Source organism: Lampetra fluviatilis, chromosome 2 (assembly GCF_964198595.1).
Source record: "Lampetra fluviatilis chromosome 2, kcLamFluv1.1, whole genome shotgun sequence".
NCBI lineage: Eukaryota > Metazoa > Chordata > Hyperoartia > Petromyzontiformes > Petromyzontidae > Lampetra > Lampetra fluviatilis.
In genome coordinates this window covers 24,468,128-24,612,306 of record NC_136276.1, presented here as the reverse complement: position 1 = coordinate 24,612,306, position 144,179 = coordinate 24,468,128, and the positions used below count along the sequence as shown (strand labels likewise).

At 54.3% G+C, this 144,179-nt stretch overlaps 2 protein-coding genes across 8 annotated transcripts in view; one reads left to right on the top strand and one right to left on the bottom strand.

Annotated features, from left to right (window-relative positions):
* The window catches only part of LOC144944529 (disks large-associated protein 2-like), a 51,118-nt gene extending 2,351 nt beyond the window's left edge, over window positions 1-48,767 (top strand). Inside the window, exons 2-13 of one of the 2 annotated variants that reach the window (XM_078872761.1) lie at window positions 19,648-19,764; window positions 20,815-20,874; window positions 24,079-25,392; window positions 34,714-34,919; window positions 35,267-35,336; window positions 36,597-36,855; window positions 37,342-37,838; window positions 39,526-39,620; window positions 40,295-40,815; window positions 42,264-42,355; window positions 45,740-45,892; window positions 47,590-48,767. In XM_078872761.1, coding sequence (XP_078728887.1) covers window positions 24,232-25,392; window positions 34,714-34,919; window positions 35,267-35,336; window positions 36,597-36,855; window positions 37,342-37,838; window positions 39,526-39,620; window positions 40,295-40,815; window positions 42,264-42,355; window positions 45,740-45,892; window positions 47,590-47,808 — 3,273 coding nt within the window. In that variant the 5' untranslated portion in view covers window positions 19,648-19,764; window positions 20,815-20,874; window positions 24,079-24,231 and the 3' untranslated portion in view covers window positions 47,809-48,767. The remainder of the gene's footprint in view (window positions 1-19,647; window positions 19,765-20,814; window positions 20,875-24,078; window positions 25,393-34,713; window positions 34,920-35,266; window positions 35,337-36,596; window positions 36,856-37,341; window positions 37,839-39,525; window positions 39,621-40,294; window positions 40,816-42,263; window positions 42,356-45,739; window positions 45,893-47,589) is intronic. The other variant, XM_078872770.1, reaches the window with a different exon arrangement.
* A 20,369-nt stretch (window positions 48,768-69,136) lies between these two features.
* Window positions 69,137-136,212, bottom strand: ARHGAP39 (Rho GTPase activating protein 39). Of its 6 annotated transcripts, none has more exons than XM_078872701.1 (12): window positions 135,824-136,212; window positions 96,521-97,150; window positions 95,667-96,324; window positions 91,543-93,036; window positions 90,159-90,711; window positions 86,929-86,997; window positions 83,268-83,369; window positions 79,703-79,776; window positions 79,042-79,241; window positions 78,236-78,327; window positions 77,244-77,413; window positions 69,137-76,971 (listed from the first exon to the last, which is right to left on the bottom strand). In XM_078872701.1, exons 1-12 carry the CDS (start codon window positions 135,832-135,834, stop codon window positions 76,777-76,779), a joined length of 4,248 nt encoding a protein of 1,415 aa, XP_078728827.1. In that variant the 5' UTR covers window positions 135,835-136,212; the 3' UTR covers window positions 69,137-76,776. The 6 variants fall into 6 exon arrangements, with proteins under 6 accessions (XP_078728827.1, XP_078728845.1, XP_078728836.1 ...); XM_078872738.1 differs by having other exon boundaries at window positions 76,834-76,971; window positions 77,244-77,399; XM_078872719.1 differs by lacking the exon at window positions 83,268-83,369.
* Window positions 136,213-144,179: the final 7,967 nt, after the last annotated feature.

The following is a 144,179-nucleotide window of genomic DNA, read 5'->3' as shown; positions in this document are numbered from 1 at the left end:
GATATATAAACAGAGACACAACTTCAACCGTGAAGATGGGTACAAACTGAGCAATCATTGGAGGGACGTAATAACCAGGTAAAGTCTTAAATGACTGTGATGTTGCCATCCTACCTGCCTGTGTCAGCTGTTATTTCCGACTCTTTGTGTGTGTCTCTCTCGGTGCCTCTTGGATTGCACTCTCATGCTCACATTTCCTTTGGATTGCACTCATGCTCACATGCCCTTTGAATTGCACTCTCATACTAGGGAAGTTACCGATGCGGTGGCATACTAATCCTAATAAAACACAAGATCCAGGTCCGATTCAACACAGTACATAAAATCCGTGATCTGGTCCCGTCTGTAAAAGATGTGGTTCCAGACATACAGTACCCTGGCGTCTACAAACTAAGTTGCCTTTGTGGTAGCAGTTACATTGGAGAAACCAAACGACATGTCTCGGACCGCATCCGTGAACATAAAGCAGACTTGAAACACGGTAGGACAAACACCTCAGCCGTGGTAGATCACTGTTACAATTCAGTGGGCTCACATGATATTGACTTCTCCAAGACAGAGGTTCTCTGCAAGCCATCTGGCTACCATGAGAGATTCGTTCATGAGGCGATCCACATGTACAAACACAGAGACAATTTCAACCGAGAAGATGGATTCTGGCTCAGCAATCATTGGAAGGACGTAATAAACCATTTCGGATCTTAACTGATTGTGTTCACGTTTACGGTGACTTTCAGACCGCGTTCCACTCACTGGCATTGACTATATATCTTGTATTCTCCGCAGGGAATGGATTCTTTGCTCCGCTGCAAGTCTCCACTACTCTCCCATTGACATATTTCATTGCTTCCTCTTAGTATCTTTCACGCGACGGTTAATGGTACAATGTATAGCGGATTGTATAATAATAAATAGTATAAAATTGTAATGTTTAACACAATGTACAAAGTAATATATAGTATCGTAATTGTATAGTGAATATACAGCAGTGTGATATACATTAGGGTGAGTAGAATAATACATAGTGTAATAATACAATGTATAAGGTATAGGGTGGTGTATAGTAATACAGTATATAATTTAATGTTGGGTTTGTCTATGGCAGTACGATGTAGACTCGTGTGATGTAAGAGAAGTTTAGCTGGAAGCATATAATATTTTTTGCGACATAGAATTGTAATGTATTACTTACTGTTAGTAGCTGAGCTTATTGGAGAGTATATTTAGTATACTGATGATACTATGTAGTTTATACTTTATATAAACTACATAGTAGAAAGCTTTAAATCGAAAAATATGTAGTTTATGCTTTAGTTGTTTACGTGGTGGTTAAGTTACTGCAGCTACATTCTATTAACATTCCTTCCCTTTATTAATGTTACCCCTATCCCCTCCCTTTGTTGCTGCTAATCCTACATAATGCACGGGCATAATGACATTAAACCCCCCGCCAAACCTCTTACGCATTTCACAAGTAGTACTAATCCCATATCTGCATTTCCCATAAATATGCTAAATTCCTCTTGATATGCAAATTATTTTGTCAAGGCACCCTTCCCCCCTCCATCCCAGCTTAAATAGTTGCTCCAAGCCTGGAGTGTGTCATTCAGACTCTGTCTACTCGACAGACCTGCTCTCCACCTGATGACGGCTGCTTGCGTTGTGGCCGAAACGTCGTGAGAATTATTTTATTATGTTTTATTTTTATTATTTTATTATTTCCCTTCTACGTGACTTTACCGAAAGAACCAAGAAGATGAATCCCTGCAGTCACAAAAGCTTTAAATCGAAACATTGGAGGGATGTTATTAACCAGGTAAAGTCTTAACTGACTGTGATGTTTCCATCCTACCTGCCTATATCAGCTGTTATTTCCGACTCTTTGTGTGTGTCTCTCTCTCTGTGCCTCTTGGATTGCACTCTCATGCTCACATGTCCTTTGGATTGCACTCTCATACTAGGCAAGTCACCGATGCGGTGGCATACTAAGCTCGTGCATTTACATGCTAATCTCTCACAATACAATAGCCACTTCTAGCCCTCGGCAAGGTAAGGTAAAAGTTAAACGGTAAAAAAAACCAGACTACCTTTACCCTACCTTTTACCTTACCACAATACAATCGCTCTACCCTACATTTTACCCTTTAGCAGGTAAGGTAAAAGGTAACAAGTATAACCCGTAAAAACAAAGTTTTTTCACTATAAATCCTTTATATGCGTGGCGGCTAGAGTCCTCTCGTCCTCTGGCTTGAGATGGCTGCCACCTATGGGTCAGATGATTGCATGGCAGCATTAAGCAATTGGTAATTAAATATAATATTTTTGTCCTAAAAAGTGTAAAATTTTGGCTTTTTTTTCACGAACATTAATTGTCACGCACAACGAAGTCTGTGTGGAAAATGTCAGCTCGATTGGATCACGGGAAGTGGGTTAAAAAACGACCGAAAGATTTTCACGGTCCTAAGCAAGCAAGCAAGTGAACTTAATAATAAGGATTTAAATAGTAAATAGCAACGAGCCTACCTTTACCCTACCTTTTACCCTTACCCCATACACAATTACCCGAATACAGGGTAATTACTAGGGAACTACACATGAAAAAGGTTTATAACGGTAAATGCTAGGTAGAGCGCTTTATTCATATAGAATACTCTCTAATCGGGCATTGAGGCTGTTGACAACACTGCCCTCCATAACCGCCCTCCATAACCGCCTCGTCCCAGTCGTCTTGGTCGATGGCGATCTCATCAACAACCTGATCAAGTTTGTCATCGTCCTCGGATGAACGACAGGCAATAAGATCCTTCGCCGCTCCAGCCCAGTTAGACGGAACCTTCAGGCAGCTGACGCCGATGTCCCGACCTCGCTGCCTGGGGCGAGCACGTTGTGCTTCTTGAGGTGCGCTTTCCACCCCGACGCGTTCGTGTGGGTGGAAAACCACTTGCGGCAGTGCACGCACTGCTGCTTCCCTTGCTGTACATGGGGATCACCCTCCATCCAATGGTGCGTGTGCTCCCACGGGAACGCATGCCGCTGCCTCTTTCGATTGCTGTTCGCAGCAACTCCAAAAATGTCGTTGCTGGCATCCTCGACCTCGTCCTCTATTACCTCTACCTCAAGAACGTGGTCCGTCTCCATCTGGTCCGACATCAATGATCACAATTTAAAATGGAGGCCACGGACTGCACCACGGAGCTTTTAGCGGTAAACAAGGTACTGTATTTACCGGGTAATTATTCGCGCTAACTTTACCCTACCGGGTAATTCTTCTGAGCTACCTTTACCCTACCCTTTACCTTACCCCTTGGCATGTTGAAACCTTTACCCTTTTATCCGGTAAAAAAGGTAATTTACCTTACCTTGCCGAGGCCTAGCGCCCACTTCCACAGCCTCAGGCAGACCATCTCTAGCCCTGCCCTCTTACCGTGAGGCTGCACTAGGCCTCGGCAAGGTAAGGTAATTTACCCTTATTACCTGGTAAAAGGGTAAAGGTAAAGGGTAAAGGTGTCGACATGCCAAGGGGTAAGGTGAAGGGTAGAGTAAAGGTAGCTCGGAATAATTACCCGGTAGGGTAAAGGAAGCGTGAAGTATTACCCGGTAAATACAGTACCTAGTTTACCACTAAAAGCTCTGTGGCGCAGTCCGTGGCCTCCATTTAATAAGTAATATTAAACAAAAACTTTTTTTTAAACATGCTTTTATTAAATGTACTATTAATGGCAGAACTCCACGACTCCAGGAAGTGGCCCCGAAGCTTGCCATAACGTAAGGGACCGTGGTGATTTACAGACGTCAGTTGAGCGTGGACAATAAGACTCAAGCCGAAACATAACATATAAACAATAATGTTTTTTTTATGATAGAATAAAGTATTGTCATCAATTTGACATAAGTATACCAAATTTGCAGTCGATACCACATTAGAAAGTGGGTAAAAATTGAGTTACAAGATTTGAGGATACAACAACGACGACAACAACGACAACAACAAGAATGACAACATCGACAACAACAATCGTGTAAAATTGGAATCATCGAGAGTATTCTATATGAATAAAGCGCTTTACCTAGCATTTACCGTTATAAACCTTGTTCATGTGTAGTTCCCTTGTAATTACCCTGTAATCGGGTAAATTGTATGAGGCAAGGTAAAAGGTAGGGTAAAGGTAGGCTCGTTGCTTTTTACCTTTTACATTACCTGCTGAAGGGTTGAAGGTAGGGTAGAGCGATTGTATTGTGGTAAGGTAAAAGGTAGGGTAAAGGTAGGCGCGTTGTTTTTACCTTTTAACTTTTACCTTACCTTGCCGAGGCCTAGGCTGCACCCATCGCAAGCCGACATCAGACCTTGTTTCAGTCGCTTTCTCTCTCTCACCTGAAGACGGTCGCTTGTGTTGCGATCGAAACGTCGTGATCTGTTATTGTTTCTACGTATGTGACTTTACCGAAAGAACCAAAGAGTATACTCTACTCTTGTTTGAGGGTGTACTCTACTCTTCGGTACGGGTCTGTGGCGCCCGCTCCACAACCGGCTCAGATCTCTCTCACTCACTCTTTCCCTCCAACTGATGTTAGCCGTGGCCTAGAATCGAACTCGGCTCAGCCCAGGTTCGCGTAGAGCGGTGCGCTGACCACTTTGCGACACCGCTCCATACGCGAGCGTTTGGAGCGATGACACCACACGTCACCCTCTGGATGCCCAACTCTGTCGTGAAAGTCACATTCGGATTTGCACAAAGAATCGTTCCTTCACAAAACAGAGAAAGTGGAATTAATTTCGCAGTCACAACCTCCTTCCTTCCTCCCTCATTCCCCTCCTCCATCTCCCGTGGCTCTGCTCATTTTGCAAAAAAAAACAACGGCCCTTCCTCTGAGTGTGAGTGCCGTTCTGGAAGCGCGTCTTTATACTGGAGGAATCCGATGAGCTACAAAGCGTTTTATTCACACAGTTGACTCTGCTGTAAATTCATCATCGGGGGGGTTGGAGGAGTAGGCTGCGTGTGATGCACATTCCCCCGCATCGGCGCGGCTCCATTTATCACTGCACATCTTCCCAGGGTCGCTCGCAGACGACACAGAGAGAGCGAGATAGAGAGAGGGGTGAGCAGGCGGAACGTGGCTTCGAGCCACTGCCATCGCGAGATGCGTGGGTGGGAGGCTTGGGGGTATACTGGACGTGGGGTGCCGGGTCCCGAGTTACGGTGTCTGCAGCGTCACCAACGGGCTGGGTTGAAGTTAAGCCCTGGGCGTAACGTGGAGCAAGGAGATTGGTATAGCAGCATCGTCGTCGTTGTCCCGAACAGATGCAGGATTCGTGTTCCGATGGTACGTTTTGTGCATTGCCCCTGATATTTAATAGGTGGGTTACCCAATGTAAATTGGTTAATCGATCAACTCTAAAGATTATAGGTTCCGTTACTCGAATAATGAGAGATTCTCACCTGTTTCCATGTGTGCCGCTGGACGGGAGGTGGCGGGCGGGGCTTGGTGATGCCATCGTCGTCATCAGGCGCGTCACACTGGGCGTGGCCTGTAAGGGAGGGGGTCCCGCCTTCGGGAGGCAGCATATCGTTGTGCCCGCTGTTGTTAAAGAGGCCGCGAGTAACCCACCATGAACAATTCGTCGATGATAACGTCCGGTCGATTCGTTAATGAAGTGGTGGTGCTGCGGGCTCGCTGAACTTGCATCTGCAAAAGTTATTCTCTCCGCAGTAGAACCGGGTCACTGTACACCACAGTTGATTGACAGGTTGCATGTGGCGGGGAGGGGGGTACTCACGCCTCTTTCCAATACGTCTGGTCAGCTTGGAAGAGTAGGCCAAGTACCCTCCAGGAAGGGGGCTCTCTCCAATGGCCTGCGCTCCAGTGGGAGGCCCTTCCCCCAGCAGTGGCGTTGAGCACGCAAATTGCAGGGCTGCGCCTCTATCTTTGTAACCCATTGACGGTCGCCGTCCTAGCCCCCCGGGGTTCCGGACGGAGGAATCCGCACCCTCGACAACCCCATCACCACCATCATCACCACCACCACCCCCATCATCACCACCACCACCCCCATCATCACCACCACCACCCCTATCATCACCACCCCTATCACCACCACCATCATCACCACCACCATCACCACCATCATCACCATCACCACCACCATCATCACCATCACCACCACCATCATCATCACCACCATCATCACCACCACCATCATCACCACCATCATTATCATCATCACCACCACCACCATCATCATCACCACCACCATCATCATCACCACCATCATCATCATCACCACCATCATCATCATCATCACCACCACCATCATCATCATCATCACCACCATCATCATCATCACCACCATCATCATCATCACCACCACCACCATCATCATCACCACCATCACCACCACCACCACCACCCCCATCATCACCACCATCATCATCACCACCATCATCATCACCACCATCATCATCACCACCATCATCATCACCACCATCATCATCACCACCGCCATCATCATCACCACCACCACCACCATCATCATCACCACCGCCATCATCATCACCACCACCATCATCATCACCACCGCCATCATCATCACCACCACCACCACCATCATCATCACCTCCATCATCATCATCACCACCCCCATCATCACCTCCATCATCATCATCATCACCACCCCCATCATCACCACCACCCCCATCATCACCACCACCACCCCCATCATCACCATCACCACCACCACCATCATCATCACCACCACCACCATCATCATCATCATCACCACCATCATCATCATCACCACCACCACCATCATCATCATCACCACCACCACCATCACCAACACCACCCCCATTATCACCACCATCATCATCACCACCACCACCCCCATCATCACCACCACCATCATCATCACCAACACCACCCCCATTATCACCACCATCATCATCACCACCACCACCCCCATCATCACCACCACCATCATCATCACCATCACCACCACCATCACCACCACCACCATCATCATCATCACCATCATCATCACCACCACCATCATCATCATCATCACCACCACCACCATCATCATCATCACCACCACCATCATCATCACCATCATCACCACCACCATCATCATCACCATCATCACCACCACCATCACCATCATTACCATCATCACCACCACCATCATCACCATCATCACCACCACCATCACCATCATCACCATCATCACCACCACCATCACCATCATCACCACCACCATCATCACCACCACCATCATCACCAACAACAACAACCGCCATTTGCCACTAAGTGGCGGTGACGTCACCACGACGCTTGTGCCATGCCATATGCACCTTGAGGCCACGTGAAGTGTCGAACGCCTGCTGGCAGGAGGTCACGGGGCAGACCCAGGTGCCACGGGTCGACTGACTGAGATGACCGAGATGACTGGCTGATGCACCACCTGTGCCCCCTACTGTGCCAACTTGCTGTGCTTTAGCCACCCGGCGCTCCGCTGTTGTTGTGAGCGTCGCTCCTCCGCCCTCCGTTGTTGCTGGAGGGCGACTGCCTCCAACTGCCCAGTAGCGTCCTTCACGAGCCTCCTCCACAGAGGCCGATCTTGACACCGCTGGTACCAGTCATCGGCAAGTCCACTCAGCTCCACGTCCTCCTGTACCACATCACTCCATCTCTTCTCTAGCCCGTGCCGCGCCCGTTTAGCCCCCTCGATCCGGCCGAACAAAAGCTGTTTAAGCATGCAGTGGCTGGGCATGTGGGCTACATGACCCAGCCAACGCAGCCTTGCCTGCCGGAGGAGCTCACCGATGGGACTTTGCCCAGATCTTTCAAGGATTTGTGAGCTCCTCACACAATCCAGCCTGGTTAAACCCAGGATGGATCGTAGGCAGGCCAGCCTAAATGTTTCCAAACGGCGAAGATGCTCCATTAGGGGGGTCCACCTTTCGCAAGCGTAGAGAAGGGAGGGAATGACTGTGGCCAAGAAGACCTGAAGCTTCGTGCGGAGCGACAGACCAGGTAGCTTCCACACAGCGTTACGCAACCGATGAAAAGATATTGTCGCTCGACTGATTCGGAGTGAGACCTCTGCTGTTAAACTGGAGCCGGTCATAAGCACACTGCCCAGGTATGGAAAACTCTCCACTCTCTCCACTACTGCCCCATCACCGATTGAGAGTTGTGGGGGTGGAGTGCCCGATGGTACAAAATACCCAGGCAGGTGCTTAGTTTTGGTGGGGCTGATGGTAAGGCCCCACCTCTTAGTGGCACGCTCCAGTCTCAGCAGCAGCGTCTCCAACTCTTCCTCTGAATGCGCAGCTATTACCAAATCATCGGCATACATAACGTGGTTGACCAATAGGGAGCCATCCCTTGATCGCACCCGGGCATCGATCATCACCACCACCACCATCACCACCATCATCACCACCACCACCATCATCACCACCACCACCATCATCACCATCACCACCACCACCATCACCACCACCACCATCATCACCACCACCACCATCATCACCACCCCGTGCTGTGCTGGCTGCTGCGGGGGGGTCCTCTCTGGCTTGAGCAGCCACGGGCAGCCACGGGCAGCCACGACTATTCCAACCCTCCAGCCCGGTCTGCGTCTCAAGGATGGATGTTGATGGGTCGTTGTCTTCACGTGCCGTGTATCATTATGACAGCAACAACGATGATACAGAAATGTGTTCCGCCTCTGACATTGTTCACCTCAAATGCATCCGGTCTCATCGGATCTCGTGGAAGCTAAGCGGGGCTGAAGCCTGGCTAGTGCTTGAATGGGCGACCACCACCACCACGGTGCGGCCGTCGGCAGAGGGCGGCGGTGCAATCCGACCCGTGGTTGTGCTGTACTCCTGTGTGCTCCCAACGTTTCTGCTTCCCCCTCTCCATCTTTACCCACTCACGCTGACCAAAGTGGTGAAGTATGGTCACATAACCCACGTGACGGCTAGTGAAGGGGGGGGTGGTGAGACTCACCGCAGTGGATTGACAAAGACGGTGCACAAGTACACAAGCGTACAACATCAACGGTACAATATACAGAGTGCTTCAAATTTTTTTTAACACTTACATGGAAAAAGAACGGAAAATACGCCGTAACGTGATAACAAATGTATGTTAACAGCTTCAAAAAGTCAGAGTCTCCACTTGTTCGCCATCGTTGTCAACGCGTGCCTGGAATCTTCTCCAGGTGGTCTCCAGAGCCCGGAGGCAGCACATCTCTTGTGGTATTGTTGCGAATTCTCACAAGTGTTTAAAAAACAATTCAAGCACCCTGTATTACAATGAATCCGAGTCGAAGTACAATTGACGAGGGCGCCGTCTATTGCGCAACACCCGGGACTCGCCATGGGACGCGATCGGCTCGAGGGCTGATGGAACACAGCCGAAAATTACCAGTGCGGCCCGCACGGATCCCCACGATATTATCCTGATGAAGATGAATGCATTGACGACGATGATGATGATGACAATGAAGTTCCTTGTCACGTTAACACCGTCCGCTGTTTTTGTTGTTTAACAAGGCCGTCGGTGTGACATTTGTAAATTCATTACAGCATGGCAAGGTTCCACGTACATTTCGTCTGCATGCGTTGTGTTTGTGCGACGGTGCACATCCGAGCACCGCTTCACAAAACAACATCACGGCAGGGGCGGTTCTGTGGTTAGGGCGGCCGCGGTGGTGAGGAGATGTTAACTACCTCGCCTGGTATGCAGGAGGGTCGTGGGTTCAATCCCAACCCTGACGCCTGCTGTATTTAGAGTTGTATATCTCCCTGTGGTCGCGTGGATTTTTCTTTGGATCCTCCGGGTTTTCTCTCCACATTTAGAATCAACATCACGCGTTTAGAGTTATTTGACTGCTATAAATTCCCGCGTGATGATAAGCCACTTCATTGAGATATCATTTGTGGGCCAGCCAGATTGCTTCTGAAAAAGAGCTGCTTATATATATAGCTCAGTGGGCCCTTATCTATTAAAATAAAAAAAAATTGATGGGAAATTTTAATTCCACCTTGAGACGCATGTGAATGGAGGCGGTGACAACGACGGCACAAGCTCCACGCGAATTTGGGCGGTGAAGGCGACAGCGCCCATCGTGAGCGTAGCACCCGAGGGTCGGCCAACGACATCGATCTCAGAGACAATTTTGTGTGGAATTCCGAACACTCGAACTGCCGCGTAAGCACGTGGCGTCCTCAGTATGGACGCACTGTATACGTGGGTGGGCATGGGTAGGGAACACGCCGCTCTCAATAGCTGTTCTGTGTGATGCGTTGACACAAGTGCATTTGTAACGGATTCAATGCCTGTATGACATTTAGACAGACATCTTTAACCCCTTCATATTTATATAGCCTTAATTACCACATGTGATGGTAGGTGTATAGTATCATATTTTTTGTGCGTTTCCACTCGGCCTACAGCAATGTGGAAGAGAGTTCGAAATTTTCCACATATCGCCCGAGTCATTGACCTCGGGTAACAATGATAATTGTTTGGCGTTTGATACGGTACCATATTCGCTGGGCATCTCAAACATTTCAAAAGGGCACCCCCAGCGGCAGCTGACCCTGCGGGCACAGGGCGACTCGTCTCCTGCTCAGCAAGCGGGACAAAAGCGCCAGTAAAGGGGGACGATGATTGCTTCTCCTTCTCTCTCGCTGTGTAATCCCACTGAAGACGTTTTTATACAACACTTAACAAAGGCAACACTTTTTTGTTCTCACTAAGAGAACGCCTGAAAGCTTGACGCATGGAAAAGAGAACAAAAAATTGAATTGATTGAATGCCAGATTTTTAAAAAACCCGACTGTGTGTCGTCTAGGAAAGGGAGCACCCCTCCTACTAACACGTTACCCTTGGGAACGCATGCACGGAGCTCGTGCTGACACGGCTTGTTGTCGAGGGTTGCGGTTCGGTCCCGCCAGGCAGCCCCGGTAAACGCTGCGGGGTGAGTTCGTCTCTAACGCACTCCCGCGCCACCTGCTTCACAGTGTCCGTTAAATATTTGTATTATTCTTTGTTTACCTCCAGCTAAGGCCCCACTGAGCTATGTAGCTCGTTTTTTTCAGAAGCGACCTGGCCATCACAAATGACAGCCCAACAAAAGTGTGTTGTTATCATGTGCACATTTACAGCAGCAGCCAAATGCTCTGAACGCGTGATGTTGATTCTAAATGTGGAGGGAAAATCCAGAGTACCCGGAGAAAATCCACGCGACCACGGGGAAAGAGCCAATGCAATGACCTCTTGACGCATTCAAAATGAGTCGTCAGCCATTATACGCGTCAGCGTCACCGTCAACATTTGCCAAATTACAACAAAAAAACCGACTCCCTTAGGATCGTGGACGACTATTTTAGGATTATGCACAAGCATCTGTTTTTTCCCTAATTTATCAAATTTTGACCGTGGCGTATGGAGGACGTGCAAATCGCTCAACTGGGATTACTACACTGAGAGGGACAATCATTGCCTTCGTACAGAGCAGACCAGACCAGGTGCTGAGTCACCTCGTGCAGCACAGGGACAGCTGCCACTAGTGGGGGGGGGGTGCCCTTCAGATTTTTGAGAAGCGATGTTTAGGGATTGATGCAACACCTTGCCATAAAAAAGCGGCAATAAAAAAGAGATCAAGTGAAAGCCGGATGTTTCCCCCGAGGGATCCCCCTCCTAGACTAGGTCAGTGTCTGGAGCATGCTTACACCACTTCTTGCATATGGCGTTGTATATAGATAGCGTCGTGGCCGAGTAGCAACCCTTATTTATGCTTAGGTAAGAGTTTTGGGAATGGTTCCTAGGGGACCGTTATTTAACCCAGCACAAAGGGGTATTGGAAGAGCCATGGCTGTTGGGCTGAGGCTGTGGGGATGTGGGTAGGGGAGGGTAGCACAAATTATCAGCTCGCTCCTCCATCTGGCCGGATATGAATAGCAAAGTTACACGTCTACGCGCGGATTAGTTTGCCAGGAAAATTACTTCGGTTTGGTGTGCGGCGATTGCTTCAATGCCTGCATTGCACTTTTGGAGTTCACAGTGCTGCTGGCCGAGTGACTTAAAGACTCGCATAGACTCACGGAGAGACTCGTAGACTGGTACTGAGTCTGCAGTGGCCGATGGTCCGGGTCGGTGTTTCGCACGCCGGGCTTGTCGAGGTGCCAGTGGGCTACTCTGCCACGAGGCGTGCGGAATTTGATTTCACGAGGACCGTTATTTTCAAGGTTGAGATTCAATCCCAGAGGTTATTTCGTGGGATCCGGCGATCAGGTTTTGTTTCGGCCAAATCTGTCGCTATTTTCCCCGAGGCTCCGAAGCCCGAATTCACAAAGAGGCTCTCTCTGGCCTGGCTGGGCTGACCTGGCTGGGCAGTCCTGGCTGGCCTCACCTGGCTGTGCGCGATGCTGATCACATCAACGCCGTCTCTCGTGGATGCCGGGAAATGAAGCAGGACTGGCCGGCAGGTGGCACCAGTGCGGGAGAGGGAGGAGGAGGGAGGGGAGTGGGTATATTGAAGAGATGTCTTCTGGTATTGACTGTGGTGGTGGAAGGAGGCTGCAGATCAGCCACAGGGCAGGGGAAGAGCCGTGTGGTCGGAGAGAGAGAGCGAGCATTGATTATCACGCACGTGAAATGCGTGATAATCAGTGGTGCCACGCCGAGCAATGCATTCTCCGTCCGCGTTCATTCTAAACAAAAAAAAACCAGCGAGGTGCAAACATATACGCCGCAGTTCTTTTTGTGGGATACACGCTTTTCTCATTCTATTATATATTTATAGAGCGCCTTGGCTCACGGCACTTTACATATTTTTAAAAGCGTTGCAACAAAAAAAATTAGAGCGATTTTAAATGGGAAGGGACATTTGTTCGGGCAAGATGGGGGTCCATGGAGGGATGTCTGAGATCAGGGTCTCGACTGCCTCTCCTCTGCCCGGAGAGGATCCCAGCCGCTTATTCTTCACTGCCACGTGGCTGCGGTTCGTCAATGACATGGTGTGATCACGGGTCGTTGTGCCTGGGCAGCTGTCCGTGTGAAGAGCTCGCGACGCGAATGATGGCAGTGGACGTTTGCAGGGCTCTCATTTGGCGGCACCACTGATGATTCCCAAGTAGAGTGAGGCTAGCATTAACCACCAGCAGTGGTTGTTCACTACGTCTGTATCAACTACAGTACTCCCAGTGATGAAAAATAAAAATAGGTTTTACCCTTTGTGGCAATAAAACAGGTAATAAAATAATAAAAATGAAACATAATCTATATATATAAAATCGCAAATCTGTCTGTCTGTCTGTCTGTGTGTGTGTCTGTCTGTCTGTGTGTCGCCGGACCATACGCAGTTTCATTGGACGAAATGTGAGGGATTTGCGAGACACGATTGGTCCGTTTGGTTTTCCACGGCGGTTGCCCCTGGCAACGGGTAGCGACACATTCGCTGCGGGGTGGACGCCATTTTTAATTCCCGTTAAAAATATGCGCACGCATTAACACGCGACTCTGAGGTAAATTCATCAAAGTTTCACGTCCTCTTCACTCCCCCCCCCACCCCAATGTGTGCAATTACTATTATAAGGTCGGTAGATAATAAAATAATAGCGATTAGACAGTATTATTGTAGCGCGGGGGGGGGGGGGGGTAACGGCCCCAGTACCCAGCCTCAGCCGGGCAATCTAGGCGAGGCCGGAGGCTCTGCACGGTACTAGGCCTCGACACCCCACCACACTATAGGCCGTACATATTACTGCACAGCGGCCGAGGAGATCGTGGCTGGGGGGGGGGGCAGGGGTAGCAGCCCATCTGTGTATATATGTAAGGTTATTAAAAAATATATTTTTCACCCGGGCAACGCCGGGTACTTCTGCTAGTAAAATAATAAAATTCCGCACGCCTCGTGGCAAAATAAAAAAAAAAACATAATAAAATAATTCTCACGACGTTTCGGCCACAATGCAAGCAGCCGTCCTCAGGTGAAAACCAGGTCTGTCGCCTCAGGTGAAAACCAGGTCTGTCGCCTCGACAGACCTGGTTTTCACCTGAGGACGGCTGCTTGCGTTGTGGTCTGTCGCCTCGACAGACCTGGTTTTCACCTGAGGACGGCTGCTTGCGTTGTGGCCGAAACGTCGTGAGAATTATTTTATTATGTTTTATTTTTATTATTTTATTACTTCCCTTCTACGTGACTTTACGAACCAAGAAGATGAATCCCTGCAGTCACGAAAGCTTTAAATCGAAAAATAAAACAGGTGTTAGGATGTTCAAACACCAAATGTATACCTTTTGTGTGGCATCAAGTCTGCATTAACCACACGCAGTACTGGTGATAAAGCATGCAAACAAACACGCTCTGATAATAAATGGCATTGTCTTTTAAACTGATTGGCCTACACCAGAGACAGCCTTCTTTATGACCTTGTCTCACAACCAGTGTGAGTAACCAATGAGGGGGCGAGCAGAAGGGGTGCGAGCGGGTTGACAGTCAAGGATGACGTAACGTCACGGGTTACGCAAGGGGATTTGGAGAGCAACTTCGGGAACATGGGCGGAGCCGAGCTGGGGGGAGGAGCCGCCCAAAGGGTTCTTAAGGGGGGCCCGTGACGGAGGCGTGGTCGTCGTAGGGAGCCAGGGTAAGGATCGGCGGGAAGAGGGTTTCTCTCTTTGTCGCGGAGCGGTGTTGGCTGAACCCCCGCTCCGGGCAGACAAGTGGGAGAGCCAAGGGGATAGCCGAGGGCAGGGTCCGTAGGTATTGCAGTCCCTCCAGAAAAACGCGGAGTTTTTTGGTGATTGTTGCGGGCAAAAATCGTTGATTATGCGGCACGTTTTCTTAAAAAATGCGATGGAATATGCGGGATATTTATGCAATTTTATGCGATTAAATTGCGGGAACTTGCAAAAATTGCGGGAACTTGCAAAAATTGCGGGAACTTGCAAAAACTGCGGTTTGATGAAAAACAGAAAAAAAAGTGATTCCCCCAACACCCTATTCACTAGGCTACTACTTTAATGTAAAGAGTCATTTCTTATTACTTCCTATGATAAGCAAGCATACTACATCACAGAAAGTGCTGGGAATATTTAAGTTCTCATCTTGTTTTATTTCAGACCTTAACAAACAGATGGCTCAAACTTACAAAACATTGAGTCGAACAAGTTCTGTAGCTTTACAAAATGAATATGCTACAACTTCTGTAAAAATGAATAAATAAAATATAAAAAAATAAAATGTGTGCTTCCTGTTTTACAGAGGTAGCTATGCAAAATAATTTGCCCCCACTGTCATGTAACACACTGGGGTACTGCTTTGCGCGGTCTTTTGCACTTATGTTTGTTGGCAAATGAGAAAGATTTGCGGGCTTCATCATGGTTTCATTGGCATCGCGGGGTTTGCAGCTTTTCAATGATGTCGCGTAATGAGTGACGTCACTTCATAACGTTCCCATGGCAACAGGGGAAATGGCTGCGCTTGTGTGAAGTAAACGCAACATTTTTCAACTTTCTGCTAAGATATGTGACTTTTTGCAACGAAAATGCGGGGATTATGAAATCATGCAAGCCCGCATATTTTGCGCGCGGAAATCTGCAATTTATGCGGCGAAAGTGCGGCGTATTTGAAAAAACGCGCCCCCCGCATAAATATGCGGACTTTGGCTGATTTTGCGTGAAATCTTGCGATCGCATAATCGCGTTTTTCTGGAGGGACTGGTATTGAGTAAAGAGTCGGCTGGAAGAGGGTCTCCCTCTCCTCATCGCGGAGCAGTGTTGGCCGAATCCCCGCTCTGGGCAGATGAGTGAGAGAGCCCACCGGGTAGCCGAGGGTAGGACCCAAATAGTATTCAGTGCACTGGTGTGAGCGTAAGATGTCGAGTGTAACAGTGTTTTATTAAACGGCAACAGTCCTTGTAGAATTCCTCATCTCTGCGTGGTTATACTGCACTCCACAAGTATCAGAGCACTTATAGCTAGGGTCGAGCAGTTATATCTTTGGGACCTCTTTGCCAGTATCATGACACTGTACTGGCAAAAAAGGTCCAATAGATAACGACTCCCAGTGTGTATGGGTTCCAGTAGATCCGCACGCATTCCCCTTATTCAGAGAATGTCAACAGTTCATCGACACGTTTCGAGAAAATAAACAAATACGTTAGGGAGAATCATCCATATGCATGGGTGGTGTTCGTATAACGCCCTCCGAGGCGCGACTGGTGGTATCGGGTGTCGGCATGAATGGGCCCTGGTGCTAGGGATACAAATGAAGCCTCCCGTCCAATCCCGGGCCTCTTCGAAGCCCGACGGCCATGGGCCCCGGTTGCGATTGCACCGCCTGCACACTTGATGGCCGCGCCACCTCGGTGCAAGAAGAGGACGATGATGGCACTCGGGCTTGCGCGATGTTGCTGAGACATGGTGGCTTCGTTGCCCTCATTTCCTCCGCGTATGTCTGCAGTAGAGAGAGATTCATCGCTGAGAGACTGCGCACCATGCAGTGGGATTAGAGAACCACACGTACGTGTGGTGAACTTCATTCGTTGAACTTTCTGGCGAGCCGCAGACAAACACAATGAGTTCCACAGACTATGGAAATGACAACATCTTTAGCCAAGCAAGAGACCAAACAGTACGATGTAAGCATGACTCTTCTTGGTTCTTTCGGTAAAGTCACGTAGAAGGGAAATAATAAAAATAAAACATAATAAAATTAAATTCTCACGACGTTTCGGCCACAACGCAAGCAGCCGTCCTCAGATCTGTCGGAAAGACAGCGTCCGAATGAACGCTGTCCGAAGCGTCGTGAGAATTTTATTTTATTATGTTTTATTTTATTATTTTATTATTTCCCTTCTACGTAACTTTACCGAAAGAACCAAGAAGATGAATCCCTGCAGTCACGAAAGCTTTAAATCGAAATGTAAGCATGACTGTTCAACTTCTTTCGTGCCGCACGGGGGCGGGGGGGGGACAACAAACTAAACACAACAACAAGAAGCAATTATATAAAGAAACTAGTGATGTTAGCGTGCCGAGGAGGAGGTGCTGCTGAAACATGACGCGCACGGACGGACAAACACACCACCGGGGTGGTGACCGCGTGCGTGCTCTCTTGTGACGTCGACTGAATATAGAGGAGGAGCAGGTGGTGGGGGCTCACCTTGGTGGTGGCGTGGATATCGGGGGGAGGTGGAGGGATGTAATAACATTCGGGGCAGGCTGTTGCCGCTTGCAATCGCTCGCGTTACAGGGCAGTGACAAATGCTCGATTTGTGGAGTACAGATTTGGCGCAGCCGATTTCTAAATTATAATTTATATGACCGCAAATCTCACTTCCAGCGAACGCGGTGTACGGTGTCCAGTGGGGCTAGTGACGACGTTATTATCAGATTGAGGGGTGCGGCATTGGTCGGGTGGGGCCCCAATATTTAATTTGTGGAAGCCAAACCTTCCCGCTCTGGTTAAATTAAAATTAAACGTGGAACGTTAAATGAAAGCATTTTCATAAAACAAAATTTAAACCACGTTTTAAATAATTTTTTTTTTTTTACACTGTTGTTGAAAACATCACCATGGTGGTTGTCAAGGGGGACCCCGCTCATTACTCTGCTACTGACGGTGCCCCTCTGTGTCTTGCTCTTCGCCCTCCGCGTGTATTTGCCACTGAACAACAACGTGCGCCTCATGCCAAATATTCCACGTGGAAGTGTGCGCTCACCGCGCTCACTGCGCGCACCATGCTCACCACAACCATCGACCCGCCGCTTTCTCTGCCCTGGGGTTGACGACGACGTGCAACGGCACGCGGCAGCCGCGGTGTCACTGGCAAGACACCGCTGGGCAGGCCAGCGAGTGGCAGGCCAGCGAGCAGCAAGCCAGCTAGGGGGAAGCCAGCTAGGGGGAAGCCAGCTAGGGGGAAGCCAGCCCGTTCATTCCTTGCCACGGCTCGGTAGTCCTCGTGCGGTGCTGTGAGTCGAAGTTTAAATCCACTGCTAATTTCTTCAGATTCATCACGATACAGTTACTACTGTGCCTTCGATCAGCAGCTACATACGGTGTGAAAGAAGTTAAACATACTACTAGGTACATTTTATTACTGTAAATAAATACTGTTGGTGTGAAAAAATTATATTTTACCCTTTTTGCCAATAAAACAGGTGTTAAGATGCTCTTTGGTTCTTTCAGTAAAGTCACGTAGATAGAAAACGAATAGATCACGACATTTCGATCGCAACACAAGCAACCGTCATCAGGTGAGACAAACACAGCAGGAGAACTGCTGAACAAGTCATTGAAAATGTATAAAATTCCGTTCCCAATGTTTTGTTGGTATTTGTTTAAAACATTTCTGCATTCTGCAAGTTGCTTTCGGAAAATTCGAATTGTTAGGGAATTTTAAATCGTTCCACATTGCCATACGTGTCCCCATCCCTGGATTGAACACAGGCACGGCGTGCATAGTAGCGCCATCTCATCAGCCGCCTCAACACCCACGACAGTAACCCCGTGGACGGGCGTTAAAGCTACCTGCATTACACAATTCCAAAACAGCTACACTCCCAGTAGAACCTTTGAAAAGGAAACGGTGGTGAACGCAGTGCTGCCGCGATGTAATTCCCATGTGCATGAATACAGACGGATGGGGGGAAGAGAGGAATTTTAAGCTGTGTCGCCACCGTTATCGGCACTGCAGTTCACTACTGCAATGAAGTTCAACTCAGCATGGCACATACCAATTCCTGCCACGTGAACACAGACGCCTGTTTTCTGCACCATCTAGGTCAAACCCTGGCAGGTGGCAACTCTAATTACATGGCATGTGTCCGATTATGGGTGTTTCTTGTGGAGGCTCGTGAAGGACGCTACTGATCAGTTGGAGGCAGTCGCCCTCCAACAACAACAGAGGGCAGAGGAGCGCTAGGCGGCTGAAATTCAGCAAGTTGGCACAGTAGGAGGCACAGCTGGTTCATCTGCCAGTCATTTCAGTCAACCCATGGCACCTGGGTCTGTCCGATGACCTCCTGTCAGCGAGACACTTCACGTAGCCTCAAATGTGCACCTGGCCCGGTACAGGCGCCGTGGTGACATCACCGTCGCTTAGCAGCGCATGTCGAATATTGGTATTAGGTGTTTCTTGTGGCCCGATAAGAAATACTTTTCTTTCGATGAGTATCGAGAGTATGAATGACTTGAGTGTGGCACGTTGAATAATTATCAATGGAAAATGTTCCTCAATGGAGGGGATTTTGTTCACCAAAGGGTAAACTTGTTTGTTTCCTTTCACAGCACAAGCTCTGTGTTTGTGGGGAGTGGCAGTGAAGCAATTAGCGCACTGCGCTATGACACCAGCGACCCGAGTTTGATTCCGACTCGTAGCCAACATCGGTGACAAATATCTGAACCGGTCGTGGCTCTCCCTGAGCTTGATTCAGCCTCGAATGAGTACCTGACGTGGTGTGTAAACATCGCCACTGGGGAGAAAAAGGCGGCCGGGCGTAGTGTTGGCCACCCACCCCCTCGTGCGCCGTGCCGACCTTCATAGGTTCTCACTAACGGCACTTGCTCCTACAGTCTGTTAAGGCCATACCGGGGATCTCTGTCTTCTCTTTGTGTGTTTGTGCATCGCATAGGCTGCTGGGCATGGAAACAACCCTCCGTCCTGCAATAGAAGTGATTTCGTCTTGACATGCATCAGCTGTGGGCATTATACAGCTGTCACAAGAGGACCTGCCATACTGTCTGATTAGGTATGCACCGTCATGTGTTTTGAAACCATATGAATGTGGAAAACTATGCTTGTGAATGTGACGCAGCGGAGTATAGGAATTTTCCTTACGGAAAGTGGAATAGGATTTGCGAATGCCTTTGGTGGGCAGCATAGAGGCACACCTCGGAGTTACACAATCAAAAGCCAAAAACACCGAGCTTTCACTTTTGCGATATTGCTAGGCTGAAAGTTTCCCATCCGTGTACCCGATTAGTGTGGCTGAGGTGCAATAACAACAATAATCTATATTTTATAAAATGCCTTTCATATTAAAACTATTTAAAACTAAACTATAAACTATTTTTATTTTACCAGGTAAGGCCCACTGAGCTATACAGCGACCTGGCCACAAATGATAGCTCAACAAAGTGGCTTATCACGTGGAAATATAGAGCAGCCATATACTATAAACGCATGTTGTTGATTCTAAATGTGGAGAGAAACACCGGGGAACCCAGAGAAAAATCCACACGACCACGGCAGGCGTTAGGGTCGAGATCGAACCCACGACCTCCTGTATACCAAACGAGGTAGTTAATATCTCACCACTGTCAATGCTTCGAGAAATTGAAGTCTCAGCACTGACAGATAAATGCCACTGATAGATACATGTTGTTTATGCCGTTTGGAAGTGGTAGGCCTCGTGTGGCACGAGGTGAACCAATCAGATACAGAATATTTATGCTGGAGATATCCGATGAGCTATAAAGCTATTTTTTACAGATGTCCAGTAGGTGTGGGTCAGAACGTTATGAGAACAAACAATACAAACATACGATAGGAGTGCAAAGTATAGGGAAGGTAACCAAATCTCAATAATTGTATTTTACCAGGTAAAGCCCACTGAGCTATGAGCCTCTTTTTGAGAAGCGACCTGGCCACACGCCACGGCAATGGCAGACCGCACGAGTCTGGACTGGGCACGCAGATCAGCCTTCCGTATTTGTCGAGCTAGGCTGTGACGGGTAAACAACCATGACGATGTTCAGCAAAAGCATGCCCACGTTTTTATTTTTCTATGAATCTACAGGAACAAGACAGAGAAGAGGCACTTCCTTCCTTAAGTAACAATGAAATCCAAAGTGAACAGGTAAGAACAATTCACACTTCCCAATCGTCAAACATTGCTCTGCGACAATAGAACTCTGAATTTAGCAACCTTGAGATCACAATCTATCCGCTCTGCGGCATTTTGCTGCGAGGGAGGCGCACGGAGCGGGCAGCCCGAGCCGCTGTTGCTGCCGCTGCTACCGACACCGCTCGCCACGACGGAGGCGGTCGGTGCCCTCAGCGCCCGGGGGTGTCTCGCTCGTCCTGCACGGATTCTCAAGCGGCTCTGTGCCCTACCCTTGCACAGTCTCGTTCCCCTGTTTCTCCCGTGACATGGACAGTAGTTGTCCTGAAGAACGCTGCATTAGGGAAAAAATCGTGTTGTAATAAATAATGCATAATGATAATATAGGGTAAAGCACAGTCCGCGATAACATACGAGATGCATACGCAGGCTGAACAAGGACTGAGGCGTATCTAGAAGCATCCAGCAGCATCCCACTGCCTTGTGTGATGCTACGCCGAGGCAGCCGTACGACCGCTTAATCCCACTCGTGCAACATCGTTCCATTCGCTCGATCGCATTATATCCAATTCGCTTTCGCGTTATACAAATAAAATGTGTTCCCCAATACATTAATCGCGTTATATAGGAGAACAGGCAGTGCTTGGTTCAGGGTTGCCGGCCAGCTAATTGACGCAGTGGCGTCCTGCTCCAGCTGTAGCCGTGCTGTGTCCTCTCACGGTTGCTCCGCCTGCCATGAGGGTTCCCAGTAGGAGCGCTTCCCCCTGAGGTCGGCCGCCTCATAATCAGAGCCCGAACCGCTGATTGGTTACGCTTTGGGAAGCCGCTTTAAGCTGCTATGCTACTATTACTATGTTTATTTTACTAGCTAAGACACACTGAGCTATGAAGCTCTTTTTCAGAAGTGACCTGGCCACAAATGATAGCTCAACGAAGTGGCTTGTCACCGTGTGGAAATGTATAGCAGCAGACAAATGCTCCCTAACGCATGTTTAATAAATGTGGGGGGGGAAACCGGAGAACCCAGAGAAAAATCCACACGACCACGTGGAGAACATGCAAACTCAAAATATACAGCGGACGTCAGGGTCAGGATCAAACCGTCGACCTCCTGTATACCAGGCGAGGTAGTTAACATCTGCTGGTCACAACACTCTTTTTGCATCTTCCCTGGCAACTGCCTCCAATCGTCTCCTTTTCCCAAAGCTCTTCTAACCTTGTTCCATTCAAGAAGCGCGTTGCACTCTCTATCCACCACAACTATGGGAGTGCTCTTTGTTGTAGGATTTTTGTCGTTTTTGGGCTTTTGGGGATCTGGGCTCAGCAATTGTTTCGTGCAGTTTTCGGTTAATATAGCAGTAGATCTACCCCGCAATCACTGAGCCCCTCGGTCGGTGCCCACGCTGGTTGACCTCCAATCTGCATGCATGCCCCACCCGTCCGCAAGCCTCCTCATTTCGACTTCATCCGCAAATCAAGAAGCCCATCCTACGGATGAGCCGATGACACGTCGCCAGCCACGGATCACTCCACAGCTGGTTGAAGGCTTCGTTGGCCCCCGCAATGCGACTGTCCGCCTGGCACGCGAGACGTCGAGTCGATCGGGTAGCTCCATCTCCGCGGGGGGCATCCCTTTGAGCACGCCCCCTCCTGGGGCTGCCACTCGGTTCTCTGTCTCATCCCCCACCGTCCATCGTCTCTTCTCGCGAGGATTCCTACGCAAAGGGACTCCAATTGATGCAATTTTTTTCTCATTATTTATGTACTTGGCCTTTGCCCTTTCTAGGACGGAAGCTGTAATATTTACGAACAAATTGAGCAGAGTATAATTGTATCTTTTGTAAATTTAATGGAAGTGAATCTTGCACAAATGTATGTCATCAAACACTTCACTGTGTTTCACTGTAGCACTGTATTAATGGCAGTGAATTTGCCACAAAACGAAGTCATAAAACACCTCACTTCATGTCACTAGCACTGTATATAACTGTCCTTCAATTTGTTCAAATTGACTGCTCTGATACTTTATTCTCTTCTGCTTTCGGTCTCTGAGGTTTAAATTAATTGGAAATCGATAGAATATCTGGAAATCACCGAGAAATGTCTATTTAACCATAGTATAGAAGCATAAATTAGACTTACCTTTTATCTCAAGTGCTGAAGAAATAAATAAAGACACGAAATCCACTTTGTTGCTGCGTAAAATTATTTATTAGATTCACTTTCAATATAGAAACATGAAACTTAAAGCGAATTTGCGAAAATTAGTTTTGTCTTTCCGCGGCATGTGGAGTGACGTCACACGCGTTACACACAAACAGACATTCTTGGCTCATTATAGTAGTAATTCATCTTTTAGTTCTTTTAGTTTTTGATTTGCTAAGTGAGGGTTTTGTTTTTGTATCATCTGCCTAAAGAACCGGCTAATTGATGTGCAGCGCTATAGGATGCAATTGCTGTATAAAATTGTATTATTATTTAAACTGCGTGCATTTCACCCTCATGTGAACTCCGGTCATTCTCGCAGCGGCTTTTGGCTAACCATCGAACAGCCACCCCATTGCTTGCTTTCGTATGCACTTTTGCAGCCGTCTGGAACGCTCTTCCTTCTGCTATGAGGAAGCCACTGGAGCTATGCTCCAGCTATGCTGCAGTGGCTTCTTTCCCCCGCACCTCAGATTAGCATGGTTGGCTAGGTATAGTGTGTGTCACATGCTTACTGTTTGGTCTCCTGAGTTTTTGCCTGGCTAAAGATGTTATAATTTCCGTGGTCTGTGGGGCTCATTGTGTGTTTGTCCACGGCTCGCCAGAAAGTTCAATGAATAAAATTCACCACATATACGCGTGTTCTCTGATCCGTGTGCTCCTGTTTTTGTCTGTCAATGCAGTTCCAAGTGTGCACCTCTCCATGCTCCTCTCACTTTTATTTAATTTCTCTGTCGGTGTCCGTGTCACTGATGTCGCACAGCAGGCGAGGCACACCAATTACACCCCACCCCTGGCTCGCCCCCCGCCTCACCCAATGCTCCCCGAGTGACCCCCCCCCCGCAATCCCACACCATCTGGGTGCCGTTGAACCATTTCTTTGTGACGCGTACAAAAAGATACGAAAAAAATGTTTACGGAGTCGACGGGACGGCCATGCATGCACGTCCCCGAGGCGCAGCGCGCCCCATTGCTCGCCGCGTGACCGCTCGTCCCCGTGTGGCCACGTCGCAGGTAGTACGTCATGAGCCTGCACCAGCGGGGGGAGCACCGCGCACGCCCTGGGATGTGACGCAGCGGCAGAGGCCGCCCCCCTGACGGTGCCCGTCGCTCGTCCGCTGCGGCGTCGCCCCTGGGAGCGGGCGACCGCGCAGCCTCTCGGTCGGCATGAAGAGCCTGGCCAACACGCGCGGCATCATGCAGCTGGGCCCGGCTGCGGCCACCAACACCTTCCTGCACCACGACTGCCGCGTGCACCACGACCATGTGCACCAGCAGCCTTCGCACTGCTGCCAGGAGGGCATGCATGGGCCCTGCCTCGTGGGCCCCTTGGACCTGTGCCAAGGAGGAGACCCGCACCGCTCCGGCTACGCCCCCAGGAACTCCATCCACTCAGAATGCCAGCTCGTGCCGACGACATCCCTCCCCGAGCCCCTTTCCAGCAGCACGTTCCCTCGCATGCACTGCCCGCCCTCCTACTACGAGGGCCCCGAGGAGTGCGTGCCCTTCGGGCCCCCGCCCGGGCGTGTGAACCGCATCCCTCCGGGGCTCATCGATCAGTTTGAGCGGCAGCTTCCCCTGCACCGCGACGGCTTCCTCACGCTGCAGTACCAGCGCACCATGACGGAGCATCGCAGCGACAGCCCCGGCAAAATCCGTCACCTGGTCCATTCCGTCCAGAAGCTCTTCACCAAGTCGCACTCCTTGGAGGGAGCTGCCGCCAAGAGCAAGCTGCACGGCGCCGGCTCCATAGTGAAGCACCACCACCACCAGAACGACCAGGCACACCACGGCAGGCACCATGGCAAACGGAGCAAGAGCCGCGACCGCGGTAAGCCGCGCACCCCGCAGGCCGGCTGGTGGAGCTCCGACGACAACCTGGACAGCGAGAGCCTGTGCCACGGCCCCGTCGTGCCCGCGCGCTACGCTGAGTTCCCACCACCGCCGCCGCGCTACCAGCTCGAGTCGTCGCACTCGCTGCCCGAGCAGGCCCTCAAGGCCTCCAAGAGCAACGAGGACATCGTAAAGTGCCCGACCTGTGTGAGCCTGCAAGCCGTTCCCGAGGGCCGCTTCGTGAAGCACAGCTCCTGGTCCTCGCTCACCGTGAGCCAAGCGCGAGAAGTCTACAGCAAGGCGGCGATCAACGTGGATAAAATGAGGGAACGGCCCCCCACGTTTAAGCCCGAGGTGCCCCGCAAACCTCCAGAACTGGCGTGGCGAGTGTCGGAGCCCCCTCCTCGGCGGCTGCCCCCTCCGGAGCTCCCCTGGAAGCCGCATCCTGAGATGAGCAGGAAGGTCACCATCGACAAGTCACCCCACTACCTCCAGGTGAGCAACGCCAGCTAGCCGGTTGCCCGGGACGCCACCGCTAAGCGGGTCACGGGAGAGGTCGAGTGGGGTAAAATAAAGCGGTGTGCATGGCGTTCGCCCTATCTAGCGCCACTTGGGTTAAAACAAACACGGACGCGTCCCTCAGTGAGCCGAGGTCTGTTATCAAAACTGTGTCGTGTCCTTTAATAAAGCTAAACATAACAGCACCAGATATCGCTACGAATTAATCCCTGCCACCAGAACATCCCAACACGAACTTCACGTGGGGTGAGGAGGCTGAGGTTAAATATAAGCTCAATTAAGCCTGCCGAGAACGGAGACCGGTAGGACGGAATGGAACCAAAGCAGAGACGGAGGTCAAGGTGAGGCCATGGCAGGGCGTGTCAGTGGTGGGCTGAGTGGAGCCCCAGGCGGAGGGAGCAACGAAGCCATGCGGGGTCGGGGGAGCGGAAGCAACCTCATGCGAGCGATCGTTTGTGTGCTCACGTGAGTAGAGCCCCGTGCAGAGAGATCACAGGGAGAGCACCAGGCCATGACGAGAGATCACAGGGAGAGCACCAGGCCATGACGAGAGATCACAGGGAGAGCAACAGGCCGTGAGGAGAGATCTGAGGCTGCTACACGGGGCACCGGCTGCGGGGTCGCAGCAGGCGAGCGGCCGTGCACGACGCAGGCGCTGTTCACTCCAGCACCTGATCCCAGCTGCCTGCTCGCTCACTCGCTCGCTTGGCTCACTCCAATTGGCTGAGTGGACCGCGGTCTGACGAGCCGTGTGGGATGCGACCCGATCTCGATCGGCTTGGTGTTCCAATCTATGCACAGATCTGTCTCGGTATCTATTCCTGTAACAATCTGACCTATGCACCTCTAATGTCGGCATATTTACTTAGGTTTTATCGCTTAATGAGTTTTAATATTTTGGTGGTGTTAACGGCTTTAGCCATGGTGATATATAGATCTTGCTCTTTAATATGTATTATTCCAGCTCTTGGCACGGGATGCCAGCTGATTTCTTTTCTCTCAGTTGATTGGTATTTACCCTTTGGAGAATTTAAATTTTCCTCCTCCCGAGATAATCATCCACTTGTATTTTCACATCATCCTGAACCTTTAATGATTTATACAAGAACACTTAATGGATATACAAGCAATGTCATGCCCTGTTTGGCTCGTGTCTCCCTCGTCTGTGTCTCCTCCCGTTTTTCCCTATTTCTTGTTCGGGTATCGCTTGGGTCATCTTGCTGTGCCTGCCAATGTCTCAGATGTCCGTGTCTCAGATGCCCGTGTCTCAGATGCCCATCTTTTAGATGTCCGCGTCTCAGATGCCCGTGTCTCAGATGCCCGTGTCTCAGATGTCCGTCTCTCAGATGCCCGTGTCTCAGATGTCCGTGTCTCAGATGCCCGTGTCTCAGATGTCCGTGTCTCAGATGCCCGTGTCTCAGATACCCGCGTCTCAGATGCCCATCTCTCAGATGTCCATGTCTCAGATGCCGATGTCTCAGATGTCCGTGTCTCAGATAACCGTGTCTCAGATGTCCGTGTCTCAGATGCCCTTGTCTCAGATGTCCGTCTCTCAGATGTCCGTCTCTCAGATGCCCATCTCTCCGATGCCCGTGTCTCAGATGCCCATCTCTCCGATGCCCGTGTCTCAGATGCCCATCTCTCAGATGCCCGTGTCTCAGATGTCCGTGTCTCAGATGCCCGTGTCTCAGATGTCTGTCTCTCAGATACCCGTGTCTCAGATGTCCGTGTCTCAGATGTCCGTGTCTCAGATGTCCGTGTCTCAGATGTCCGTGTCTCAGATGCCCGTGTCTCAGATGTCCGTGTCTCAGATGCCTGTGTCTCAGATGCCCATCTCTCCGATGCCCGTGTCTCAGATGCCCGTGTCTCAGATGCCCGTGTCTCAGATGCCCGTGTCTCAGATGCCCGTGTCTCAGATGTCCGTCTCTCAGATACCCGTGTCTCAGATGTCCGTGTCTCAGATACCCGTGTCTCAGATGTCCGTGTCTCAGATGCCTGTGTCTCAGATGCCCATCTCTCCAATGCCCGTGTCTCAGATGCCCGTGTCTCAGATGCCCGTGTCTCAGATGCCCGTGTCTCAGATGCCCGTGTCTCAGATGTCCGTGTCTTAGATGCCCGTGTCTCAGATGCCCGTGTCTCAGATGTCCGTGTCTCAGATGTCCGTGTCTCAGATGCCCGTGTCTCAGATGCCCGTGTCTCAGATGTCCGTGTCTCAGATGTCCGTGTCTCAGATGCCCGTGTCTCAGATGTCCGTGTCTCAGATGTCCGTGTCTCAGATACCCGTGTCTCAGATGTCCGTGTCTCAGATGCCCGTGTCTCAGATGTCCGTGTCTCAGATGTCCGTGTCTCAGATGTCCGTGTCTCAGATGCCCGTGTCTCAGATGTCCGTGTCTCAGATGTCCGTGTCTCAGATGCCCGTGTCTCAGATGTCCGTGTCTCAGATGCCCGTGTCTCAGATGTCCGTGTCTCAGATGTCCGTGTCTCAGATGTCCGTGTCTCAGATGCCCGTGTCTCAGATGTCCGTGTCTCAGATGTCCGTGTCTCAGATGCCCGTGTCTCAGATGTCCGTGTCTCAGATGCCCGTGTCTCAGATACCCGCGTCTCAGATGCCCATGTCTCAGATGCCGATGTCTCAGATGTCCGTGTCTCAGATAACCGTGTCTCAGATGTCCGTGTCTCAGATGCCCTTGTCTCAGATGTCCGTCTCTCAGATGTCCGTCTCTCAGATGCCCATCTCTCCGATGCCCGTGTCTCAGATGCCCGTGTCTCAGATGTCCGTGTCTCAGATGCCCGTGTCTCAGATGTCCGTGTCTCAGATGCCCGTGTCTCAGATGTCCGTCTCTCAGATGCCCATCTCTCCGATGCCCGTGTCTGAGATGTCCGTGTCTCAGATGCCCGTCTCTCAGATGCCCGTGTCTCAGATGTCCGTGTCTCAGATGTCCGTGTCTCAGATGCCCGTCTCTCAGATGCCCGTGTCTCAGATGTCCGTGTCTCAGATGCCCGTGTCTCAGATGTCTGTCTCTCAGATACCCGTGTCTCAGATGTCCGTGTCTCAGATGTCCGTGTCTCAGATGTCCGTGTCTCAGATGCCCGTGTCTCAGATGTCCGTGTCTCAGATGCCTGTGTCTCAGATGCCCATCTCTCCGATGCCCGTGTCTCAGATGCCCGTGTCTCAGATGCCCGTGTCTCAGATGCCCGTGTCTCAGATGTCCGTCTCTCAGATACCCGTGTCTCAGATGTCCGTGTCTCAGATACCCGTGTCTCAGATGTCCGTGTCTCAGATGCCTGTGTCTCAGATGCCCATCTCTCCAATGCCCGTGTCTCAGATGCCCGTGTCTCAGATGCCCGTGTCTCAGATGCCCGTGTCTCAGATGCCCGTGTCTCAGATGTCCGTGTCTCAGATGCCCGTGTCTCAGATGTCCGTGTCTCAGATGCCCGTGTCTCAGATGTCCGTGTCTCAGATGTCCGTGTCTCAGATACCCGTGTCTCAGATGTCCGTGTCTCAGATGTCCGTGTCTCAGATGTCCGTGTCTCCGATGTCCGTGTCTCCGATGTCCGTGTCTCCGATGCCCGTGTCTCAGATGCCCGTGTCTCAGATGTCCGTGTCTCAGATGTCCGTGTCTCAGATGTCCGTGTCTCAGATGCCCGTGTCTCAGATGTCCGTGTCTCAGATGTCCGTGTCTCCGATGCCCGTGTCTCAGATGTCCGTGTCTCAAATATCCGTCTCTCAGATGCCCGTGTCTCAGATGTCCGTGTCTCAGATGCCCGTGTCTCAGATGTCCATGTCTCAAATATCCGTCTCTCAGATGCCCATCTCTCCGATGCCCATGTCTCAGATGTCCGTGTCTCAGATGTCCGTCTCTCAGATACCCGTGTCTCAGATGTCCGTGTCTCAGATGCCCGTGTCTCAGATGTCCATGTCTCAGATGTCCGTGTCTCAGATGTCCGTGTCTCCGATGCCCGTGTCTCAGATGCCCATGTCTCAGATGTCCGTGTCTCAGATATCCGTGTCTCAGATGTCCGTGTCTCGGATGCCCGTGTCTCAGATGCCCGTGTCTCAGATGTCCGTGTCTCAGATGCCCGTGTCTCAGATGTCCGTGTCTCAGATGCCCGTGTCTCAGATGTCCGTGTCTCAGATGTCCGTGTCTCAGATACCCGTGTCTCAGATGTCCGTGTCTCAGATGTCCGTGTCTCCGATGTCCGTGTCTCCGATGTCCGTGTCTCCGATGCCCGTGTCTCCGATGCCCGTGTCTCAGATGTCCGTGTCTCAGATGTCCGTGTCTCAGATGCCCGTGTCTCAGATGTCCGTGTCTCAGATGTCCGTGTCTCCGATGCCCGTGTCTCAGATGTCCGTGTCTCAAATATCCGTCTCTCAGATGCCCGTGTCTCAGATGTCCGTGTCTCAGATGCCCGTGTCTCAGATGTCCATGTCTCAAATATCCGTCTCTCAGATGCCCATCTCTCCGATGCCCGTGTCTCAGATGTCCGTGTCTCAGATGTCCGTCTCTCAGATACCCGTGTCTCAGATGTCCGTGTCTCAGATGCCCGTGTCTCAGATGTCCATGTCTCAGATGTCCGTGTCTCAGATGTCCGTGTCTCCGATGCCCGTGTCTCAGATGCCCGTGTCTCAGATGTCCGTGTCTCAGATATCCATGTCTCAGATGTCCGTGTCTCGGATGCCCAGGTCTCAGATGCTTGTCAGTCTGGATCATCCCACCCATCCCACGTCTCACTCCCCTACCTCATTCATCCGGCTGATCGCACTCGCCCTACTTTTCCCTCGCCCTCTGTCTCGCTCATCTCACTCACCCCATATCTTGCACCTGCCATATTGGAAAAGGGCCTCATGTCACGCATGATAAACATGCTTGGCCGAGTGGGTCTCGTATGATTAGCTGGGGTTGCCCCCACACAATTTATAACAGTATGACACTTTTGCTAAAGACCACAATCTGCATGCGTCTGCAGTTGTTATCATGTCATGTGTCTGGGAGATTGAGGCTCCAGAATTCGACAGGGCTCTGCACAGTGCATACTTCATGTTTTCTGTCAGACCTGCAGCAGCTGTTTCTGTAATGACTTTGTACGAGGAGCCATTTGATCCGTTCCTAATGCCGTCTACTGAAGGGAAATATGAGGCGATCAATATTGCAGGTTAATACTGCATATTTGTAATTCACGGGTAAATACTTTGTAAAGGTTTTGGTGTGTTTATTTTGAATGTTGTTTTGGTTAATACATAAATATCCTGTGACGAGGGAAGGATTTCAGAGAATATTTTTAAAATACAAACGATAGAAGCCGCAAATATATGAGCTGAAATCAAGTGAATTTTTTTTTTAAAGAAAGCAAAACGTGGTCTATGGTTTTGCTGTAGAGTTTCATTTCTGATTGACTGTTCAACAGCCTGCTGGTAACTGCAGTAGGTGGCACACAACTCGCAGGCTATGGCCATCGCAGGAGGTATTCTGGACGTTTTTATGGTTGGTGGTGGTTGTGCTGGATGGGGAAATATTCTCCCGGGCCCTTGACTGAGATGGAGGTGGTCAAAACCCCGTGGTGTGTGCAGCGTCGCTCGGCTCACCATGGAGTCGGCTTCAGGCGTTGGGGGGTAGGGAGTTGGGGGGGGGGCTCTCGGGGGAGAGAGGGGCCCTCTGCCGCGCGGGTCCGTGTGAGCTCTCCGTGTGGCACTGCCGCGTGCCCAACCTGTGCCCACATCGCTCGCCACCGCGTCTGTATGTACAGGCAGGCATCGACTTACAGACACCCATACTTACGAACACCCACACTTATGAACACCTATACTTATGGATACCCGTACTAATGAACATCCTCACTTACGGATACCCATACTTACAGACACCCTCACTTATGAACACCGATACTTATAAACACCCATACTTACGAACACCCATACTTACGAAAACCCACACTTACGAACACCCATACTTACGAACACCCATACTTACGAACACCCATACATATGAACACCCATACTTATGAACACCCAAACTTACGAACACCCAAACTTACGAACACCCATACTTACGAAAACCTCCACTTATGAATACCCATACTTACGAACACCCATATTTATGAGCACCCACACTTACGAACACCCATACTAACGAACCAGCTTCCACGGAATATAACAAAAATGAACATGGACTTAAAACGTGAACTCTCACTTGCAAATTGAATCGTGGATGGAACTATTTTGTTCAGAGAAGCGATCCTCTGCAATATGTAGTGAGTCGGCCTCACGCTGGGGGTGAGTGTTTGTGTGTGCATGCACACGTGTGTGTGAAAGTGAGTGTGTGAAAGTGAGTATGCGTGTGTGTGAAAGTGAGTGTGTATGCCCGAGGGGAGCGGTAGTGTAGCGGTTAGTGCGCTGCGCTACGAACCTGGCGACCCGAGTTCGATTCCCGCTCACGGCCAACACCCAGTGACGATTATCTGAACCGGTCCTGGGCCTCCCCCAGGTCGACTCAGCCTCAAATGAGTACCTGGTGGAGTGTGTAAACATCGCCACTGGGGAGACAAAGGCGGTCGGGCGTGGTGCTGGCCACCCACCCCCTCGTGTACCGTACCAGCCTTCATAGGTGCTCGCTAACAGCACTTGCCCCAACAGTGTGCTCAGTCCATACGGGGGATCTTTGTTGCATGTGTAATTGTGGTGACTCATTTCCCCGCTTCCGACAAGCAAGCCAGCATCAGGACTCAAGGTAAGTGAAAATGCAACAATTTTTTTCCTTATATTTGTAGTGACTTGTAGCCTCACTACACAAACACACACGCGCGTGACGTCACTACGCGAGGAACCGTTACTACCACGCGGGTACACACGCATACACATGACGTCATCACGGCTGGACGCGGGAATGACATCACGGCCGGTTCGGGAGATCTGGAGGCCGTGCGTCAGGGCCGCAGGGGGTATTGTGAGGCCGTGGCACTCTTGAGTGAACCCGGCTGAACACGTGACCGGATCAAGGTGGGGGCCGGGGGCCCCTGGGGCACCTTGTGAGTCACGTGGACAGGAGTGGAGCCTTCTCGAGTGTTCTCGAAGGTGGGCGTGGCCGGGATGTGGCCCGGACACGCCGAGGCGCATATAAGCGGCCTCCGCACCGGGTTCGAGGCTGCTCGTGTCAAGAAAGAAGATGCGTCAAGAAGACGCCTCGTGAAGAAGAGTCAAGCCTCAAGTCAGCGTGACCAGCCAGTAGCCCTCCCGGCTTGGACACGCGAGTTGTATCCGAGAGTCGGTGCTAGTGAGTGATGTGTGTGTAATAGGTCGGTGGTCACCAACCTATGTTAAGTGTTGTGTTGTATTAACAATAAATAGTGTTGCCTTCCAAGAAGTTGTGAGTGCGCCTAATTCGAGCCCATTACATATTTATGTTAATTATTTAATGCTTTGTTTACTATATAGTATTTCTTTATAGTGCTACATGCAAATGTACAATATGTATTCTTAATTATGAGTGTAACAATGCTTCCCTTGTTGAACCATAACACATTTAAAAATAAGAATTCAAATTTATAATGCGCATTCCACCCTAGGATCCCAATGCGTATATAAATACCCAACACTGACCGTATGGGCATTTAAATACAGTACATTATTGTGTTCCGACTTACGAACGGCTCTCAGGAACGAATTGTGTTGGTGAGCCGAGGATTGCCTGTCTGCTGAATTTCTTTCGAACTCAACTATAACAAGCAGCAGTGTCCCCGTGTTTCGTGTTAGGAGCTGGGAACACCGATGACCGTGCGGCAGAACTAAACTTTTTTTACTTTACCAGGTAGGACCCACTGAGCTTTCTCTGAAGCGACCTGGCCACAAATGATAACTCAACGAAGTGGCTTATCATCACGTGGAAATGTATCGCAGACAAATACTCTATAGTGCATGTTTTAAATGTAGAGGGAAAAACCGGAGGACCCGGAGAAAAATCCACGTGACCACGAGGAAAGAGAGACGCAAACCCCAAATATACAGCAGCAGGCGTCAAGGTCGGGATCGAACCCATGACCTCCTGCATACCAGGCGAGGGAATTAATATCTCGAGATCGTGGTGCCCTCGCATAACCGAGTCAAAGTTCCTGACTTCAGCCAGCAGGCCTCAAGGGTCACTCAATCTCCTGCCTGGAATCACCCATGCCCAGAGCTGAAAGTGGCGCTTTTATGCATATGCATTGTAAACTTTTAATACACGGTGTAATGATATTCTACTGCATTTTATACACACACACACTATCGTGATTTAGTTTTTGACGAAGCGCGCTATGCACCGAGCATCTGAGAGAACTTTATACTCCGTCTCATCATAAACACGAGATGCCACCCCCAGTGGCAGCGGCCCCTGTGGATACGTGACTCAGCACAGTACCTGGTTTGCAAATTGCCAGTGGTCTTCTGGCAGGGGGCTACGATTGCCGTGTGTGTGTACGATCCCCATTGAGCGCATTTGCGCGTACATTTTCGAACGTTTTAAAGCGGAAAACTACAACAGACTTGCAACCGGCTTCTAAGCAGCTGTGCAGAATCATGGGGCGCCGTGCCCTGCCCGACCGTGCCAGCTTGCCGCACAAAAACAAAGATGGTGCCACTGGCCCTTGATTCCTATACCCCCCCCTATCGACAGCCCTCGGCGCCACGTAAAGCTAGTTGCGACTTACAGCCCACATGGCACAGCCGTGCTGTAATGCTGTGGCACCAGGATAACGCCTGGAATGGGAGATGACACTACCACTACTCGACACAAATAGAGATCAACACAGCGAGACCGCTGCCAGGGGCTCGGTGCAAATCCAATTACCAATTTTTACCTATTTTATCTAATCAGGTAAGGCCCACTGAGCTGTGTAGTTCTTTTTCAGAAGCGACCTGACCACAAATGATAGCTCAACGAAGTGGCTTTTGTGGAAATTGATGGCAGCCAGATACTCTTAAACGCACATTGAATCTAAATGTGAAGGGAAAATCCGGAGCACACTGATAAAAATCCACTCGACCATGGTAGGAGAGTAAGCACACTCCAGATATTCAAGCGTCAGGGTCAGGATCGAACCCACTACCTTCATGCATACCAGGCGAGGGAGATAACATCTCGCCACCGCAGCACCCCAATCAATTTCTATCAGACGAACACATGCCGATTGCTGGACTGTCTGGGTCAAACCTAGACAGGTGGCACCCCAGCCCTCCCCCCACCACCTTGCCCCCCCCCCCCTCTGTGTCCACACGGCCGGAAAAAAAAAACAATCTTAATGTAGAAGTGTCCGCTTGTGTCACAGGTGCCCAAGGAGGAATGGAACGTCGGGAAGGAGGACGAGATCCCTTGCAGACGCATGCGGAGCGGCAGCTACATCAAGGCGATGGGCGACGAGGACAGCGGCGGGGAGTCGGACAGCCCCAAGGTGTCCCCCAAAGGGGCCTCGCGGCGGGAGAGCTACCTCAAGGCCACCGGGCAGCGCACCATGAGCGAGCACGCCGCCGACAGGTAAACCGGGTTCTCCGCACTCCCAGTCGGCAAGTGGCTCATGCTGTCGCTCGCTGTGACTCACCGTGTTTCATGTCTTGCATTGCGACTCGCTGTGTCTCGCGGGTGTCTGACGCGTCTCGTGTTGTGACCGAGCGTTGTGACCCATGCTGTGACCGAGCACTCTGGCCCACGCTGTGACCCACGCTGTGACCCACGCTGTGACCCACGCTGTGACCCATGCTGTGACCATGCGCTGTGACCCACGCTGTGACCCATGCTGTGACCGAGCACTGTGACCATACGCTGTGACCCACGCTGTGACCCACGCTGTGACCATGCACTGTGCGTGCGTGTGCTGATCGCAGGTACCGGTCACGTAACGAGAGCTACCTGCGAGCAGTGAGCACCGTGAGTCAGGCCAGCTGCGTCAGCCAGGTCGGCAAACCCGCACGATCGATCGCTCTACGCTCGCCCGCTGCCAAAACCACATCGCCCAGAGTCGGCCTTTTACACCTCAACCGAACCCACTCACGGAGCTTCCCTTTGACATGAACACAGGCGCAGGAGCACGCGACACCCCGTATGCACGTGGCGAACATGACGAATATGCCGAGAGACCCTGCGATGAGCAGAGGTGCTTCCAGGCCCAACCGGCATTCGCTGTAGAGGACTGATTGGCACCCGGTCCACGGTGGCTCCGCAAGGGAGCGCGGCGGCGAGCATGGCAGAGCCCCAGTCAACTGCGAGGACGAGCAGGGCCCGAGAGAGCCTGCCAAGGGAGGGGCTCCGAGCTAGTGATGAGGGCTGCCACCTCGCTCGGGGCTTTGCACTACGGCAGGTCGTGGGAAGGAGACTCTGCCGCAGCACCAGGAGAGTGGGAGAACTGCAAGCAAACGCATTGTCCAGAGTTATTATATATTATTAGCAATGCAGAAAAACTGGGACTTTTAATATCCCAAAGAAATGTGCAGAATTTGCAGGACAGCAGGTGCCTAAAAAAAGGATACTGGGAAAACCCGAACAGATGGCAAACCAACATCCGAATCTAGGGCTATGGGATCTCTTTATAACATGATTACCACTTCCTATTTTGGGTCTGGGGTGGAGCGGTGGTGCAGTGGCTAGTGCATTGTGCGATGAACCTGGCCACGTGAGTTCGAATCCTGTTTAGGTCACGGCTCTTATTATATGCAGCACGGTGGCGAGATGTTAACTACCTCGCTTGGTATACAGGAGGTCGTGGGTACGATCCCCAACCTGACGCCTGTATATTTGGATTTTGCGTGTCTCTGATCCAGTGGTTGTGTGGATTTGTCTCTGGGCCCTCAGGTTTTCCCTCCACATTTATAAACATGCGTTTAGACTATTTGGCTGCTATACATTTCCACGTGATAGGCCACTTCGTTGAGCTATCATTTGTAGTGAGGTCGCTTCTGAAAAAAAGCTGTATAGCTCAGTGAGCCTTACCTGGTAAAATAAAAAAAGATATAAGTTTAACTGACCGGCTTGGTGAGGTATGGTCAAACAGCCCCCATGGAGAGGCTTACTTCCAGCAGTATATTGAGAAAGGGCTGTGGATTATTAGTAATTATGATGTTCGTTTTACTTTGGATCCCCACAACTCGTTTTGATTAACCGGTAACTTCCATCTGTGGCTGTTTTGTGTGTCTGCCTGTGTGCGCGTGCGTGTTTCAGTTTGAGACGGTGTGTGAATCCGTGTTCAGTGAAATGGAGTCTCAGGCGATGGAGGCCCTGGACCTGCCTGGCTGCTTCCGCTCGCGCTCACACAGCTACCTGCGAGCCATCCAAGAGGGATACGCCGACGGCAGCGACGGCGTCTCCATTCGCTCCGGGTCACCGCCGCCGCCCATGACCGCCATCTCGACCATCAGAGCCAGCGCCGGCGCATGCTATCAGCCGGCGCGGACCTCTCAACAGATCTGTCACACCGCCGGTAACAAGCCGCTCGTTTGCCTGCCATGCAACGTGGCCCACAACGGCATTGGCAAAAGTAGTGCTCAAGAACCGCAATTATATACCCTCCCACCTCTCAATTATACTCTATCACGTTTCTGGCCTCTGTGTGTGTTTTGAGGAAGGGCCTTTGCCCAAAACATTGTCTATGACACACTCTGCCTTTTTAGTGCAGCGTTTTTTTCCGAGTCTATTCGCCTGCGAGGGCGTTCGCAGTTGTGCTGATGCTGTCGCTCTACATTGTCGTCCTTCGCGCCCCCACCTCTTATTAGCACGGTTGACTATGTACGGTACGAAAGAAGTTCAACGTACACACGCGTACATACGCAAAGTAACATCAACCCCCAACCCGGATTAAAGAACTTGGCAAAACTCTCCTAAAAAAACATAACTGAGACTCAGTGAGGCTTTCCTGGGTAAGCAAGCGTAGTCGGAATAATAATGACCAATGTGTTTTACCTTCCAGTGACGACTATAACAACATTTAAGAAGCCACCACCAATCCCCCCACGTTCGGCCAAGCCGATGATCTCCGTCACGACGCAAAGCAGCACCGAGTCGGTCCAGGACGCTTACTTGGAGCCTGCCGGCGCCGGCAAGCGGCGCAACGGCGCAGCTGCCACGGCCTTGCAGCCGGTGCCCCGCCAGAGGGCTGGCACCCGCGCCGACAGGGCGGGCCCCGGCGCCGGGCGGCCCTCGCCGCTGCAACGCACCGTGCTGCCGCGGGCTAACCAGGCCTCGCCGGGCGGGCCCGCCGGGGCGACGCCGTGCTCCGAGTGGGGCCAGCAGAACTACAGCAACTCCTCAGACAGCCTGGACAGCGCCAAGGCCCTGAGCGTCGCCATGGAGGCGGCGGCCGCTCAAAAGCACGGCCCCGGCGAGCACTGGGAGAAGGAGCAGCCGGAAGTTACCCTGGTGGTGGCCGAGCCGCTGCCTGCTCGCTGTCTCTCCATCGGAATACAGGTACGCACGCACCACCAATATAGGTATGCGCGCGCGCACAATAATAATATAGGTACGCACGCATGCAAACACCGCCAATACGGGTACACGCCTCATGCACACCGCCGACTGTACGTTGCAGTGTTTGTGGTGGTGCTTCAGTTTTTGCAAAGGCATTTTCTTGCTATGCTAGAGGAGCATGTTAACCCTTTCCCATTCCGAGAAGTCTGCAAGTTGCAGGGTGGTGTCCTGTTCACCGCCGAATCTCGGAACGCGCAAGCGGTGAGCGTTCATTTTATTTAGAGGGGCATAGCGCCGTTTTCAAAGACGTCGTTACTAACCGCAGTGAACCGTAGCGACACCACCCCCGCACTCTACAATAGCTGGCACCAATCTGTGCCACGCGCCCACACGCATGGCCTTGTGGGAGCCTCGGTACGTCTTCCGACCTGAAGACGTTCCAATAATGTTATTTTATTTCATAATGACGTACATGTACATCAACGGAACGGGAAAGGGTTAAGTTTCCTTCGTGGGCATGGTTGTTGGCGTGGTGAGCAGCGCAGCGTATGGATTGGGATGCAGGCATGAGCATGGAGTTTCCATCTCTCCCACTGACCAAACCCAGACATATTTGCTAATTGGCCTCGGTCTATTAATAAAACTGCGCATTATGCAATTAAATTAAACACAACACAGGTAGCAGATCCGGTAATAATCAATGCCTGCCACCCGATCGCCGACGAACACGTTGGCCACTTTGCTGGACGATCTGAGTGAAACTCAGAGGTTGCGGCCCTCAGTAAGTACGTGGAAGATTTTTACCGAGCACAAATGACCCGCGCCCCCTGTCAGCACCCATGGCTCAGTCGCTGGACAGTGGCGGTCTACGGTTTGGTGTAGAGGAGCTCCCTCGCCACCGGCTTTGCATAACATACAGTCAAACAATTCTCCTTTTTCTTCTTCCAATGACGCTTCTGCCACTGTCGCCCTCCTGTGTGAAGCCGGGTTGCCAAGTGTAAATAAGTAAAACGATTGCGCCTGGGGCACAGTCGTGTGCAAGCTCCCAGCCGATCGTCTGTTTTAACTTGTGCCACCTTGTGTTCTTATTGGAACACATCGGTCATCTTACTGGTGCGGTGTAACTCCTCTCAGCCACGGGCGATGTGGGGGGGCGGGGGGCGCAAACATCATGGGGAACTTAGTGCTGTCCGCAAATTTACTCCACTTAGCCATGAAACATTTGCTTTGGTTCAACGGAGACGCAAGGAGGCAGAGACACGGGGAGACACAGGGAGGCACGCTCCTTCGGGAGAGGGTGTTTAAACTCTCGAGAGCGTGAAGTTCCGCACGAGTGCATTGCTTGTCAGGTTAGAAACTTCCGTTATTTAGATTATTCTAAATAGCTCAATGGGCCTTACCTGGTAAAATAAAAAGAGTTTAGTTCTGCCGCACGTTGTTTGTGCACGGTTATTGTATTTTTTAAAAGTTATTTGTTTATCTTTCCTATACTTTGCACTCCTATCGTGGTTTTTGTAGTTTCTTGTTGTAACGTTCTGACCAGCCCCGGCTGGATATCTGTGAAAAAACAGCTTCATAGCTCGAAGGATTCCTCCAATATAACTACATATTCTCATTCTGACATTTGTAATGAATGCTGCTGCTGCACGTACAGTGTCCAGTGAGGGATGTGTGTTCCTCTGGGCAGGTGGACGGCCCGGAGCAAGTACCAGAAGCAGAGAAGGAGACTAAGATCTTGAGTCGCTTTCAATCAATTGGCATTCAGGTGGAGGAGGAGCGACGGTAAGTGTCAGGTGATGGGGGGAACCAGTCTGGGGACGACTAGGGGCGCTATCTCGCTGGACAAGGCGTTGCGCTCCGCGGTGTTTAAAAATGTCCATCGGCGGTTGCTCTTATTCATGACCAGCTTTCACAAGTCTTACCCCTTCTACGTAGGGCCCCTGCTACTAAATTGCCAAGTTAACCCCTGTTCCCTAAGGTCAACCCCTGCCTCCTGGGCCATCCCCTGCCCCTGATGGTCAACTTCTGCCCCCTGGGGTCGACCCCTGCCCCCTAGAGTAACACTTCTGCCCCCTAGGGTCAACCCCTGCCCCCTGGGGTCAACCCCTACCCCCTGGGGTCAACCCCTGCCCTCTGGGGCCAACCCCAGCCTTCTATGGTCAACCGCTGCCCCCTGGGGTCCACCCCTGCACTCTGGGGTCAACCCCTGTCCCCTGCGGTCAATCCCTACCCCTTGGGGTCAACCCCTACCCCCTGTGGTTAACCCCTACCCCCTTGAGCCAAACCCCTGCCTCTCTGTGACCTCAAACTCACTGGCCACGGTTGGAAAAGACATCGAATAAATTACTAAAACAATTACAAATGAACGGCAACCGCGTCTCGAAGAATCACAAATGAACAACTTTGCAGAACCATCGCCAGAAGCTGAACACGACTTGTCTGTGCGCATGGGGCAGCTTGGGCCGCCTGGGCCGCTCCAACAGCGTGTCGGCGAGTGTGCAGGCCGACCTGGAGCCGGAGGGCTACTACGCGGTGGACGAGGGCGGCGGCGGCATCGCGCGCGACAAGGACGGCTCCTGCCGCGGGGGGCCGCTGCGGCGGCGCTCCTCGGAGACGGACGCGTTCATGCGCTACGCTCGGCGCGCCGAGATGCGCCGCCAGGAGAACGTGCAGAGCGACGACTCCCCACCCGAGTTCGATCCCTGGCGCCTGCCGGGGTGCCCCGGCGGCCGGCCGGGGGGAGCACCGCCCCCGCCGCCCCCTGAGGTGCGCATGTCGAGCGTGGGGGACTCGCGCAGCGCCGCCGCCGCCGCCAGCCGGGAGCCGCTTATGCTGCTGCTGGCGGCGCCGCGGGCCAGCGCAGGGCGCCGCGACGGCACCTGGTTCCTCAAGCTGCTGCAGGCCGAGCGTGAGCGCATGGAGAGCTGGTGCCAGCAGATGGAGAACGACGCCGAGGAGAACGACCTGCCCGAGGACAGTGAGTTACTCCGTTCCCTGGTCCTCCCGGAGCCGCAGGTTGCTTTTGCGCAGATTTCTATTTGGTTGCCATTTTTTTCTGATTTTTGTTCTCGCTTTCATTTTCGTGCTTACCATTCTTGTTTTTGTTTTTGTCATTGTTGTTGTGACCCAGGTCACGCCTGCAAGTGAGACTGCATCCCCCCGTCTCTAGAGTCATTGCCTCGTTACACAGAATCAAGTTAAACTTGTAACATCCCGACACAGTTCCAGGACGACTAAACACCCTTGTCTTCACGCTCGCGAATGGATACCCTGCACGTTTATTGTGTTTGTGTGTGGCTGTGTGAATGACCTCCCTTGTGGCTTGATCGAATCCCAGCATGTGCCTAGTTTTTACTGCCTCCTCGCAGTTTACAAGTCTGAGACAGAAGCTTGTGTCAGGCTGCCACACGATGAACCCCGACTCTTCTGACGACTCGTAGCAGCAAGGGTGGGCCCTTGAGGCTTTATCGCCTGGGCTATGTGAGGCTGGCTCATTTAATTACCGTTTTCATCTGGCAGCCTTCAACGAGTCCACGATGGGATGATGGTTATATTTATTGTCACGATACTCTTATCTAGTGTCCTATGAATCACAAATTCCACGCAATCCGCGCATCTTCCTCTTGTCCGTGTAGTCGGGTAGGTGGATGGGGAAGCCTCTCGTTACTGATGGATAGTGAATTCCGTGGGTCACACTGAATGACGATGATGACATGGCTCGATTATTGCGGCAAGGCTCGATATTTGCCAACTCACTCCTCTACAGGACGTCTGGCAAAAGAAAACGTTAGCAAGCTGCAGGGTGTCCAAATTTATTTGGCACGTGTCGTGACGGGTACTGCAAGACCCGACTGTGTCCGTCCAGTTGCTCCCAGAGCTACATTGGCTTCCGGGTTGCCGAACGAACACGTTGCAAGGTCGCACTCACTACACACAACAAAGTGCTTGCAACAAATGAGCCACAATTCCTTGCTGATCTCGTCAAGGAGCATAAACTATCACGTGAACTCCGGTCATCCTCATAGTAGCTATTAGTTGGTCATCGAACAAAGACGGTCACCGCATCGCACGCTTTCAGATGCGCATCTGCGGCCGTCTGGAACGCTCTTCCTTCCGATATTAGGAAGTTGCTTGAGCTATGAACTTTTAAATAATCTCGATTGAAAACTTATTTCTTCCGTACTGCTTTTTGTGTTTAGTTTGTCGACCTTCCCCTACACCTCCAATGAGCACGGTTGGCTACGTTTAACATACATTGTGGTATCCATCTAGTGCATACCAACCTTTCTACGGTTAACACGAGTGATCATCCCAGTTTCTGCATCGACCTGCGTCGACCTAGAGGGCTGTACCGTGCACATGACAAGGGTGTTGGTTGGGTGTGCTGTGTGTGTTGTGTGTGCTGTGGTGCGTGCTTTCCTGCAGTCTTGGGGAAGATCCGCAGTGCAGTGGGAAGTGCGCGACTGCTCATGTGCCAAAAATTTCAGCAATTCCAGGGACTGTGCCATGAGAACCTGGTGAGTGCCAGGTCTCGACTGGAGGCGTGGAAACGCCACGGCTAACGTGCCACGTGCCGCAGCGCATGTGTCATGTTAAAAACACATTGTACAGTGTACGAGGCATGCGATTTTTATTTTACCAGGTAAGGCCCAATGAGTTCTCTAGCTATATTACAGAAGCGACCTGGCCACAAATGATAGCTCAACAAGTGGCTTATCGCGTGGAAATTTAAGCAGTCGAATGCTCTAAACGCGTGATGTTGATTTTAAATGTGGAGGGAAAACTCGGAGGACCCTGAGAAAAATCCACGTGATCACGGGGAGAGAGACACGCAAACTCCAAATATACAGTAGCAGGCGTCAGGGTCTGGATCGAACTCACGACCTCCTGTATACCAGGCGATGTAGTTAACGTCTCGCCACCGTGGCGCTACAGGGCTGGATTGAGCTCCCCCACTCCAGCCTACCCCCCTCCAAAAAAATATCCCCCCTCTAGCCTTACACACAGACTATTAGGGCAAGTGCTGTTAGCGAGTGGCACCTACGAAGGCAAGAATGGCACACGAGGGGGTGGGTAGCCAGCACCACGCCCGGCCGCCTTTGTCTCCCCAGTGGTCATGTTTATACACCACACCAAGTACTCATTCGAGGCTGAGTCAATCTAGGAGAGGCCTATACTGGTTCAGATAATCGTCACTGGTGTTGGCCGTGAGCGCGAATCAAACTCGGGTCACCGGGTTCGTAGCGCAGCGTGTTACGCAGCGCGTTAACCGCTACACTACCGCTCTCCACACACACATACAGCCACACCAGGATGCATACTCGGTTCCAAACGATAAACAGTATTTTCTTAATGTGTGTTTATATGTATTATTTTCTTGTGGGGTCCTTCAAGTTTTGGGCCTTGGACAAATGTCCCGTTTGCCCCCTAAAAGGATTGGGCGAGGGTGCGCAGGATTAACATGTGTCTCTACATCAATTGAACTTTTAAACATCTCACCGAACACCTGCCCACGTAACGGACACTTCTGAACATCAAAGGAACTGCTCTATATTGAACGCGTTCTCCAGATGACATCCAATGGATTCCTACCCATTCTCCCCATAATTGATAAAACTTCTGAATCTGCTCTCGTTTACCATTGCTACATAGGAATGACAAAATAAACAGCTTGTTGTACGCCTATTCCCAAAGGGTGAGTCGGAGGATTTTGAAGTGGGAATTAATTCCTGTAGGTGTCCAAGCAGGGAATGAGTAACATCACACTTTGACATTTTTTGCGATTTTCGGATTGAGCGCGAGCATTTTTGCCGAATCCAAGCTAACGCTGCAGTAAACATTCTATTTAATGTGCAATGCACTCTGCAGTAAGCAGCGTACACATTCTATGGGACCTTTTTTCCAGTGTCGAAATGATGAAAAATATTTAAGAATAGGCTTTACCCCTTCTGGCATTAAAACCACCAGACAGCCTGGTGTAGGCCAATCAGTTTCAAAGTGAATGCATCTATTATCAGAGCATGTATTATCAGGGCATGTATTATCAGAGCATGTATTATCAGGGCATGTATTATTAGGGCATGCATTATCAGAGCATGTATTATCAGAGCATGTATTATCAGGGCATGTATTATCAGAGGATGTATTATCAGAGCATGTATTATCAGAGCATGTATTATCAGAGCATGTATTATCAGGGCATGTATTATCAGAGCATGTATGATCAGAGCATGTATTATCAGAGCATGTATTATCAGAGAATGTATTATCAGGGCATGTATTATCAGGGCATGTATGATCAGAGCATGTATGATCAGAGCATGTATTATCAGGGCATGTATTATCAGGGTACGTATTATCAGGGCATGTATTATCAGAGCATGTATTATCAGGGCATGTATTATCAGGGCATGTATTATCAGAGCATGTATTATCAGAGCATGTATTATCAGAGCATGTATGATCATAGCATGTATTATCAGAGCATGTATTATCAGAGCATGTATTATCAGGGCATGTATTATCAGGGCATGTATTATCAGGGTACGTATTATCAGGGCATGTATTATCAGAGCATGTATTATCAGGGCATGTATTATCAGAGCATGTATTATCAGAGCATGTATTATCAGAGCATGTATGATCATAGCATGTATTATCAGAGCATGTATTATCAGGGCATGTATTATCAGGGCATGTATTATCAGGGCATGTATTATCAGAGCATGTATTATCAGAGCATGTATTATCAGAGCATGTATTATCAGAGCATGTATTATCAGAGCATGTATTATCAGAGCATGTATTATCAGGGCATGTATTATCAGATAATGTTTTATCAGGGCATGTATTATCAGAGCATGTATGATCAGAGCATGTATTATCAGGGCATGTATTATCAGAGCATCTATTATCAGGGCATGTATTATCAGAGCATGCTTTTCCACAAGTACATATGGTTAATGCAGACTTGATGCCTTGCAAAAGGGATATATTTGGTGTTTGAACATCTTGACACAAATTTAGTTTTATGAAAAATAAGAATAGGTTTTACCCTTTCTGGCAATAAAACAGGAGGTTTTAAGTTGTTCAAACACCAACTTAGACACCTTTGGCAAGAAATCAAGGCTGCATGAACCTTATATACTTGCGTTGAACATGCTTTGATAATTATACATGGCATTGTCTTTGCAACTGATTGGCCTACACCAGAAAGGGTAAAGCATGTTCTTATATTTTTCATTAGCGTACACAGTTATAGTGCAATCTCACGCAACAGAGTATTATTACTCTCGACTCGTGGCCCTGTCGCACGGAGGACCGTGATAGACCGCTGCTGCTGCACTCACCTTCTGCAGTCAGCGGCTGCTGCCTAACTCAATGCGATTGTCCTGCGGCGTCGCTTTGTCCGCTTTGCCGGTGTTTGGTGCGTGGGCTGCAACCGGTGCACCCGACGGCACCAGCATTGGATGCAGCGACAGCGACCGTTCGATTACGATCACAACGTGGAGTTTGGAACCACTCCATCTCAAGCCGCTCTACAAAAAGCGTGGGAGCATCGCGGCTAGACCAGCGGGAATGTTAATTTATTTCACATTTTGAGGTAAAGAAAACTGAGTAGACAGAGAGGAGGTCCTTGAGACTGCACTAGAACAGGGCAGGGAGCCAGCAGCATGGATGGCAGGGGGAGGAAGTTCCTTTGTGGTAGTGCCGGAAGAGATTGATCAGAGATAGGAGATGCATTCAGAAGAAACATACAGTAGATGTGATGAGAAGATATACGAGTGAGAGTTAGGACACAGTGACGAGCCGCTCGCCCACGCTGAGTGAGGGGCAGCTTAGCAACATCACCGCGGCAAAGTATCCGTCGCAATAATTTAACAGATTTTTTTTTTTTACAGAACCCTACGGCAGACCCACACCCCACGTCGCAAGACCTGGCCGGCTTCTGGGACATGCTGCAGCTGGCCATTGAGGACGTTGGCATGAAGTTCGGGGAGCTACAGCAGCTGAAGGTCAACCAGTGGAAGGAAGCCGACGCGGAGGAAGTCCAGGTAGCCTCGCAGAACCACGTCTGTACGTCATGGCTCACCTGCTCAGACGCTGTCATTCCCTGCCAGCGTTTCACGTGTTGCCTTTTAAGTGGATGATGATCAATGAAACTCGCTTCTTCTTATGCCAGGAAGATAGAATAATGAAGATGCCATCCTTAAAAATGGCAATAAGCACACACACACACACACGTGTAGAAAGGTGAACACATCTTTACAAAGTCTGTAGACATTTGTTTCAACGTTAACGCACATGACAGTGAACGCTTCTTTTCTATCCGCGAGGGCTACGTTCTCGAAAACGCTCACGGATGCAGAATTCACGAGTGCAGGAACCCTCGTTTGCAATAGGGAAAAAATGTGGTTACATCCCTGGTACGAGTGAACACAGGTGGGGAAATGGTAAATGCTTAATAACAATGACTACAATACATAAATAGTAATAAAAACAGATATATATATTTTTTGTAACGGATGAGGATGATTTGACGGCGATGGAGAGGTGGTGGTGAGGAATTCAGGAGGACGCAGGCGATTGGTAAACAACTCCGCAGTTATCACTTCAGCACTGTGGGGGAGCGCGCAACCCGCAAACACTTTCCCTGAATGCATTCGCGTTCTTTGTAACGCAGTCGACTCATCAATACCAACGTGGATAGACGAGTTGACTTTGAGTCCCCTCGTCCAAAAGTTTAAATGCACAATGGCGAATTCGGAGAGGGATGACTGCGAGACTGAGGGCTTCGCGGACAGCCGAAGCGGCGTTCAGTAGGAAAATATACAGTAGTAACATGTACAGTAGGAACATGGACAGTAGCAACATGTACAGTAGTCACATGTACAGTAAGGGGCATTCTGCGTGAACCTCCCCGGTGTGGGTGGTCTGCAGGCACTAAGTGCAACTCGCGGATGCTGGAGTCCGGCGGGGTCGCGAATCGGGAACTTGTCAACATTTTGTAACTCGCGAATATGAAAAACTTTGCGAATCCAGAATGTGGCACGTGGCGAGGGCGTTTTTTTCTGCATCTATTTATTTATCTAGCTCAACGACGTCGAGATGCAAGGTTCGCCTGAAGTTGCACTTTGTCAACGCATCACAAGGACTGTCGAAAATAAATGTACGCGAGAGCGCAGGGTCACCTGTCAGCCCGTAACGTGGGGAGGGGAGGCGCTCTCCTCGCACTTTGTTGATGAACTATTCAATGGGAGAGCGGCCCCGAGCTTCGTGACCGAGTTTGTGTTGAAGTCGGGGAATCGTCCCGCTTCGAGAACCGGCAAAAACGTTAATCAAAAGGGGCAACACGGCTCTTGGCGCTGACCATCAAACAAAGGCGGTGGTCACTGCATCGCGTGGCGCTTTCAGATGCGCTTCTGCGGCCGTCTGGAATGCTTTTCCCTCCGATGTTAGGGGTCCACTGGGAGCTATGCACTTGTAAATCATCTACACTGAAACCGCCTCTCTTCAGAACTGCTTTTTGTGTTTAGTTTGTTGACCCCCACCCCCGCACCTCCCGATTAGCGTGGTTGGCTATGTACAGTGTGAAAGAAGTTCAACACACACACGCGCACACACGGATGTACATCATACTATTTTCTCACCCCAATTTCTTGCCTGGACTAACGATGTTGCTGTTGCCCGTGTTCTGCGGTGGCGGTGGCGGCAGTGTCATCATCGTGTTTTTTTTGCTGCTGTCCTACAGGAGGAGCAGCAGCTGCCGCCCCCCATGTCGCGCAAGCCGAGCCGCGGGCGCTCCACCCTCTACCGCCAGAAGTCGGCCGAGGCGGCGGACCGGCAGCGCGTGGAGGCGCGCAAGCGGCTCCTGGCGGCCAAGAGGGCCGCATCGATGCGACAGAACTCGGCCACGGAGAGCGCCGACAGTATCGAGATCTACATCCCTGAAGCACAGACTCGCCTCTGACTCGCGCGACGGAGCTCTCCCACTCCTCCTCTCCTTCCTCGAGTTGGGGTGGTGCTGCCGTTTTTGTAATTGTATAGAGGGGTGCGCCGTCGCGTCGTGTGTACACAGCCTCCTCCTTTAACACCGCCGCCGCGCGCGCACGCAGTGTGTACGGTACGTGGAACAACAACAAAAAACACTCCCCGTTACGTGACTGTGATATCTGGTGGTGGGGGGTGCGTATGTCAGCCTAAAGCTATAAGGGCTACAGCCTCGGCCATTGAGTGTGCATTTTAAAAAGAGGGGCTGTCGATGAACGATGCTGCTCCGCGGCCGCCCGTAGTGTCAAGCGTCGGCGGTCCAGGAAAGTGACCCCCAGAGATATCTGGCGAGCGGCATTGGGGCTGGCGGCTGCTCGCTCGCATCACCGGGCAATTCCCGAGTCGTGCATTCTCGTTACTTTTGGCGAATGGCAGTTATTGCCACGGCCACCACGGGAGAAGGTGGGGGGGGTGGTCCCATCTCGTGTCACCTCCACGCGGCTTACCAGCGGCGTGACTCTCGCGTCCCGCTCAACGTGGGCGACGCGTCCTCGAGGTCTCATTTCACGTTTTGCTTCTTTTTTGTGTTGTTGTGCATCGTTGTTGTCACTTAAAAAAAATGCCACAATTCGTGCTTAACCCCGTTCTGGTGAAGGACGAGCAAAGGGTTATCAATTGGAATCCTCACTTAACCCCTTCCCTATTATCAGGTATATACAGATGCCATCACCGCGAGGCCCAATCGGGGCTGTGGTTATAGCTTTGTTAACGTCCCCCTCACATTGCATCCACGCGTTTATATCGCAAACCCCCGATAAACCACACGAGACACACTTCTTTCAATCGCACATTAAAATTGCATTTACAAATATATTTCTGTAACCGTCTATGTTCCTTATATATAGAACGCCTATACACAAAGTCTACCAATCACTTGCTTGCTTAATTTGTTGGGTAACAATGGTGTATAGTAATTAATATATATAAAAAGTGTTTTAATAGTATTCCGATGGATAACTAATTATAATACGATGGTAAAGTAGTTTTTACTTTAATATCAGTTTGATAGATCAAATATGGGCACTTAAATAAAAACATTTTCAGAGAAAGTACTGAATATGGTATTCGTGGACTGTCTGGTGTCGTCACGATGTGCCTGAATTGTGTGTAGGTTGCCAGTCATTGGCACGTCTCAAATTGATTCCCAAATCGCTGTCAAGGTCGTTTCACCGACAGCCGCCACTGCTGGCCGATTGCGTGCTCGGTGGCCTGGTGCATGGTTTGTAATCGGCGAGTGTTTGAACGGTTTTCCAATATTTATCCCTTAAAATAATGAAGGTTAACACATTCTATTTTATTATAACCGAACTTTCATCGTCAAAGATGTATCCCTGCACATGTATTCAGTAGCAACTAAAGACCGTATTCCTTACCTGTCTACTCTAAGTCAATGGCATCTCATTAATGCGGGTTTCTGAAACGACAACAAAAAAATCACCGTCGCAGAGGAAAATCGCGAACATCCACGGGGGCGCGAGCTTCCACGCTCGATCCGTCCTGCGCATCAAGCAGCCCCTACGCACGGATGTCGCTAGTGCAGTCAGACCAGCAGATTTACTATTTTACTGAACGGTGAATAAAACAACGAAACCCGTGGCTGGAGGAGCGCCGCGTGTGCTCGCATGTGTGGGTGGGGTGGGTGCGGTGGGTGGGCGAGGTGGGGTGGATGCGGTGTGGTGGGGTGGATGCGGTGTGGTGGGTGCGGTGGGGTGGGTGAGGTCGGGTGAGGTGGGTGAGGTGGGGTGGGTAAGGTGGGGTGGGGTGGGTGAGGTGTGGTAGTTGAAGTGGGGTAGGTGAAGTGGGGTGGGGTGGTTGAAGTGGGGTGAAGGTGGGTGAGGTGGGGTGGGGTAGGTGAGGTGGGTGAGGTGGGGTGGGTAAGGTGGTTGAGGTGAGGTGGGGTGGGTGAGGTGAGGTGGGTGAGGTGAGTTGGGGTTGGTGAGGTGGGGTGAGGTGAGGAGGGGTGGGTGATGTGGGGTGGGTGAGGTGAAGTGGGGTGGGTGAGGGTCCCGCAAAACAACTCCCTACCTCCTTGTGGTGCTGGACGGCAACGTTGTGGTGGGCAGTGCCGTGGGAGGAGGGACAATTCTGATTGGCCTGTCCCTTCATGGCGTTTGTGACCACCACAGCGGCCAAATGGGGGCTCTGGACGGGTGCGAGCGGTTGGTAACCCCTCCACCTTCAATTAACTACCACTAAACTATGAGGTAAAACATTTATTAAGCTTGTGCCGGTGGCCCCGGGGAGACGGGCGTCGATGACGTCTCCTTGCCAAACCCTATTTGGCGGAGCCAAGAGAACCCTCAGGGCTCCTCCAGAAACAACAAAGCCACGATGGATGGCCATGTGGAATGTTCGAACGCTCACTGCGGAGGAGAGGCTGTCACTCTTCTGTCGGCAGCTGGACCAGTACTGCCTGGATCTCTGTGGTATTCAGGAGGTCCGGTGGACCGGCTCTGGCTCCTGCCACCATGAGGGGTCGACAGTCCTCTACTCGGGGCAGGAGACTGCCAAACAACAGGGAGTGGCTCTTCTTCTGAACAAAATAATTAAGGGAGCGTGGAAGCATGGCAGTGAGGTGTGGGAAGCTGTAAACCCCAGGCTACTTTGGGCTCACCTTCCCATCAACCAGAGGCGAGGAGTGGTGGTCGTGGTTTCATATTCCCTCACCAAAGACGAACATCCGTGGAGGGATGCAGGCAAGGCCGATCAGTCGTATGCCTTCTATGACCTGTCACAGCTGCCGGTTAAAAGTGGCCCCTCGGGATAGTCATCTTGTTGGGTGACTTCAATGCCCAAGTTGGTCATGATGCTAGCACCTGGTCTGGAGTGATTGGAAGGCATGGGCCAGGCACTTTGCAAGCCCACTGGCTACCAACAAAGATTCGTTCATGAAGCCATCCATATATATATGGACACAGACACAATTACAACCGAGAAGATGGATACAAACTGAGCAATCACCAGTTTAAGTTATAACTCGCTGTGATGATTCCATCCTACCTTCCGATGTTAGTAGTTATTTTCGACTCTGCCTCAGCAGCTTTCCTGCTCTTTTTTTCTCCTGATAACGATTGCTTGTGTTGCGATCCAAACGTCGTAGTTTTTTGTTATTTTATTTGAACCTATCTACGTGACTTTACCGAAAGAACCAAGAACATGTTATGTATGCCAATGATCTGGTAATTGCTGCTAACTCAGAGGAGTGAGCAGCAGTTGGAGGCGCTGCTGCTGAACCTGGAGGTGGGGACTTACCATCAGCCCCACCAAAACTAAGCACCTGCCTGGGTATTTTGTACCATCAGACACTCCACCCCCACAACTCCCAATTGGTGATAGGGCAGTTGTAGAGAGAGTGGCGAGTTTCCCATACCTGGGCAGTGTGCACATGACCGGATCAGGTTTGACAGCAGAGGTCACCGAATCAGTCGAGCGACATTATATTTTCATCTGTTGCGTAACGCTGTGTGGAAGCTACCTGGTCTGTTGCTCCGCACGAAGCTTCAGGTCTTCTCGGCCACAGTAATTACCTCCCTTCTCTATGCTTGCGAAACGTTGACCCCCCTAATGGAACATCTTCGCCGGTTAGAAACATTTAGGCTGGCCTGCCTACGATCCATTCTGGGTTTAACTAGGTTGGATTAAATCCCATCGGTGAGCTCCTCCGGCAGGCAAGGCTGCATTGGCTGGGTCATGTAGCCTGCATGCCCAGCCACCGCATGCCTAAACAGCTTTTGTTCGGCCGGATAGAGGAGGCTAAACTGGCGCGGCACGGGCTAGAGAAGAGATGGAGTGATATGGTACAGGAGGGAGGATGTGGAGCTGAGTGGACTTGCCGATGACTGGTACCAGCGGTGTCAAGATTGGCCACTGTGGAGGAGGCTCGTGAAGGATGCTACTGGGCAGTTGGAGGCAGTCGCCCTCCAACAACAACGGAGGGCGGAGGAGCGACGCTCACAACAACGAGCGGCGCGCCGGGTGGATAAAGCACAGTAAGGGGCACAGGTGGTGCATCAGCCAGTCATCTCAGTCAGTCGACCCGTGGCACCTGCTGGGTCTGCCCCGTAATCTCCTGCCAGCGGGCGTTCAACACTTCACGTGGCCGCAACGTGCACATAGCCTGGCACAAGCGTCGTGGTGACGTCACCGCCACTGAGTGGCGAATGACGGTTGTTGTGGGGTGGGTGAGGTGGGTGAGGTGGGCGCGTTCTGCCAGCGCGGTCGGTGAGCATCCGGCGTCGGTAATGGAGGGAGCCACGCGGTCCCGCCGAGCCCTGCGCCATCCCCTCGCTCCTCTGGAGAGTGGCCAACGTGGAGACGACTCCTCTGCCCTACCGTCATTATGCCACACTGATCAGACGTTCAACCACAACCACGACGAGCTACGGTTGTACCCATTTACACTGCATGTACAATGTACGTATTGTTGAGATTCTCTCGCACCGCACATAGCCAACCGTGCTCATCGGAGGTGCGGGGGACAACCAAACGAAACAGGAAAAAAATAAGTTCTAAAGAAACGAGTTTTCAATCTATAGATTTAACAAGCGCACGGACCAGAGGCGGGATGATATAAGACAGTTGACTGACGCGACGGGAGGTCGAACCGGTGACCTCTAGTTCACAACTCCCCGTAGCGTTAAGAAGTGCGGTCCCAAAGTAAGGGCCACGAGCATGAGCACTGCGATTCGCCCCGCGTCGCGTTCCTGCGAGGTCCGTGACCACGCGGGGTTTGGGACGCTTCACTGCTGCGCTTCACTGCTCCTTGGCCGCTCCTCGACTGATCTTTGCCTGCACTTTGTCTGCTCGTTGGCTGCTCATTGGCTGCTCGTCGCTCCACGGAGCGCGTGGGGTGGTGCAGACCTTGACTGGGGGCTTTGATTGTCACACGGCAGCAGCAGGAGGAGGAGGCCACGTCCCATTCTCTAACTTCCCAAGGTAATTTGCGCCGTGCACACCACCCACCATACAGTGCGCGCGTTGTCTCGGTGGAGTGCATTTGGCGTATTTTGAGGAAGTCGCCCTGTGGCTCAATGGGTGTCCCGTAAGTTCACGCTTGGTTTGGGCCGAGTTGATGATCCGGCCTAATCTGTGTCAAGACCCTCAACCACCCCGAGGTAACCAAAACAAATACATTGCCGCACCAATTGTGAATGTTTCAGCTCCCCGGCAAAGTCAAAGGGCCAATTCCCACGACTAAATCTTACGGGGCTGGGTTACGACGTTTCGTTTGGGACTGCATCAGAACTCGTCAGGACGAGAGTTGTCACGAAGTCAGAATAACAACGCAGGAAGTGAGAGAGGCGTGCTGCTTAGTTTGCTCGCTCGGGTCCTCACTGCGCCAAGATCTCGGGTGGTCAGTGGCCAGCCTTGTGGAGATTGGCACCGCTGCTGGAATACGGAGGCGGTGCGGCCCACGGTCACGATCGTGCCCAGCACGCGCCGCGTGATTGGACGTGGTGATTTGCGTTTTACTGCCGTTCACACCTCTGGGGGGGTTGGGGGGGGCAGCTTAATGGGGCACCCCCCACCCACTCGCGCCGATTAGAATCGTCGCTTTGTGCCTGCGTGGCCGAGCGCGGCATCTGCGCACGCCCAGGGTGGGACGTGCCCCCACCCCCCTTGCCGCACATCCGAGGAGCGCGCGCCGGTAACGACTGTCCCATTCCCTGGCACGCGTCGCAAGACCCGACACGTCTGCCCGGTGCTCGCCGAGCTCCATTGTGCTTCCGGTTGCCGAACGATTTGCATTATAGGGTCGGGCTCATTATACACAACAGAGCGCTTGCCACAAATGAACTACAATCCCTTGCTGATTTCGTCAAGGAGCTTAAACCATCACGCGAACTACGGTGAACCTCGCAGCAACAGATGTTGGCTGACCATCGAACAAAGACGCCGGTCACCACGTCGCACGCTTTCAGATGCGCTTCTGAAGCCGTCTGGAACGCTCTTCCGATATTCGGAAGCCACTGGAGCTATGCACTTTTAAATCACCTCGATTGAAAACACATTTCTTGAGAACTGCTTTTTGTGTTTTAGTTTGTTGTCCTTTCCTCGCACCTCCGATTAGCACGGTTGGCTACGTACAGTGCGAAAGAGGTTCAACATGCACACAGTACATGCATACTGGCAGCAGTCACTGGACGGCACTTCTGGCATTTACCACCAGCACCAGGGAGCGTGCCGCCTCCTTCGCCGTGCACACTGCGCCCAGCACACTGCCACCGCAGGACCGTGACAGATGGCAACGCATTGACGAGGTCTTCATCCGGCAGTGGATTGAGCATGGCTGATGCTGCTGATGATGACGTTCAACAATATTATGCCAAGTCAGAAACAGAGGAAGTGGATTTTATTCTTTTTTGTTTGTTTGTTCCCGAGTCATTCTAGAAGGGGGGCTGCATTATGGCTAATTGAGACCAGATGGCTCAATGAGCCACTCTGTCTCCAGGAAAGTAACCCATTCTGACGCCTACCTAAAACCTGATTCCAACCACCATCCATCCCAGCAGAATTCCCTCATCAAAACGCTACACCATAGAGCTCAATGTATCTCCGACCATGAACACCTGACCAGTGAACTCAAACACGTACACCAGGCTCTCAAGGCGAATGGATATTCTGACTACACAAGCCACAAAGCCATCACCCCAACCGTGAGAAAGGAGCCATCTGAAGATCCAATAAAAACCATCATCTTACCTTACATAGCAGGGATAACCAACAATATTTCCAAAATCTTGAACAAACACAAGATCTTAGGTCCGATTCAACACAGTGCATAACATTCTTAACTTGATCCCATCTGTGAAGGACAAGATTCCTGACATGCAATATCCCGGCGTCTACAAACTAAGCTGTATCTGCGGCAGCAGTTACGTTGGGGAAACCAAACGACATGGTTTGGACCGTGTTCGTGAACATAAGGCAGATCTTAAACACGGCAGGACCAATCCTTCTGCCGTGGCTGATCATTATTTTAGTGTGGCTGGCTCACATGAAATTGATTTCTCTAAGACGATGGTACTTTGTTAGCCGACAGGCTATTAACAAAGATTCGTTCACGAAGCCATCCATATATACGGACACAGACACAATTTAAATTGAGACGACGGTTTTAAACTCGGCAATCATTGGTAAGATGTCATCAACCACTTTGGGTCATGACTTGATTTATGTTTTATTGTCCACCTCCACCGTCAGCAGTGTGTGTGGAGTGAGGTGCAATCTTTTGATTGGTGTAGACCTACTGACGGGGTCGGAGCCTTCTACATTAACATTAGCTGCCCTGCCCATCTCTAAACCTTTATCAACAGATTGTCCTCAGAGGCTAACCTCCCTGTTCCTGATGACGCCCGACTGTGTCGCGATCGAAACATCGTGATGTTTTTTAAACATTTAATTCACTTTAGTTTCATATTTATTTTTATTATTTTACTGTTATTCTTTTTTCTATCTACGTGACTTTAACGAATGAACCATTTAATATGAATTCCTGCAGTCACTAAAGTTTTAAGTCAAAATTTAAGTTAAACCAATGTTTTATAATCCCACCTTCTTGTCAGAGTGACCGAATGAGGAATGCGCGGTTCCCACAGTGCAGCGGGGAGCGTGTCGATGCCGGGAAGTGCTGTTGACAAAAGTCTCCCATTGCAATCTCTCTGCTGGAGAAAGATTCCAAAGGATTTTTTTTTTATCTCGGACGTAAATATCCACATGCCACGATCTTAAACACTTTGTTTGGATGGACCCGTGGTATTTTTGAACTTACCTGCGTCTGGAATATTTGGCTGCTGCTATAAATATCTACGTGATAAGCCACTTCGCTGAGCTATCATTTGTGATAGCCAGGTCACTTCGAAAAAATATCTACATAGCTCAGTGAGCCTTACCTGGTAAAATAACAAAACATAGTTTATGAAAAAATAAGAATGTTGAAAACATCGGTCCCATGTTCAGAACATAGTTTCGTTTATAGTTTAGTTATAAAGCACGGTCCTTGCCCCGCTCAATTCGCAATACATCTATGTACGTTGGACTTCTTTCGCACCGTACGTAGCCAACCGTGCTAATTGGAGGTCCTAAATAGTACGGTTTCCACATCTGGCCACATTGTTAGATTTGGGAAGAAGATGATGTAGAACGACTGCTACAACAGAGGCGGGTGGCCTTGTGTAAAGGGAATGTTCACATTGACCAGAGGGCTCCGTCCTGTGAGTATACAGCAACGTGTTAACAGGATACAGAGGAACTGAGTGCCACTTACAGTCATCATGCTGATGTTCATTACTGACCATCTGTACCTTTAACACTGGCCAAGGTCGGCTAAATCACTGGGTCATTTGGGTGGTTATGAAAGCCGTTACAACAGAGCTTGATTGGCATTTGACGCACTCTAGCAATGGGGGGAACAACCGTTGGGACGACCATTCCCAGCCATGGGATTGTGAGCTGCCAACAGAGAGATGGGCAACTCCAAACATTAATTTGAGCTAGAAAGACGTCACTTGGAAGCATTGATTATTTATCTATTTATTTGGTTCGTTCTCAGGAACCGCGTAAATTACTTTAGAAGGGGAAGGTTAGTGTCAGGAGGCAGGGGTAACATCTGTGTCATGTAAGGAAGCGGGGAATCATAGAGGGCAGCTTGAGAAGGCACGTCGTGGCTTTCAATGGAGGTGCATGAGTGTGGATTACGGCTAAGGATTGTGTGGCAGCAACTAGAAAGTGGGAAGAGGTGTAATAAAGGACTCTTTCTCAGTGTCGATCTCCGTTGTCCTTTATTTGGGTTCGTAGAATCTCGTTCACACGGCGTCCTCGCTCAGGCCCGCGTCTCCCCCGACGATCACTCCACAGCCACTCTGCTGCTCCGTTCTGCAGCCTCACTGCTGCTCCGCCCTGCAGCCACACCGCTGCTCCGCTCTGCAGCTTCACTGCTGCTCCGCTCTGCAGCTAGCCTTCCACAGCCCGCTAGCCCTCTGCGTCCTGACACCGATGGCTGACGGTGCCGACGTCTCCCACCGCGTGGCGACCGCGCCACTCTCCCCATACTGCCCAGCGTGGCCTCCTCCCGTTTCACTTCGTCTCAACTCCCCGTTCCCCTTCCGGTTCTCTCCCTAAATCCTCTCCCCCACGTGACCCTAACTCCTCCCTCTCCACACGTGACCCAGACTCCGCCCCCCCTCAATCCTTGCTCGCATTACAGAGGTTTGAAGGCATTACGGAATAGATGTAATCAGGAAGGGGAGGTTGGAACGTGTTCGGCACGTGTGCAGTATGGAGGAGGAACGTGAGTTTTATCAAGACAGGCACTGGAATGAAACATCAGGGAGTAAGGTAGGGTAAGATGTAAGGACAATCTTTCGGGATAAGTTATTGGCTGTGTGAAACTTGCAAGATGTAATGAGGTCAAATAGGTGACCTCCAGATTGCAAGTCTTGTATGGCAGCATCCCTATGTACTTTGTATACGTACAAATATTCATTTTAATTTACCAGATAAGGCTCACTGAGCTGCATAGCTTATTTTCAGAAGCGACCTGGCCACAAATAATAGCTCAAAAACGTGGCTTATCACGTGGACATTTATAGCAGTAGCCAAATGCTCCAAACGCGTGTTGATTCTAAATGTGGAGGGGGGAAACCGGAGGACAATGCGACCATGGGGAGAGACACGCAAACTCCAAATAAACAGCAGAATTCAGGGTCGGGATCTAATCCACGACCTCCTGTACACCAGGCAAGGTAGTTAACAGCTCCTAGCCATCGTGGCGCCCCTGTATGTATGTAATGTGCACGCTGTATATTTCAGTCACCGTCATTAATGTATCGTGGTGCAGGCCAGATCCGGGGGGGGGGGGGGGGGTTGCTCAGCTGTCGGTCCCTGTGTGGGCGAGGACCTCATCTCTCACTACTCTATAGACCACCAAAGAGCGAATGTGTAGAGGTGTAATTGTGAAGGTGTATGGGCACGGATGGGAAACAAACACAAGGGGCGTGGTTATGGCCGTACACAGAGAAGGTGCTCACACCGACGTCCGCACCTGCATCCCCCACGGCCCCCCCCGGGGGCCGATTGCTATAAAAGGTGGTGAGCCGGAGGGCTCTGGGTCGAGTGTTAGCTTTAACCAGCGAAGAGTGAAGACCAGCTAGAGTAGGCCCCGGAACTCCCCTGGCTCGCTGTCCTTGTCAGGACCGACCAGGGAAAGCTGGTGGCGTGGCCCCGAGAGCCCAGACTGACGTTCTTATAAGAGCTGGTCTGGAGACTCAGGGTGCCGGGATCCCAGCTTGACCAGGGCTGGGATAGATAGCCTCCCCTAGCTCCGTAGTGGAGGACCTGGGCGTAGGCTAGCCGGGTTAGACATTGGGTCTCCCTGTTAGACGGGTGAAGGGGCCGATACCCCTTCAAGTATTGTGTATCCCCGTCTCTGTACATACGTTGGTGTTAATAAATGAGTGTGCCTCCAACTACGACGTCTGAGCCTCCTGCATCTTACTACAAATGTAACAAACTAATCTCTGGATAAAGTTACGTCACCAATTGCAAATAGGTGAACGATTTATTATTAGAATTAGAAAGGGTTTTAGGGTTTTATTCGCCATGAAAGTTCGCACAGACAAGGAATTTACTTTGGCCGGAAGGTGCATACATTCCACATATAGGAATATTAAATCTTAAATAAGTGGTTTACAAGTCTAACTATACTAAAGGTACAAGTCTAACTAATACTAAGGAGCTAAAGAATGTAAAAATTGAATCAAATAAAATCTAAAATATACAATAGCTATAATATACAATATAAAATTACAAAAATGCAAATAGGGTAACATAGTGCAAATATGGCAGGGTGTCATTGTGCAGATATTGTGTTAAAGTCAGTTTGAGCGTTAAAGTCAGTTTGAGCCCCTGGCCTTGTTGAAGAGGCCAGCAGCGGATGGGAAGAAACTGTTTTTGTGGCGTGAGGTTTTGGTCCTGATGGACCGCAGCCTTCTGCCGGAGGGGAGTAGCTGGAACAGAGAGTGTCCAGGGTGGGAGGAGTCGGCCACAATCTTACTCGCTCGCCTCAGGGTCCTCGAGGTGTACAGGTCCTCGAGGGTAGGCAGATTGCAGCCAATCACCTTATCAGCAGTGAGGATGATACGCTGCAGTCTGCTCTTGTCCTTCGCAGTGGTAGCAGCGTACCAGATGGTGATGGAGGAGGTGAAATGATGGCTGTGTAGAAGTGCACCATCATTGTCTTTGGCAGGTCGAATTTCTTCAGCTGCCGTAGGAAGTACATCCTCTGTTGTGCTCTCTTTATGAGGGAGCTGATGTTCAGTTCCCACTTAAGGTCCTGGGAGAGGATAGTGCCCAGGAAGTGGAAGGACTCCACAGTGTTGACTGGGGAGTCGTACAGGGTGATGGGGGTGAGTGGGGCTGTATTCTTCCTGAAGTCCACAACCATCTCTACTGTCTTAAGAGCATTAAGCTCTAAGTTGTTCTGGCTACACCAGGTCACCAGGTTGTCAGCTTCCCACCTATAGTCAGACTCATCCCCACCAGAGATGAGCCCAATGATGGTGATGCCGTCCGCAAACTTCAAGAGTTTGACTGAGGGATGACTGGAGGTGCAGCTGTTGGTGTACAGGGAGAAGAGCAGAGGGGAAAGGACGCAGCCCTGAGGAGATCCGGTGCTGATGGACCGGAAGTCAGAGACTTGTGTTCCCAGCCTAACGCACTGCTTCCTGTCAGACAGGAAGTCTGTGATCCACCTGCAGGTGGAGTCGGGCACGTTCAGCTGGGAGAGCTTGTCCTGAAGCAGGGCAGGGCTTGGTGTTGAAAGCAGAGCTGAAGTCCACAAACAGGATCCTGGCGTAGGTTGCTGGAGAGTCCAGGTGCTGTAGGGTGAAGTGGAGGGCCATGTTAACTGCGTCGTCCACAGACCTGTTGGCTCTGTAGGCAAACTGCAGGGGGTCCAGGAGAGGGTCTGTGATAGCTTTGAGATGTGCCAGCACCAGGCGCTCAAAAGACTTCATTACCACAGAGGTTAGGGCGACGGGTTTGTAATCATTAAGTCCTGCCTTAGCTTTTTGGGCACAGGGATGATGGTGGAGGACTTGAGACAGGCTGGTACATGGCATGTCTCCAGTGAGGAGACAGCTGGTCAGCTCAGTGCTTGAGGGTCGCTGGAGAGACAGAGTCTGGCCCAGCTGCTTTGCGGGGGCTCTGCCTCTTGAAAAGTCTGTTAACCTCTCCCTCCTGAATTGAGAGAGTCATCTCTGTAGTGGGGGGGAGGGGGGAGGCCTCTTGGGTGGGATGGGGTAGTTCAGGACAGTCCAATTGTTTTTCAAATCTGCAGTAGAACTCGTTCAGGTCGTTGGCCAGGCGGGAGTCGTTAGTGGTGTGAGGGGCTCTGGGCTTGTAGTTGGTGATCTGCCTGAGCCCTCTCCAGACAGAAGCAGAGTCGTTAGCAGATAACTGATGTTTTAGTCTCTCTGAGTACAGTCGTTTAGCCTCTCTCACCGCCTTGCTAAACCTGTTCTTCGACTCTTTGAATCTGTCTCTATCCCCACTCCTAAACGCTTCCTCCTTCTCCAACCTCAACCTTCTGAGCTTTGCTGAGAACCAGGGCTTGTTGTTGTTGAAGTTCACCCTGGTGCGTGTTGGAATACAGCAGTCCTCACAGAAGCTGATGTACGACATCACAGCCTCTGTGAGTTCATCCAGGCTATTGGTAGCAGTCGTGAACATATCCCAGTCAGTACAGTCCAAGCACGCCCGCAGATTCTCCATAGCCTCACTGGTCCACTGTTTAGATGTCCTCACAGCAGGTTTACAGAGCTTTAGTTTCTGCCTGTATGCAGGAATCAGGTGGACCATGGCATGGTCAAAGTGTCCCAGTGCTGTTCGGGGGACGGCGTGGTAGGCTCTACTGACTGTAGTGTAGCAGTGATCCAGAGTGTTCCCTTCTCTGGTAGGGCATTTGATGAATTGTCTGTATTTGGGGAGTTCGTGGCTGAGATTACCTTTGCTAAAATCGCCGAGTACGATAACCAGGGAATCCGGATTTTCTCGCTCCACACTCAGAATCTGGTCGGCGAGCATTCGTTGGGCCTTTTTAACCTGAGGACCCGGCGGCAAATAAACTCCGACCAAAATGAGCGACGCGAACTCGCGAGGCGAGTAAAAAGGTTTACAGTTTATAAAAAAAAATGATTCCAGGTCCGGAGAACAATGTTGCAGAATCACTGTTACATCTACATACCAGCCACTGTTCGTGTAAAAACAAATACCACCGCCCCCCGTCTTGCCGGAGAGTGCTATGTCCCGATCCGATCTTACGAGTTGGAAGCCTGCCAGTTGTAATGCAGTATCCGGGATAAAATCACACAGCCATGTCTCCGTGAAGCACAAGACAGAAGATGAAAAAAAGTCTCTGTTTTTCACCATCAGTAGCTGAAGTTCGTCCATTTTTTTTGCACAGTGAACGTACGTTGGAGAGGAAAAAGCTTGGAAGCACTGTTCGGATCCCGCGTCTGCGTAGCCGCACTAGAGTCCCCGCCCGTTTACCCCTTCGGCGGCGTTTCGCTGCTTGAGCAAAGCCGAGCGCGGCTTTGACTAGAATGCCCACTAATTCTGCCGCTGGAAGCAGAAAAGTGGGAAATAGATCCACAGGGGTTGTTTCCCTAATGTTTAAAAGTTCATCTCTTGTTAGAGAACTCCTAAAAACTTGGCAGAACACTGAATTAACAGACAAAACAAGACAAAACAGGGTGCACCAACCGGCCGAGGCTGCCATCATCGGCGCCATGGAGAGCAATATCTATCCAAATGATCTCCTCCTAAAACACCTCAGGGAACTCAATTGGAATTGGCTAAACCTACCACATTAAACTTTACCAACCAGTACAATCTAAATAAACTGATTACTTCAACCGCTAGACCTAATATAACAAACTCAGATTGCTCGTCTATCTGAGTTCTATTATTACAGAAATCTATTATATGATTTCTTTACCATTACAATCCATTACATGTTGGTGTCACCGTGGCAGGAATGGATTGATAATGGCTGGGATTGGGAAAAAGTGGCAATACCAAACGTCCTAAACATATCTTGTTACACTTGGAATGCAACGTATCGAGTGGCAAGTCGTCCACCGTTCTGGTTCGCATCACTGATTTGCCAACTATGGCAAACTCGCCAGATAATTCTGGTGGATGTAATCACCAGCGAAACATCACGATACTCCAATTGTAAATGTTTTGGTGGGTTTACGCTCCCAACACACAAGCGGCGTGCTGAACAAGTAACTCATTGGTACGTTTTGTTTCCGTGACAAACCTTACTAGTTGGCTGTGTCGGGTGGTGGTGGGTTAACGACACATTTATATTTACGCGATCTAACCCCAAAACCTTTTGTTACGAATAATACAAAAAAAACTTTATGAAAGTTTGTAAAAGCCCCTTGGCTGCAGTCACTTGATGCGCTCTTCTTCTTTAGTGCTGCCTAACGGCGTGTGCGACTTCACGATGATATTGGTCCCGGTCTAGCACGGCGTGTAGAGTTTGTGCTGTTGTTAATTGTAGCCATGTTTTGATGTTACTGAGCCATGTCGTTTTTGGCCGTCCTGGTCGTTTTTTCCCTTCGATTTTTCCTTCCAGGATTAGCTTTAATAGCTGGTATTTGTGGTCGTTTCGGGCAATGTGGCCTAGGTAGTAACACTTCCTGCTAATGATGGTCTTCAGCAGTTGCCTGTCAGTGGCCATATCTTGCAGAACTTGTGTATTGGTGGTTTTGGCTGTCCATGGGATTTTCAGCATTCTTCGATACAGCCACATCTCGAAAGCTTCGAGCCTTTTTGTTGCTGTTATTGTCAGTGTCCACCTCTTAACTCCGTACAGCAAAATTGACCAGATGTAGCATTTCAGTGTGCGCAGTTTCAGTGATGTACTCAAGTTGCGGTCTGCAAGGAGTGTTTTCCATTTAATAAATGCTTGCCTTGCTTGTTCAATTCTGCTCTTGATTTCGACTTCATGGTTCAACTGATCGTCAATGATTACACCAAGGTATTTACATCGGTGTACTTGTTCCAATTTTTCGCTACCAAGCTTGATTGTTATTTCGCTTGTAGTTCGGCTGACCTTCATAACCTTTGTTTTCTTTTTATTAATTCGTAAGCCCCATATTTGACTCTCTGTGGCAACCTCGTCCAAGATTTGTTGTAGGTCTTGTTCCGAATCGGCCAGCAGTGCAGTGTCGTCGGCATACCTGATGTTGTTGATGTATTGTCCATTGACTTTAATACCAATGTTTTTATCTGCTAGTGTTCGATCAAAAATCTGCTCCGAGTAGATGTTGAAAAGACTGGGTGAAAGTGGGCAGCCTTGTCGTACACCTTTTTGTATTGGTGTTGGGTCTGTCAATTCGTTGTCATATCGGAGTTGGGCTGTTTGCTTCCAATAAAGAGCAATGATGAAGTTGATGTCGTTTTTATCTAGTCCCAGTTGTTTTAATAGAGCTGCTAGTCGGTCGTGGTCGACTGAGTCAAAGGCTTTCTCGTAATCTATGAAGCAGATGTACACTTCTTTCTGATGTTCGTAGCATCGCTGTAGTAGTATCTGTAGACAGAAGATTGCTTCTCTTGTGCCTAGTCCTTTGCAGAAGCCAAACTGTGTGTTCTTCAATGCATTTTCGCATGTGGAGCGTATGCGCTGTTGGATCACCTTCAGGAAGACTTTCAGCACGTGGCTCATCAAGCTTATCAGTCTGTAGTCCTCGCATTTCCGGCTTGTTGCTTTCTTTGGTATGGCCACAAAGATGGATTGTAGCCAGTCGGATGGAATTTTATTGCCATTGTATATTTGATTGTACCAATTAGTCAGTTGTCGTATGTTGTTACTGTCTAATAGTTTGAGCAATTCTACATGGATTGTGTCGGGCCCGCACGCTTTGCCTGACTTAGCTGTTTTGATTGCATGTTCTACTTCTGATGTTAAAATGTGTAGAGCGTCTTTCGACATCTGTTGGTCTTTTTCTGCAGGTGTTCTCATGGCGCCATAGAGCTTGTGTATATAGTTTGTCCAGGTGTCCATTTTTTCTTGTTTATTTAGGATTGGTTGGTTGTTGTCCGCATACAAGGTAGCTGTTGGGGCTGGTCTGTAGATGTTACCAGCTTCTTTGAGCTTCTTGTGCAGAGTAAAATTGTCATGTTTTTTAATTAGTTCTTCAATCTCGGCGCATTGTTCTTCCATCCACTTTTCTTTTGCCTGTCGGATTGCTTCTCTGATCTTCTGTTGCATTTGTTTGTACTTCTCCAAGTTGTTGTTTTTGTACATTCTTCGTTGGCTCATTAGATCGAGAATACAATGTGTCATCCATCGTTGTTTCTTTTTCGGTGGCTGATGTCCCAGCATGACTTCTGTTGTTTCTGTGATGCATTGTTTGAACGAGCGCCAGTACTCCTGAACATCTGCTGTTTCTGTTGTTATTGAGCGGATGCTATCGTTGAGATGTTGCTGTACTTGTCTTTTATCGGCGCTGTTCTTCAGTTTCTCCAGGTCTGCTCGTCTCGTCTTTGTACATTGTATTGATCGCAATTTGAGTCTTATTGTAGCTGTTACTGGGTTATGATCTGACGATATATCGGCTCCAGGGTAGGTTTTTGCTGTAATCACACTGGACTTAAACCTGATGTTAATTAGGATATAATAGATTTGGTTCCTGACGATGTTGTTGTCGGAGTCTTGCGGCGAGGTCCACGTGTACAGTCGTCGAGGTGGTAATTGGAACCACGTGTTAGCAATACTGAAACGTTCTTCTTGGCAGAATTGAACCAGTCTGTCGCCTCGTTCATTCCTTGTTCCTAGTCCGTGTTCTCCGACAATGTTCTGCATTCGACCGTGGCCAACCTTGGCATTGAAATCGCCGAGGATTATAGTGATGTCTTGCTTCTTCAGCGGCTTCAGCGTGTTGGTTAGTTGCTCATAGAACGATTCGATTTCATGATCTTGTTTATCTGCTGTTGGAGCATAAACCTGTAGAATGTTCACGTTGACTTTGTTGCCTGCTAATTGTAGTAGTGCTATTCGTTCTGATACTGGGGTAAAGTTGTTGACTTTATTCGCTAATTTCTTGTGTACTATAAAGGCGACACCGTATGTTTGTTTGGTGTTTTCTTCTCCTCCGGAGCAGAAGATGTGGTGTTAGCTCGATATAAACGTTTTTGTTCCAGGCCATTTAGTTTCGCTTAGACCGATTATGTTGATTTTAAGTCGATCCATTTCTTGTATGACATTGGCTAGTTTTCCTGCTTGAAGTAAACTTCTAACGTTCCAAGTTGCTACTTTGAAAGGGTTCTTTGACACAAGCTCGGAGATTCTTAGCACCCCTGTCCTATTTAAAGGACGCCGATACTCAGGGCCTTTGTTGATTTTGCTTGTCATCATTGAAGTTTTCAAGGGAGCAATAATCCAAGTAGTTTCCCGTTGCTTTCTTGGATCACCATTTATTTGAAAAGGTCATGTGGGGACCTTTCGAAACGGGTTTTGTCTGACGTCTCCACTGAAGTCTTCCCGCCTTGGGTGACCCTTCTGAGAGCACTAGGCTCTCGACGGTATAGCGATCAGCTTCTCAGACGTACACAAACTCTCTCGCCGCGTTAAGGCACCGTTTCTCGAGAGAGTGATGCGCTCGATTCGCCGCAACAAACAGGATCCTTGCAGCGAATCCCAAAGGCACTCCTCCAGACAATCGCCAGCGGAGCTGTCAATGGAACTTTGGTTATCTACAGACTTTGGGACATTTCTCGTAATTGTGACAACATTTAATTACACTTTTTTGGACCATCTTATCTGACAGGCACTATTTTACTTTATTTTACCGAGTGTTAACATCCCCAGTGTTTAACAGTACTCTCTTCATTGTTCAGCCAGCATTGGTATAAACATGGGCATTTTCGTTCTTTTCTATCATGTGTATCAGGCCTCCCCTCCCCCTCTCTGTCCAATGCGTTGGCGGGTGCAGCAGTAGTTGCTTGCGCACAACCACGTCCAAGCCGTCGTCCATCCTTTTGCCCCCCCCCCCTCCCGATGCGTTGTACGTGGCACTCCGTGCCGTCTTTGAGCCCCGCCCCCCTCCCTCCCGATACGTCCCATTCATTGGCTACCACATTCTGATGAGCTCCCCCCCCCCTCTCCTCCCCCCTCAACTTGCTTTTAAGGGATTACATCTTGAATCATTGCCTCACTTGATGCAGCTAATCTGGCTGTGACGGTCCCACCTGATGACGGAGACTTGTGTTGCCTCCGAAACGTCGTGATTTTTATTTTATTTTATTTTTATTAATTTTGATGTTTTACCTACGTGACTTTACCGAAAAAACCTAAGAATATAACCTGTCAGGGTTTGTGTTTTGTTGCGTTTGTTGTAGATCGTAGAGACAAGGCTATATCCGCAGGGGGGTGGCAGGGGTTCGCTTTGTTCCTCACATCAGGAATCGCGGGTACATGTAGTTAATAACTTTTTAAAATCTTAATTGTAAACTACTGAAAATAAATCAATGAAGGTTTCCCCCCAACGTAACCCCCCCCCCCCGCCCATGGCTGTATCCCGACACTGTTGTGACGTGGATAGAGCCATGGATGCGTGCACGAGGAGGCTGCCCAGTCCGTACGAACATTGGGCGAGGTGAAAAATGATGACAAACAATGCTTCTGTTGCCCAATCAATATTTGTGCTTTTATTTTTATGGCTACATTTTAATTATGCGACCTTATTGTTAACCTTTGCCTGCTTAAAAATAGTAGATATATATTTATATATTTTGTATCTATCCAATAAGAAATGTTTGCATGCATTGCTTGAGACCAGGAACATTGATGACTTTGACCTTCACGTGAAATTGCTGCAAGGCAATGATCTTATGCAAGCTGTCTTGTATGCCATCATTACAAATGGATGTTTCAGGGAAAGGTTTCCGCGAGATTTAAACGATGCCTTCAGCATTAAGCCTTCACGTTGCCGGGCGCCAGTGGCGAAGCTGCACACCTGTAACTCAGCACTGCCTGTGACACAGCACTGCCTGTGACACAGCACTGCCTGTACCACAGCACTGCCTGTGACACAGCACTGCCTGTACCACAGCACTACCTGTGACACAGCACTGCCTGTACCACAGCACTGCCTGTGACACAGCACTGCCTGTACCACAGCACTGCCTGTGACACAGCACTGCCTGTACCACAGCACTACATGTGACACAGCACTGCCTGTGACACAGCACTGCCTGTAACACAGCACTGCCTGTGACTCAGCACTGCCTGTGACACAGCACTGCCTGTGACTCAGCACTGCCTGTACCACAGCACTGCCTGTACCACAGCACTGCCTGTGACACAGCACTGCCTGTACCCCAGCACTGCCTGTGACACAGCACTGCCTGTGACACAGCACTGCCTGTAACTCAGCACTGCCTGTCACCCAGCACTGCCTGTGACACAGCACTGCCTGTGATACAGCACTGCCTGTCACCCAGCACCGCCTGTGATACAGCACTGCCTGTGACACAGCACTGCCTGTACCACAGCAGTGCCTGTCACTCAGCACTGCCTGCGACACAACACTGCCTGTGACACAGCACTGCCTGTGACACAGCACTGCCTGTCACCCAGCACTGCCTGTGACACAGCACTGCCTGTCACCCAGCACTGCCTGTGACACAGCACTGCCTGTGACACAGCACTGCCTGTCACCCAGCACTGCCTATCACTCAGCACTGCCTGTGACACAGCACTGCCTGTCACCCAGCACCGCCTGTGACACAGCACTGCCTGTCACCCAGCACCGCTTGTGACACTGCACCGCCTGTGACACAGCACTGCCTGTGACACAGCACCGCCTGTGACACAGCACCGCCTGCGACACAGCACCGCCTGCGACTCAGCACCGCCTGCGACACAGCACCGCCTGCGACACAGCACCACCTGCGACACAGCACTGCCTGTCACCCAGCACCGCCTGCGACACAGCACCGCCTGCGACTTAGCACCGCCTGCGACACAGCACCGCCTGCGACACAGCACCGCCTGCGACTCAGCACCGCCTGCGACACAGCACCGCCTGCGACACAGCACCACCTGCGACACAGCACTGCCTGTCACCCAGCACCGCCTGCGACACAGCACCGCCTGCGACTTAGCACCGCCTGCGACACAGCACCGCCTGCGACACAGCCAAGCGGAGACGAGGATTGGTGGATCACAACAATTTGTAAAATTCCATACCCAAGAGCACTGCAGTCACCATCTCCTGACCTGCAGGGTAAGGCAGTACAAGTGGATTCATTCCCACCCGTCTTCTATCCCTCGTGGAGATTGAGTGTTGCCCCCTCGCACGTAATGTATGTTTTCTTCAATTTCCTCCCACATGAATAAACACTCGTGGAAATAGTTGGCCAGACATGCCAATATTAGGAGCACGAGGCGCGCGATCCACTCTCTTAGATGGCTCTGCCTCGGGAACCGAGAGGCAGTTACACATCCTTTCGATTGGGCTTGGTGATTGGGGCCACAATAATGCATCAGTCGCACTGTCAACTCACAAAAACAAACCTTCTCACACTGCAACGTGCCAGCAGCGTTTTAGAATCTTACTGTTAACGAGTTTATTTACCAAGACGATTCGGTCATTATTCATACGCCAATTTAAATGGGTTTTTTGTCCATCAGCCTCCATGATGTAAATTGCAGTCTCCGAACCGTATAATCCACTCCGTCTCTCTGGCCTCTATTCATGAGCGATGCAGGATCATTGTCTAAATCGTCTTCTTAAATATCGTTTACATCTAAGGCCAATGTTGTTGTACTTACGTACGTTGACCTTCTTTCGCGCCGTACGTAGCCAATCGTGCTGATCGGAGATGTAGGGGGAAATACAACAAACTAAACACATACGTTTTGGTTCTTTCGGTAAAGTCACATAGGCATAAAATAAAATAAATCACAGCGCAAAAAAAAAATCACAGTGATTTATTTTATACCTACGTGACTTTACCGAAAGAACCAAAGAGTACGGATTCCTGCAGTCACGAAAGCTTCAAATCAAAACTAAACACACACACACACAACACGATGGATGTGTCGAGTTCGTGGGTTCAAATCCTAGCAGCCACTTGTGCTTAAATCCGATTCTCATTCGACGGAAATGTTTGGTCAACAAAAACTGCACAAGACATCCGTATTAAAATGATTTTTATTACTTGGCCTCAACATTTCAGTTCGCCACGTGTCAAACACTTTTTGCAGGGCATGTAACGGTGAATCGTCTAATGGTGAATAATAGGTGCTGAAGTGACTTTTATCTTCCCAGGGATAATTATCGGCGTGACGCTGCATTCACGGTGAGTTTAATGTGGAACCTGCGAGCGACTTCACGTGGGATCAATAACAAAGTCGAATGAAAGAAGCGATAAAACATCAAAAATATATAGACCGATTCCTAGCGTGGAAAAGATTATCAATGTCATCCCTTGATTGTTGATGGCAGCTCTGTTTTATCAGTGGCTGTCAATATCATGAGAAACGGCTACGCTCTGAAAAGGCCTCCGACACTATTTTTCACCAGGGGGGAGGGGTGTCAGAATCAGGATCGAAGCTTGCAGAGACACAAATACAAATATCTCCCCCCCCACCCCCCCGTATAGCCTCAACAGACTGTCGGGGCAAGTTCTGTTAGCGAGCACCTATGAAGGCCGGCACGGCGCACGAGGGGGTGGGTGGCCAGCGCCACGCCCGGCCGCCTTCGTCTCCCCAGTGGCGATGTTTACTACACACCGCACCAGGTACTCAGCTGAGGCCGAGTCGACCTAGGGGAGGCCCGGAACCTCGTTCATAATAATCGTCACCGATGGTGTTGGCCGTGAGCCGGGAATCGAACTCGCGTGGTTGCTGAGCACGAATCGTCTCCGCACGCGGCCTCGTCGCCGTGCCTGTGCACAGAGAGACGAAACCTCGGCACGCACACACACACGCACGTGCACACACACACACGGGCACACACACTCATGCAGACACACACATGGGCACACACACACTCATGCAGACACACGCACACATACACACTCATGCAGACACACGCACACAGACACAGGCACGGGCACACACACTCATGCAGACACACGCACGGACACACACACACACGGGCACACACACATGCACACACACTCATGCAGACACATGCACGGGCACACACACTCATGCAGACACATGCACGGGCACACACACATGCACGGGCACACACACAGACACACACGTATGCAGACACATGCACGGACACACACACGGGCACACACACACACACTCATGCAGACACATGCACGGACACACACACACACTGATGCACACACACACTGATGCACACACACACTGATGCACACACACACACTCATGCAGACACACGCACGGACACACACACGCTACGATGTGAATATTAAGTTGCATTACTCTCCCAGAAAAAGAAGGGGGGGAGGAATAACAGGTTTCAGAAGCTCACATTTAATTAGTAGTCAGTAACAGTGCTTCCTTTCCCAATTAAATACTGTCTGTATAAACACACCGATACAATATACACGCAGCGCAATATACATATGTGTGTAGGCGTGTGACATCGGGTCAAACCCTGCGCGGTGTCCACTGTTGCGTTAAGCCGTGGCGAGTGATGCGGGTTGACGACTCGTTCACGATACCCTCCTTCAGTTCCTTCACCCCCAATAATCAAGTTGCAAGCTCAAGCCAAGCAGGATTAAAAACAATCGAAACGCTACGTCACTATTATTATTTGTTTGCTTAAGCAAATCACTAACCCTACACAATACGATATTGTTTTACAAAGTTATACAATGTACAGCGCTCTGTGTATTTGCGTGACTTCATTTATCTTCGTTAAATAATTTTAGTTTTTACAAAGTTTAAAAGATACCGGTGAACATTTATCTGGTGACATATATAGAGCTCTTAAATAACGCGGTAAGATCCAGAGGGGGGGGGGGTTTGCGTAAAAGCCACGAAGCCACGCGTCGTCAACCGCCACGTCGATTCTGAAGCGTCGAGGTCTCCTTCCGAGCTACGGAAATTAATAATGAATAACCCTGCTTTTGTTTGAGATTCACTCCTCGTTATTCTCGGGAAAATTCACCGAAGCAGCCACCTTGTAAGACCGTACACACACACGCACGCACACACGCACGCGCACACACACGCGCACGCACACACACACGCGCACGCACACACACAATCACGCACACACACAATCACACACACACAATCACACACGCACGCGCACACACGCGCACACACACACGCACGCGTCATACTTGACGAAGACCCCAGATGAGCGAGAGATTGCACTCACATCGCTACTTCTACGGTATCCCCCCCCCCGCCCAATGTGATTAGACGTTAACACGAGGAGTCGTCTCGGTTGCCGTCCCTTACGGCAGCCACAACAGCCGCAGTAGCAGCAGCAGCCGTAGCAACAGCAGCCGCAGCAGCCGTAGCAACAGCAGCAATAGAGACGCGATAGCAGCTGCTGCAACAGAAGCCGTAGCAGCTGCTGTTATCGCGTCTCCCCCTGCAGGGTGCCGCCACTGCTGTGCCGGGTGAACTGTGACACAAAGAGCTTTATAGCTCAACGGATTGCTCCGGCGTCGGAGGGTGTCCAAGGCACCCTGGCCACGACTTGGGAGGGGGGGGGGGTGTTTTGTACAACACTCAAGATTTGCTTTCTTTTTGTCGTCGAGTCCGCGTTCTTCTCCGCTCTACTGCCGACGGGAAGCTTCGCAGAGCGGCGCCCAGCCAAGGTCGCTTGCTCCGAGCCCCGGGGCCGGTCACGTGCGGCTTCGGAGCCGCGTGCGGCTCTTTCGACGACTGCTTTGTGACGTCGCTTATGACGGACTACCGATTGCGGCTCGTTGTTATTATTGTGGCTCTCCAAGCCCTCAGCAAGTGTAGGAGGGAAGGAGGTAGGGAACTTTGCGGACTTCACCTCTGATCGAACCGACAGGACAACCCCCCAACATCCAGTGTAGCCTCTCCACCCCCATCTCTCTCCACCCCCATCTCTCTCCACCCCCAGCCCCTCGCCCTCCAAGTCTATCGCAAAAAGACGGCATTGAACCGCAGTGGCATTGCAGCATCGAAGCATTAGGGCACCACCGATCTCAGCCCTCACCGCCGAGGCTGGCCACCACACATGACGGTCTCTCTCTCTCGACACACCCCTTGTGTTACATCCTCACGATGGCCGCTCGTCAACAACAACAACCACAACGGCCCCGCGTGTCTCTGTCGCAGTCCCCCATCGGCGAGGTGCACATATTTGAAATAAAACTGTGGTACAACAACAACCACGACGACTACCACGACTACTACGTAGCCCCATGCAAGAGCTGCACCTTTGATCTACGAAAGTGAGGCGCGGGTTAATAACATAACTCAATCATCATCATGGATACATCGGTTGGTGAGTTTGCATAAATCACCTTAAGTGCCTTTTCCTGTTGTAAACCTTAACTATACTTAAGTTTAAGGGTGTGAGCATAAACTGAATAGGAAACCTCTAAGGAAAGTTAATGGATGTTCCATTGTTTGTTTTTACCCAAACGAATTGCACCACAAGATGCATCATGAAGCCAATTTCACAGAAACACAAAGCGGGGATATGAATTGGGAATACTTTAGGAATCAAGTAAAGAGATCCCATTAAATCTGCTTCATGCCACTGAGGTATCGGGACACACAGACACACCGGGTATCTGCAGTGCACGTGGTGGTAACGGCTTTCCAGACAGAACATTTAGAAACATCACAAAAGCACGAAAATATTGTACAGTTACAATAATTATAACAAACAAAAATGTAAAACTACTTCTGGGAAATACTGTTTACATGTGAAACAGTAAGAGACACTCATTATTGCCAACCGATGATTCTTCCTGCCAGGGTAAGCAGGCAATGAGCCGTTCCTCTCTCCGTGTCTCCACAGGACACCACTGAGGTGATGTCACGCCACTACTTTCGGTTTGCTGCATTTGTCCACATTAACTCAACGCAGATTGCCGGACATTTGTGTGTTATTGAATTGTTCATCGTGGTTACCCTACGGGTGTGTGGGTATTTTCAATGCGATACCGTGGATCGGTTCATGTCAACAAGTCTAACACGTCGGCTTTCGTGACCAATAATATAAATAATAAACGGTTATGGGGTTAGATCACGTAGATATAAATGTGTCGTACACACACCACCACCCGACACAGCCGATTAGTAAAGGTTTTGTGTTTAGTTGAACTTCCCCTGCACCTCCGATTAGCACAGTTGGCTACATACGGTTCTAAAGATGTTCAACATACATAACGTGCCAATTGGTTACTACTTCAGCACACCGGTGTGTTGGAGAGTAAACACACATTTACAATTTGGAGTATGACGCTTCGCTGGTGATCACAACTAGCTAGAATTGGGGCAAATCGCCTGATTTGAGGAACAACAGTTGATGCCGCCTCTGTGTTGCCACAGGAACCAGGCCCTGGCTTTCCCTTCCAGGAGTGCAGGGGACACACTTAAGCTGTTTTATGCAAATAGACAGTCCCATGCAAGCAAAAACTTGGACATTAAACTCCGTTTACAATTCGGATTAGCTATTTCATGTAAACCCCCCGCTCAGGAGAATGTATTGGCAAAATAACGCGGCAGGTGGCTGGATAATGAACGCTAGAGCCCAGGTTCGAGAAAGTAATGACTCTGCTGAAGTGGGCCGTTTTGGATCTGGAACAGCAGCCACACAAACGAGTGAACGCAAACCCACAAAGGTCGGCCGAGCGAGCGTCGCTACCGAAAGTGCTACTGGGGCTCGCATGGTTAGAAGTGGCTCGTGGTGTGGCTGCAAGCTGGGCTTGTACACCGTCTCCGAGCGACGACGCTTGAATCGCTCTCGCAGAGACCCGCGACGAGCGGCGGAAATGTGATCGGAGGTGCTCTCCTGCAACTCCGATGAGCGCGGTTGGCACCATGCGGAGCGAGCAGAAGTTCAACAAACACCCGTGGAAACATTGCCACACATGCACAAGTACAACGTGCAAAGAGGCCTGCGGCGTGAAAGCGATCCGTCCGTTCATTCTGCAGCCCCCACTGCCCGCCGCCGTTTCCGCTGTGCGGGAGTAGCGGTGCCAGAGGAACAGGAAGCGTCGTGGACTGCGCCGCCGCGTTACGCAGTCCCACCGCCGCCCACGAGGACGGGCTCAGTCGCCGCCCACCACCCGTGTTCACTGTGCATGTGCACACAATCGGAAATTACATCCGCAGGGACCGCAGTGCTCTGCGCTGATCACGCCGTCACCTCTCCACACACACACATGCAGCATTTTGATCTCACGCTCAATTCTCCTTTGCCCCAAAGTCCTAAGACGTAACGCGGCGGCAAAGTACGGATCCGGCAACATACAGATCCGCGCATTCTAATGGCTGAAGCAAGGCGAGAGCTTCGGCGGACGTGGAGGAGTCTTGGGCATCGTTCAGGATGCGATCCCGAAGTTAAAACGATTCACCGGGTCCCCGTGTTGACAACACATTCACGTGCATGGTGAAAGGAATAGCACAGAGACTGATCAGTTCGACTGTTTGAGAATAAATGGATGCGTGCTGCATTGTAAATGAAGGTTCTGCCACAAGCCATGATATAATTACATTCCTATCCAGCTTGCGACTTGGAGCTTACTGCACACGTTTCCTTAGGAACACTTCAATCAGTAACAACATCAAGGTATCACATTCTCAGTTGTGGTACACGAGTGGGTCGATGTTAAAACACATTAAAGGGCACGTGATGACGCTGTTATTAGAACACATTGCATCACTGGAAGAATACGTAACATTTTTCGAGCTCCATCTATCCTGCTGTGCAACAGCAGTTAAATACACCCAGCGCTCCGATACAGCCACTACGCGAGAAGACGTGGCCAGACCCCGCCGTGGATGTGGCCCCAGTGGGGATGGCATGATTCGGTGCAGCCTGTGGTGAGCTATGCACCTCCGATGAGCACGGTTGGCTACGTACGGCGCGAAAGAAGATCAACGTACATACAGACAGTTCACCACGGCGCACAGCGACACCCCTAGTACCTTCTTGCCATCCAGGTAATGGTGTTAATTTGATTGGGTTGTTGAATGGCAACTCGGTTTCACCGTGGACACCTGCGCATCTCACGCACAATACCCTGTTTCCCTTAACAAATAGCAGCACCCTCACCTTTCAGATTTCCAGCTCCTTCAAGTGCACGCGCAAACCCCTCGCTTACAATGCGCGCGCAAACGCACGTACGCACGAGAGCGAGCAACTCGCAGCTGTTCTGTGAAGCGGTTCTTCTGACAGTTGTTGTTTTTATCTGCTTTGCTTTTGTAATTTTTGGTGACCCCCCCCCCCCCAGAGGTCACCCTTGCCAATGAGACTCTCACCCTGGTCTCATGAGTTGCTCACCCGGTGGCGTGAAAGTCAACTTTAATCTCCTTCACTCGGTAGCGTTGGACCTATTGGACTTTCAGATTTTACAAAGACAATGCTGTCCGCTAACCTCAGAGTGGACCAGCCAAGTGAAGTCCATTAACTACCAGGTAAGGCCCACTAAGCTATAGAGCTCTTTTTCAGAAGCGACCTGGCCACAAATTATAGCTTAACGAAGTGACCTATCGTGTGGAAATATATAGCAGCCAAATACTCTAAACGCATGTTGCTGGAGGATCCGGAGAAAAATCCACGTGACCATGGGGAAAACATGAGATTGAGCCCAAAATCTCCTGTACACCAGGCGAGGTAGTTGACATCTCACCACCGAGGCTTGTCAAACCAATGAGCAGTACAGCGATGCCCACCTCCCCATTTACAGCCCTGGGCCAGTGGTGGAATTTCAACATTTCTCTGGCGGGGATTGAGTTTATCCATATGACAACCAATACTGATTTCTCCACAAAATGGTAACTATTTGATCAACCCCCGGAGGGATGATGGGCTGAGACAACCCCCGATCAAGATTGCGAGCAGCTTGCTCTACCGCTGAGCCACCAGCTATGTCCACTGTCGATAGAATTCATGTAAATTCATGTTGTCGCCTAAATTAGAATAAGGAATTGCATTTACTTCACACTTGAATGTCAAACTGAGCTGTGATGCGTATCGGACGATGAATTAAAACTGTCACGTACAGCAATGTAAGACACGTTCATGAAACGCACACAGCAGGTGAAAACACATTACCTTAAGGACTATTTTGATACTTAAATAAACGAACGCTTTAACTTCCAAAACACTGAATCTGGCGGATAACATTCGTACCTGCCGAGCACACCTGCGCCGGGACGGTGCCTCCCACATTCACCAGCAGAGCTTTGAGAGGAGGGCAGGGCACAGTCAAGATGAAGACAGATTAAGGCTTTTGCAAGAGTTTGGATGTCCCACAGAACATCTCTTAAAGAGTATTTGGGACGTTGGACCTGAAATAACGTGCGCCGCCATTAACACAAGTTGATTTAAAAATAAAGTGCACCGTTCCGTTAAAATGCCATTTGGTCACGTGCGATCCGTCACACACAAACTCGGGGCCGCTCCTCGCCCGAACGACCGCCCCCGAACATTCGACCCATTCCTTCTTTTGACGCGTTGATGCATTCACGCGATCACGTGGGACGCTATCATGCGGGACGTGACCACGCGATCACGCGACCACGCGATCACGCGGGACGCGACCACGTCGCAAAACGCGATCGCACAGGATGCGAGACGTGATCACCCAAGTCACGATCACGCGAGATGCGACCACGTGAGCGAACGACCCTGCCAGGGCAGCGCGGAGCCCTCTGCCGCTACTGCAAACCCTCAATGAAGCTGGTGTCCAGGTGCAGGATGAGCGTGCGGAGGAAGGACATCTCCTTGCGGGTGTTTTCAAAGATGACGCGGGGTTCTTCCGACTCGCAGCGGAGGCAGTTGGGCGCCATCACCATTGCCAGGTTGCTCACGTCCATCTTGGTGAGAGCGACGTTGGCCGGGGAAGCAAACACCTGGCGACAAACACCGACACCGTCAACTCATGGGGAGAGCCCCTCCAACGGGGGATTTGGCCTACTCTTAGGAATAGGTGGGAGCGCTCGCAAATGAGGGATCGAGGGAACAAGGGGTGAGGGAGGGGGTGAGGGGTGAGGGGGCGAATTAGCAAGAGGGCGAGGAAGCAAGGGAGGAAGGAGGTGAAGGAGCGAGGCGGCGAGGGGGCCAAGGGGGCGAGGCGGCGAGGGGACACAGGAGCGAGGGAACGAGGGGCGAGGGAGTGAGGTACCTGCAGGAAGTGGATGAGATAGCAGAGCACCAGGCGGTTGATGTCAGGCAGCGCATGCACCACGCCGACGGCGGCCGCGGCGTTGTCGTAGCTCACGATGCACCGCTCGTAGAACTGGCGCGGGATGAGCGGTTCCTCCAGCTCGCGGTACCACAGCTTCAGCAGCGATGCTGCCAACGGCAACCGCGTGTCACCGAGCAGAACGCGCGCGTCACCCCCCTCGTAACGCGCGCGTAACCCCCTCCAAAATGGGATCGTTTGCAACAGACTCCTCCCGGCGTGACAACGCTCGTCACCAAGAATGGAATGGCTCCGGAACGCGGCCTTGCGACGCCGTACCGACAACACCCACGATGCAAACGGTGCGCGCCACTGGCCCTTCCCGGAAAGGTTCCCAGTCCTACACTGTGATACCTCGACGGCTTCAATGTCGGCAGCTCCTCACTCGTCGGTGGCCAGACGGTGGCCCCACGTGACGCGAACACATCGGCGAGCGATAGCAATTCGTCACGGACGCTGCGTCCCACCAGGCCACCCTTCCTCCCCCTAATAACCCTGTGTCATCTCCGAGCTTACTGTACGCACCATACAGGAACACTAAATAAATCATCAAATACCCGGCAGGTCGAAATGGCCCGGAGCACGGCTGCGGGTGGCGTGCACTCGGAATGTCGCGAGCTCAAATCCTGGTTCAGGGCTGACTCGGCTCATTATCTCTCCGGGGTTGATAAAACACGTATCATTCTGTGAGGAAGTCAACAAGTGGTCGTCCTCTGGATAGGCTCGCCTCGTACGTAAAAATGTGGAATTGCCACCACTAGCGCCAGGACTGTAAATGGGATTTCAGCACCTATGCCTCCACAATGCCCATTTGAGCAAGAGATGACTTTGAACGCTGAGCGGGACAACAAGCAGGTCTCACAAGTCGGTGGGGCTGCCGTGTGAGGGTGGTGAGGGGGGAAGGGGGGGGGTGAGCGAGCAGGCGGCCCCACCTGGGACGTGGGGATCGGTGAGGTCCGACGGGATGGTCCACTGGTCGACCTTCAGCTTTAGTGCGTTCACTTCGTCGATGTCGCCCGGCACCCTGCAAGGACACGTGGGGCTCTTTACGGAGTGCGCGTCTTTTAAACGTGCCTTCCATCGATCATTTCACTTGAACGTGCAATTAATTTTTAAAAACATATCAGGGCTTTGACACATTTGGCCACTTTTGAGTCACAACATAACCAACACGGTGGCGTGTAGCCGAGTATCGACAAGGCCTGATTACTGCAACTTACCAATCTATGGGACGTCTAAAAAAAACATTAGCCAGCTGCAGCATCTAGAAAATTATTTGGCACGTGTCATTCCAGGTATTGCAAGATCCGACCATGTCTGTCCGGTGCTCGCAGAGCTGCATTGGTTTCCAGTTGTCGAACTAATACTTTATAAGGTCGCACTCATTCAACACAAAGCGCTTCCCACAAATGAACCACAATACCTTGCTGATCTCAAGGAGTATAAACGATCACGTAAACTGGAGTCATCCTTGCAGCAGCGACTTTTGGCTAATGATCGAAGAAAGACAGTCACCGTGCGCTCTGGACCTCCCTTCCGATATTCGGAAGCCACTGAAGCTATACACTTTTAAATCCAGTTCGAAAACTCATTCCTTTAGAATTGCTTTTGGTGTTTAGTTTGTTGTTCTTCCCCCGCACCTCCGATGAGCAAGGTTGGCTATGTACGGTACAAAATAAGTTCAACATACATGCAAGATAAATTACAAAAATAAAAGAAAACAATGTTTGCTTCTCACCTGAAGATACCCTCTGTCTGAGCGCCCTGCAATTCTAGGACTTTCAGAGAGAGGCCACTCTGAACCCAAGGCAGCCTCTGCTCCGGAAAACGCTGACGTTGCAAGGCCATGATTTCCTCCAGGGAACTGCCGAATAGCGACGGAGTGAAGATGGCGTTCCGGGCTTGCTGCACTTCCTCCAGATTCGGCTTTTTCAGTCCCTGCACACAACACCGAATCTCACGGTTTCACTTCGCACGCGCAACGCACGACACTGCGGATCTGAAACAAGAAAATGGGTCAAAAGATGAAAAAAGCGCACATAGAAACGCGGAGAGGATGCACTTATTAAAATGACACTGAGAGACAGCAAGAGGAACCCGTGGATCAGGGAACATCATTCGGACTTCCAAAACGAGAGAAAGTGGGCCTGGTCTCGAGAAAGGACGATGGCCATTGGTCGAGTTCTAAAGCACCAAAGGCAAGGGAGCGTGCAAAGCTGAGGAATTCTCCAAGGAGATGGAGCAAGGAATTCCTTTGGCTTGCCCTGTAACTCGGCTCTACCCTCGAGAGAGAGAGAGAGAAAGGTGGAGATTCTACGCAATTGCAGACAACGTGGCGGGTACATAGCCACCATGCCACTCAGCCGTGTGTGGTCAGGTATGTTTGATAGGGCACTCACCTTCTTTCCCCCAGTCACAGCCACCTTCTGCAACTTGCGATAACAGTACTGGGCATAGGTGCTGATGGGAATGCCTGCATAAACACAACAGAAGACACCCATCACGATTCCACAGGTACACGTTCCTTCATCGCAGGCTCTACGGCGTCTGTGTGCGTGCGCACTAATATCAATTGTATAGACTGAGTAATCAAAATCTTACGGTTTAATTTGGGATAATGGTTGTTAATTGAGCAATATACAATGTAAATATTTACAAAGTGCATCACATTAGAACGATGTTGAACTCGTCTAACATGAAGTGCAGCATCTCTCCTGGTATCCCTCTGTCATCTCACTCCTTACGAAGGTCTTCCTCCAACGAAATCATTGTCATGAGGTGTTCCCTAAAATTCGATCCTTGGTCTGTTACTCTCTTCCGCCTCTCTACTCCCTCTTGATAAAATAATTTCAGCGTTAGTGGATCACCATTCTATGCTGCCAACGGCCGGTATTACACATCGCTTCAGTCATTTAACTGCAACTCATTGTTCATTCGGTATTGATTCTGTCTCATTCTGGGTCGGTGTAATTTTTTCCGGAGAAGTTATTCGAACTGGAAACATTCTGATTGGCCAAGCCGCTTTCTAACCTTGGCGTCATATTCGACCCAACTTTGACGCCACACAACTAATCTAACTCCTGACACGTTGAGACTCCCTCTGCAAACAGCCCGTGTGCGTGCCTGTGTCACATCTCGTGCCGACTACTGCAGCTCTCTTTCTCTGTAATCTTCAGCAACCATGATCAATCCGCTGCTGGACGAGGCTTCCCCAAGCCACCACTTCAGACGTTTTCCATAAAACCCTGATTGTCAAGCTTTAGATGACCAAATACTGCAGTCCGACTTCTCACTCGCAGATGCAAGCCTGAGCACGTCGCTGCCTTCCTCATGTCCCTCCAGTGGCTCCCTATGCAGTTTCAAAGCCAAAGAGATTTCCTGCTCACATGAACATAGAGGTGGTGCTCATCTCTTGTTTACAGTCCTGAACCAGTAGTACCAATCCACATTACTATGACAGGGGACGAGTATATCCATAGGACAACCACTGTTGACTTCCCCGCAAAGCGGCGTTCATATGTCCGAGCCTGGAGGGACGGTGGGATAAGTCAACCCCCAACCAGGGATTTGAGTTCGCAACCTTCGGATATCACAGAGCTCCCTCGGAGATTCCCTTCAGTGACCCCTATGCCACACAGAATGGGGACAAGCACTTTGCCAGCCACTGTTTGTTGCATCACAATCTAACCAATATTAGTAATTCTCAGAGGTAAAATTTTGCCTAATTTAACAGTTCTTTTAAACTACTTTTTTACTTTACCAGGTGTGGCCCACCGAGCTATATAGTTCTGTTTCAGAAGCGACCTGGCCACAAATGATAGCCCAACCAAGTGGCTTGTCATGTGGAAATGTATAACAGCCAAAAACTCAACTTAAATGCAAAACCAAATGTAAATGTATACACGAGAGTGCGGATGTTGCGGTAGGACTGTGACAACTGTGGTGTACGTGACGTAATGCTACTGTAGGGGTGTTACAGAGAGCCCGTTATGCATGGCAGCCTATGGTAAACAAGCACAGTGGGCGGGGCTACGTCAGTGCACGGGCAGGTGGCCTCTACGACGTCCGCGCTTCGGACGTTAAGATCCCCCGGGGCCCCACCCCTCAGGGAGGGGGGTGTATAAAAGGGGAATGTATCGGGGGGCTCGGGAGTGATGTGTTAGCTAAGAAGAGAAGACGGAAGACGTCCTAGATAGAGCCCTGGTCTCCCCCTGGTACGCCGTCCTTGTCAGGACCGCGCAGGCTCGAGCCAGTGGCGTGGTACCAGAGCCAGAGCCAGTGCTGGTCTGGACTCTGAGTACCGGGCCCGACTGACCAGTGTCGGGCCAAGATAGCCTCCCCTAGTCCACGAGAGGAGGACTCTGAGGCAGGCTAGGGTTAGCTAGGAGGTGTGTCCTCAGACAGACGGGTGAGGGGGCCGATACCCCCTCAAGTGTGTATGTCACAACGTATGGTGTTAATAAACCAGTGTGCCTCCAACTATCCGGTGTGAACGAGTCGTGAGCGTTACTACATCTGGCGTCAGAAGTGAAACAAAGTACGAACATGGATACACGCCGGACGACTCGAGTCGGGGTACCAGAGGCAGAAGACACCTCTGCAGTCGGAGGGCCCGACACGGCTGAAGATGCCATCGACCAGCCGGGGTTGGGCGCTTCCGCGCCACAGCAGCTGGAGGAAGGGGAGCCGTCGACGGAGGGGCTGAGGCAGGCGCACGCGAAGCTGGCCGAGCTGCTGTACGCCGCAGCCGCCATGCTCGACAACATCACGCGGCTGGGGGCTGCGGGACCGCCACAGGGCGACAGCAGCCAACGACCACAGCGCCTTCCCGCCATTTCAACGGGGCAACATTTTGAAACTCCCGCCATCGCTGCAGCTGCTGTTGAGGGCGTGGCCGCTCTAAGCATCGCGTCCAACGGCGGGAGTACAGTGCCTGCCGCGTCACCACCCACGGGCGGAACGTCATCACGGGTGCGACCGGCGATGCCATCGCTGCTTCGGGCCGACGCTGAGTCAAGTGAGGGTGACGAGGGAGCGCGATCGTCCTCTGCAGCCGCTGCCTTACATCAGCGTCTGCCCCCGCTCAAGGAATTTGTGGGCGAGGATGGCGACTGGGGCGGCTTCCAGCGGCGCTTCCTCGCTCACCAGGAGATGGCACAGTGGACAGACGCCGAGGCTCTCCGCGCGCTGCCAGCACTCCTCGACAGCGACGCCCTCGCCACTCTAACGTCGGCTCCGAAGGAGAGGCGCTCGACGCTGCGGAAGGCGATGCAGGTGCTATCTGCAGTATATGGTCCACCATCGGACTGTCGCCAATTTTTTTACGATCGCCAGCGGGTGACGAAGGAGTCGCCCCTGGCGTACCGCACAAGCCTCCTGGCACTGGCGAAGGAGGCCTTCCCACGAATGGACGACGAGGGTGTCGACGCCATGGTGACAGAGAAGATACTTTTGCTGGCGGACGACTTAGACATCGTCATTGTCGCACAGGACGATGCAGAGATGTGCTCCCTCCAAGCAGCCCGTCTTCTCCACGCAAACCTGTCCTCTCAACGACGGAAGGCCAGCAAGGCAGCGAGCGGGCGTGCCGTCGCTGCAGCCACCCTCCCGGTGGAAGCGGTTTGCTCCATCGACCATCGACGGCAGCACGGAGCGGGAGTGCGGGAGGACCGGGCCGCTTCAAGCCGTCTACAACATCCATCGTCGCCACCAGCGCTTCCACGCTGTTATAACTGCGGCATCCGGGGCCACGTCGCCTCGGGGTGCCGCTCTCCTCGGCAGCGGGGGACGACACCTCAACGGGACGCCGGCCCTCGTCACAAGCTCCACCATCATAATCCGGCGAGTCGCGGCACCCCTCATGTTTGGCCCACGCACACGCCCGTCACACACTCAAACACCGCAGCGAAGGGGGGGCCAATATCGCGTACCATGGCACCAACACGCACCGCTCTGGGTACTCACATTGAACCCAGCCAGTGGTCCGTGTTGGCCCATCGGGTTGTAGCCGCGTCGTCGGGGTCGTCGGCCGTTGTGGGTCACATCGATGGGGTCGAGGTGCGCATCCTGGTCGATACAGGGGCATCGGCGACCATTATTTCGGAGTTGATTTATAACATTCTCCCCGCCCAGAGCCGTCCTTTGATGCCTGTTAATGTACCATTCTTTGCTGCTAACGGGGGTTCACTTGGCATCATCGGACAAATTCGAGCCCAGATTTGTGTCGGGGATATTAAATTATCTGGGCCGATTTTTGTTTCCTCCTCGCTGGCGGTTCCGTGCCTGCTGGGGACGGACTTCCTGGCCAAAATGCCGATTAGAATATTAATCGACCAGGGATGCATTGAGCTCCCATCGGGCCGACGCATGGCGTTTCTGCCATCCCCCGCTACGAGCCGGACGGCGTTCGCGACGGTGCCGGCGTTCGTCGATAGAACGGTGCGCGTTCCTCCGGGGGCGCAAATGTTGATCCCCTTGAAACTTCGGCGGCCCTTCGCTAAGGGCATTGGGGCTCAAGGGGTTCTGTTGGGACCGTCTAGGGCCGGGGTCAGTGGACCTAATTTACTCCCGGCCCAGACCATAGTGAGAGGGGAAGGAGAACCCTTCATCGCGGTCCTCAATGTGGGCTCGCAGACGGTGGTGGTCCCACAGGGGACCGTGCTTGCTCACGCAACGCCGGTGCCCTGTGAGGAACCCGTCGCGAGTCATGTCGGCACTGTCCCTGCACCGCGACCACATTCGGACAGCGATGAAGGGTGGCTCGAGGCGCTTTGCGCGGGATCGACGGACCTGTCAAATTTAGAGCGCCAACGTCTTAAGACACTACTGAGGGAATTTTCCGACGTTTTCAGTCGGGATAAATACGATTTGGGCTGCACTCATCTGCTGCGTCACCATATTGATACGGGTGACAGCGCGCCAATACGCCAGAATCCTTTTCGGTTGAGTCCCGCCGAAAAGGACCATGTCAAATCGGCTGTTGATGACATGCTAGCCGCCGACATCATTTCCCCCTCCAACAGCCCTTGGGGAGCGCCGATCGTCCTGGTTAAGAAGCAGGACGGTTCGTTGCGGTTTTGCGTTGACTTTCGGCGCCTTAATAAAATTACGGTTGCCGACGCATACCCGCTCCCACGGATGGACGAATCGCTTGACGCCTTGGCGGGAGCGCGATTCTTCTCCACATTGGACTTACTTTCGGGATTCTGGCAGCTTCCTCTGGACGATGATTCAAAGCCTAAAACAGCTTTCCGTACTCCGCACGGCCTGTTTCAATTCAACCGGTTGCCGATGGGCTTACACTCAGCGCCGGCAACTTTCCAGCGGTTGATGGAATTGGTTTTGGCTGGTTTGCAATGGGAATCGTGCCTGATTTATTTGGATGACGTCATTGTCTTTGGCAAAACTTTTGATGAACATCTCCAGAGGTTGCGGGCGGTTTTCCTAAAGATGCGGGCTGCTAATTTGAAATTTAAGCCCCAAAAATGCCATTTGTTACGCGAGTCGGTGCGTTATTTGGGGCACATCGTGGGGCGCTCAGGTATTTCTACCGATCCCGCCAAAACGCAGTGTGTAAGCTCCTGGCCAACTCCCACCTCAGTGGGAGAGGTTAGGAGTTTTATTGGGTTTGCGTCGTATTATAGACGCTTCGTCGCTAATTTTGCGACTATCGCCAAACCCCTACATGCTTTAACATCTAAAGGGGTTCGGTTCTGCTGGGGTCAGGAGGAGGAAGCTGCTTTTTGCTCCCTTCGGGACGCTTTGGTAAACGCTCCTCCCCTGATTTACCCTGATTTTTCAAAACCGTTCTTGCTCGACACCGATGCGAGCAACACGGGTATTGGGGGCGTGCTCTCCCAGGTGGTTGACGGCGTGGAACGTGTGGTTGCGTACGGCAGTCGGGTGTTGTCTCCAGCGGAGCAACGATATTGTGTCACCCGTAGGGAACTGTTGGCAATTGTCCATTTCGTCCAACAGTATCGCCCATATCTGTACGGTCGGCATTTCACCGTCCGCACAGATCATGCGGCACTGCAGTACGCCCTGAGGGTTCAACAGCCATCGGGACAATTGTCCCGATGGTTGGAGGTCCTCCAGGATTACGATTTCCAAACCACATACCATAAGGGCGTTCGCCACACCAACGCGGACGCTCTGTCACGCTTGCCAACCACCTCCGAGTGTGCATGCCTCCTGGGGTCTGGACGTTGCAGGCCTCCAGGGGACACATCGGTACCTGTCTTGGCGGCCGCCAACGACGACGATGCAGTGGTTCCTAATTCGATCGAACAACAGGGCAAAGATTCCCTGTTGGGGTTGCCCGTCATTGAATGGGGGCGCCTCCAGATGGAGGATGTCTCCCTCCTCGGGTGGCGACGTCGCGTTGGCGGTGCGGCGGGGGGAAAAAGAGGTGGTTCCGACGCATGGGAAATGTGCCAAGGTCTGCTAATGCATTGGGACGGGAAGTCACGTCGACATCGGCTGGTGGTCCCTACTGGGTTGCGGGGTAAGGTGGTATGGGCCGCTCATGAGCGCCTCCTACACCTGGGGACCCAAAAGACTCTCGCCTTGCTGCAACTTGATTTTTACTGGCCCGGCATGACGAGGGATGTTGGGGATTTGTTGGGATCATGCCCTCAATGTGCACAACGCAAACCGCCGGCACGGGAGTCTAACCCGCCCTTGCAATCGATTAAAGTGTCCAGGATAAACGAGCTGGTCGCTCTGGACATTTTGGGACCATTCCCCGCCACCCCCAGAGGGAATAGATATTTGTTGACGGGTGTCGAATATTTTACACGCTGGCCTATGGCCTGGCCTCTGGCCAACCAGTCGGCAGCAGCCATCGTGGAGGCCTTTGTTCAGGGTTATGTCCTGGACAAAGGTGCTCCGGAGAGGCTGCTGACCGACCAGGGTAGAAATTTTTCCGGTAAACTACTCAGACAAGTCTGCGATCTCCTGGGCACAAAGAAAATTCGGACCTCCCCATATCACCCACAAACTGACGGGATGGTCGAACGTTTGCATCGCACCATCTCGTCCATGTTATCACAACAAGTTTCGGACTCGCAAACGGATTGGGACCTACAAATTCAGGGGGTCTTGGCGGCGTACCGGATGGCACCCCATGCGGCTACGGGGTTTTCTCCCTTTTACCTCATGTACGGCCGAGAACCAGACCCGCCTGTTCGTGCCCAGTTGCGGATCCCCGTGCCGCAGGGAAAAACTAATCTGGCTGACCACGTTAAATTTAATCTGGACAAATTGACCGAGGCACGGGATGCTGCAATGCAAAACTCTGACCTCCGTCAGAAGTCGAATGAGCGCCTCAGACTGAGTCGAGCGCACATGCTGCAGTGGAAGCCGGGGGACAAGGCATGGTTGCACTGCCCCCAGGTGCCACTGGCAACCTCCTCTAAACTGGTGCGGCCGTGGCGGGGCCCTGTGGAAGTGGTGGAGGTGTTACGTCCGCAGTGCGTGCGCATCAAGTGGGGGAAGCGGCGATGGTTCGTGCACCCCTCCAGATTAAAACCTTTCGCTGCGGTACACAACCCCACTTCACACGCGCGTGGCCAAACATGTGGGGGGTCGGCCGACGTGCTGGGTCCGTCTCCGTCACTCTCACCTAATGCCTTGCCGGCTGTGCCACCTTCAGGAGCATCAGGAGTGACGGGCTCACGCCCGAACAACCCTCCTGCGGATACCGAGGGTCACGCGGAGTCAGATGAATGCTCACCTCAAGACGGACAGTCGCCACCTGATGGTCCGCCACGCGCGGTTACCCCGTGTGAGGGGCCCGCTGCAAGGACGCGCGCTAAAATGCGCAAACTGTTGTGAGGCCGGAAAATGTGTACATAGCTGTTGTGTTTATTGGGTGTTGTGTGGGTGGTGTGTTTCCCGCTCTTCGGATGTACATATGTTGGGTTCACCGTGTGTTGTGTGTGCGTGGTGGGTTCCCTGCTGATTGTATATAGGCTGTTTTTTTTACGGAATTCGTATTTATTCGGGGGCGGTGCGACGGGTTGTTTCTCATCTTGTTGTTGCGTCTTGTTCTGGTTCCTGTTATGGTTCAAAAATAGTGAGGCACACGCGCGGTCAGGGGGTGAAGGCACCTTTATTGTCAAATTTTTGTATGTTGGCAGCCGGGACGGCTGCATGCTATGTGGGGGGGAGTGATGTAGGGGTGTTACAGAGAGCCCGTTATGCATGGCAGCCTATGGTAAACAAGCACAGTGGGCGGGGCTACGTCAGTGCACGGGCCGGTGGCCTCTACGACGTCCGCGCTTCGGACGTTACGATCCCCCGGGGCCCCACCCCTCAGGGAGGGGGGTGTATAAAAGGGGAATGTATCGGGGGGCTCGGGAGTGATGTGTTAGCTAAGAAGAGAAGACGGAAGACGTCCTAGATAGAGCCCTGGTCTCCCCCTGGTACGCCGTCCTTGTCAGGACCGCGCAGGCTCGAGCCAGTGGCGTGGTACCAGAGCCAGAGCCAGTGCTGGTCTGGACTCTGAGTACCGGGCCCGATTGACCAGTGTCGGGCCAAGATAGCCTCCCCTAGTCCACGAGAGGAGGACTCTGAGGCAGGCTAGGGTTAGCTAGGAGGTGTGTCCTCAGACAGACGGGTGAGGGGGCCGATACCCCCTCAAGTGTGTATGTCACAACGTATGGTGTTAATAAACCAGTGTGCCTCCAACTATCCGGTGTGAACGAGTCGTGAGCGTTACTACACTACAAAAGGGTGAGAACCACAGACTGCATTTCTATTCTTAAAACAAATTAAAAAATTCACGACGTTTCGGAAGCAACACAAGCCTCCGTCTTCAGGTGGAACCGTCACAGCCACGACAGCTGTATCAAGTAAATGAGAGATCACAAGAAATACTACCCCGTATATATAATGGTTGAGGGGGGAAGGGCCAGGAACGGCACACTTTTTTATTAATATGGTAAGGTGAGGCTTAAGACCAAGAGTAGACTGTATAACAAAGGACTGAGCCTTTGTTATGGAGAGGTGCGGTTTGTAACTAACACATGGCAAACATGACAAAAGTGTGAAAAAAGAAAAGCAAGTAAAACACTAAAACTGGTAAAACAACAAACCAGTTTTAGTTTTTTACTTGCTTTTCTTTTTTCACACTTTTGTCATGTTTGCCATGTGTTAGTTACAAACCACACCTCTCCATAACAAAGGCTCAGTCCTTTGTTATACAGTCTACTCTTGGTCTTAAGCCTCACCTTACCATATTAATAAAAAAGTGTGCCGTTCCTGGCCCTTCCCCCCTCAACCATTTTATATATATACGGGGTAGTATTTCTTGTGATCTCTCATTTACTTGATACAGCTGTCGTGGCTGTGACGGTTCCACCTGAAGACGGAGGCTTGTGTTGCTTCCGAAACGTCGTGAATGTTTTAATTTGTTTTATTTTACTTTTATTAATTTAAACATTTTTACCTACGTGACTTTACCGAAAAAACCTAAGAGTATGAATCCTTGCAGTCACGAAAGGTTCAAATCTAGAATGCATTTCTATTGTCACACGAATAGCAGAAATTCCAAGAAGAAAAAAATGACACTGGAGAGCACAGAAACAGTCGGACAACACCGACGGTGTGAATGAGACTGCGGCACAGACCGTACACAACATCTAAAACACAGAGTGCGAGCAAACGTTCCGGTTAAAGCAGGGAGCCTGCGGAGGACAAACAGACGGACTACTGTGTGAAAGCAGCCTGGCGGAAAGCGTCAGACATCCATGCAAAAATGAAGAGCCGCGTATGTGAGGGGGGTGACGTGGATGTTAGTAAGCAACATGGGTCGGCTTCCTTGGCCATTAGGGACTGGAAACCAACCGTCAGCAACTCGAGTGTTCTTTTAATGTAATTTAGTGACTGATGCCAAGGTGTCGTTGCATCAGTCCGCACGCACGCTTTTACTCAGAGGCCAAACGTAAGAAAGGCGTGTCCACTCGCAATGTTTAGAACAATATTCCTCTGGCATGCCGTTGTTGCGTTTGTAGTGGATACTTGCAAACAGCAGAGCACAGCAGGCGGAGGGCACGGTTAGACTGCGAGAGGGTGGCACTGCGCTAGGGCTGTCCGCTGGACGTTACCGACAACATCTTCTATTTCACGCTTTCTTTTTTTTCGATATTTAGACTTCTTCTTAGTTTTCATTTCCCATGTTTCTTTAATCTTCTTTACAACTGGAGAATGAGATGAAATGAGTGAAACAAAACACAAAAAATGGCCATGCTAATGCCCCACGCTTACCTCCTCCATCTTGTGTACAACGGAAATGCACATGAGCAACGTTAGTCGGCTGAACGCGAGTTAAACGTCGTGTATAATCACAGAGCATCGTCACGTTATACACGAATGTATTGACATTTTAACATCAAGATTAACTTGCAATATCATGCGTTTCGATGTGTTGCTCGTCAGAGAACGCTGTGTAAGTGCCGTCTGGGTTGACTTTGGATGGTGATAATGAAAGTTAAGGGACAATTTTACGACCACACGAGAGTTGAAGCCATCTGCCAATAGGCCATCCGCTTAAGCAGGAAAACTCTGGCCCAGTTGTATACTTTACGAGTATAATCGTGAGGTTCTAGCCAACATTCGTATAAACCGGCACAACCTCGACTATTACAACTTTCCGAGTCTCACGACTAAAGAACACCCTTTTTTCCGAAGGTCTGGAGGGCGATGGTCCAGCAGGTTACCGAATGTCTAGGCGGTGAAACGGATCCCCCCCGTTTGCTTTGGTTACCCCGCCATCGACAAAGGACGTGACCCCGCTTTCGTAATTCGCACACTCGCAAAATAACTGACGTGACCGCGCGGGTGGGGGAGCACCTTTCTGGTCGTGCGCGGGGTCGAGGTGACGGTAGATGTAACCCTCCAGATAGGTGTGGAATTTGGGCGATGGCGGGAAGAAGGCCAAGCAGATGGCCAGCAGCTCCCAGCCACGGGTCAGGCTCTCCGGGCGCAGGTTCTCCGTCGTCTGCTTGCACAGTTGCACGAAAAGCTCGTCGCGCAGGCCCTGCAAGCTCCACCCGCGCCGTGCCACCTCCAGCGCGACAGCCGCGCGCTCCAGCCGGCAGCGCCGGTCGCCCATGTACATCTGCACGAGGCGGAACACTTCGCAGGCCTCCTTCATGATGGTGCGGTCCGCCGTGACGATGAGCGGCTTGCGGATGGCCTCACCGCTCCACGACAGCAGGTTCACGATGGAGAGCTTGCGGCGGAAGATGCCCTGCGTGTGCGTGTTGAGGTGCTTGGAGGCCCAGCCCTCAATGTCGCTCTCGGAGGACGGCTTGCGGAGTCGGAAGGAGCCCATCGCCTGAAGCATCCCGGGCGTCGTGACGCCGTGCCACTCCCCCGCGCCGCAAAGAGCCAGGTCCGCCGACTGCTCACAAAAAGTCCACGCCCCCCACATCGTATTACTCCCAACAAAAACTCTGCTCGTCGGTCACAAAATCATAACAATTAGTCTATCCCGTAGAGTGAAAATCCAAGCAGACACACTCTCGCCCAGGCACACCACACGACGATCTCGCAGACACACTGGAATGTGTCACCAGTCTCAGCTGAAAAAATCCTAAGCAAAAAACACTCACACAGATGTGCAACTGTTCCGCAGTCAGAGTGCATTGCATATGATCCGGCGGTATACACTAATTCACCTTTGATATATCGCCAAGTGTTTTGACTGTGTGTGATATTAACTATATAAATGAATGTTCTATAAGTAACAAATTGTACATGTTTGTATGCCGTTTGTATGCTTACTTATGCATATGCCTTAATCGGCACCCTGGGCCATGTATCATTTCCACGTTGCTGACACGAGTATGCCTGCGTTCTACGTGAACCGTCCCCTACTTGAGGCGGCCCACCAGGCCCTGACATGCCCTAACAGGCCCTGCCTGACCCTAACAGGCCCTGTCTGGCCCTGTCTGGCCCTGCCTGTCACTGCCAGTCCTTGCCAGGCCCTGCCAGTCCTTGCCAGGACCTGCCAGACCCTGCCAGGAACTGCCAGACCCTGCCAGGCCCTGCCAGACCCTTCCAGGCCTTGTCAGATGTTGCCAGGCCCTGCCAGGCCCCGTCAGGCCCTGCCAGGCCCCGTCAGGCCCTGCCAGGCCCCGCCAGGCCCTGCCAGGCTTTGCCAGATGCTGCAAGGCCCCGCCAGGCCCTGCCAGGCCCTCCCCGTCCATGCCAGGCCCTTGCCTGGATTTACCTGTGAGGGCTGCATCAGCGGCTCGGGGGGGGAAGAAAGGTTGGCCTGCAGCGACATGGTTTTCTCGAGCTGGGCCGAGCAGCCCGGCTTATCGGCGGCAGTGCGGCGCCCCCTCCGCACGGAGCAGTCAGCCTGGGTGAGGGCCTCGTCCTCGCTCAGGGCCCTCACCACGGGCCCCGCCAGCGGGGACGGGAGGGCCCCGTCGCTCTCGTAGCCCAGATGCTCGCGCAGCCCCCACCCCAAGTCCCCGCCACCCTCCTCTGCCTGGAGGAACTTGCGCGTGCAGGGCAGCGAAGCCTCGCTGCTGCCGCGCGACAGCTCCGAGTCGGAATGCTTGTAGCCAAGCTGGTGCTGGCGGATGAGAGCGGAGAGGCGCGCCGCGGGAAGCGAGGGGTTGCTGAGGCTTGACACGAGTTCCTGCGGCCCACGCCCGCCCGGCGGGGGGAAGCACAGGCCCAGGCCCGGGCTGAGCGGGGGAGGCGGGCACACAATCGGCACGGCCACCGGCTTGCTCTTCTTGCGGCGGCGGCCGGGCGAATGGCTCAGAGAGGACACAGAGTCTTCGGTGCTGTGGCTCGAGAAGGATTCGTCCATTGACATCTCGCTGCTTTGCCGGCTGTGGCAGTCCTGGCTGCTCTGGCGGCTACTCGTTTCCTGGCTGCTCTGTCTGGTGCTGCTGCACTGGCTGCCCTGCGAACCGTGCGCGTCTTGAGCGTTTCCCCTGCCGTAGCCGGCCTCCTTTGCGCCGGGTCTGCCGTCGCCGTCCTGACTGCTGCATCGAACGTGCACCGCCTCCTGGCTCGTGCCCTGGCTAGCGAGCTTTCCGTGTCCGTTCTGCACCAAACCCTGCCAGCCCAGCACGAGGTGACCGCAGTGTCCCTTCTCCCTCGCCAAGCTGGAGTCTCCAAAGTGCTTCGCTTGCGGGCCGTGGCCGGTGGCGCCCGCCTGCCCCGCACAAGGCGTGCCGTCCTGAGTGGCCTGGCGGTGCAGGGGGCGGCCCTCTAACGTGCCCCCCAGCTGGCTCTTGAGACACTGCTCCAGGGAGCTGACGATCTGTCGGTTTAAAACGCTGTTGGGAAAGGGGCTCGCGTACCGTTGCTGAGCTCCGTCTGACGGGAGAGAGATGTGCTGCTGTTGCTGCTGCTGCTGCTCCGCGGGCAGAGAAGCCAGCCCTTGAGTAGCGCTATCCTGGGACATCTGGATGGCTTGCCTCAGGTACTGTATGGAGGGTGAGGGCAGGGAACCCTGGGAGGAGAAGGTGTGCAGCGCGGGGCGCGGGCGCTCATTGGGGCCGGGCTGCGGCTCGGAGCACAGGCACGCGTGGCTGCCGTGCGGCGTCCCCCCGTGGCTGCCGTGCGGCGTCCCCCCGTGGTGCCCGCGGCTCTGCTGCGCGGTGTCGCCGTGCGTGGTGTCGGCGTGCGGCTCGTCGTAGACGCTAAGCTGTGGCTCGGCAGGGGGCTCGTCGTAGATCGGGAAGTCTTGCGTGTCCGTGCCCTGCGGGAAGGAACGCAAAACAACAGACGTTGTTTTGCCACCGGTGCCAAAGTAGGCGGAATACAAACAATACGACGGAATGCCCGAGTGATGTTGCCCCACATGATCCATGCTCCGTTCGCCTCCGTGCTCTGGGTCGTGTTTTGTTTCGCTCACCTGTGGCGTTCCTGTTCACTCTTTTTGTTTGTAACAAAATGTGACGAGCCCGAAACAGCACGCCACGCGGTTCGCATAACCTGAAGTCACATTTCACGCAACTGGACCATGTAAAGGACGGGAGGTAAAAGGTGGGGAGAGGGGCCCTCACCGCTGTCCCCCCAATTAAGTGAGGACACCAAGTCGGTGGGCGGGGGAAAATGGGGAGCTGATGACGGGGGAGAGGAAGTACAGTAGACACTCGATTATTCATGCTGATGACGGGAAGGAGGGCCGCGGAGAATTAAAAATTGTGGATGATCCAAAAATATAACCATTTTCCGTGGATCTCTATGCCAAAACGAATGATCGACCGATCGATGCGCGTGCTCAGTGATGACACTTTCCTGCTCCTGCCCAGCAGAAGACTCCACCCACTAAGTGGATAGCAAAGCCACGCCAATCAACATCAAACTCCACTGTTGTAAAGATATGCAACTGCTGTACTGTAGATGCAATCACGTGGATTTCAGATTAACTGAAGCAACATATTTGTTCGGTTTAAGTACGTGGCTTGTAATACACATTTCCAAGAATAACAATGTTGTATAACTGTTTTTTAGATTATTAATTTGGGCTGAAACGAAAATCCATGAGTTATTAATTTATTTGAAGCCTTCGTGACTGCAGGAATTACTCTTTGGTTCTTTCGATAAAGTCATGTAGAAAGAAAAAAAATTAAATCATAGAATACGACGTTTTGATTGCAACACAAGCAATCGTCATCAGGTAGAAAACAAACCTTTGGAAGAACGTAATCAACCAGGTTATGCGTTAACTGTGTGTTAGCCGACTCTCTGTGTTGTATTTCTAAGTTCACTAGGTATGTTTTCTACCTGATGACGATTGCTTGTGTTGCAATCGAAACGTCATATTCTATTATTTAATTTATTTTCTTTCTACGTGACTTCACCGAAAGAACCATAGAGTTATTAATTAATGTCAAAATCTCAGGTGCACAGCCAATACGCAAATCGGATAAACCGCACACGGATAATCGAGAGTCTCCTGTATAACCAATCTTATGTGGGAGACCTAGGGTAGGGGAGGGGGAGGGAAGAGGTGGAGGGGAAAGGGGGTTCCTGTTCATTCTTTATTACGTTCATTGCTTGGATGTTGGATGTTAAGATGTTTGTCTGGGTGGGTCAAAATGGTAAGCGTTTTGAAGATGGAATTTGCATGAATAAAAACAATGTCTTATTATTCTTACAAGAACCTGGAAAAAGGTAGGAGGAGGATCGAGGCAGGGAGAGAGTGGATAGTGGCAACAACAAAAAACACGTTATACAAGGAATCATGTCTGCATTAACCACAATACCTGTGGTCAGAATACAAAAAAAAACATACTCTGATAATATATGCTTTGTCTTTGAAGCTGATTGGTTCACACCAGAGACAGCTTTCTTTTGAGCCTCGTATAAAACGGTGTAAGACCAGAGGACGCCAAAAGGAGTACAGCGCAAAGACAATGCACTACCAGAGTAATGAGAGCTCGGGGTGAGCATCTACATCATGGGACCTCCTTTGTCAGCACCAAAATATGAAAATCGGGTTTTTTCCCCTTTTTTCTGGCAACAAAAAAACACCTGGAGAGAAAACTTCCCCAATCCAAAATGCAGAGCATATTCACGTTCAAAAAAATAGGCACCTTAGCATTTTTCCACCTTCCTTTTGTAAAGTGCACAAGTTTAACAACAACAATAACAACATTCGTGTATAATTAGGGCTAGGCTTGTGCTTGTACCGATCGTCGCACCTGCAGCCGCGTGCGAGATGGCACCGTGGAACTGCGCGACCGTGAGACAAGAGGCAGCGTTTATCTTCCGACGTAAATTACGACAACAAAATTTCACAATTTAGTAGACTGTCCTTTTTTAAACGCCATCGAACGCAACCGTGTAAAAATGTACGGAAGCAGCCCTTATTGCCAATCCACTGCTGGACAAGGGCCTCCCCCTCCAGGCCGTGGGCACAGAGCTTGGAGCAGTGAACAAAGTCCCAGTAATACTTCGATATATGAAGTAGATCCTTTCCTGGAGCTTCGCTCGCACTTTGAAACATCATATATTGAATAACTTGCAACATTGGCACTACGAGGATGCATTCACAGCCTTTGGAGCTTACTATAAATACTTCACAACTAACCATCAAATTGTAAAAAAAGACAATTTATAATGAAAAAATATTTCTACACTGTACAGTATTAAAATTAAAATGACATAAATAAAAGAAAGATAATTGTATTCTTATTTATACAGCACTGTAGATCGCCGATTATATTATTTATTGATCAATTTCAGTGTATTTATTTATTATTAATTGAACATATACGTAGATCTGAACGATGGATTTTGCTGCACAGCCCCCCCCGACCGCTCGCGCACAGCCGAGTGGCAATGGAACGCGCGCAGTGACCGCACCGCCGCCACCGTCACCGTGTAATCTCTGCCGGGCTGGGCGCCGCTCGAGTGCCTGCGGGGACGGCCCAGCGACGAGAAGCTGGAGAGCGGCCGGTGCTGGTGCGCCGAGCCGGCGTAACGTCGTGACACCGTCTGGCCCCTGGCGGCGCCACCGGGAGCCTTCACCGGCCGACATGCGTCCTGCGGGTGGCCCCGCGCGCCGCCCCACGCCTCCTGCGGGTACTGCCAGGCGTGGGACGACGACGGCGGCGGTGCCGTCGGGGACACGGGCGGCGGGTCGGGGAGGTGCGGCGGCCGCTCCGATGGGCCACCGCAGGGCCGCGCCCGGAGCAGCTCCGTGGCGCGCGAGAGATCGGCGCGGTCGGCCGAGCCCTGGCTGTGGTGCCGCGGCTTGACGGGCGGTGGCTCGCAATCCGACAGCGTCGCGGCGAGGGCGGCCTCGTGCACAGCGTGCTGCTCGTCCGAGCCCTGGCTGTGGTGCCGCGGCTTGGCGTGGGGGGGGGCACCGCCGCCGCCCACCGCGCCGGGCTGGTGTGGTGGCGCCAAGCCGATCCCCTCGTAGGGCTGTAGAGATCCGGGAGGCCTCACCGACATCTGGCATTGGCTGCCGGGGATCAGCGGGGACGGCTTGCCTCTCGGGATGGACGGTGCCGGGAACGCCTTCGGAGATGGTCTGGAAAGAAAAAATGATAAAGAATATTCAACAGGCTCCAACTAGAATGGAAATGACGCAAAATAACTGTATCCAATCATGCAAATCGTCAGCCACATTCTAACAGCACTCCGCACTTTCAAGAAAAACGATGGCCTGCTGAGGACGTGTCGCCGTGCAGGGACCGGATTGGGACCCGAGTGGGAACTGCGCTCACCGGGAGTACGGCTTGGAGGCCACAGGCGGCTGAGTGCGACTCAGCGCGTCAGCGAGCGCGCGCTGCCCGGGCGTCCCCGCGTCGTGGCACGGAGCGGACGGCTTCCTCTCGCCCTCCGCGGTGTCCCCAGCGTTCGCCTCCACGCTGGACCTTAGCGCGCTCAGCATGTCCGCCCGCAGCCAGCACTTTCTCTCCTCACCATCCGGCCTCTGCGTCTGCTGTTTGCCGTGGTCTTGACCCGGCGCGCCCACGAGGTACGGCTGTCCCTCCGCATCGAGATTGCCGGGCGGCGGTTGCTGCTTCTGCTGCGGCTGCTGCAATCCAGCCGCTTTTGGCAGCAGGGGCCCGGCCACATGCAGCCCCTGCGCCTCTGTGCTCTGCTTGAGAGTCTGCAACTTGGCAAGGGGGATGATGTCGCAGTGCTGCGGGCGATGCCATACCGTGCGCTGGCTCGACGTGTTGTAGTAGTAGAAGCGCGCCGTGTTCGGGTCGAACAGCTCCCACCACTGGTTGTCGTGCGTGCGCTTGATCTTGGCGTCGGCTGGAGGGTCCCACACGCACTCGCCCGTCACCAGGTTGGCGTACATGTGTTCCCGCGTCCGGGGTTCAATGATTTCCACCCACTCAAATCTGCAAACCGGAGCAGGCTATCAGTTATGACTCGGCCTTCACACTTCTAAAACAAGCATGAGTAAACACACAATGTTTATTATAATAATTAGAATTAATATTTATTCATCCAGAATAGCCACACCGAGTCATAGGACGAGTGCTTATACGTATACTGTAGGAGGTCACCGGAGCACCTGGAGAAACCCCACGTGTGCAAGGCGGCATCTTGGCAGAGGTGATCCACCAACCCTCACGTCCAGTCCTGGATTAGAGGCCACGTGCACAGCCACCACTGCCAAGATGCTAAACGTCAACATCGTGGTCAGCCATGATCAATCCACTGCTGGACGAGGACTCCCAAGCCATCACCATTTCTCACGGTCCTCTGATGTAACATTTCACCGAGCAGTCACACGAGCCGATTTCATCGCTCCATCTAAACTCCGTTTTCATTCTCGATCGCCGTCCATCGGCCCTTCCTGAATTACTTTCCTGAAAGTCAGAGAGATGTCTTCAACCTTACTATGCTATTCAATCCGCGTGCGCCCCTTCCTATCTCTCAAAGTAACTCCTCTCTATGCTCCTTTGTATGTATGTGTGAATGATGAACTTCTTTCGCACCATATGTAGCCAACCGTGCTAATCGAAGGTGCGGGGAAAGGACAACAAACTAAACACAAACGGCAGTTTGTGCACTGTTCACTCGATCTCGCATTTTCTTCATCAAAGTCCATATTACTGATCTACGTGTGGTATCGGGCAGTAGGCACTGAGTAATATTCTCTTCTTTAACAGGCGCATTTGGTGCATTGCTTTGCATTGCCAAGTTCAGCTTCCCACAATGCACACTTTTCACATTTTTTGCGCGCAGTTCCAATTTACTTTGCTCACTCGGTGTTCGCCGCCGAGGGTGCGACGGGATTCATCTTTTTCATTCCCATTGCTCTGTGCCCCCCCTCCGCTACCGTTCCCAATCTGCTGTAATGTGCACCAACTCCCACTTTATTGAGGGTGACATTGGCATGTAGAATAAAGCCTCATTGATTGATTAACTACAATTAAGACGCGGTGTCAACACCGCACAATGCGAGTAGCTGGCAGCAAGCGGGGAACTGGAAGCAACGGCGCAAGAAGCTGTGAAACGCGCAGCAGCAGAGAGCGAGAAGACGCTGTATGAGCCGTGCTCTAAACTAAACAATAACATTTTTTATTTTACGAGGCATAAGGCCCCACTGAGCTGTGTAGCTCATTTTTAAGAGGCGACCCTGGCCATCACAATGAAGTGGCTTATCACGTGCAAATTTAAAGCAGCCAAATAACATGAAACGCGTGATGTTGATTCAAAACGTGGGAGGGAAAAACCGGAGGACCCGGAGACAAATCCAGACGACCACGGGGAGAGACACATGCAAACTCCAAACACACAGGCGTCACGGTCGGGATCGAACCCCCGACCTCCTGTCTACCAGGCGAGGGAGATAACATCTCGCCACCACGGCGGCCGCTTTGTCAAGGCCCTGTTTGGATCACGTGCAAAAACTTTGCTCCAAATACAACTCTGGAATGCGCAGTCAGCATCATAGCCGAGCGAAAAATGGCGAGGATGCGCAGCGTTCCGAATGCGATGTCTACACACCGTGGGCTGTGTGCAAACCTCAAAAATCTATTTACTAAATGCAATAATCTTACTGTACAGCTGATAAATGGCAAAAGGGGTGCCGTGGTGGGGAGATGTTATCTCATTCGCCTTGTATGCAGGATGCCGTGGGCTCGATCCAGATCCTCATGCCTGTATATTTGGAGTTTGCGTGTCCCTGTGGTCGCGTGGATGTTTCTTCGAGTCCTCCGGTTTTTCCCTCCACATTTAGAATCAACGTCATGCATTTAGAGTATTTGGCCGCGATAACTTTCCACGCAATAAGCCACTTCGTTGAGCTATCAATTGTGACCAGGTCGCTTCTGAAAACGAGCTATACAGGCAGTCCCCGGGTTACGGAAGACCCAACGTACGGAAATCTGACTTGGCGAAAATGCTCCCATAAATCACGTAAAAAATAAATCAAGATGCAAAAATGTTTGTGTTAGTTACGTAAGCGCAAATAGTGCAGCACGGTGAGGTGGATGAATACCGCGGGACGAGGCTTAAGGCGAGCTGCCTTACGCCTCGCTCCACCAAGACGCCACCTTCACAGAGCCCGAGCTTCACTCGGATTAAGGTAAATGGATCTTTTTGTCGCGTTATGTAATTCTTTTCCTTTTGTAGCATTAGGTAATTGTTTGTTTTCTATGCTTAGAACTATCTTTTATTCCCATGTGTCTTTTGCTAGTTTTCTTCATTTAAAGTTAATTTCAGGAGTTATTTACTGTATGTACGGAGTGGGTATGTGTGTGTATGTATGAAGTCTAGGCCGAGCCTAATGCACGGTAAACAAACATTTGGGAGTGATTGCTTTCTGTTAAACAATTGGTTACAGTTATATGTTCCATTCGTTTAATTATGGGTAGTGTTAGGGTAGACATTAGATGAAGTGAAAGAATCATGCAGAGCGTATGTACAGCGATACGATACAGGTAAAGATAGAAAGTGGACGCGGTACCGAGAGAAAACGGTAGGGGAGGGACAACTATTTCCGGCTACGGGATTTTATCGTTGATTTTGGGGAGAAATTTTCAGTTTCCGACATAAGGAAAATTCGGGTTACGGATCACTTTCGCGAAGCCAACCCTTCCGTAACCCGGGCACTGATTGTTTAGCTCAGTGGTTAAATACAAAAAAAATGTTTAAGTTTATACTTAAACTTTGGGTGCAATTGGTATTTTAAGCTTTAAATACGTGAATAAGATTGACGATGTTTTTTGTATGCTGGATGCGTAACAAAGCCAACGGTGATAATTAGGAATACTGCTGCAGTGGGCACACAGTATCAATTGTTGCACGTGATCGCCGTCTGTGTGAGTGAGGAGGCCATGCGTGCAGGATAGCGGAGGTGATGTGAGCTTGTCAACCCAATGGGGCTGGGGCTGGGCCGTGTTTCTGCACAAACAGTTGGTGGCGAATAATGGAGTCCAAGGGAGCAGCAGACTCCATAATTTCACACAACAAATAAACGTGGCTCGAATGCACACATTTGGAATTGGGAGTGCACACACACATGCAAACCATCTGCTCCCATGTGAACAATCTTCCAGTTGGAGATCTTTGGTTTATTTTTTTACGAATATATTTCAGGAAGACTCACTGGATTAAGATTCAATTCCAGTTTACTTGACTACGGCTCTGAGAGGTGAGACTGACATCACATCCCACCCCCTCCATAAAATGCCACTCCCTCCATCACATCTCACTCCATGCCAACCCCTCCCTCACACCCCACTCCCTCCATCACACCCCACTCCCTCACACTCCCTCCATCACACCCCACTCCCTCCATCACACCTCCTCCATCACACCCCACTCCCTCCATCACACCTCACGCCCTCAATCACACCCCACCCCCTCCATCACACCCCACCCCCTCCATCACACCCCACTCCCTCCATCACACTCCATCCATCACACCCCACTCCCTCCCTCACACCCCACTCCCTCCATCACACCCCCTCCATCACACCTCACTCCCTCCATCACACCCCACTCCCTCCCTCACACCCCACCCCCTCCATCACACCCCACTCCCTCCATCACACCCCACTCCCTCACACTCCCTCCATCACACCCCACTCCCTCAATCACACCTCACGCCCTCCATCACACCCCACCCCCTCCATCACACCCCACCCCCTCCATCACACCCCACTCCCTCCATCACACTCCCTCCATCACACCCCACTCCCTCCATCACACCCCACTCCCTCCATCACACCCCCTCCATCACACTCCCTCCATCACACCCCACTCCCTCCATCACACCCCACTCCCCCCATCACATCCCACCCCCTCCATCACACTCCCCCCATCACACCTCACCCCCTCCATCACATCCCACTCCCTCCATCACACCCAACCCCCTCCATCACACCGACCCCCTCCATCACACCCCACCCCGTCATCACACCCCATTCCCGCCATCACACCCCACCCCATCACACCCCCTCCATCACACCCACTCCATCACACCCCCAACATCAAACCCCACTCCCTCCATCACACCCCCCTCCCTCACACCCCACCCCCTCCATCACACCCCACCCCCTCCATCACACCCCACCCCCTCCATCACACCCCACCCCCTCCATCACACCCCACTCCCCACATCACACCCCACTCCCCCCATCACATCCCACCCCCTCCATCACACCCCACTCCCCCCATCACACCCCAACCCCTCCATCATACCCCACTCCATCATACCCCACTCCCTCCATCACACCCCACCCCATCACACTCCCTCCATCACACCCCACTCCATCCATCACACTCCCTCCATCACACCCCACTCCCTCCATCACACCCCACCCCATCACACTCCCTCCATCACACCCCACTCCATCCATCACACTCCCTCCATCACACCCCACTCCCTCCATCACACCCCACTCCCTCCATCACACCCCACCCCATCACACTCCCTCCATCACACCCCACCCCATCACACTCCCTCCATCACACCCCACTCCATCCATCACACTCCCTCCATCACACCCCACTCCCTCCATCACACCCCACTCCCTCCATCACACCCCACCCCATCACACTCCCTCCATCACACCCCACTCCCTCCATCACACCCCACTCCCTCCATCACACCCCACTCCCTCCATCACACACCACTACCCCCATCACATCCCACCACCCCCATCACATCCCACCCCCTCCATCACTCCCCACCCCACCCCCTCCATCACACCCGACCCCCTCCATCACACCCGACCCCCTCCATCACACCCCACCCCCCCATCACACCCCACCCCCCCATCACACCCCACTCCCATCACACCCCACCCCCACCATCACACCCCACCCCCTCCATCATACCCCACTCCCTCCATCACACTCCCTCCATCACACCCCACCCCCTCCATCACACCCCACCCCCTCCATCACACCCCACCCCCTCCATCACACCCCACCCCCTCCATCACACCCCACTCCCTCCATCACACCCCACCCCATCACACTCCCTCCATCACACCCCACTCCCTCCATCACACCCCACTCCCTCCATCACACCCCACTCCCTCCATCACACACCACTACCCCCATCACATCCCACCACCCCCATCACATCCCACCCCCTCCATCACTCCCCACCCCACCCCCTCCATCACACCCGACCCCCTCCATCACACCCGACCCCCTCCATCACACCCCACCCCCCCATCACACCCCACCCCCCCATCACACCCCACTCCCATCACACCCCACCCCCACCATCACACCCCACCCCCTCCATCATACCCCACTCCCTCCATCACACCCCACCCCCTCCATCACACCCCACCCCATCACACTCCCTCCATCACACCCCACTCCATCCATCACACTCCCTCCATCACACCCCACTCCCTCCATCACACCCCACCCCATCACACTCCCTCCATCACACCCCACTCCATCCATCACACTCCCTCCATCACACCCTACTCCCTCCATCACACCCCACTCCCTCCATCACACCCCACCCCATCACACTCCCTCCATCACACCCCACCCCATCACACTCCCTCCATCACACCCCACTCCATCCATCACACTCCCTCCATCACACCCCACTCCCTCCATCACACCCCACTCCCTCCATCACACCCCACCCCATCACACTCCCTCCATCACACCCCACTCCCTCCATCACACCCCACTCCCTCCATCACACCCCACTCCCTCCATCACACACCACTACCCCCATCACATCCCACCACCCCCATCACATCCCACCCCCTCCATCACTCCCCACCCCACCCCCTCCATCACACCCGACCCCCTCCATCACACCCGACCCCCTCCATCACACCCCACCCCCCCATCACACCCCACCCCCCCATCACACCCCACTCCCATCACACCCCACCCCCCACCATCACACCCCACCCCCTCCATCATACCCCACTCCCTCCATCACACTCCCTCCATCACACCCCACCCCCTCCATCACACCCCACCCCCTCCATCACACCCCACCCCCTCCATCACACCCCACCCCCTCCATCACACCCCACTCCCTCCATCACACCCCACCCCATCACACTCCCTCCATCACACCCCACTCCCTCCATCACACCCCACTCCCTCCATCACACCCCACTCCCTCCATCACACACCACTACCCCCATCACATCCCACCACCCCCATCACATCCCACCCCCTCCATCACTCCCCACCCCACCCCCTCCATCACACCCGACCCCCTCCATCACACCCGACCCCCTCCATCACACCCCACCCCCCCATCACACCCCACCCCCCCATCACACCCCACTCCCATCACACCCCACCCCCACCATCACACCCCACCCCCTCCATCATACCCCACTCCCTCCATCACACCCCACCCCCTCCATCACACCCCACCCCCTCCATCACACCCCACCCCCTCCATCACACCCCACCCCCTCCATCACACCCCACCCCCTCCATCACACCCCACCCCCTCCATCACACCCCACCCCCTCCATCACACCCCACCCCCTCCCTCACACCCCACCCCCTCCATCACACCCCACTCCCCCCATCACACCCCACCCCCTCCATCACACCCCACTCCCTCCATTACACCCCACCCCCTCCATCACACCCCACTCCCCCCATCACACCCCCCCCCCCATCACACCCCACCACCCCCCCCATCACACCCCACCCCCTCCATCATACCCCACTCCCTCCATCATACCCCACTCCCTCCATCATACCCCACTCCCTCCATCACATCCCACTCCATCACACTCCCTCCATCACACTCCCTCCATCACATCACACCCCCTCCATCACACCCCACCCCCCCATCACACCCCACTCCCTCCATCACACCCCATCCCATCACACTCCCTCCATCACACCACACTCCCTCCATCACACCCCACTCCCTCCATCACACCCCACTCCCTCCATCACACCCCACTCCCTCCATCACACCCCACCCCATCACACTCCCTCCATGACACCCCACTCCCTCCATCACACCCCACTACCCCCATCACATCCCACCACCTCCATCACACCCCACCCCACCCCCTCCATCACACCCGACCCCCTCCATCACACCCCACCCCATCACACTCCCTCCATCACACCCCACACCCCCCAATCACACTCCCCCCATCACACCCCACTCCATCACACTCCCTCCATCACACTCCCTCCATCACACCCCACCCCCTCCATCACACTCCACCCCCCTATCACACCCCACTCCCTCCATCACACCCCATCCCATCACACTCCCTCCATCACACCCCACTCCCTCCATCACACCCCACTCCCTCCATCACACCCCACTCCCTCCATCACACCCCACTCCCTCCATCACACCCCACCCCATCACACTCCCTCCATCACACCCCACTACCCCCATCACATCCCACCCCCTCCATCACACCCCACCCCACCCCCTCCATCACACGCGACCCCCTCCATCACACCCCACCCCCCCATCACACTCCACTCCCATCACACCCCACCCCATCACACTCCCTCCATCACACCCCACCCCCCCCATCACACTCCCCCCATCACACCCCACCCCCCCATCACACTCCCCCCATCACACCCCACCCCCTCCATCACACCCCACTCCCCCCATCACACCCCACCCCCTCCATCACACCCACCCCCCATCACACCCCACCCCCCTCCATCACACCCCCCCCATCACACTCCCTCCATCACACCCCACTCCCTCCATCACAACCCACCCCATCACACTCCCCCCATCACACCCCACCCCCTCCATCACACCCCACTCCCCCCATCACATCCCACCCTCTCCATCACACCCCCCCCCCATGACACTCCCTCCATCACACCCCACTCCCTCCATCACACCCCACTCCCTCCATCACACCCCACCCCCTCCATCACACCCTACCCCCCCATCACACCCCACTCCCCCATCACACCCCACTCCCTCCATCACACCCCACTCCCTCCATCACACCCCACTCCCGACATCACACCCCACTCCCCCATCACACCCCACTCCCTCCATCACACCCCACCCCCTCCATCACACCCCACTCCCTCCATCACACACCACTACCCCCATCACATCCCACCACCCCCATCACATCCCACCCCCTCCATCACTCCCCACCCCACCCCCTCCATCACACCCGACCCCCTCCATCACACCCGACCCCCTCCATCACACCCCACCCCCCCATCACACCCCACCCCCCCATCACACCCCACTCCCATCACACCCCACCCCCACCATCACACCCCACCCCCTCCATCATACCCCACTCCCTCCATCACACCCCACCCCCTCCATCACACCCCACCCCCTCCATCACACCCCACCCCCTCCATCACACCCCACCCCCTCCATCACACCCCACCCCCTCCATCACACCCCACCCCCTCCATCACACCCCACCCCCTCCATCACACCCCACCCCCTCCATCACACCCCACCCCCTCCCTCACACCCCACCCCCTCCATCACACCCCACTCCCCCCATCACACCCCACCCCCTCCATCACACCCCACTCCCTCCATTACACCCCACCCCCTCCATCACACCCCCACTCCCCCCATCACACCCCCCCCCCCATCACACCCCACCACCCCCCCCATCACACCCCACCCCCTCCATCATACCCCACTCCCTCCATCATACCCCACTCCCTCCATCATACCCCACTCCCTCCATCACATCCCACTCCATCACACTCCCTCCATCACACTCCCTCCATCACATCACACCCCCTCCATCACACCCCACCCCCCCATCACACCCCACTCCCTCCATCACACCCCATCCCATCACACTCCCTCCATCACACCACACTCCCTCCATCACACCCCACTCCCTCCATCACACCCCACTCCCTCCATCACACCCCACTCCCTCCATCACACCCCACCCCATCACACTCCCTCCATGACACCCCACTCCCTCCATCACACCCCACTACCCCCATCACATCCCACCACCTCCATCACACCCCACCCCACCCCCTCCATCACACCCGACCCCCTCCATCACACCCCACCCCATCACACTCCCTCCATCACACCCCACACCCCCCAATCACACTCCCCCCATCACACCCCACTCCATCACACTCCCTCCATCACACTCCCTCCATCACACCCCACCCCCTCCATCACACTCCACCCCCCTATCACACCCCACTCCCTCCATCACACCCCATCCCATCACACTCCCTCCATCACACCCCACTCCCTCCATCACACCCCACTCCCTCCATCACACCCCACTCCCTCCATCACACCCCACTCCCTCCATCACACCCCACCCCATCACACTCCCTCCATCACACCCCACTACCCCCATCACATCCCACCCCCTCCATCACACCCCACCCCACCCCCTCCATCACACGCGACCCCCTCCATCACACCCCACCCCCCCATCACACTCCACTCCCATCACACCCCACCCCATCACACTCCCTCCATCACACCCCACCCCCCCCATCACACTCCCCCCATCACACCCCACCCCCCCATCACACTCCCCCCATCACACCCCACCCCCTCCATCACACCCCACTCCCCCCATCACACCCCACCCCCTCCATCACACCCACCCCCCATCACACCCCACCCCCTCCATCACACCCCCCCCATCACACTCCCTCCATCACACCCCACTCCCTCCATCACAACCCACCCCATCACACTCCCCCCATCACACCCCACCCCCTCCATCACACCCCACTCCCCCCATCACATCCCACCCTCTCCATCACACCCCCCCCCCATGACACTCCCTCCATCACACCCCACTCCCTCCATCACACCCCACTCCCTCCATCACACCCCACCCCCTCCATCACACCCTACCCCCCCATCACACCCCACTCCCCCATCACACCCCACTCCCTCCATCACACCCCACTCCCTCCATCACACCCCACTCCCGACATCACACCCCACTCCCCCATCACACCCCACTCCCCTCCATCACACCCCACCCCCTCCATCACACCCCACTCCCCCCATCACACCCCACTCCCCCCATCACATCCCACTCCCCCCATCACACCCCACTCCCCCCATCACATCCCACCCCCTCCATCACACTCCCTCCATCACACCCCACCCCCTCCATCACACCCCACTCCCTCCATCACACCCCCCCCCCATCACACCCCACCCCCTCCATCACACCCCAATCCCCCCATCACACCCCACCCCCTCCATCACACCCCACTCCCCCCATCACACCCCACCCCCTCCATCACACCCCACTCCCTCCATCACACCCCACTCCCGACATCACACCCCACTCCCCCATCACACCCCACCCCCTCCATCACACCCCACTCCCCCGATCACACCCCCCCCCATCACACCCCCCCCCCCCATCACACCCCACCCCCTCCATCATACCCCACTCCCTCCATCATACCCCACTCCCTCCATCATACCCCACTCCCTCCATCATACCCCACTCCCTCCATCACACCCCACTCCATCACACTCCCTCCATCACACTCCCTCCATCACACCCCACCCCCTCCATCACACCCCACCCCCCCATCACACCCCACTCCCTCCATCACACCCCATCCCATCACACTCCCTCCATCACACCACACTCCCTCCATCACACCCCACTCCCTCCATCACACCCCACTCCCTCCATCACACCCCACTCCCTCCATCACACCCCACCCCATCACACTCCCTCCATGACACGCCACTCCCTCCATCACACCCCACTACCCCCATCACATCCCACCCCCTCCATAACACCCCACCCCACCCCCTCCATCACACCCGACCCCCTCCATCACACCCCACCCCCCCATCACACTCCACTCCCATCACACCCCACCCCCCTCCATCACACCCCACCCCATCACACTCCCTCCATCACACCCCACACCCCCCCATCACACTCCCCCCATCACACCCCACTCCATCACACTCCCTCCATCACACTCCGTCCATCACACCCCACCCCCTCCATCACACCCCACCCCCCCATCACACCCCACTCCCTCCATCACACCCCATCCCATCACACTCCCTCCATCACACCCCACTCCCTCCATCACACCCCACTCCCTCCATCACACCCCACTCCCTCCATCACACCCCACTCCCCCCATCACACCCCACCCCCTCCATCACACCCCACTCCCCCCATCACATCCCACCCTCTCCATCACACCCCCCCCCCATGACACTCCCTCCATCACACCCCACCCCCTCCATCAAACCCCACCCCCCCATCACACTCCCCCCATCACACCCCACCCCCTCCATCACACCCCCCCCATCACACTCCCTCCATCACACCCCACTCCCCCCATCACACCCCACCCCCTCCATCACACCCCACTCCCCCCATCACACCCCACCCCCTCCATCACACCCCACTCCCCCCATCACATCCCACCCCCTCCATCACAACCCCCCCCATCACACTCCCTCCATCACACCCCACTCCCTCCATCACACCCCACTCCCTCCATCACACCCCACCCCCTCCATCACACCCCACGCCCCCATCACACCCCACTCCCTCCATCACACCCCACTCCCTCCATCACACCCCACTCCCTCTATCACACCCCACTCCCCCCATCACACCCCACCCCCTCCATCACACCCCACCCCCCCATCACACTCCCCCCATCACACCCCACCCCCTCCATCACACCCCCCCACCCATCACACTCCCTCCATCACACCCCACTCCCTCCATCACACCCCACTCCCTCCATCACACCCCACTCCATCACACTCCCCCCATCACATCCCACCCCATCACACTCCCCCCATCACACCCCACTCCCCCCATCACACCCCCCCCCCATCACACTCCCCCCATCACACCCCACCCCCTCCATCACACCCCACTCCCCCCATCACATCCCACCCCCTCCATCACACCCCCCCCCCCCCATCACACTCCCTCCATCACACCCCACTCCCTCCATCACACCCCACTCCCTCCATCACACCCCACTCCCTCCATCACACCCCACTCCCCCCATCACATCCCACCCTCTCCATCACACCCCCCCCCATGACACTCCCTCCATCACACCCCACTCCCTCCATCACACCCCACTCCCTCCATCACACCCCACCCCCTCCATCACACCCCACCCCCCCATCACACCCCACTCCCCCATCACACCCCACTCCCTCCTTCACACCCCACTCCCTCCATCACACCCCACTCCCGACATCACACCCCACTCCCTCATCACACCCCACTCCCTCCATCACACCCCACTCCCGACATCACACCCCACTCCCCCCATCACATCCCACCCCCTCCATCACACTCCCTCCATCACACCCCACCCCCTCCATCACACCCCAATCCCCCCATCACACCCCACCCCCTCCATCACACCCCACTCCCCCCATCACACCCCACCCCCTCCATCACACCCCACTCCCCCCATCACACCCCACCCCCTCCATCAAACCCCACCCCCCCATCACACTCCCCCCATCACACCCCACCCCCTCCATCACACCCCCCCCATCACACTCCCTCCATCACACCCATCACACCCCACCCCCTCCATCACACCCCACTCCCCCCATCACATCCCACCCCCTCCATCACACCCCCCCCCCCATCACACTCCCTCCATCACACCCCACTCCCTCCATCACACCCCACTCCCTCCATCACACCCCACTCCCTCCATCACACCCCACTCCCTCCATCACACCCCACTCCCTCCATCACACCCCACTCCCTCCATCACACCCCACCCCCTCCATCACACCCAACCCCCTCCATCACACCCCACCCCATCACACTCCCTCCATCACATCCCACCCCATCACACTCCCCTCCATCACACCCCACCCCATCTCACTCCCTCCATCACATCCCACCCCATCACACTCCCTCCATCACACCCCCCCCCATGACACTCCCTCCATCACACCCCACTCCCTCCATCACACCCCACTCCCTCCATCACACCCCACCCCCTCCATCACACCCCACCCCCCCATCACACCCCACTCCCCCATCACACCCCACTCCCTCCTTCACACCCCACTCCCTCCATCACACCCCACTCCCGACATCACACCCCACTCCCTCATCACACCCCACTCCCTCCATCACACCCCACTCCCGACATCACACCCCACTCCCCCCATCACATCCCACCCCCTCCATCACACTCCCTCCATCACACACCACCCCCTCCATCACACCCCAATCCCCCCATCACACCCCACCCCCTCCATCACACCCCACTCCCCCCATCACACCCCACCCCCTCCATCACACCCCACTCCCCCCATCACACCCCACCCCCTCCATCAAACCCCACCCCCCCATCACACTCCCCCCATCACACCCCACCCCCTCCATCACACCCCCCCCATCACACTCCCTCCATCACACCCCACTCCCCCCATCACACCCCACCCCCTCCATCACACCCCACTCCCCCCATCACACCCCACCCCCTCTATCACACCCCACTCCCCCCATCACATCCCACCCCCTCCATCACAACCCCCCCCATCACACTCCCTCCATCACACCCCACTCCCTCCATCACACCCCACTCCCTCCATCACACCCCACCCCCTCCATCACACCCCACGCCCCCATCACACCCCACTCCCTCCATCACACCCCACTCCCTCCATCACACCCCACTCCCTCTATCACACCCCACTCCCCCCATCACACCCCACCCCCCTCCATCACACCCCACCCCCCCATCACACTCCCCCCATCACACCCCACCCCCTCCATCACACCCCCCCACCCATCACACTCCCTCCATCACACCCCACTCCCTCCATCACACCCCACTCCCTCCATCACACCCCACTCCATCACACTCCCCCCATCACATCCCACCCCATCACACTCCCCCCATCACACCCCACTCCCCCCATCACACCCCCCCCCCCATCACACTCCCCCCATCACACCCCACCCCCTCCATCACACCCCACTCCCCCCATCACATCCCACCCCCTCCATCACACCCCCCCCCCCATCACACTCCCTCCATCACACCCCACTCCCTCCATCACACCCCACTCCCTCCATCACACCCCACTCCCTCCATCACACCCCACTCCCTCCATCACACCCCACTCCCTCCATCACACCCCACTCCCTCCATCACACCCCACCCCCTCCATCACACCCAACCCCCTCCATCACACCCCACCCCATCACACTCCCTCCATCACATCCCACCCCATCACACTCCCTCCATCACACCCCACCCCATCTCACTCCCTCCATCACACACCACCCCCCCCATCACACTCCCCCCATCACACCCCACCCCCTCCATCACACCCCACTCCCCCCATCACACCCCACCCCCTCCATCACACCCCACCCCCCCCATCACACCCCACCCCCTCCATCACACCCCCCCCACCCATCACACTCCCTCCATCACACCCCACTCCCTCCATCACACCCCACCCCATCACACTCCCCCCATCACATCCCACCCCATCACACTCCCCCCATCACACCCCACTCCCCCCATCACACCCCCCCCCCCATCACACTCCCCCCATCACACCCCACCCCATCCATCACATCCCACCCCCTCCATCACACCCCACCCCCCCATCACACTCCCCCCGTCACACTCCCCCCATCCATCACACTCCCCCCATCACACCCCACCCCATCCATCACATCCCACCCCCTCCATCACACCCCACCCCCCCATCACACTCCCCCCGTCACACTCCCCCCATCCATCACACTCCCCCCATCACACCCCACCCCCTCCATCACACCCCACTCCCCCCATCACACCCCACTCCCATCACACCCCCCTCCCTCCATTACACCCCACTCCCTCCATCACACCCCACTCCCTCCATCACACCCCACTCCCTCCATCACACCCCACTCCCCATTATCACATCCCACCCCCTCCATCACACACCACTCCCTCCATCACACCCCACCCCCTCCATCACACCCCACTCCCTCCATCACACCCCCCCCCATCACACCCCACCCCCTCCATCACACCCCAATCCCCCCATCACACCCCACCCCCTCCATCACACCCCAATCCCCCCATCACACCCCACCCCCTCCATCACACCCCACTCCCTCCATCACACCCCACCCCCCCCATCACACTTCCCCCATCACACCCCACCCCCTCCATCACACCCCACTCCCCCCATCACACCCCCCCCCCCTCCATCACACCCCCCCCATCACACTCCCTCCATCACACCCCACTCCCTCCATCACATCCCACCCCCTCCATCACACCCCCCTCATCACACTCCCTCCATCACACCCCACCCCCTCCATCACACCGCACCCCATCAACTCCCCCCATCACATCCCACCCCATCACACTCCCCCCATCACACCCCACTCCCCCCATCACACCCCCCCCATCACACTCCCCCCATCACACCCCACCCCCTCCATCACACCCCACTCCCCCCATCACACCCCACTCCCTCCATCACACCCCACCCCATCACACTCCCTCCATCACACCCCACCCCCCCATTACAATCCCCCCATCACACCCCACCCCCTTCATCACACCACACTCCCCCATCACACCCCACTCTCCCCATCACACCCCACCCCCTCAATCACACCGCACCCCCCCATCACACTCCCCCCATCACACCCCAACCCATCACACCCCACCCCCTCCATCACAACCCACTCCCCCCCATCACACCCCACCCCCTCCATCACACCCCACCCCCCCATCACACCCCCCCCCATCACACCCCACCCCCTCCATCACACCCCACTCCCATCACACCCCACCCCCTCCATCACACCCCACCCCCTCCATCACACCGCACCCCATCACACTCCCCCCATCACATCCCACCCCCTCCATCACACCCCCCCCCCCCATCACACTCCCTCCATCACACCCCACTCCCTCCATCACACCCCACTCCCTCCATCACACCCCACTCCCTCCATCACACCCCACTCCCTCCATCACACCCCACCCCCTCCATCACACCCCACCCCCTCCATCACACCCCACCCCATCACACTCCCTCCATCACATCCCACCCCATCACACTCCCTCCATCACACCCCACCCCATCACACTCCCTCCATCACACACCACCCCCCCATCACACTCCCCCCATCACACCCCACCCCCTCCATCACACCCCACTCCCCCCATCACACCCCACCCCCTCCATCACACCCCACCCCCCCCATCACACCCCACCCCCTCCATCACACCCCCCCCCCATCACACTCCCTCCATCACACCCCACTCCCTCCATCACACCCCACCCCATCACACTCCCCCCATCACATCCCACCCAATCACACTCCCCCCATCACACCCCACTCCCCCCATCACACCCCCCCCCCATCACACTCCCCCCATCACACCCCACCCCATCCATCACATCCCACCCCCTCCATCACACCCCACCCCCCCATCACACTCCCCCCGTCACACTCCCCCCATCCATCACACTCCCCCCATCACACCCCACCCCCTCCATCACACCCCACTCCCCCCATCACACCCCACTCCCTCCATCACACCCCACTCCCCCTTATCACATCCCACCCCCTCCATCACACACCACTCCCTCCATCACACCCCACCCCCTCCATCACACCCCACTCCCTCCATCACACCCCAATCCCCCCATCACACCCCACCCCCTCCATCACACCCCACTCCCTCCATCACACCCCACCCCCCCCATCACACTTCCCCCATCACACCCCACCCCCTCCATCACACCCCACTCCCCCCATCACACCCCCCCCCCCCCTCCATCACACCCCCCCCATCACACTCCCTCCATCACACACCACTCCCTCCATCACATCCCACCCCCTCCATCACACCCCCCCCATCACACTCCCTCCATCACACCCCACTCCCTCCATCACACCCCACCCCCTCCATCACACCGCACCCCATCACACTCCCCCCATCACATCCCACCCCATCACACTCCCCCCATCACACCCCCCCCATCACACTCCCCCCATCACACCCCACCCCCTCCATCACACCCCACTCCCCCCATCACACCCCACTCCCTCCATCACACCCCACCCCATCACACTCCCTCCATCACACCCCACCCCCCCATTACAATCCCCCCATCACACCCCACCCCCTTCATCACACCACACTCCCCCATCACACCCCACTCTCCCCATCACACCCCACCCCCTCAATCACACCGCACCCCCCCATCACACTCCCCCCATCACACCCCAACCCATCACACCCCACCCCCTCCATCACAACCCACTCCCCCCCCATCACACCCCACCCCCTCCATCACACCCCACCCCCCCATCACACCCCCCCCCCATCACACCCCACCCCCCTCCATCACACCCCACTCCCATCACACCCCACCCCCTCCATCACACCCCACCCCCTCCATCACACCGCACCCCATCACACTCCCCCCATCACATCCCACCCCCTCCATCACACCTCCCCCCCCATCACACTCCCTCCATCACACCCCACTCCCTCCATCACACCCCACTCCCTCCATCACACCCCACTCCCTCCATCACACCCCACTCCCTCCATCACACCCCACCCCCTCCCATCACACCCCACCCCCTCCATCACACCCCACCCCATCACACTCCCTCCATCACATCCCACCCCATCACACTCCCTCCATCACACCCCACCCCATCACACTCCCTCCATCACACACCACCCCCCCATCACACTCCCCCCATCACACCCCACCCCCTCCATCACACCCCACTCCCCCCATCACACCCCACCCCCTCCATCACACCCCACCCCCCCATCACACCCCACCCCCTCCATCACACCCCCCCCCCCCCATCACACTCCCTCCATCACACCCCACCCCATCACACTCCCCCCATCACATCCCACCCCATCACACTCCCCCCATCACACCCCACCCCCCAATCACACTCCCCCCGTCACACTCCCCCCATCCATCACACTCCCCCCATCACACCCCACCCCCTCCATCACACCCCACTCCCCCCATCACACCCCACTCCCTCCATCACACCCCACTCCCCCTTATCACATCCCACCCCCTCCATCACACACCACTCCCTCCATCACACCCCACCCCCTCCATCACACCCCACTCCCTCCATCACACCCCCCCCCAATCACACCCCACCCCCTCCATCACACCCCAATCCCCCCATCACACCCCACCCCCTCCATCACACCCCACTCCCTCCATCACACCCCACCCCATCACACTCCCTCCATCACACCCCACCCCCCCCCATCACACTTCCCCCATCACACCCCACCCCCTCCATCACATCCCCACTCCCCCCATCACACCCCCCCCCCTCCATCACACCCCCCCCATCACACTCACTCCATCACACCCCACTCCCTCCATCACATCCCACCCCCTCCATCACACCCCCCCCATCACACTCCCTCCATCACACCCCACTCCCTCCATCACACCCCACCCCCTCCATCACACTCCCCCCATCACATCCCACCCCATCACACTCCCCCCATCACACCCCACTCCCCCCATCACACCCCCCCCCATCACACTCCCCCCATCACACCCCACCCCCTCCATCACACCCCACTCCCCCCATCACACCCCACTCCCTCCATCACACCCCACCCCATCACACTCCCTCCATCACACCCCACCCCCCCATTACAATCCCCCCATCACACCCCACCCCCTTCATCACACCACACTCCCCCATCACACCCCACTCTCCCCATCACACCCCACCCCCTCAATCAAACCCTACCCCCCCATCACACTCCCCCCATCACACCCCACCCCATCACACCCCACCCCCTCCATCACAACCCACTCCCCCCCATCACACCCCACCCCCTCCATCACACCCCACCCCCCCATCACACCCCCCCCCATTACACCCCACCCCCTCCATCACACCCCACTCCCATCACACCCCACCCCCTCCATCACACCCCACCCCCTCCATCACACCGCACCCCATCACACTCCCCCCATCACATCCCACCCCATCACACTCCCCCCATCACACCCCACCCCCTCCATCACACCCCCCCCATCACACTCCCTCCATCACACCCCACTCCCCCCATCACACCCCACCCCCTCCATCACACCCCACTCCCCCCATCACACCCCACCCCCTCCATCACACCCCACTCCCCCCATCACATCCCACCCCCTCCATCACACCCCCCCCCCCATCACACTCCCTCCATCACACCCCACTCCCTCCATCACACCCCACTCCCTCCATCACACCCCACTCCCTCCATCACACCCCACCCCCTCCATCACACCCCACCCCCCCATCACACCCCACTCCCTCCATCACACCCCACTCCCTCCATCACACCCCACTCCCTCTATCACACCCCACTCCCCCCATCACACCCCACCCCCTCCATCACACCCCACCCCCACATCACACTCCCCCCATCACATCCCACCCCATCACACTCCCCCCATCACACCCCACTCCCACCATCACACCCCCCCCCCCATCACACTCCCCCCATCACACCCTACCCCCTCCATCACACCCCACTCCCCCCATCACATCCCACCCCCTCCATCACACCCCCCCCCCCCCATCACACTCCCTCCATCACACCCCACTCCCTCCATCACACCCCACTCCCTCCATCACACCCCACTCCCTCCATCACACCCCACTCCCTCCATCACACCCCACCCCCTCCATCACACCCCACCCCCTCCATCACACCCCACCCCCTCCATCATACCGCACCCCATCACACTCCCCCCATCACATCCCACCCCTTCCATCACACCCCACTCCCTCCATCACACCCCACTCCCTCCATCACACCCCACTCCCTCCATCACACCCCACTCCCTCCATCACACCCCACCCCCTCCATCACACCCCACCCCCTCCATCACACCCCACCCCATCACACTCCCTCCATCACATCCCACCACATCACACTCCCTCCATCACACCCCACCCCATCACACTCCCTCCATCACACACCACCCCCCCATCACACTCCCCCCATCACACCCCACCCCCTCCATCACACCCCACTCCCCCCATCACACCCCACCCCCTCCATCACACCCCACCCCCCCATCACACCCCACCCCCTCCATCACACCCCCCCCCCCATCACACTCCCTCCATCACACCCCACTCCCTCCATCACACCCCACCCCATCACACTCCCCCCATCACATCCCACACCATCACACTCCCCCCATCACACCCTACTCCCCCCATCACACCCCCCCCCCCATCACACTCCCCCCATCACACCCCACCCCATCCATCACATCCCACCCCCCTCCATCACACCCCACCCCCCCATCACACTCCCCCCGTCACACTCCCCCCATCCATCACACTCCCCCCATCACACCCCACCCCCTCCATCACACCCAACTCCCCCCATCACACCCCACTCCCATCACACCCCACTCCCTCCATTACACCCCACTCCCTCCATCACACCCCACTCCCTCCATCACACCCCACTCCCCCTTATCACATCCCACCCCCTCCATCACACCCCACTCCCTCCATCACACCCCCCCCCCATCACACCCCACCCCCTCCATCACACCCCAATCCCCCCATCACACCCCACCCCCTCCATCACACCCCACTCCCTCCATCACACCCCACCCCATCACACTCCCTCCATCACACCCCACCCCCCCCATCACACTTCCCCCATCACACCCCACCCCCTCCATCACATCCCCACTCCCCCCATCACACCCCCCCCCCTCCATCACACCCCCCCCATCACACTCCCTCCATCACACCCCACTCCCTCCATCACATCCCACCCCCTCCATCACACCCCCCCCATCACACTCCCTCCATCACACCCCACTCCCTCCATCACACCCCACCCCTCCATCACACCCCCCCCATCACACTCCCCCCATCACATCCCACCCCATCACACTCCCCCCATCACACCCCACTCCCCCCATCACACCCCCCCCATCACACTCCCCCCATCACACCCCACCCCCTCCATCACACCCCACTCCCCCCATCACACCCCACTCCCTCCATCACACCCCACCCCATCACACTCCCTCAATCATACCCCACCCCCCCATTACAATCCCCCCATCACACCCCACCCCATCACACCCCACTCTCCCCATCACACCCCACCCCCCCATCACACTCCCCCCATCACACCCCACCCCATCACACCCCACCCCCTCCATCACAACCCACTCCCCCCCATCACACCCCACCCCCTCCATCACACCCCACCCCCCCATCACACCCCCCCCCCCCATCACACCCCACCCCCTCCATCACACCCCACTCCCATCACACCCCACCCCCTCCATCACACCCCACCCCCTCCATCACACCGCACCCCATCACACTCCCCCCATCACATCCCACCCCATCACACTCCCCCCATCACACCCCACTCCCCCCATCACACCCCCCCCCCCCATCACACTCCCCCCCCCATCACACTCCCCCCATCACACCCTACCCCATCCATCACATCCCACCCCCTCCATCACACCCCACCCCCCCATCACACTCCCCCCGTCACACTCCCCCCATCACACCCCACCCCCTCCATCACACCCCACTCCCCCCATCACACCCCACTCCCTCCATTACACCCCACTCCCTCCATTACACCCCACTCCCTCCATTACACCCCACTCCCTCCATTACACCCCACTCCCTCCATCACACCCCACTCCCTCCATCACACCCCACTCCCCCTTATCACATCACACCCCCTCCATCACACACCACTCCCTCCATCACACCCCACCCCCTCCATCACACCCCACTCCCTCCATCACACCCCCCCCCCTATCACACCCCACCCCCTCCATCACACCCCAATCCCCCCATCACACCCCACCCCCTCCATCACACCCCACTCCCTCCATCACACCCCACCCCATCACACTCCCTCCATCACACCCCACCCCCCCCATCACACTTCCCCCATCACACCCCACCCCCTCCATCACACCCCACTCCCCCCATCACACCCCCCCCCCTCCATCACACCCCCCCCATCACACTCCCTCCATCACACCCCACTCCCTCCATCACATCCCACCCCCTCCATCACATCCCACCCCCTCCATCACACCCCCCCCCCATCACACTCCCTCCATCACACCCCACTCCCTCCATCACACCCCACCCCCTCCATCACACCGCACCCCATCACACTCCCCCCATCACATCCCACCCCATCACACTCCCCCCATCACACCCCACTCCCCCCATCACACCCCCCCCATCACACCCCCCCCCCATCACACTCCCCCCATCACACCCCACCCCCTCCATCACACCACACTCCCCCCATCACACCCCACTCCCTCCATCACACCCCACCCCATCACACTCCCTCCATCACACCCCACCCCATCACACTCCCTCCATCACACCCCACCCCCCCATTACAATCCCCCCATCACACCCCACCCCCTTCATCACACCACACTCCCCCATCACACCCCACTCTCCCCATCACACCCCACCCCCTCAATCACACCCCACCCCCCCATCACACTCCCCCCATCACACCCCACCCCATCACACCCCACCCCCTCCATCACACCCCACCCCATCACACTCCCTCCATCACACCCCACCCCCCCCATCACACTTCCCCCATCACACCCCACCCCCTCCATCACATCCCCACTCCCCCCATCACACCCCCCCCCCTCCATCACACCCCCCCCATCACACTCCCTCCATCACACCCCACTCCCTCCATCACATCCCACCCCCTCCATCACACCCCCCCCATCACACTCCCTCCATCACACCCCACTCCCTCCATCACACCCCACCCCTCCATCACACCGCACCCCATCACACTCCCCCCATCACATCCCACCCCATCACACTCCCCCCATCACACCCCACTCCCCCCATCACACCCCCCCCCCATCACACCCCCCCCCCATCACACTCCCCCCATCACACCCCACCCCCTCCATCACACCCCACTCCCCCCATCACACCCCACTCCCTCCATCACACCCCACCCCATCACACTCCCTCAATCATACCCCACCCCCCCATTACAATCCCCCCATCACACCCCACCCCCTTCATCACACCACACTCCCCCATCACACCCCACTCTCCCCATCACACCCCACCCCCTCAATCACACCCCACCCCCCCATCACACTCCCCCCATCACACCCCACCCCATCACACCCCACCCCCTCCATCACAACCCACTCCCTCCCATCACACCCCACCCCCTCCATCACACCCCACCCCCCCATCACACCCCCCCCCCCCATCACACCCCACCCCCTCCATCACACCCCACTCCCATCACACCCCACCCCCTCCATCACACCCCACCCCCTCCATCACACCGCACCCCATCACACTCCCCCCATCACATCCCACCCCATCACACTCCCCTCATCACACCCCACTCCCCCCATCACACCCCCCCCCCATCACACTCCCCCCATCACACCCCACCCCATCCATCACATCCCACCCCCTCCATCACACCCCACCCCCCCATCACACTCCCCCCGTCACACTCCCCCCATCCATCACACTCCCCCCATCACACCCCACCCCCTCCATCACACCCCACTCCCGCCATCACACCCCACTCCCTCCATTACACCCCACTCCCTCCATTACACCCCACTCCCTCCATTACACCCCACTCCCTCCATCACACCCCACTCCCTCCATCACACCCCACTCCCCCTTATCACATCACACCCCCTCCATCACACACCACTCCCTCCATCACACCCCACCCCCTCCATCACACCCCACTCCCTCCATCACACCCCCCCCCATCACACCCCACCCCCTCCATCACACCCCAATCCCCCCATCACACCCCACCCCCTCCATCACACCCCACTCCCTCCATCACACCCCACCCCATCACACTCCCTCCATCACACCCCACCCCCCCATCACACTTCCCCCATCACACCCCACCCCCTCCATCACACCCCACTCCCCCCATCACACCCCCCCCCCCCTCCATCACACCCCCCCCATCACACTCCCTCCATCACACCCCACTCCCTCCATCACATCCCACCCCCTCCATCACATCCCACCCCCTCCATCACACCCCCCCCCCATCACACTCCCTCCATCACACCCCACTCCCTCCATCACACCCCACCCCCTCCATCACACCGCACCCCATCACACTCCCCCCATCACATCCCACCCCATCACACTCCCCCCATCACACCCCACTCCCCCCATCACACCCCCCCCATCACACCCCCCCCCATCACACCCCACCCCCTCCATCACACCACACTCCCTCCATCACACCCCACTCCCTCCATCACACCCCACCCCATCACACTCCCTCCATCACACCCCACCCCATCACACTCCCTCCATCACACCCCACCCCCCCATTACAATCCCCCCATCACACCCCACCCCCTTCATCACACCACACTCCCCCATCACACCCCACTCTCCCCATCACACCCCCCCCCCCCCATCACACCCCACCCCCTCCATCACACCCCACTCCCATTACACCCCACCCCCTCCATCACACCCCACCCCATCCATCACACCGCACCCCATCACACCCCCCCCATCACACCCCACTCCCTCCATCACACCCCACTCCCTCCATCACACCCCACTCCCTCCATCACACCCCACTCCCTCCATCACACCCCACCCCCTCCATCACACCCCACCCCATCACACTCCCTCCATCACATCCCACCCCATCACACTCCCTCCATCACACCCCACCCCATCACACTCCCTCCATCACACACCACCCCCCCATCACACTCCCCCCCATCACACCCCACCCCATCACACTCCCTCCATCACATCCCACCCCATCACACTCCCTCCATCACACCCCACCCCATCACACTCCCTCCATCACACACCACCCCCCCATCACACTCCCCCCATCACACCCCACCCCCTCCATCACACCCCACTCCCCCCATCACACCCCACCCCCTCCATCACACCCCACCCCCCCATCACACCCCACCCCCTCCATCACACCCCCCCCCATCACACTCCCTCCATCACACCCCACTCCCTCCATCACACCCCACCCCATCACACTCCCCCCATCACATCCCACCCCATCACACTCCCCCCATCACACCCCACTCCCCCCATCACACCCCCCCCCCCCATCACACTCCCCCCATCACACCCCACCCCATCCATCACATCCCACCCCCTCCATCACACCCCACCCCCCCATCACACTCCCCCCGTCACACTCCCCCCGTCACACTCCCCCCAACCATCACACTCCCCCCATCACACCCCACCCCCTCCATCACACCCCACTCCCCCCATCACACCCCACTCCCATCACACCCCACTCCCTCCATTACACCCCACTCCCTCCATCACACCCCACTCCCTCCATCACACCCCACTCCCCCTTATCACATCCCACCCCCTCCATCACACACCACTCCATCCATCACACCCCACCCCCTCCATCACACCCCACTCCCTCCATCACACCCCCCCCCATCACACCCCACCCCCTCCATCACATCCCAATCCCCCCATCACACCCCACCCCCTCCATCACACCCCACTCCCTCCATCACACCCCACCCCATCACACTCCCTCCATCACACCCAACCCCCCCCATCACACTTCCCCCATCACACCCCACCCCCTCCATCACATCCCCACTCCCCCCATCACACCCCCCCCCCCTCCATCACACCCCCCCCATCACACTCCCTCCATCACACCCCACTCCCTCCATCACATCCCACCCCCTCCATCACACCCCCCCCCATCACACTCCCTCCATCACACCCCACTCCCTCCATCACACCCCACCCCTCCATCACACCGCACCCCATCACACTCCCCCCATCACATCCCACCCCATCACACTCCCCCCATCACACCCCACTCCCCCCATCACACCCCCCCCATCACACTCCCCCCATCACACCCCACCCCCTCCATCACACCCCACTCCCCCCATCACACCCCACTCCCTCCATCACACCCCACACCATCACACTCCCTCCATCACACACCACCCCCCCATCACACTCCCCCCATCACACCCCACCCCCTCCATCACACCCCACTCCCCCCATCACACCCCACCCCCTCCATCACACCCCACCCCCCCATCACACCCCACCCCCTCCATCACACCCCCCCCCATCACACTCCCTCCATCACACCCCACTCCCTCCATCACACCCCACCCCATCACACTCCCCCCATCACATCCCACCCCATCACACTCCCCCCATCACACCCCACTCCCCCCATCACACCCCCCCCCCCCATCACACTCCCCCCATCACACCCCACCCCATCCATCACATCCCACCCCCTCCATCACACCCCACCCCCCCATCACACTCCCCCCGTCACACTCCCCCCAACCATCACACTCCCCCCATCACACCCCACCCCCTCCATCACACCCCACTCCCCCCATCACACCCCACTCCCATCACACCCCACTCCCTCCATTACACCCCACTCCCTCCATCACACCCCACTCCCTCCATCACATCCCACTCCCCCTTATCACATCCCACCCCCTCCATCACACACCACTCCCTCCTTCACACCCCACCCCCTCCATCACACCCCACTCCCTCCATCACACCCCCCCCCCCCATGACACCCCACCCCCTCCATCACACCCCAATCCCCCCATCACACCCCACCCCCTCCATCACACCCCACTCCCTCCATCACACCCCACCCCATCACACTCCCTCCATCACACCCCACCCCCCCCATCACACTTCCCCCATCACACCCCACCCCCTCCATCACATCCCCACTCCCCCCATAACACGCCCCCCCCCTCCATCACACCCCCCCCATCACACTCCCTCCATCACACCCCACTCCCTCCATCACATCCCACCCCCTCCATCACACCCCCCCCCATCACACTCCCTCCATCACACCCCACTCCCTCCATCACACCCCACCCCCTCCATCACACCGCACCCCATCACACTCCCCCCATCACATCCCACCCCATCACACTCCCCCCATCACACCCCACTCCCCCCATCACACCCCCCCCATCACACTCCCCCCATCACACCCCACCCCCTCCATCACACCCCACTCCCCCAATCACACCCCACTCCCTCCATCACACCCCACCCCATCACACTCCCTCCATCACACCCCACCCCCCCATTACAATCCCCCCATCACACCCCACCCCCTTCATCACACCACACTCCCCCATCACACCCCACTCTCCCCATCACACCCCACCCCCTCAATCACACCCCACCCCCCCATCACACTCCCCCCATCACACCCCACCCCATCACACCCCACCCCCTCCATCACAACCCACTCCCTCCCATCACACCCCACCCCCTCCATCACACCCCACCCCCCCATCACACCCCCCCCCCCCCATCACACCCCACCCCCTCCATCACACCCCACTCCCATCACACCCCACCCCCTCCATCACACTGCAACCCATCACACTCCCCCCATCACATCCCACCCCATCACACTCCCCCCATCACACCCCACTCCCCCCATCACACCCCCCCCCATCACACTCCCCCCATCACACCCCACCCCCTCCATCACACCCCACTCCCTCCATCACACCCCACCCCATCACACTCCCTCCATCACACCCCACCCCCCCATTACAATCCCCCCATCACACCCCACCCCCTTCATCACACCACACTCCCCCATCACACCCCACTCTCCCCATCACACCCCAACCCCTCAATCACACCCCACCCCCCCATCACACTCCCCCCATCACACCCCACCCCATCACACCCCACCCCATCACACCCCCACCCCATCACACCCCACCCCCTCCATCACAACCCACTGCCCCCCATCACACCCCACCCCCTCCATCACACCCCACCCCCCCATAACACCCCCCCCCCATCACACCCCACCCCCTCCATCACACCCCACTCCCATCACACCCCACCCCCTCCATCACACCCCACCCCCTCCATCACACCCCACCCCCTCCATCACACCCCACCCCATCACACTCCCTCCATCATACCCCACCCCCTCCATCACACCCCACTCCCTCCATCACACCCCACCCCCTCCATCACACCCCACCCCCTCCATCACACCCCACCCCCTCCATCACACCCCACTCCCTCCATCACACCCCACCCCCTCCATCACACCCCACCCCCTCCATCACACCCCACCCCCTCCATCACACCCCACCCCATCACACTCCCCCCATCACATCCCCCCCATCACACTCCCCTCATCACATCCCACCCCCTCCATCACACCCCCCCATCACACTCCCTCCATCACACCCCACTCCCTCCATCACACCCCACCCCCTCCATCACACCCCACTCCCCCCATCACATCCCACCCCCTCCATCACCCCCCCCCCCCATCACACTCCCCCCATCACATCCCCCCCATCACACTCCCTCCATCACAGCCCACCCCCTCCATCACACCCCACTCCCCCCATCACATCCCACCCCCTCCATCACACCCCCCCATCACACTCCCTCCATCACACCCCACTCCCTTCATCACACCCCACCCCCTCCATCACACCCCACTCCCCCCATCACATCCCACCCCCTCCATCACACCCCCCCCCCATCACACTCCCCCCATCACATCCCACCCCCTCTATCACACCCCCCCCCCCATTACACTCCCTCCATCACACCCCACCCCCTCCATCACACCCCACTCCCCCCATCACATCCCACCCATACCATCACACTCCCTCCATCACACCCCACCCCTTCCATCACACCCCACTCCCTCCATCACACCCCCCCATCACACCCCACCCCCTCCATCACACCCCACTCCCTCCATCACACCCCACCCCATCACACTCCCTCCATCACACCCCACCCCCCCATCACACTTCCCCCATCACACCCCACCCCCTCCATCACACCCCACCCCATCACACTCCCTCCATCACATCCCACCCCATCACACTCCCTCCATCACACCCCACCCCATCACACTCCCTCCATCACACACCACCCCCCCATCACACTCCCCCCATCACACCCCACCCCCTCCATCACACCCCACTCCCCCCATCACACCCCCACCCCCTCCATCACACCCCACCCCCCCATCACACCCCACCCCCTCCATCACACCCCCCCCCCATCACACTCCCTCCATCACACCCCACTCCCTCCATCACACCCCACCCCATCACACTCCCCCCATCACATCCCACCCCATCACACTCCCCCCATCACACCCCCCCCCATCACACTCCCCCCATCACACCCCACCCCATCCATCACATCCCACCCCCTCCATCACACCCCACCCCCCCATCACACTCCCCCCGTCACACTCCCCCCATCCATCACACTCCCCCCATCACACCCCACCCCCTCCATCACACCCCACTCCCCCCATCACACCCCACTCCCATCACACCCCACTCCCTCCATTACACCCCACTCCCTCCATCACACCCCACTCCCTCCATCACACCCCACTCCCCCTTATCACATCCCACCCCCTCCATCACACACCACTCCCTCCATCACACCCCACCCCCTCCATCACACCCCACTTCCTCCATCACACCCCCCCCCCCATCACACCCCACCCCCTCCATCACACCCCAATCCCCCCATCACACCCCACCCCCTCCATCACACCCCACTCCCTCCATCACACTCCCTCCATCACACCCCACCCCCCCCCATCACACTTCCCCCATCACACCCCACCCCCTCCATCACACCCCACTCCCCCCATCACACCCCCCCCCCCTCCATCACACCCCCCCCATCACACTCCCTCCATCACACCCCACTCCCTCCATCACATCCCACCCCCTCCATCACACCCCCCCCCCATCACACTCCCTCCATCACACCCCACTCCCTCCATCACACCCCACCCCCTCCATCACACCGCACCCCATCACACTCCCCCCATCACATCCCACCCCATCACACTCCCCCCATCACATCCCACCCCATCACACTCCCCCCATCACACCCCACTCCCCCCATCACACCCCCCCCATCACACTCCCCCCATCACACCCCACCCCCTCCATCACACCCCACTCCCCCCATCACACCCCACTCCCTCCATCACACCCCACCCCATCACACTCCCTCCATCACACCCCACCCCCCAATTACAATCCCCCCATCACACCCCACCCCCTTCATCACACCACACTCCCCCATCACACCCCACTCTCCCCATCACACCCCACCCCCTCAATCACACCCCACCCCCCCATCACACTCCCCCCATCACACCCCACCCCATCACACCCCACCCCCTCCATCACACCGCACCCCATCACACTCCCCCCATCACATCCCACCCCATCACACTCCCCCCATCACACCCCACCCCCTCCATCACACCCCACCCCATCACACTCCACCCATCACATCCCACCCCATCACACTCCCTCCATCACACCCCACCCCATCACACTCCCTCCATCACACACCACCCCCCCATCACACTCCCCCCATCACACCCCACCCCCTCCATCACACCCCACTCCCCCCATCACACCCCACCCCCTCCATCACATCCCCACTCCCCCCATAACACGCCCCCCCCCTCCATCACACCCCCCCCATCACACTCCCTCCATCACACCCCACTCCCTCCATCACATCCCACCCCCTCCATCACACCCCCCCCCATCACACTCCCTCCATCACACCCCACTCCCTCCATCACACCCCACCCCCTCCATCACACCGCACCCCATCACACTCCCCCCATCACATCCCACCCCATCACACTCCCCCCATCACACCCCACTCCCCCCATCACACCCCCCCCATCACACTCCCCCCATCACACCCCACCCCCTCCATCACACCCCACTCCCCCAATCACACCCCACTCCCTCCATCACACCCCACCCCATCACACTCCCTCCATCACACCCCACCCCCCCATTACAATCCCCCCATCACACCCCACCCCCTTCATCACACCACACTCCCCCATCACACCCCACTCTCCCCATCACACCCCACCCCCTCAATCACACCCCACCCCCCCCATCACACTCCCCCCATCACACCCCACCCCATCACACCCCACCCCCTCCATCACAACCCACTCCCTCCCATCACACCCCACCCCCTCCATCACACCCCACCCCCCCATCACACCCCCCCCCCCCCATCACACCCCACCCCCTCCATCACACCCCACTCCCATCACACCCCACCCCCTCCATCACACTGCAACCCATCACACTCCCCCCATCACATCCCACCCCATCACACTCCCCCCATCACACCCCACTCCCCCCATCACACCCCCCCCCATCACACTCCCCCCATCACACCCCACCCCCTCCATCACACCCCACTCCCTCCATCACACCCCACCCCATCACACTCCCTCCATCACACCCCACCCCCCCATTACAATCCCCCCATCACACCCCACCCCCTTCATCACACCACACTCCCCCATCACACCCCACTCTCCCCATCACACCCCAACCCCTCAATCACACCCCACCCCCCCATCACACTCCCCCCATCACACCCCACCCCATCACACCCCACCCCATCACACCCCCACCCCATCACACCCCACCCCCTCCATCACAACCCACTGCCCCCCATCACACCCCACCCCCTCCATCACACCCCACCCCCCCATAACACCCCCCCCCCATCACACCCCACCCCCTCCATCACACCCCACTCCCATCACACCCCACCCCCTCCATCACACCCCACCCCCTCCATCACACCCCACCCCATCACACTCCCTCCATCATACCCCACCCCCTCCATCACACCCCACCCCATCACACTCCCTCCATCACACCCCACCCCCTCCATCACACCCCACCCCCTCCATCACACCCCACCCCCTCCATCACACCCCACCCCCTCCATCACACCCCACTCCCTCCATCACACCCCACCCCCTCCATCACACCCCACCCCCTCCATCACACCCCACCCCCTCCATCACACCCCACCCCATCACACTCCCCCCATCACATCCCCCCCATCACACTCCCCTCATCACATCCCACCCCCTCCATCACACCCCCCCATCACACTCCCTCCATCACACCCCACTCCCTCCATCACACCCCACCCCCTCCATCACACCCCACTCCCCCCATCACATCCCACCCCCTCCATCACCCCCCCCCCCATCACACTCCCCCCATCACATCCCCCCCATCACACTCCCTCCATCACAGCCCACCCCCTCCATCACACCCCACTCCCCCCATCACATCCCACCCCCTCCATCACACCCCCCCATCACACTCCCTCCATCACACCCCACTCCCTTCATCACACCCCACCCCCTCCATCACACCCCACTCCCCCCATCACATCCCACCCCCTCCATCACACCCCCCCCCCATCACACTCCCCCCATCACATCCCACCCCCTCTATCACACCCCCCCCCCCCCATTACACTCCCTCCATCACACCCCACCCCCTCCATCACACCCCACTCCCCCATCACATCCCACCCATACCATCACACTCCCTCCATCACACCCCACCCCTTCCATCACACCCCACTCCCTCCATCACACCCCCCCCATCACACCCCACCCCCTCCATCACACCCCACTCCCTCCATCACACCCCACCCCATCACACTCCCTCCATCACACCCCACCCCCCCATCACACTTCCCCCATCACACCCCACCCCCTCCATCACACCCCACCCCATCACACTCCCTCCATCACATCCCACCCCATCACACTCCCTCCATCACACCCCACCCCATCACACTCCCTCCATCACACACCACCCCCCCATCACACTCCCCCCATCACACCCCACCCCCTCCATCACACCCCACTCCCCCCATCACACCCCACCCCCCTCCATCACACCCCACCCCCCCATCACACCCCACCCCCTCCATCACACCCCCCCCCCCATCACACTCCCTCCATCACACCCCACTCCCTCCATCACACCCCACCCCATCACACTCCCCCCATCACATCCCACCCCATCACACTCCCCCCATCACACCCCCCCCATCACACTCCCCCCATCACACCCCACCCCATCCATCACATCCCACCCCCTCCATCACACCCCACCCCCCCATCACACTCCCCCCGTCACACTCCCCCCATCCATCACACTCCCCCCATCACACCCCACCCCCTCCATCACACCCCACTCCCCCCCATCACACCCCACTCCCATCACACCCCACTCCCTCCATTACACCCCACTCCCTCCATCACACCCCACTCCCTCCATCACACCCCACTCCCCCTTATCACATCCCACCCCCTCCATCACACACCACTCCCTCCATCACACCCCACCCCCTCCATCACACCCCACTTCCTCCATCACACCCCCCCCCCCATCACACCCCACCCCCTCCATCACACCCCAATCCCCCCATCACACCCCACCCCCTCCATCACACCCCACTCCCTCCATCACACTCCCTCCATCACACCCCACCCCCCCCCATCACACTTCCCCCATCACACCCCACCCCCTCCATCACACCCCACTCCCCCCATCACACCCCCCCCCCTCCATCACACCCCCCCCATCACACTCCCTCCATCACACCCCACTCCCTCCATCACATCCCACCCCCTCCATCACACCCCCCCCCCATCACACTCCCTCCATCACACCCCACTCCCTCCATCACACCCCACCCCCTCCATCACACCGCACCCCATCACACTCCCCCCATCACATCCCACCCCATCACACTCCCCCCATCACATCCCACCCCATCACACTCCCCCCATCACACCCCACTCCCCCCATCACACCCCCCCCATCACACTCCCCCCATCACACCCCACCCCCTCCATCACACCCCACTCCCCCCATCACACCCCACTCCCTCCATCACACCCCACCCCATCACACTCCCTCCATCACACCCCACCCCCCAATTACAATCCCCCCATCACACCCCACCCCCTTCATCACACCACACTCCCCCATCACACCCCACTCTCCCCATCACACCCCACCCCCTCAATCACACCCCACCCCCCCATCACACTCCCCCCATCACACCCCACCCCATCACACCCCACCCCCTCCATCACACCGCACCCCATCACACTCCCCCCATCACATCCCACCCCATCACACTCCCCCCATCACACCCCACCCCCTCCATCACACCCCACCCCATCACACTCCACCCATCACATCCCACCCCATCACACTCCCTCCATCACACCCCACCCCATCACACTCCCTCCATCACACACCACCCCCCCATCACACTCCCCCCATCACACCCCACCCCCCTCCATCACACCCCACTCCCCCCATCACACCCCACCCCCTCCATCACACCCCACCCCCCCATCACACCCCACCCCCTCCATCACACCCCCCCCCCCCATCACACTCCCTCCATCACACCCCACTCCCTCCATCACACCCCACCCCATCACACTACCCCCATCACATCCCACCCCATCACACTTCCCCCATCACACCCCACTCCCCCCATCACACCCCCCCCCCATCACACTCCCCCCATCACACCCCACCCCATCCATCACATCCCACCCCCTCCATCACACCCCACCCCCCCATCACACTCCCCCCGTCACACTCCCCCATCCATCACACTCCCCCCATCACACCCCACCCCCTCCATCACACCCCACTCCCCCCATCACACCCCACTCCCATCACACCCCACTCCCTCCATTACACCCCACTCCCTCCATCACACCCCACTCCCTCCATCACACCCCACTCCCCCTTATCACATCCCACCCCCTCCATCACACACCACTCCCTCCATCACACCCCACCCCCTCCATCACACCCCACTCCCTCCATCACACCCCCCCCCCCATCACACCCCACCCCCTCCATCACACCCCAATCCCCCCATCACACCCCACCCCCTCCATCACACCCCACTCCCTCCATCACACTCCCTCCATCACACCCCCCCCCCCCCATCACACTTCCCCCATCACACCCCACCCCCTCCATCACACCCCACTCCCCCCATCACACCCCCCCCCTCCATCACACCCCCCCCATCACACTCCCTCCATCACACCCCCACCCCACTCCCTCCATCACATCCCACCCCCTCCATCACACCCCCCCCATCACACTCCCTCCATCACACCCCACTCCCTCCATCACACCCCACCCCCTCCATCACACCGCACCCCATCACACTCCCCCCATCACATCCCACCCCATCACACTCCCCCCATCACATCCCACCCCATCACACTCCCCCCATCACACCCCACTCCCCCCATCACACCCCCCCCATCACACTCCCCCCATCACACCCCACCCCTCCATCACACCCCACTCCCCCCATCACACCCCACTCCCTCCATCACACCCCACCCCATCACACTCCCTCCATCACACCCCACCCCCCCATTACAATCCCCCCATCACACCCCACCCCCTTCATCACACCACTCCCCATCACACCCCACTCTCCCCATCACACCCCACCCCCTCAATCACACCCCACCCCCCCATCACACTCCCCCCATCACACCCCACCCCATCACACCCCACCCCCTCCATCACAACCCACTCCCCCCCATCACACCCCACCCCCTCCATCACACCCACCCCCTCCATCACACCCCACCCCCCCATCACCCCCCCCCCCCATCACACCCCACCCCCTCCATCACACCCCACTCCCATCACACCCCACCCCCTCCATCACACCCCACCCCCTCCATCACACCGCACCCCATCACACTCCCCCCATCACATCCCACCCCATCACACCCCACTCCCCCCATCACACCCCCCCCCCATCACACTCCCCCCCATCACACCCCACCCCCTCCATCACACCCCACTCCCCCCATCACACCCCACTCCCTCCATCACACCCCACCCCATCACACTCCCTCCATCACACCCCACCCCCCCATTACAATCCCCCCATCACACCCCACCCCCTTCATCACACCACACTCCCCAGCACACCCCACTCTCCCCATCACACCCCACCCCCTCAATCACACCCCACCCCCCCATCACACTCCCCCCATCACACCCCACCCCATCACACCCCACCCCATCACACCCCACCCCCTCCATCACAACCCACTCCCCCCCATCACACCCCACCCCCTCAATCACACCCCACCCCCCCATAACACCCCCCCCCCATCACACCCCACCCCCCTCCATCACACCCCACTCCCATCACACCCCACCCCCTCCATCACACCCCACCCCCTCCATCACACCCCACCCCATCACACTCCCTCCATCATACCCCACCCCCTCCATCACACCCCACCCCATCACACTCCCTCCATCACACCCCACCCCCTCCATCACACCCCACCCCCTCCATCACACCCCACCCCCTCCATCACACCCCACTCCCTCCATCACACCCCACCCCCTCCATCACACCCCACCCCCTCCATCACACCCCACCCCCTCCATCACACCCCACCCCATCACACTCCCCCCATCACATCCCCCCCCATCACACTCCCCCATCACATCCCACCCCCTCCATCACACCCCCCCATCACACTCCCTCCATCACACCCCACTCCCTCCATCACACCCCACCCCCTCCATCACACCCACTCCCCCCATCACATCCCACCCCCTCCATCACCCCCCCCCATCACACTCCCCCCATCACATCCCCCCCCATCACACTCCCTCCATCACAGCCCACCCCCTCCATCACACCCCACTCCCCCCATCACATCCCACCCCCTCCATCACACCCCCCCATCACACTCCCTCCATCACACCCCACTCCCTTCATCACACCCCACCCCCTCCATCACACCCCACTCCCCCCATCACATCCCACCCCCTCCATCACACCCCCCCCCCATCACACTCCCCCCATCACATCCCACCCCCTCTATCACACCCCCCCCCCCCATTACACTCCCTCCATCACACCCCACCCCCTCCATCACACCCCACTCCCCCCATCACATCCCACCCCCTCCATCACACTCCCTCCATCACACCCCACCCCTTCCATCACACCCCACTCCCTCCATCACACCCCCCCCCCATCACACCCCACCCCCTCCATCACACCCCACTCCCTCCATCACACCCCACCCCATCACACTCCCTCCATCACACCCCACCCCCCCATCACACTTCCCCCATCACACCCCACCCCCTCCATCACACCCCACTCCCCCCATCACCCCCCCCCCCTCCATCACACCCCCCCCATCACACTCCCTCCATCACACCCCACTCCCTCCATCACATCCCACCCCCTCCATCACACCCCCCCCATCACACTCCCTCCATCACACCCCACTCCCTCCATCACACCCCACCCCCTCCATCACACCCCACCCGATCACACTCCCCCCATCACATCCCACCCCCTCCATCACACCCCCCCATCACACTCCCTCCATCACACCCCACTCCCTTCATCACACCCCACCCCCTCCATCACACCCCACTCCCCCCATCACATCCCACCCCCTCCATCACACTCCCTCCATCACACCCCACCCCCTCCATCACACCCCACTCCCTCCATCACACCCCCCCCCATCACACCCCCCCCATCACACCCCACCCCCTCCATCACACCCCACTCCCTCCATCACACCCCACCCCATCACACTCCCTCCATCACACCCCACCCCCCCATCACACTTCCCCCATCACACCCCACCCCCTCCATCACACCCCACTCCCCCCATCACACCCCCCCCCCTCCATCACACCCCCCCCATCACACTCCCTCCATCACACCCCACTCCCTCCATCACATCCCACCACCTCCATCACACCCCCCCATCACACTCCCTCCATCACACCCCACTCCCTCCATCACACCCCACCCCCTCCATCACACCCCACCCCATCACACTCCCCCCATCACATCCCACCCCATCACACTCCCCCCATCACACCCCCCCCCCCCATCACACTCCCCCCATCACATCCCACCCCCTCCATCACTCCCCACTCCCCCCATCACACCCCACTCCCTCCATCACATTCCAAAGAAAGAAAAAAATCCCCTTATAACAGACTGTGGGGGCAAGTGCTGTTAGCGAGCACCTATGAAGGCACACGAGGGGGTGGGTAGCCAGCGCCACGCTCGGCCGTCTTTGTCTCCCGCGTTGCGATGTTTACACACCGCACCAGGTAATCAATTCAGGTTGAGTCGACCTAAGGGAGGCACAGGACCGGTTCAGATCATCGTCACTGGTGAGCGAGATTTGAACTCGGATCGCCGGGTTCGTAATGCAGCGCGCTCACCATTGCACTCCCAATCACAACCCATTGCCTCCATCACAACCACCATCACAGCCCACTCCCTCCCATCACAACCACAACACACTGCCTCCCATCACAACACACTCCATCGCAGTCCACTGTCTCCATCGCAACGCAACCACCATCACAACCCACACCCATCACAACCACCATCACCATTCCCCACCGCACGCCATCACCACTCCCCCGCCCCTCGGCTCGCGCCGCTGCCCCCGATGGTGCCGCGCCGGGAGATAGAAGGCGGAGTCCCCTGCCGCACCTCTCGGTCATGTTTCGGGTGTCGCCGTCGCGGCGTCGCGCGTCCCCCGCTCCTCCTCCATGCACCCGTGCCGCTCCCAGCTCCGTGCCGCTCCCAGCCCCGTGCCGCTCCCAGCCCCGCGCCGCTCCCAAGCCCGGCTCGGGCTCCCAACCCCACACGGCCGGCAACTCGGCGCGGCGAAAACGAACGGGGCGAGCGAGGGCCGCCTCCTTCCCTCCCTCCACTCCCCCTCTTCCTCGCTGGCCGAGCGCGCGTGCGCGTCGGCCAGCCTCCGCCTCCTCCTCGTGTGGCCTCCGCCTCCTCCTCGTGTGGCCTCCGCCTCCTCCTCGTGTGGCCTCCGCCTCCTCCTCGTGTGGCCTCCGCCTCCTCCTCGTGTGGCCTCCGCCTCCTCCTCGTGTGGCCTCCGCCTCCTCCTCGTGTGGCCTCCGCCTCCTCCTCGTGTGGCCTCCGCCTCCTCCTCGTGTGGCCTCCTCGTGTGGCCCGTGTGGCCACCGCCGCCTCTCCGCTTCTTCTTCGCCGTCGTCGCTGTTGTCAGTCCGGGCACGCGCGGCTTTGACGCGCGTCACCAGCCCCCACCTCCACGCCCGCGTTTCCCCCCCACCCACAGCGACCCCCACCCACTGCCCCCCCCCCGCCCAGTCCCCTGCCCTCTGCCCAGTCCCCTGCCCGCCCAGTCCCCTGCCCCCCCCCGCTCAGTCCCCTGCCCCCCCCCGCCCAGTCCCCTGCCCCCCGCCCAGTCCCCTGCCCCCCCGCCCAGTCCCCTGCCCCCCCCGCCCAGTCCCCTGCCCCGCCCATTCATCGGTTGAATAACAACGACCTCCTCGCCTCGAGAGACTGCATCGCGATATTAGCAGCAGGCCGACGCACTTCATTTCTGTCATACATGCAACATTATAAACAGGCCGCAGTCGTCGCGACTGTAGCCATGCGACCCAAGATTATCGACTAAATAGTACGTGACTTTACCGAAAGAACCAAGAAGAGTAAACCCACTGTCGTCTGCGCCCCTTCAACGGCGGATGAACAGCAACACTACACGAACCTCCCTCCTGAAGACCTCTCATCGTGGCTGAGACATTGACAAATCAGCTCATTCACATATTTCCATAATACGCAATAATAAGTGCTCAATTTCAGCAGCATTGGTTCAACACAAGCAAACTCTGGAGCTGTGTTTTTTGACACTCGGTGCCTCGTACGCAGTGAGACTTGCTTAAGCCAAGGATTATTTCGTGTTATGAATCTGAAGGGATTTCCCCTTTGTGTAGAATGCAAATCACAGTGTGAGAACTAAGGGGACTTAAGTGAATTATTTTACACAACCGGCCACAGGCTACCTCTGCCTGACCCAACTCCGGCTGACCCCGTTTCTTTCTGTGCCGCGCATTTTAACAATATCTAAGCAAAGGCCCAATGCGTGAAGCGGCCAGACACAAGCAGCACTCTGTGAAGGTTGTAATTGATAGAGTCAACACGTGTCTTTGGCTTTGTTGCGACCTCGAGGTGAGGTCGTTGTTGAAATCGGTGTGGATGAGCCAAACGAAACGTCAGTATCTGGTTCAACGGTGATACATCCAGTCTGCTCCCTCCTGAACATCGGCGAAGGAATCCAATGGGTGAAGTTCAGGGAACCATGAGATGCCGTCGCATTTAGATGCCGTATCAATCCACGCGTTATTGTATGTTTTATTGCGATACACGACTGAAAAAAAGTGCGATCACCAGACTCATTTGGGTCTCCAGGTGATCGCGAGACGTCCAGGACTCCACGCGAGATTGAATGACTAGAAATGATTATAAAGTAGGCATGTCATGCCCAAATAAAGTTACCCTGGGCGTGTGCTTGCTCATATCAGATGTGGAAACAGGAATCGCCAGAATAGAAATTTTTATCTGTGCTCAATCCCATGCTATACATTTCCAAGTGATAAGCCACTTTGTTGAGCTCGCATTTGTGGCCAGGTCGCTTCTGAAACATAAGTTTAATACCTTAGTGGGCTTTATCTGGTGATATAAAAAATACAGTTTTGTTTGATTTGTATATTTTAAGAAAATGTTTTTACCGTTCCTATACTTTGCACTGCTATCGTGTTTTTGTATTGTTGTAACGTACAGTACTTACCTACCCCTACTGGCCATGTGGGGAAAACGCTTTATAGCTCATCGGATTCCCCCAGTATAAATATGCTGGATCTGATGCTCCAACCCATAACAGCTTGACCCCACATACTCATTCTGCCACACCACAGCGCAAATAAAATATGGCCACCATTGCAGATTCATAGGACTCCTCAACCAGAGGTTGAGTCAGAGCTGTTATGTGGAGCATTGTATATTTACTTGAACAATTTAAAGTTTAAATATTGCAACGTTCTCCTAATTGCTGGAGACAACATTGTCGGCGTTTCTCCATCTTATCGTGGGCCTTCATCAATAAAAGTTGAGCATTCATCTGCAATGCGCATAAACCAGTGATGCTTTCCTTTCCTTATCCAAACACCCCACATTAATCCGCACGTCCTATTATATCAATGATTCTTCCTATCATTCTTAATTTTGAAGCTTTCGTGCTGCAGGAATTATTCTTTGGTTCTTTCGGTAAAGTCACGTATAAAGATAAAATAATAAATTAAATAATAGCATACGACGTTTCGATTGCAACACAAGCAATCATCATCAGGTATAAATGAAAAAGCAACAAAAAATCTAACCAGAAAACTATAGACAGACATATAAGCAGACAGATATCACCAAGATACATAGAGAGAGTAACACAGGTACAGAGAGGGGGATCGTCTCTGTGGGGTGGCTGTTGTATGTGTCGGGTTATGAAATTTTGATGAAAATAATACAAATTAATAATTTTCCGAAAAATGCGCAAATCGCATTAATTATGTTAATGTGTGAGTTAATATGCATACATTATGATAGTGTGAGTAGTTATATGCATACATTATGATAATCACGGAGATAATCGTAGTAATTTATGCGGATGCTTGCGATTATGTTAATGTGTGCAGTTGTGATAATTAAGCTTAGCTTCGTTTATCCAGCGTTATCTCAATCAGGATAACACGATTATCATCGATTAAACGTTTACCGATTATCCTAGTGTGTGTTATGATATTTTAGGTCTCCATTTTCATATCTCATCACAGGATACAGTTATCAAGAATAAGATAGTTTTGCATGGACTTGGAAGGAACACTCGATATGCTTCTGTGATAACAATTTTATTCTAACAAGCACGTGACATTCTATCATGCAGGTCAAACATGCGTCAATAATTCCTGAGCAAGATTATGCAATTAACGAAAATGGATAACTAAAAATACTTCTTCATTTGCGAGACTATGCATTTAACTAAATTGAATAACCAAACTCTTATGCATTTGCGATATTATGCATTCGACTAATATGAATAACTAAAATTTTTATGTAATTACGAGATTATGCATTTGACTAAAAGGAATGAATAAACACTTATGCATTTGCGAGACTATGCATTTGACTAAAATGAATGAATAAACACTTATGCATTTGCGAGACTATGCATTTAACTAAATTGAATAACTCAAAACTCTTATGCATTTGCGAGATTATGCATTAACTAACATGAATGAATAAACCTTATGCATTTGCGACATTATGTATTTAACGAACTGAATGACTAAAAACCCTCCTAACAATCGTAACCTCTACCTTTCCACCAGGCATCTCATTAGTTCGTTTTTGTATCGATCACCATCGGCGACTGGCCGAGTTTGAAAACAAGCATGACACACTTCATTTTGCGGTAATAAAAAGCACTTATTGTATCCCAGAGGCGAAAGTATATGTCAATAGATTCATCGGCAAGTATAAAATCCTTTTAACGGAATGTTTGATATAATGGTGGGTGAGGGCGTGAGTGTGGGAGAGCGAATCTGGCTCTGTTTTAATTAATGCTTCGGCGAGACTCTATGACAAAGGAAACTGGTTTGACAAGATATTCTCTCTCTGTGTACGGTCAATTCGTAATGGGGATTTCGAGAGGTTGAGTTTGCATCGACGAGTCTATTGATCGCCTATGTGATGAGCGGAACAAGGGAAAGGCACGGAAAACAACCTCACTCTTATAACCGACGGACTCTTAATCACTCGACGGGCCACGATTCCTCATGGCCAGCTGATGGTTCATGTAGTTGATAATCAGTCTTCCGATAATTGTGTAGGGTTGATATGATGGTAAGGACGAAATAGATAGTCTCACAGGGGGGTGGGCGTCGATGCGAGCGCGTGTGAGCCTATGTGAGGGAAGTTGTGGGTACGAACGACTTTCGGAGAAGGGCCCTCTGGCTGGCGCGGCGGCGGTGATCGGCTGCTTCCGACTCCTCCCTCGGTTGAGCCCGTACGAAGATTGACGGCGCGGCTGCGCTCGTTTGCGTGGTCAGGCGAGCACGTGTGTGGTGGCGGCAAGGGAGCTGGCTCGTTCACTCGTGTGCAGCAGGCGAGCACCTCGGCGATGCACGTCAAGGCGATGCACGTCAAGGCGATGCACGTCAAGGCGATGCACGTCAAGGCGATGCACGTCAAGGCGATGCACGTCAAGGCGATGCACGTCAAGGCGATGCACGTCAAGGCGATGCACGTTGCCACCCCACGAGCCTCGTCCTTCTGGATGACGAGAGCTTCTTCGTTGGTGGCGACGAGGAGAGATGGCTGTCGCCCTGGAGATCTCTGGTGGGGCCTTAGCCCGGAGACGAGATGAGATGTAGGCCGGAGCTCGTGAAGATCTGTGGTGGAGCCGGAGCCCTTGACGATCTCTGGTGGGGCCCGTGGCCCGGACGATCTGTTTTGGATGGATTTTCCTTTGGCTTATATCTGGGAATTCCACTCAGTTTCCCGAGTTGTTCAAAGTCTGTCATAAAACATTCCTGTGGGTGTGAACCATCTGCGTCCGTGTGTGTGTCGTGTGCGTGGCCGTCCGTGTGTTTCGCATGCGTGTTTGTCCGTGTGTTTATTAGCTTTGAAGACACAGCTGTGTGTCGTTCTGGAAGAAGGGGTGGAGGGGGGGCCTCGTGACGGCGCCACCTAAGTTATCCATTAATCAGCCCGATGATTCGCGTCGAGTTATATATAAAAAAAATATTCGAATCCATGTTTTTGTTTCTGAATAATATTTGTCGCGAAAGCCTACGCGTTAAGCGAGCTTAATTATTCCCTCCCTTGCTCGGGGATCATATCTTTTGTCTCACACAGCTTAAGTTGTTTTGGTTTGGAAGTTGAAATGCGACTTATTTCCATTATGCACAAGTTATGCCGAAACCGTGTTCACGATGTTTTATCGTGACCCGATCTCCCATGGAAATGTTATTTGCTCGCGTGTGCAATTTTTGCTGTCCGTGTTGCGGGGAGACAAAGACGGTTGTTTCCACGGTGGGAGCACCCGGCGCATGCGCTTATTTATTTATTTTCCGAAGACGTGTTAATTTCCTTTGAGCCATTGCCCCAACCTTTATTGGTGTCATTTCCTGGCTTTTGGCGTGTGAGTGTAGAGATCCTCTTCGGGAAAACAAAGACGGCCGTGAGTTGCTCGCTTCTCATGGGGTGTTGCGTTTGGTTGATTATGAGAGACTTCTCCGCCCTTAGCTCCTCTAGGATATCCACTTTAATTCCGTACTTATTCATAATCAACGATTTTTTTTATGAACAATATTGGTCGCGAAAGCCTACGTGTTAAACTCCGTACTTATTATTTGACTTCTTGTGATTATTTAATCTGATATCCCGGCTAGGAAATTTGTTTTGGAGCGACCCAAGCCATAATTATTTTTTTGATGCTTCGGCCCGGCCGCGTAGAAATTATTTAAAGTAAATAAGGTCAGTATTTAATTAACAATTGATGAATCGCGACTCTGGTGCAGACTGTAGTCTGGTTTCCAATTGGAGTGAGGATGGATACTGTTTGCTTACTCTTCATGGCTAAGTTGGTACTTGTTTATCTAACATGGTTCAAAACCCGTTTGTGTTTTTTTATCGTCAATGTTGTTTCCTTTGTTAAGAATATAATTATATATTTCGTGGCCTGGTTTTGTATTTATCAAAGGGTTTTTTTTTAACGAAAGGATGTTTCTTCCAGAACCCCCCGCTTGCAATTCCCCCCCTCCCTTGTTCCTCTGGTGTGAAATTAGGGGAGTTTTTATGACCTTTATTGCCCTCTAGTCTTTTTGAGGCGAGGAATGTGCATCTGTGGAAGTGTGGGGGCGTGTCCGTTCTCACGTTGCCGCGTGTCTATTAAAAAAAACGATATTATATGTTGGCAGAATAATTCTTAAAAAAATAATAATATAAAAAAATATAAAAAGGGGGTATATACACAACAGTCCGCCCTTTTGAAAATTATCAGGGGTCGATTTGGCCACTGGCGAATTTTCAAACAAAGTAATGCCCCCTTTTTTGTCATGAATCCCATCAGCCGCCCTTACTCTCGGCGGTTATTTCTTACGACGCGCGTGCACGTATTACGATCTTAACCTGGTTACATTTTAAATAAGCAAAGAAAATAACAACACGTTAAACATCGATATTGCGTTACATCGGTTCTCATACATCATAACTCCGACGAATATTCATTTTTGTTTTTGTTAAATCCTGGGAAACGCTAGGTAGCGGTTTCGAACGCATTCATGCGTTACCTTCCTCATGTTGCCTGGTTTACCACTTATCACTTTGATAATTCGATCACGGTTTTCGGGTTCGTTTTTGTAGTTTCCTCTCTCACTCTCTCGCGTCGTGGGATTGTGTGGTGAAAAATTGTGCTGCACATAACCAGAATTCGCGCACACGACCCACTTTGACACTTGGTTCGTGGCATTCGCTCTCTCTGTGATTACATACACATTTGCCGAGTCAGTGTGTCGATTTAATTCTGTGCCTCGTAATGTTGCCCTCTTTGTTTTTATGAGTGTGTTAGATTCCAACACCATTCCCGATATGTCATGAACATTCGTCTCCATTTTAGCACTCCGATCCGCATACATTTTGGTTTCCCTTGGATATTTTTCATTCAAAGGCTCGCGCCTGTACTCCTCAGGGCGTGTCCCTGCTGTCTGTTTTTGTCTCTGCTGTCTGTTATCTACTGTTCGATCACACTTCAATTCAGCCCTGTCCTTACATTCGATTTGTGCATCATTTACGGGAGCACTGTCCACGTTTTTGCCCGCCCTGTCACTTGCAGCCTGCTTGTATTTCCCATTGAGCTCAGGGTTTAACAAAACCTCGGCGGGTGGGGCGCGTGTTGGCCGCTCGCTCGCGCTCACTGTGGGTGGTTGATCATGTATTTGGACCGCATTCTGTGTTATTCCTCTATTCCCTCCTGGTATAGCCGGTGGAGGAATTGGTTGGAATTGGATCGATTGTGTTTGACCTCCCATCCTGCGATTCTCCTGAATGTTCGCATCCATACCTCCGCAGTCTGTGTACCCCCTTCCCGCTAGGTGGTTATCTTGCCATCTTTGTGCGTAATTTGAACCTTGCGTGTGTCGTGGGATGGGGTGTTGATATGGTTCTGCTCTGAACCTCTCCCTCCTGCGATTCTCGTACATTTTTGGCCCAGTGTTTTTCCCATTTGGGTGCCAAATTTTTCCTGGATTGTTACTTCGCCATCTTTGTGCGTAATTTTGACCTTGCGTATGTCGTGGCATGGGGTGTTGATATGATTCTGCCCTTGGTCTCCACATTCTGCGATTCTCCTGAATGTTTGGCTTTGTGCCGCTCTCATTCTCGTGCCACCTTCTCTTTGGTTTATTTTGCCACAGGTGCGTGCGTGTTTGCTCCTCCCTGCATTGTGGGACTGCTCGGTGATTTTTATTCCTCTCTGAGAGGCTGGGTTCCTTATCCCTCTCCCTGTGTTCTGGATCCGAATTATGATTCTTAGCTCTGTATAACCATGGCATGTACGCCTTGCTCTCTATGCGGCGTAAGGATGCAGTTTCTGGATTCAAAACCATTCTCACCCTTTCTGTAATCTCTGGGCTCAAGGATTCAAAAAACATAATTTTGAACATTTTATCTCCTTCGTGGTATTGATTCACATCGCCTGCGTAATACGCTCTTTTAAATTGTACGAGGTAGTCGCGTGGATCTTGGTCCATGCCCTGGGTCATCGATTTTACAGCATAAAACCCTTCAGTGAGTGTCGAATATTCTCCAAACTTCCGAATCACTGCCAGGCTCAGTTGTTTAAAATCATTTCTAACCTTGTGTGGTAGTGAATTTACCCATGGTATCGATTCTTTATGTAAGCTTCGTTTCAACAAACTCGCTTTTTCATCCCGTCTCATCAGCCCTCTAATCATTGCCTCCTCTTCTACTG

Coding starts and splice junctions, on each gene's coding strand:
- ARHGAP39 (XM_078872701.1), bottom strand. Junction 78,328..79,041: donor CAGACAGAGGGTATCTTCAG/GTGAGAAGCAAA, acceptor GTGTCCTTGCAG/GGTGCCGGGCGACATCGACG. Junction 77,414..78,235: donor CACCGATCCCCACGTCCCAG/GTGGGGCCGCCT, acceptor TGCCGTTGGCAG/CATCGCTGCTGAAGCTGTGG.